Genomic DNA, 144,179 nt, shown 5'->3' on the forward strand with positions numbered 1-144,179 from the left:
TCTTCAAGAATTTGACTTTGAAATCAAGGATAAAAAGGGCTCCGACATTGTCGTTGCCGATCATCTGTCTAGATTAATGGTTGAATCTTCTCCAAATCTTGAAATTCATGAATCATTTCCGGATGAACAACTCTTTCAAATCTCAAATGGGACGTTGCCTTGGTTCGCCGACATTGTTAACTATCTTGCAACCAGCAAACTTCCCATTAATTGGTCAAAACAAGAAAAGGACCGATTCTTTGCTAACATCCGGAAATACTATTGGGAAGATCCCATTCTGTTTCGTTATTGCCCGGATCAAATCATCAGGAGATGTGTGCCAGAAAGTGAAGTTCCGAGCGTCCTTGCGTTTTGTCACACACTTGCTTGTGGTGGGCATTTTAGTGGAAAGAAGACCGCTTTGAAGGTTCTTCAAAGTGGGCTCTTCTGGCCCACTATCCACCGAGATGCCTATAACTTTTGTAAGGTATGTGTTCGGTGTCAAAAGTTGGGATCAATGTCAAAGAGAGACATGATGCCCTTAACTTCAATCTTTGTAGTTGAAATCTTCGATGTATGGGGCATAGACTTTATGGGACCATTCCCAATGTCTTATGGCTTTCAATATATCCTCGTTGCTGTTGATTATGTTTCAAAGTGGGTTGAGGCTTGTGCTACCAAAACGAATGACCACTCCGTGGTAATTGCATTCGTTAAATCAAATATCTTTGCTCGTTTTGGTATGCCAAGGGCTATGATAAGTGATGGAGGAAAACATTTCTGTAATCAATTCTTGAAGCAACTTTTCTTGAAATACTCCGTCACACATAAAGTGGCCACTCCCTACCATCCCCAAACAAGTGGGCAAGTCGAGGTGTCAAATAGGGAAATCAAGCATATTCTTGAGAAAACTGTCAATCCGACCCGAAAAGATTGGTCAAGAAAATTGAACGATGCTTTGTGGGCTTTCCGGACAGCTTACAAGACTCCAATAGGCATGTCTCCATATAGACTTGTTTATGGGAAGCCTTGTCATCTTCCGGTTGAGGTAGAACACAAAGCACTTTGGGCAATAAAAAGGCTCAACTTTGATCTTGATAAGGCTGGAAAGGACCGTTTACTCCAACTCAATGAGCTAGAGGAATTGAGAAATGATGCCTATGATAGTTCAAAAATTTACAAGGCAAGGACAAAAGCATTTCATGATAAACATATTGTGAAAAAGTCCTTTGAAGCCGGTCAAAAGGCTTGGTTATTCAACTCTAGGCTCAAATTTTTCCCTGGAAAGCTTCGAACCAAATGGGAAGGCCCTTATCAAATTATCTCCGTCTCACCTCATGGGGCTGTTGAACTTAAAAATCTAAAAGATGAAGGGACCTTCAAAGTTAATGGTCAAAGACTTAAACCATATATTGATGGACAAAATTTTCAAAGAAATATGGAATCTGCCCTCTTGGTAGATCCCATTTATTTTGAAGATTGAGAATATCTCACGTCTTTCTAGCGACGTTAAACACTAGTTGTATCGAGTTTCTCCTTCGTTGCATTTTAATTTTCATTTTATTATTATTTTATTTCTATTTTTCCTTTTGTACATTTATGCATTTTTAAATAAAAAAAAATTAAAAAAAAAAAAATTGTAAATGAGTAATGTAGGTTGGTGTTTGATTTTTTATCTATTTTTTTATTATTATTTTTATTATTTTTGTATATATTTCATGTTAATTTTGATTTATTCAAAAACATAAAAAAAATTTTTTTAAAAAATATTAATTAGTATAGGTTGATAAGTGATTTTATTTTAATTTTATTTATTATTATTTTTATTTTTATTTTATTTTTTTATCTATTTTTCATTTTAGTGTATATATTCTTTTTAGTTTTGTTTTTTTTTGTTTATTATTATTATTATTATTATTATTATTTAAAAAAAAAAAATTGAAAAATTGAAAAAAAAAAGAAAAAAAGAAAGATCGATCCCAAAACGGGTAGGAGATCGATCCCATTTTATTGGCAGAGAGCAACAAAAAAATAGGCCAAGTGGATTGATCCCCCGTCCAAATGGATCGATCCCATTTTACTTATGTTTCTCCCTTCTTATTAAACAGTGAAGGGGACAATTTTTGCCTAAAATTGTCGATCCCCCATCAAAGCAGATCGATCGCACCTTAGCCCTTGAAGCCACGAATACATTTCTCTCTGTTGCTTGAAATTCTGCTTCTTCCCCCAAAAATCTCTAAACCCAATTTCATTGTCCAACCCTCACGGTTCGCTCTTCTCTTCTCTTGGCTGTTCATAGTTCTTCTCTGGCGTCGAGGCTGAGTTTTTCCAGCGATTTAGGCTGGTGTTCTCCAGCGATCAAGGCTGTTTCGGCCTTTATTTTTCCGCCGTCAGATCTGGGTCACGGCTATTTCATATGCCGGCGAGACCCAGCAGCGGATTCGCAGCTGGGTTCATCTTTCCGGTGATCTGTCTCGTCATCCGATGACGCGGTTGTTCGTTGCTTTCCTGCGTTGCATCCGTCTTTCCGACGCCGTTTGCCGTTTTCTGGGTTCGTTAGCCGGTAATTCCAGCTGGTGGGTTCGCGGCTCGTTATTCTCCAGCGAGGTCGCGGCTGCATCGGCATCATATTCCAGCGATCTCGGCTTCATCGGCGTCCCTTTTCTCCCAGCGATCGCGGCTGGTTTACGGCTGCATCGACGTCGTCTCTCCGGCGATTGCTGCTGGTTCGTCCAACGGCATAGCGGTTGGGTTCTTCTCCGATCGCTGCTGGGTCGCAACTGGGTTCATTTTTCCGGCGTCGCGGGTTCGTTTCTCTCTGGCGATCTCGGCTTGGTTTCGCCGGCGAACAAGGCTGGTTCTTCTCCGGCCACGATTTCCGGCGGTTGGTTCTTCCAACAGCGGTCGCGGCTGTTCATCTTCTCCGGCGAGCTTTTGGCTTCGCCGTTCCAATTGATACATAAAAATTTAAAAAAATAAAAAAAAAAACAAGAAAAAGAAAAAGAAAAGAAAAAAATTAAAATAATAAAATAATAAAAAAAAAAAAAAAAAAAAATAATAATAATAATAAATAAATAAAAACATAACATAAAAATTTTAATAATTAAAAAGTATATATATATATATATATATATATATTTTGAATTGATTTATTAAAAAAAAAAAATAGATAAAAAAAAAGAGTAGCATTGATGTTTAAAAAAAAAAAAAAAAAAAAGGCTAAGTAGAATTTGTAATAGTGTTTTTAGTTATTTATTTCTTTATTTATTTTTGATAAAAATAAAATAAAATTTCAGTAACATTCCGTCTTGCTAGAGACGTTAAACTTAGCCCATTTTTCTTATTTTATTTTGTTGGTTGTATATACATGTTCTTTTCCTTTGTAAAAAAAAAAAAAACTTGAATTGATTTATTTTAGTATATATTTATTTCTTTTTAGTTTAATATATATTTTTTCTTTTTAGTTTAGAATATTTTTCTTTGTGTTAAAAAAAAAAATAAAAAAAAAAAATAAAAAAACTGGGAAATCAATCCCATTCTTGAAATTAAAAAAAAAAAAAAAAAACATATCACTAAAATTTCAAAAATATGTGTCCCCGTTATGCCCTTCTACTTAGTTATGCATGTTTTCATCTTTTACAAAGGGCTTCATATCATATCTCTTTACATCTTATTCTATATTATTTTGGAATGTATGCTTTACTTATTCCATTTGATATTTGATGTGAGTTGCTAGTGTGGCTTTTCTAGTAGGTTTTTGCATCCAAGTTTGGGGAAGACCTCTTTCGTCATGGATCATTACCGGACGTCATTAACTTTTGCCATCACGGTATACTCTTTCCATTTCTTTCATTGTTCTCATTGCACATTGAGGACAATGTGCAGTTTAAGTTTGGGGGTAAAGTAGCCTTGTTACATTCTACTTTAAGTTGAGTTTTAAATGCATGATTGAGATTTGAGATATATTTGGCAATGATTTTGAACTTTTGAAGCATAGTGCCTTTAAAAAACAAGTTGTTAGAGTCTAATACTTCTTGTATGCTCTAGGATGCCATTTAGGGGTAAATTTTAATTTTTGACATCATGTTTGCTTTTGTGGTACACATCATCTTGTTGGTTGAAAATGCTTTGAGAGTTGATTCTAGAATTCTACATTTGCACTTGCGCACACTAGCATTCAATTTGTGGGGTACATGCTTAGTTGATTATTGTTTTGGTTTGTTCCAATTGAGCTAGTATGCTTTGAAAGCTTTCATTCTTGATAAAATGACCTTGCAAAGGAAATAAAAGAAATAAATTAAAAAAAAAAAAAAAAAAAAAAAAAACTGCATTCTTTCAACATGTCAACTGATTAAAAAGGAAGACAAGAGAAAAATGTAAGATGTATGATTAGTTTGAGTTCGTAGCCTAGCCATTCCGAGTCATTACGCCCTTAGGAGTGTCTTTACACTTAACGCCCTAAGACCATCTGGTTTGGGAGTCGTTGGCTCAACGCTTGTTACATGGGGTGATTAGAGAGCTTAAGGAACTTGGACATTGCACATGGTCATACATAAAAATAAAAAATGAAATCAATAAAAAAAAAAAAAAAGAATGTTTGATTAAATAACAAGGTTCATTCAATGTCTTGATGTCTGGTACTATATCTGCATGCTAGTTTGAGGGTAAGGCTATGCCATTACTTTGATTTGCTAGGATAGCAACACATTTTGATGCCAGTTCACTTAAAAGGATGATATAATTGATTCAATTTGCATGATTAATTGATTGATGTGTGGTGGACCGTTTTTGCTTACATGATGTTGAAACGTTGATAATAGCTTAGAAATGGCAGAAATTTGCATACTTGAGGTAGTCTACTTTCAACACTTGTTTAATATGTGTCGTTACTTCTCAAGTAAGAAAGGGCTGTTGATGTTTGTGGGTACCATTTCTGTAAACCCTCACGAGACTTCACTCGTCCACTAGGGGTAACCTAGGGGTTTAAAAGGCTTGTTGCATATGCTAAATGCAACCGTGATCCCTACGAAAGTGGTGTTATCTTTATTTGTTTTATTAGTTCATAGTTGTATATATGTTTATTTTATTTCCATGCTGTAGTTCATTGCTAGGGACTAGCAATATCTAAGTTTGGGGGCGTGATAAGTGCTTAAATGTTGCACATTTTAGCACCTAAGTTAGGGTATTTCAGTCATTGTAGCTATCTTAATTTCATGTTTTAGTCCTAATTTATGTTTATGTGTATTTCAGGGCAATAAAGTTAAACTGAGCTAAAAACGGTCCATTAAAGCCTTTTTAGAGTCAAGCAAAGATATTCAGAAAAAGCTCAGAAAATGGCAAAAAGGAGGTCGCAGCCCATTGCTCGTATAGTGTGTTTATTCTTCAAAAGCGGTCAATCTCAGGCTTTTGATGATGTTCCCAAAGATGAAGAAGCAAACTAATGAGTTCGGGGCTAAAATGGAGCTAAATAGGGCTTAAAGGAAATTTTCAACTCTGGGGGGATCGATCCCCAGGGTGGGGGATCGATCCCCCAGGACTTAGCAACATTACAGTTTTTATTTAATTTTTGGGCTCATTTTAGGAACTGTTGGGCTTTAATGAGATTGTTACTTAAGGCCCAGTGAGCCATTAGATTAGGGTTAGTTTTAGTTTTTATTTAAGTAAAGATTATTAGAAAAAAAAAAAAAGAGTTTTTTTTTTTTTTTTTTTTTCTGTATCGTGGTATCGTTTTTTTCTCTCTGGAAAAACACGCGAAAAAAGAGAAAAAGCAAGAACAGGCTAGGGTTTGGAAGAAAAGTTCAGAGAAGATGAAGCAGATGATGGGGATTGTCCTGTCTTCGACTCCATCAACCATGAGTGGCTGATTCTTCTACTTAGGGTTGGATAAACCCTAAGCATGTAACCTATTCTCTCTCTCTTTTCATACTTTTTGGGGATTAATTTATGTAATTAGTGTATAGTTTTGAATATTATGAATTAAATTCTTCCAATTGATTATCTGTATTAATCTCATATTGTCTTATGTGTGGTTGATTGATAAACAAATTTTACACATGAATTCTTTGTTAATTGATTCTTGTGATGGCTATGCATGGTATTGCTTAGTTGTAATTGTGTTTCAAATTGATGAAAAATGCTTCCATTTGATGGATGGTACTACCTGTTTAGGTTAATTTGTTGTCTAATTAGTTTTAAATTCATGTTTAATTAGTTTAATTTAAGTTTAATTAATTTAATTGCAATTCAATTATTAGGTAAGTAGACCATCCATACTTATGTTTGAATTCCATACTTTTTGTCACAATTGCATTATCTTCTAGATTAATGTGTGTTAAATTTGTAACTTGGATTGATAAATCATGCTTTGAATGGGTGAATTGCACTACGCTTAGTTTAATTGTCATTAGGTAGTTGATTCATGCTTGAAATTGATGGTTTACACTTTTCATTGCACTTGTTACCCACATATAGATTACATAATATTATTTCCCCAATTAGTTGAAAGTGAGTGAGTTAGGGAATGTGCTTAGTGGTGAATCCTACACCCTAAGTCTCTTTCCAATCTCTTAAACTCTATTTCTTTATTGCAATCATTTAGTTTAAAATTAATTTTAATCACAAACAAAACCCTTTTGGCAATCACATAAGCACTAAAGTAGAATTCAATTCTGGAAAACCTATAATTGTTTAGATCTCTTGGGACGATCCCTGCTCACTTCATACTCCATAGTATAAGTGTTTAGTGGTTTTATAAATTTTAAAATATGGTGCCCACTTGACATTATTTCTAAACCTAAAGTGTTATGCATTATTTTGTGCACACGCTCGGTCGCACCAAGGGCCCAAACTTTAGGTTAATAATAATTAAAAAAAAAAAAGTAGTTGCAAAAGTAATAAAAAAGTGAGGACTTCTCCCAAAAGGTGAGAAGTGGGAAATGATTAGATGGAGATTGTTTTGATTTGTAGCCTAGTTGATTTGAGCTTGTAAGTCCTTAGGGGTGTTTGAATACCTAATGCCCTAAAGCCGTCTGATTTGGGAGTCATTGACCTAACGCTCGACCTCATGAATCGCTAGACAACTTAATAAATCACTACATTGCACCATGCTTCCATCTCTGTTCCTACATAAAAAAAAAAAAAAAAAAAAAAAAAAAAAAAAAAAAAAAAATCGAGTGGAAAGAATAAGCACATCTAGATGAATAAAACTTTAATAAAAGGTCCACTCTTTATTTTGATGATCGGGACTAGATTTGTGTGTTAGTTTGAGGATAAGGATGTGATCATTTCTTTAATTAGCTTAAATAGCAACATATTTGATGTCGGTCCACTTAAAAAGGATTCTAGTGTTGTTTTGATTTGCATAATCATTTTCTTGATGTGTGGAGGACCATATTTGTTTATTTGATGTTGAAATTTTAGGAGATTGTTTGGAAATGGTTAAAAAATTACATACTTGAGGTAGTTTTCTCCCAATGCTTGTTTGTAATATTGGTGTCTCTTTTGTGAGAATGAGCTTAATGTTTGTGGGTATCATTTCTAGAAACCCTCATGAGACTTCACTCATCCACTAGGGGTAACTTAGGGGTTTAAAAGGCTTGTTACATATGCTAAATGCAATCATGTTCCCTACGAAAGTGGCACTATCCATTTATTACTTTCTTGATTCATAGTTGTATAGTTGTTCATATCATTCCTTTACTTTGTAATTCATTGCTAGGGACTAGCAATATTTAAGTTCGGGGGTGTGATGAGCGCTGAAAAGTGCACATTTAAACCTCTTGAGTTTGAGTATTCTAGGACCTTTATCTATCTTATTTTTCCGTTTTAGACTAATTTCGTGTTATTTCCTTTTTTAGGTCAATAATGTTAAAATGAGCTAAAAATGGTTTCTTAAGGCTTTTTTGGAGTCAAACTAAGTCTTTGTGAGAATTTGAAGCAAAAAGAGGCTGATTTGGAGCAAAAAGGAGGCTAATGCTGAAAAACTGCCAAGTGAGATAAATCGCAGAAAAGTGAGATCGATCAAAAGTTGGATCAATTGAAAAAACTCTGATCGATTGAATAAAAGTTGGATCGATCAAAAATGTGCTGGCAGTGAGCTGTCTTATTCCCGAGCGCCCGAACTCCACCTATCACATAGTTTCGGGATTAGATATTTTTGGGCTATATTTATAACTTAATGACTAAGAAAAGGACCTTGTATTTAAAAGGAATTGAACCATTTTGTAAAGGAGCTTTTTATCATTTTATTTTTACATTGTAATTTTATTTTTCTCTCTCTAGAAAAGTTAGAGATTAGGGTTAGAAGAAAAGAGAAGAGTGGAGGCTCCAAGAACACACCTCAAGATCTACACACTCTCTTTCTCTATAATTCATCAAAGAAGAAGAGGAAGAAGATAGAGCTGTGTTTAGGGATTGCCCTTGAGGGTTCCAAGATCACATCTCCCTCCTTTATGATTGGCTAGACTTCTCTTTCGGGCTTGGATGAGCCCCAAGTTTGTAATCTAAACCTCTATCTTTTTCATACTTTTTGGGGAATAATATCTTGTGATTAATGTTCTAGCCTTGTGAATTTAATGAATCTTGGTATATTTCTATGATTTCTATGGTTTAATTATTCCTATTAATTCTCTAGTTTATTTATATGTCTATGTGTGATTAAATTGGGAATTATGTCTCACATGATTCACATGGTTTAATTCTTCCATCTAATTCTCTATGTAATTACATGTTGTTTTATGCGTGATTATTGGGGAATTGATCTCTACACTATTTTTTCTATGTTTGTTGCATGTCTATGTGTGATGAATTAAACAATTAGTGATGGCTAGACATAGTTTTTATTAGATAGGTTTGTGAATTAATTTGATGGATTATTCTTATACTTTGTTCTACAATTTAATTCATGCTTGTAGGTAGGTAGACAATTTATACTTGAGTTGATATTCCATGGCTTATTATTGCAAATTCCATGATTCTCTAGATTGATGTGTGCTACAATTGTAACTAGTTTGATGGGTCATGCTTAGAATTGATGGGTTGTGCTACACTTAGTTTATTTGTCTATTAGGTTGACAATTCATTCTTTAATTTGATGGTTCATACTTAATATTACTATTGGTAGTCATATTTTGTTCACAAGAATGTTTTCTCCAAATTAGTTAAAAGTGTGCGGTTTGGTGAACAAGCTTGGTGGCAATTCCAATAGACCCCATGACCTCACTTCTCATCTCTTAAATCCATATCTCAGCTTAGTTTATTTTAATTGCATTTTAATTAATTATTTTCTAGAGTAATTAACCAATCTCTCCTTTGCAATCAATTGATACATTAGAGTCAAAGTTAAATTCCAACATGTATAATCTCTGTGGACGATCCCTACTCGCTATACTTCATTAGTTGTAGTAGTGGTTTTTATAAATGTAAATTTAACTAGAAAGGCATCCTAAACCACAATCATATTTTGACCTTGCGAAGCGACCTCTCGCATTAAAAAGTCCGTTTTCTAAACACTTTGAAAGGGGACCGTTATTTATACAAAGTTTGCAATTCAATACAATTTAATCCATGCTAATAAAGTGACATTTGAACTTTCAACATAGCATAATGAGATGCAATTTCACAAAGTTATTAACTTGGAAATTAAAATGCAAAATCAAACCAAAGTGGATACTTGGATATTGCCCGGATTAAAACTGTACTCTTGAGCTCACTTTAGGGCTATTAACCTATGGGTACCTTCCCCTAGTGCACACTATAATGTAGGGAGCTCTCTATCTCCCGTACTAGAACCAAGTCCTAGCCAAGTATGTTCTTGATAATATCCCAAGTTTCCAAAATCAACAAGTTGAGCAACAAATCATGATATGTGATAAAAACATAATAAAGCTCCATGAGTTACATGACTAAATCATTTGATCAACAAGATAGAAATTAAGTAGACTAACTAGTCAATTTCTCTAGATTTCAAGGATTGTTCAAATGATTCCAATTTAATATATAATGAAGAGTAAGTCATGGCCATACCATATTTCAAGTCTAGAATGGAATTCAAGCATGGTACAATTAAGTAGAATTTAAATCAATTTATATTAATTAATTCTCTAGATTTAAAAGCTCATTTAAATCATGCCAACTTAATATACAACAAGGATCAAGTCATGGTGATGCCATATATCAAGTCTAAAATCAGTTATATGCAAGCTACCATAAATTATTAGTTACTCAATTTAATACAATCATGTATACAATTTATACATCATTATAAAAACAATAATTGACTTGAATAATAAAGTTGAACACCCCCTAGCTCACAAGAAGATTGTTCCTCTTGAATCCAAAGGAAGCAAAGGAATTTCAAGTTTTCTTTCGAGGGTTATGAAGAGGAAAATGAGGCAAGAATTTTGTATTCCAAGCTTAATGGTCTAAGGTGAGTGGAAGGAGATCAAAAAATGAAGTCAAAGCCTTATCCAAGCTTTGTCTTCAATGGTGGCTAGGTTGGAGTTTGTGATACCCCTCGGATCCGAGACACGGGTTGATCAGGCCCAGGCCCAAACCCGGGGGAATATCTAACAATTAATATTTTATAATGAACACGGAATACAAAACGAATTAAGAAATGAAATTAAAGCTGAAAAGAACTAAAAATAGAATCAGCAAAATAATATAATTATTAAAATCCATCAAACCCAAACTCCAAAACTCCATCAATTTACAACTCGGGAATCCATCTCTAATAGACCCCTATTAAACATCCAAACGGAAAATAAAGCAACTATAATAAGCATCTAGAAATAAACTATGGAGAGAATCCTACATCGTCGGAAGAGTGAATAGAGACCTCTGTTTAGCACGAACACGTCTAAGCCTGGAACTGTCGTGTACCTGAAAAATAGAAGTGGGTCAGGCCCACGCGCAAGTTCTATACTACTACAATCCAAACAGAGGCCCGATACGCATGTACATCCTAAACAATTTAACAATAGCTAATAGTCCGTAAGTGTATATATATATAGTCACACAAAAGGACTCTCACTGGACTACAGGCCGGTCTCAACCTGAATAGAGGTAACATTCTAAAAACGCACACGAAGTGGGCATGTGTACCTAAACCTAAACAGGGTACACCTCTAACCATCGTATCCAGCTATGCATCCCAATGCATATACGTTCCCTAATCGTCGATCCTGAGACTCAAGCTCATATTGAGATACCATAACAATATATTTAAAATCCATCCTGAATCCTAGTAATGCCGCTCAACTAGTTGTTGCCATGATACTGCAATCAATAGGACTTAACTTTTAGTTAATCCAATTCTTAATCCAGAGTCGGTAGGTTTTGGTATTTTGAATCTAAACCGCCCTTAGTATACCACCGTCCCATACCGGTGTATACTATCCAATCATCCAATAGTTGATAATATCAACAATTAAAGTAAACATCAACTAAATCCATACATCCCACACTTGATACCAACAGTAATAATGTAAGCATCGATAACTAGAGTACAAGTATATACATAAACATGCTCAGTACATACAGTTCCATAAAATCCGGTGTACTATTAAGTTTAAATCTTAATAACATTCAATAGCCAGCAGTTGATATTACAGATCTCAAAGTAACTATCAACTAAGTTCATAACTCCATAGTATTTCCCCAAAATCCAGTAATACTAAGTTGGTTTAATTCTTAATATTATTCCAAGTTGGTTTAATTCTTAGTATTATTCCATACCAACTCATTCAGAATAGTTTTCATTCAGATACATGATCATGATATACAGTTAAGCATGTTACAATTATATCGTTCGTCTCAGAAGACTACTAATTCAGAGAGTTAAACATTTCTAACTTTCCACTTCCTAAACATAGTGAAACTGTTTGATTAATTCCTCACGGTCCAAACTGTTCTAAGCCCTTAGACTTAATTAATACCACATCTGGAGCCTTAACCTAACCATATACATCCATTCGACCTTTCATTTTAAATCCCAAACTCAACTGGAAACTTCAGAAGCAACCATTGCATGCAAAACTGACTAGAACAAAGAAAAAAAAAATAAAAATAAAAAAATGCACCAAAGGAGACGTCTCCAAAAAGTGGAGTCGCCTTCTTTAGACCTTGGAGCCGGCTCCACTTTTTGGAGCCACCTCCACATAAAAAGGGAGCCGGCTCTCTCCAAAGGAGAGCCGGCTCTCTCCCTCTCTGTCTGGTTTCTTCGCCCTCCGTCTCCGTTTTACGCCTCTGTTACTTCACCGTCGCAATTTCCAAAGGCTGTAACCCAATCCTAGTACATTCACAATCCATGCTTAAGTCCAATTAACATTACATACATAGCTTTAAACAGAGATTTATGCAAGCAACCATCATGTTTTAACAGTTTTACAAAGCATAAAAACATACAGATAAAGTTCAGTTTAAGCACGAACAGAGAATGGTTTAATTGATTCAATTAATCCTAAAACTGTTTAAGAATGCAAAGAACACGAAACCTAAGGGAGAGAGTGAGGACAGAACTTACCTTACACCGACGTCCGTCCAAATCGTCCAACTAATCCTCTGTTTACTTTCTGTTTTCCTCCCAACCGTTTCTAAACTCTTTGTATCTTACTGTGGCGTAATATCCTTTTAAAAACCCTAGGCAGACACCCTAGAGGAGTATTTATAGGCCACATTAATCCTAGACTCTCTTAAACCCTAAGTGGATTTGCTCGGCCCATAGAGAAAACTAGGTTAAATGCACTGTCGGTTGTGAACTATGATTCTAATTTATAACCATCCATGTGCAACCTTCCCTACAGCCATGTTAAAATAGAAACTAATTTAAACTAATAATGAAAACTATCAATTAATTCAAATGAAACAAATAATAACAATTAAAGCAAATAATTCCCATAACTAAACAATTAACCAGTAAAATTGCAAACAAACAGTTAAACAATAAATAAATAAAAACAATCAAAACAAATAAAACAGAGTTACAATTAAATCACAATTAATTAATGCCAACCAATTCATTATTTAAACAAATAAAACTCAACTTAAACAATTAAATAAATTTCCAGGTCTATCCTTTTAAATTAGGGGTATTACAGAGTTCTTGAGAGGAAGAAGATAAAGTGAAGTAAAATATGAAAACCTTAAGTTAAATGTGATGGGATCCTCCATTCGCTAGGTGCTCTTGCATTACCTCACACACATACAATGCACGACTAATTGTGAGACTTATACTTGTTATCATCCTAAGTAAACTTCCAAGACTTAATATTGAGTCTACACCTATCAACCATCCATGCCAACAAGTGCTCCTATCCTAGGCCAACAAATAGGTGAATCTCCACCCTCCATGTGTCATGAGATTAAGCCTCCAAGTGGTTCCGACACAAGCTCAACAAGTGGCACCATAGGAATGTGACACTTGTCACATTTTTTGAAAATTGTAAAAAGGTTCTTTTTGAAAATATCTTTCAAATTAAATTACAAAATCGTCCCTAAGACAAAAAATAATTACTTTAATTAATTACACTAAAACCCCGAAAGTCATGAATAATTACAATAAGTTAAGCATCCATGCCCTTTATAAGAAAAGTAAACATTTAGCATGCTTTTTACAAAAGTAAAAATGCAGATATCATAGAATTTAAATATCATAGATGTATGCAAAGACGAAATCAAATCCGAGCACAAAAAGTGAGGTTATGTAAGAAAAATAGGAAACGAGAAAAAGACGAAATAGGGAAAAAGACGAAAAAAAAAAGAAATTTGCCGAAAAAAGAAAAGAAGGAAAATGACCGGGTCATTACAACCTACCCTCTTTAAAAGGGATTTCGTCCCCAAAATTGAATCGTACCTGAAAGAAAGAACAAATGAGGATACTGAGAGCGAACCTCCTATTCGAGCTCCTAAGTAGCTTCCTCGATGCTGTGGTGTCTCCACAAGACCTTAACCAATGGAGTGCTCTTGGTCCGCAAGACCTATTCCTATGAATTAAGAATCTGGACTGGACCTTCCTCGTAGGTCACATCCTCATCAACAATAACATCTGTCCATCGTAAAACATGTGATGGATCCGACTCGTACTCCCTCAGCATAGAAACATGAAAGACGTCGTGAACCCTATCCAGGTCTGGCGACAACACCAAATGATAAGCAACTTCACCGACGTGCTCTAATATCTCAAGTGGTCCAATGAACCTAGGAGACAACTTGCCCGTCTGTCGAAATCTCAGAAGTCCCTTGCGCGGAGAAACCTTAAGAAAGACATGGTCCCCTACCTCAAAAGACAAGGATCGTCTCCTCCTATCAGTGTAACTCTTCTATCTGCTCTGTGTGGTAGCCAACCGCTGCCGAATCAACTTGATTTTCTATATAGTCTCGATGACAATGTCGGGACCCAAGTCAACGGTATCACCAACCTCGGTCCAACAAATTGGAGATCTGTAAGGTCTGCCATACAACGCCTTAAAAGGTGCCATGCTAATAATGGTCTGGTAACTGTTGTTATAGGCAAACTCAGCCATAGGTAAGTAGCCATCCCAACTACCTCCGAAATCCAAGATACAAGCCCGTAGCATATCCTCTAATATCTGAATAGTGCGGTCCAATTGACCATCAGTCTGAGGATGGAATGCTGTGCTGAAGTGAAGCCCCGTATCAAGAGCCTTCTGAAAATTCTGCCAAAAGTAAGACGTGAACCGCGAATCCCTATCCGAAACAATAGATACAGGAACCCCGTGAAGCCTGACAATCTGCCTTACATACAGTCCACTCAATCTCTCTGCACTGTCTGTCACCGCCATGGGCAAGAAGTGAACCGTCTTAGTCAACCTGTCAACTATGACCCAAACGGCATCATTCCCTACCTGAGACCTCGGAAGTCCCGTTACGAAATCCATAGTGATATGTTCCCATTTCCACTCAGCTACTGGTAATGGTTGTAACAATCCTGCAGGTCGTTGATGCTTTGCTTTCACTTGTTGACAAGTAAGGCATCGAGCCACAAACTGTGAAGCATCCTATTTCATGCCCTGCCACCAAAACTATCGTCGCAGATTGTAATACATCTTCGTACCACCAGGATGAACTGCAAGCTGAGAGTGGTGAAAATTCTGAAGAACATCTTCACGAACATCATCCCCTTGTACCTGAGACCACCGTCTGAATGTAAGGTCCAACCTTTTACATTCTTACCACCTGAAATCCGAACATGGATGGCCTTCATCTCCCCATCCTCCAACTGAGCCTCAACAATTCTGCTAACAAGTGCAGGTTGAGCCACAAGGCTAAATAAAATAGCAGGTGAAACATCTTTGTAAGACTCTAAACCAAGATCTACAAGCTCTTCTAGCATTTTCCATCTGCAAATGGAAATGCTAGTAAGAGTCCCCCGTAACTTTCTACTCAATGCATCGGCCACTACGTTGGCCTTACCCGGATGGTACTACAACTCAAAGTCATAGTCCTCTATGAACTCGACCCATCTGTGCTGCCTTAAGTTCAAATCCTTCTGAGAGAAGAGATACTTGAGACTCTTATGATCGGAGAAAACCTCAAACTTTTCCCCGTACAAATAACGTCTCCGCACCTTCAGGGTAAAGATAACTGCTGCCAACTCTAAATCATGTGTTGGATAATTCAACTTATGAGTCTTCAACTGTCGAGACCCATAAGCAACTACCTGCTTTGTCTGCATCAAGACGCAACCCAAACCTTCCCGTGAAGCATCACAGAAGATCACATAACCCAAACCACGTTCAGGAATGATTAAAACTGAAGCCAATGTCATCCTGACATTCAACTCCTGAAAAGCAAACTCACAAGCCTTTTTCCATACGAACTTGACCCCCTTGCGGGTAAGTCGAGTCAAAGGTGCCGTTAAATGAGAGAAATGCTGAACAAATCTCCAGTAGTAGCCAGCTAGGCCAAGAAAACTCCGGATCTTAAATACTGTCTTTGGAGATTCCCAATCCATCACCGATTCAATCTTTGATGGATCTACTGCAACACTACCCCTTGACACAACATGTCCAAGGAACTTCACCTCCAGTAGCCAAATTCACACTTCTCGAACTTGGCATACAATTGATTATCCCTAAGGATCTGCAACACTGTCCTCAAATGATATTCATGTTCTTTCACTGAAGCTGAGTATACGAGAATGTCGTCAACAAAGACCACAATGAACTAATCAAGATGGTCACTAAATACACGGTTCATCAAGTCCATAAAAGCTGCTGAAGCATTGGTCAAACCAAATGGCATCACTAGAAACTCATATTGGCCATATCGTGTGCGGAAAGCAGTCTTGGATATATTCTCATCCTTAACCCTCAACTGATAGTAACCCAATCTCAATTCAATCTTCAAAAAACAAGTGGTTCCCTTCAACTGATCAAACAAGTCATCAATCCTAGGCAAAGGATACCTGTTCTTGATTGTGGAGTGGTTCAGCTTGCGATAATCGATGCAAAGTCTCAAAGACCCATCATTCTTCTTCACAAAAAGAACCGGTGCTCCCTAGGGTGAAGCATTAGGATGAATAAAGCTTTTAAATGATCCAATTGACCTTTTAACTCATTAAGCTCTGTTGGTGCCATACGGTACGGTGCCATAGAGATCGGCGCAGTACTGGGAATGACATCGATGGCACAGACAACTTCCCGAAGAGGAGGAAGCTCCGTCAACTCCTCCAGAAAGATATCTAGAAACTTGCCTATAACTGCCAAAAAAACATGGCCCAAACTACTGTCCTCGTCAGCTAATAGGCTAGCCAAGTAAGACCTATGGCGACTCTAGTCACGAATATTAAAAATCATGGTCGAGTGAGAATCACTTCGATCTCCCATGAAGTGAAAACAATCTCCCGCAAGAGTGCAAATAGATACTCGCCCATGGAAACAATCAATCGTGGCATAGAAGAAAGACAACCAGTCCATCCCAAGAATGACGTCAAAGCCCGTCATGTCAAAAACGATGAAATCGAACTCTAAGGTTTGCCCAGCTATCTCGATAGCACAACCCTGACAAACACAGTCCAAAAACACTGGACCCTAACTGGTGTGTCAACATAAAGGAAACCATCCCGCTGCGTGACCTCCAGACCCAAAGAATGTGCAAATAAAGCAGATATGAATAAATGTGATGCACCTGTGTTAACAAGAACTCTAGCCCAATAACTAAAAACTGGAAAGATACCTCGAACTATAGAAGTCCCAGCGGAGGTACTTTTGTTATCATAACTAGTATTATCTCAATCTCACTCTATTGAGAATATACTATGTTATCAGATATTAAATCTTTCATATCAAATATACTAATTAGTATATCATTAATTTTTTTTTTTTTTTTTAAGGCATACAATGACTTATACATCACATTTATGTCATTGTCTTAGTTTTTGCTCTAATCCACTGAAGGAGTTATAAGCTTGCACACTTGACTTTTCAACTAGAACAAATAACTCAGCTCTTCAACTGTAAAAAAGAACTCTTCTAATTGTTCCATAATATTTTTCTCGTAGGAAACAACATGCACTATTGTTATAATATTATAAATGATTTTTGGTTCTATCCAAATCTCTTAGGATTAAGAACTTCTATATTTATAAGTATTTTTTATCTGATGAGGTAACTCATAACAAATTTCATCTGTGGACAATATCCCCCCACAACTTTGGGAAAATCCTGAAATTTTATATATGATATATTTCTTATAGTTTTCCAACTCTTGAAATACCATATATTAAATATTTCACCTTATCTACCTTTCCAAGGTTCTATATTCGCTTCTCAATAAACATGTATAATAGTCTCTAGTGCATATGCATTCACTTTATTTCTAGTTTGTTTTTATAATATGTCACCGACGTTACTGTAAATTAATTCTAGAGATATTAATTACAATGGGCTCAAATTTATATTTGTTTCTACATCTCTTGTATTTATGAATTGAGTTATTCATGTTTAGGTTCATGTTAAGTCAGTCATATTAACATGTCATAACCTTTCATGTGTCACACATCACATAACTCAATCATTTCAGCAAATAATTATCTTATTATTTAAGCTTTGGATACAATCACCACAGAGTGAACACTCACTTCTCAGCTATCATTACTAGTTAAAAGTGAGTTCTTAGCTATCATTACTAGCTTAGATTAAGTACACTCTTCTCATATCTCACTATTAGGTTATGATGAGCACCCACTTCTCAGCTATTATCGCTAGCTTGAAGTTAAATTTGTTTAACTATCAATTCTAATAACTCATAACTTTAGTACACACTTATCTAAGTATACTGCCTTGATAGTAGAGTAATTTGTTTTGCAGAATATTCTTCAAAAACTACTACTTTACAAGTAGTATTATTCCCTCCTACATGAGCATATATGATGTATAACTCAAATAGCGTATGGCTAAAATGGCTACCCATCACCCTCATGTTTTTTTACTATCAAGTTGAGAGCTAGAACCAACTAACATTTTTTCATATTCCTCTTAGGTTCTGTGCACGTCATTAATCATCTAAGCTAACTAGTTTGCAACTCAATAACATTTTAACTTTTAGTTAAATTGTACATTAGAGCTAACTAGCTTGATTTAGCTTGTCTCGATATACTTGCTTAGTGTATCCATAATATTTTCCATTAAACTCTTTCGAGTTATTGGAAAATTTTCTCTTATTCAGCTCATTCAGAGCTATATGTGTCTTAAACACTAGTATAGATCTTTTTCCCTTGACTATTGGGAGAATTGACATAATTGGACTAGTAAATTTTTGTTTGTTGTATTAAATACACAAACCAGTCATGAACTCTTATACAAAGTTAATAATATCACATATTAAATAAATTATATTGTAAAATTGAATTACTATGCACACTAAGTATATTCAACTACATAGTTCAATATTATAGTATCAAATAAAAATAAATATTTATAAAAATAATATTGAACTTGCATAACAATATAGTTTCATATTATATCACATGATTAATTATATCACATAATTAATTTAAGAAATAATAATAATTAGGAGAAGACTTTGCTTCCTTAAAACTTTGTAGTTCATTCTCCAATAAACATGTTAGAAAATAAGGACCAAATGATTTAGACGTTCTAGCCCACCTACTATGTCTAAGTTCATCTTTATTTTCATTGTATAATTTATGCACAAGAAAATGATATGTACTGCTGTTATGAGTATAACATATCAAATGTTACATGTAATTAACCACTCTAACACATGGTATGATATTGTTTGTTTTGAGTTTTATCCCAAAGTGCCACATACCAATTGGAGATAACACTATCACATAAAAACACTTCACATTTTCCTTCCCTAAGTGATGTGGGACTGTGCACCTATAGCTCACCCAGTGTGGTAACCTGTCGGTGCTTCTTGCACTCGCCCATGGCACACCCACTCCCAAGGTTGCCACATTTTAAGTCTAACTTTAATTTTCTTAGGAATAGGAACTGCAACTTTAGTTAGACACCTCCACACTTTTAAGAATTTATAAAAAGGTTTTCAACCTTTCCATAATTCATATGGTGTCATATTCGTTTTCTTTAGAGGTATTTTATTGAGTAAAATAATTTGCAGCAAGCAAAACTTCCCCCCACAAATTCTGAGTTAAACCAGAACTTATCAATATAGCATTCATCATTTCTTCGTGAATGATACCATATTCTAAACAAATATTAACACATGATGTTTTGTATTCACAAATTCTTAACCTCACTTTTGTAATGTTTAAACATTTCTAAGGTTTATCTTTACTTCGTAGCAGATATACATAACATCATCTTATGCAATCATTGATAAAAATAACAAAGTACCTTTTTTCACCTCTAGTTGGCACAAATTTAAGATAATATAATATACTACATAATATCATATTACAGAATTAAAATAATTCAACCAATATTGAATTATATAAATAATTCAATAATCTACTTATATAACATGTTTCAATTTCACATAATATTGAACACATCAATATTTAGTATATTATTATATAATAATGTATATAACATTATTTTATTATATCTCAATTATTAATATAATTTTTATTTCTTTATATCTTAAATAGAAACATATAGTAAAACTTGCGCAAGGAATGAATCTGTCTTAAGATTGTTGGTAAATTATATGCTTCATGTAACATTTAAGATATAACAAACTTTATACTAATATGTCATGAGATAATTAAATATGCAAAATAAAGCAATAAAACAATAATAATAAATAAAGAACCTGGACCGAGGCTAGTATTGAATACTATGTCCTTAAGACAGATTCGCCCCGCTATGGTGCTAACGGACTCAGTGGTGTCTATCTCCCATGATACAATGGTCTACATCCACCAGTAGCAGCACTATAAACTCGTGGATACAGCGAACCTCCTCCGTGTAATACTCTCTCTGACTCAAAAATGTATCTATACCATATAAATGCTAAATTGGGTGCAATCCGAACCAAATGGTTTGGACCAATCTTAATATGGTTCGATGAAATTGGATTAGGGTCTGAGTGGTTCGGACCACTTAACCTATAGTTTGAACTCACTTGGGTTGGGTTCAAGTCTAGAGAGGGAGATAGAAGAAAATGACAATGAACAACTTGCAAATGATCCAAAGGGGGGTATTTATAGAAACAGAAATGCCTTTTCGGGTTGGGTGCATCTCTTCATCATTAGACACAACCATTGCAATAGGTTGCAATGGTTCACATGGTATCTGTTCACCAATAGACACATCCATTCCAATAGGTTGCAATGGTTCACATGGTGTCTGTTCACCACTAAACACATTTATTCCAATAGGTTACAATGGTTCACATGGTGTCTGTTCACCAATAGACACATCCATTCCAATAGGTTGTTCACATGGTGTCTGTTGGTTTTGAGTTGCAACCCTTTAGAAATAGATGTAACTATTTGAAAAACAAATACAACCCTTTAGAAATAGATGCAACCCTTTGGAAAAAAAAAAAAAAAAAACCTAACTTTTAATTTAAATTCAAAAACCAACCACCCATTTAAATAAGTCCAGCCCAAAATTAAAGGCCCAATCCAAGATTCTATTTAGTAAAAAGAATAATTGAACTTTACAATTAGACCCAAACCCAAGCCCAAGCCCAAGCCCAAGCCCAAATTTGGCTTATTTAAATTTCAATTGGTTTTAACATTTTTTTTCATGTGGGACAAACACTTCTTATATTTTGCATACCCATTTAGGCTTATCAAAACTCCGTTAATTTCTCATTCACCCGGAGACAGATTTGAGAAAGTAAATATACTGCATTCATCTCCTTACAGAGAGAAACACGCTCATCTAGAGACGCGCAAAAAATTCTTAACAGAATCTATTCCAAATCTCATCCAAAGTTTATGCTTTTAATGCCTCTGTTTCCAACACTAAGAACCCCATAAAGCAGGCTTTTTGGCCAATATTCCGGCCTCCCTTCACTGTTCAATTAGTAACGGCACTACATATATAATAATGATATACAGAAACAAAACAGCACACACTAGAAGTCACATCCTATGTTGGAGTATCCCTTGATTTGGATGCATTTATGTTCCATTGCTTAGGTGACTGTTTTGTATATGTGTCTTCATGTGTTTGTGTATGTTAATGATTGTTGGCTTTGTTCTCTTGGCATGGTCATGATTTTGTAGACCATATAGTAACCCTTTAGTCACACCTAGGTGGCTGAATTATTGCACTGAAAACATCAATGCATAAGCTTAATTCTTAAATTTGTTCCCGATTCTGAAATTGCTCATTGATTCCATTTTTCATAATAGTTTTAATTACTGATTACTCAAGGCTCCGTAGATTAGCCATATAAGTGGTTTGATTAGTTTAGATGAGCATTCGGAATCAGACAAGTGACAGCATGACACCCTTGGATGGGGGAGTTTTTTAAATTTCTTGACTCAATAATATGTAACAGTTCTTGCCAGATAATGAGCAGAATATATGTTGCTTTAACGCGTATCTTAGCTGTTATATGTGACACACCAATAAAGTTCACTTGCTAACATCATAGAATTTAAACAACTGGTACAATGATCCAAAACAAAATGAGATAACCATGCACCTCCTCTACTCTCTTCGCTAATTAGAAGCAGCCACCTAATTTTTCACATCTCTTCAATAAACACTTCATAGCGAAGCGCTTTAATACAGATATCGATGTTAAACAATCATGGCACTCTTGTTATCCTTCTCATGCCACTGTGTTTATCCATACTTGTCCCTAATACAATTGCAGAGGTAAGTACTAGTTCTTCATTGCCATTGCAGTCTCTTTTTGACTTCAATTTTATAACAAGTTTCTTTTTTGGCTTCAGTGGTTAAATCATAGAGGTGATATAACTAATAGTAGGTATGCCAATCGATAATTGCTGATCAACCCAAAATCTGTACGAAATTTGAGGTTAAAATGGAAATTCTTTGCTGGAAAAGACATATCTGCAACACCAGCAGTAGCCAATGGAGCAGTGTACTTCCCCTCTTGGAATGGATTTTTGTATGCAGTGAATGCCTTCAATGGTGCTGTTTTATGGAAACAGAACCTTGGTCAGCTGACCGGTCTGAGTGGAACCGGGACTGTGGTGAATGTGTCTGCATCGAGATCCACCCCTACAGTAGCCGGCAACCTTCTCATTGTTGGAATCTATGGGCCTGCAGTTGTGATTGCCGTTACTCGTTTGACTGGAAATCTGGTGTGGCTCACTCACCTAGACCAGCACCCACTAGCTCTAATTACTTCATCAGGAACTGTTCATAAGGGGTTAGTCAATCTCTCTATTCTAGTCATCATATATATCACAAGAACAAAATCTAAGGCCTTTATTGAATACAAAATCTAGAATAACTATTGTTTTCAAAATTTTCTAAATAATAAGTAGTACTAATATTGTCCTACTTTCATCTTCCATAAAGAAAGCTAATTAATAGAAGTTCTTCCATATGAACAATAAGTTTTGGTCTCGCTTTTTGTAGGGCGTACTACATTGGAGTATCATCATTAGAAGAAATAGTGCCAGCCGAACTGTGTTGCACATTCCGGGGCAGCCTGGCAAAGCTAGATGTTAGAACTGGTGCAATTTTCTGGAAAACTTTCACTCTTCCTGATAATGGTGGCAAACTAGGGGGCTACTCAGGCGCGGCTATTTGGGGAAGCAGCCCTGCCATTGACACAGACAGGGGACTTGTTTATGTTGCAACTGGCAACCTCTACAATGCTCCACCTGTGGTGCTACAATGTCAAGAAGAGCAGAACAATAATAAAACAAAACCGACTCATCCTGATCAGTGCATTGGGCCAGATATCAACTTCAACTCGATCCTGGCATTTGATATTGATTCCGGAAAGATGATATGGTCAAGACAACTAGGTGGCTACGACGTTTTCTATTTCGCGTGCTTAGTCCCTAATAATCCCGACTGTCCACCGGGGCCAAATGAGGATGCAGATTTTGGAGAGGCCCCCATGTTGCTTAGCATAATACTTGCAGATGGACAGGTTCACGATATTGTTGTGGCAGTGCAGAAGAGTGGCTTTGTCTGGGCTCTAGACCGTGACAATGGTGACATAGTCTGGTTTAATGTAAGTACATTACTCCACGATACATTTCACCTCACAATGCATTATACTATACAAGAATGCAAGTCATTGAAGTTGAATTAATCCATTCTACATAGGTACATGACTCTTGATTACATTCCACCTTTATTGTGACAATATGAAAATTTTGACGTCACCTAGGATGCAAATTAGACTCACAATTGTTACCTATCGCATTGAAGTTGAATTAATCCATTCTACATAGGATTTGAGATGATCATTTGCTAAAGTTTACCGTCTAATTTTGTAGGTAGCAGGACCAGGAGGCAAGGAGGGAGGAGGGATATGGGGAGCAGCCACAGACGGAAAAAGAGTGTACACAAACATAGCCAACAGTGACAGAGTGACCTTCCCTCTTTCACCATCTAAGCAAACAACAACAGCCGGTGCATGGGTAGCTCTGGACGCGAATTCTGGTAACATTGTATGGACCACGGCCAATCCAAGCAACGAAACTTCCCAAGCACCGGTGACACTAGCCAGAGGTATCCTTTTTGCTGGTTCAGTAGCTTCTAATGGTCCTATCTATGCAATGGATGCCAATACCGGGGCTATTTTGTGGTCTTACAATACCGGTGCTACTATATATGGTGGTGCATCAGTGAGTTATGGGTGCATTTACATTGGCAGTGGATATTCAGTTAGTCTGGCAAAGTTTCACCCAAATTGGACTCCAGGAACTTCACTCTTTGCCTTCTGCATTGCATGAAAGACTCATCTTCTTGGAAATTTGCAAGTTGATATGGACCTCATAAGAAATAAAATTGAACTTATTTTATGTTAGCTTGTGCTATCTGATGTGAACAATATGGAATGAATGTGACTTGGGGGTTCTAATTTTTTTTTTTTTTTTCTGATGGCTGAGAAATTATTGATTTTAGTCTATAAAAAACTTTATGATGGCATTTCCATTCTTATGCTTATGGCAGGATTAATAGTGTATTGATTTTGGAGTGTGGACTAGAGACTACTTCAAATGTTTTTCTTAAGAATCAACTAGTTCTGCCTAGTAGTCTAAAGCAACTTTTACTAAGATCAATGTGGTTGTATGTAATTCTAGAGCAGATAAAGCAAAAGTCTCGAGGACCCATTGTTATGAATAAATAATAATAATAATAATAATAATATATATATGAATATATATATATATATATATATATACAGTGAACTCCAACCATGGTAATTGAGTTTATTTCATGACATTTACAAGACAAGCTTAATCTTATTTTAAAATTTATCAAGGTTGTGTTTGACAGATATGAAATTGGTAGAATTAGAAAAAAGTAACTCATTATATTAAATTAAAAGTTTCTTCAATTTCACTAATTTTAATTTTAAAGCTGCAATTCATATTGCTGGCCTAAATTTATTGAACTTGATTCATATTTGGTTGAATTAATTATTGAACATCTTGGAACTACATTAATGCATACAGTCCAAATTTGAATAAGAAATTTTGCTTAATAATTGAGTTTTTAAATCTTTTTAAAATTTTTGTATCCAAATTTAGTTTTATTTTTGTTATACGATGAGAGTTTCAGACCTTTTAAAATATTTATAATTCATTATTAGTGAAGGGGTATAAAATTTCACTGGGCCAACTTTAGCCCAGTCTGCCAGTTAAGGAAGGGGCCCAGCGGCCCCCCAGCTCACTTCCTCTCTTTCAAGGCCAGTGTTAACTGAGAGTGAGGCCCAAGGGGAGGTCCAGCCTGTTTAGAAGGAATAAAGTCCACATTATCATGAGGTTTAAAAATGATAAATGGATTTTTAGGATAAGGATAAGTTTCTATAAATAGAAGAAGAAAATGAATGTAAATGAATTTTAGTAAAGTGTAACAAATTTATTTACACGTTGAATTAGAAACATGTAAACGTAAATGAATTTACTTACAAGTTCAATTAGAGACATGTAAACGTAATCATGTACCAGCATCCGAGGATTCAAACACCGACGGACAACTATTTGAGGCGACCTAAATCAAATTTACTTGGACCATTCAAGATTCAATGATGCTTTAAATAATTGATAAACAGATAACTTGAGGTTAAGTACACTCCCAATCTGTCACTTGAAAGACCAATGGTGATGCTCTCAATTTTGGGTTCATCCCATGAAGCGCGAAATAACAAAGCTAGTTGCAGATGGACTCTACAGAGAAGCTCTCTGCTTGTACTCTCAACACCACTCTCTCTCTCTACCTCCCAACAAATTCACCTTCCCTTCTCTCCTCAAGGCCTGTGGCAAGCTCAAAGCACCGGTTCAGGGCCAAATGGTACACACCCATATCATCAAAACTGGTTTTGGCATAGACATCTACACCTCCACAGCTATCACGGACATGTACCTGAAACTTCATCGCTTTGAAGATGCCCTCAAGGTGTTCACTGAAATTCCTGAACCAAACTTGGCTTCCCTCAATGTTGCGATTTCCGGGTTCTTGCAAAATGGGTATTTCAATGAAGCCTTGAGGGTCTTCACACTAGTTCGTGATTTAGGACCCAGTACAGTTTCTATAGCTAGTGTCTTGTCTGCGTGTGAAAGTGTCAAACATGGCGATCAATTACATTGTTTGGCTGTTAAATTAGGAGTTGAGACTGAAGTTTATGTTGGGACGTCACTTGTGAGCATGTATTGTAGCTGTGCGGAGTTGGTTTCTGCAGCAAAGGTGTTTCAAATGGTTTCTGATAGGAATGTGGTGAGCTATAATGCATATATTTCAGGGTTGTTGCGAAATGGGGTTCCTCGGGTGGTGTTGGATGTGTTCAAGGACATGAGGGGATTTTCAGGTGAAGTTCCCAATTCAGTGACTTTCATTTCTGTTATCTCTGCATGTTCGGAGCTTCATTATCTTCGTTTTGGCAGGCAGGTTCATGGACTTGTTGCTAAATATAATATGGGTTTTGATATTATGGTAGGAACTGCATTAGTCGATATGTATTCCAAGTGTGGTTGTTGGCAATGGGCCTATGACATTTTCAATGAACTAAATGGCAGCAGGAATTTGATAACATGGAATTCAATGATCGTGGGAATGATGTCGAATGGACAAAGCAACAATGCCATTGAGCTCTTCGTGCAGTTAGAATCTGAAGGACTAGAACCAGATTCCGCGACATGGAATTCAATGATTAGTGGGTTTTCCCAACTAGGGAGAGATGTTGAAGCTATCATATTCTTCAAAAGGATGCAGTCAGCTGGTGTAATGCCAAGTATGAAATCTATCACTAGTCTTCTACCAGCTTGCTCGGCTCTGTATGCTCTACGGTGTGGAAAAGAGATTCATGGACACACTATTAGAACTGATATCTGTAGGGATGAATTCATCTCTACTGCACTCATTGACATGTACATGAAGTGTGGGCAATCATCTTGGGCACGCAAAGTTTTTGATCAATTCGAGACAAAGACCAGTGATCCAGCAATCTGGAATGCATTGCTTTCTGGGTATGGAAGAAATGGAGAATATGAAACTGCTTTTAAAATATTTGATCAGATGGTGGAAGAGAAGGTACAACCAAATTCAGCAACTTTCAATATCATTTTATCAGTGTGCAGTCACACCGGTCAGGTTGAAAAGGGATGGCAAGTCTTTAGGATGATGAACAGAGATTATTGCTTAAGCCCAACTCATCAGCATTTTAATTGCATGGTTGACCTCTTGGGTAGGTCTGGCCGTCTCAACGAAGCTTGGGAACTATTACAAAAAATACCCGAGCCTTCTGCTTCTGTTTTTGCTTCTTTACTTGGTGCTTGTAGGTGTCATTCAGATTCCAAACTGGGAGAAGAAGTGGCTGAAAAGCTTTTAGAGTTAGAACCCAAGAACCCAACTCCGTATGTGATATTGTCCAACATTTATGCTGCACAGGGGAGGTGGAAGGATTTGGAAATGGTTAGAGAGACGATGAATGATAGGAAATTGAAGAAGCACCCTGGCTTAAGTTTGATAGGAGTAACATAAAGGAACCGCATTTGCATAAGACATGGTGAAAAAAACCTTCCTCGACTGTCCTCTTGTCCTGAGCTAGAATTGGCTTCATCTCTGATGGCTCATGAAGTTTTACTGATTTTGATAACTGACGTTTCACTGATTCTACATTTATTGCACTGCAAATACAAACTAGTCATCAAAATGGTGAGGAGGCTCAGAAGCCAACTACTACTTCGTCCTCAAATCGTGTGAATGGACTTGGACGCAAGACTGTGGCTCGTGTACTGGTGTGCCAACCTTCAACTATCGTGGGTTCTGAAGCAACGGTGTTCATGAAGTCCATCACTAAATGTAATTTTTTTAAGGAAGAAGGAAATGGTCTCAAATGAGTGAGCAATTTTATGCTGTGAATACTTCTCCAGGAACAAATTGTATTTAACGATTGTTTGGAAATGAAAACCTAACTTTGATGATTTTATATAACTGTGGTCATGAGAGTGTTTTGCGTTTGTTGATATTATTGTTCTTTGAGATATAAGATCGCAAAGATCAGAGCAATTTATAATTGAAAGGATGAAAGCCGAAGAAACACAAAATGACGGAAATTGTGCAACTGTACAGGTCCGAAGAGTTTATAGAATGTGACTGGCATAAGCTTGTGAGTTTATAGAGTTCTATTTAGTGATGCTATGCCTAATGAGAAGTCCTAGACTTAGAAGTTTAGCATCAAAACAATAGCGCACGCAAAGCCTAACTAGATTGGATCTAAATTCTAACAATCTCATCTTCATTTGGTTCCTAATAAGACTAGTACAATTTAAGTCACATAATTCTTCTCAACAATTTCACCGTCAAGTTCGAAGTGCTCCCGCTTCGCATGCGCTCTGATTTCCATTTTCACCCTATGTGACTTATATTTTGTCGTATTTATGCTCCAGCACTTGAATTTGCCCTTGCACCCACGGTTGAACTTATGCACTGTTTTGTCACTAACTATTAGTCAATTGAGAGATTTCTATCTTCAAATACAGTGATTGAAGTATTTATACTAGACACGATCATCACCTGAATAAGAAATTCAAGGGCTATATAAGTTATACTTGAGTACTCTGTTATTAAAGTAGTGAATTAGATATTCTGATCAACTTTACTTCGAATTTAGTTATTCTTCCACATCGTTAGTACGAAGGGAGAATAAAATGTTAATATAATAATTTTTGAAATAAAAAGTTGAAGAAAAAAAATTAAATAAAAATTATTATTATTTTTTATTTTAAGAAGTCTCTAGAATTAACAAATCAAATATTTTAATTTTGAAAATTCTAAAATATAATATTGAAACAGAAAGTTAAAAAATATAAAAAATTATGTATTTGTATTTTTTATCCTTGTACATTGGAGAAGTTATTAAAAACTCTACTCAATGAACATTGACCATATAAGCAATTCTGTCCACTCCAAAATGCGTAAGTTGTTTTAATTTTTTTAGCTTACAGTTAAACTTTTATTTAATTTTTCTTTTTTCTATGAGTGTTTTATTTATTTATTTTATTACACTAGAGTGGCGCCCGCTTGTCGCATTCGTATCCACACACCACACGAAAAAGGATTAGAATCCTGGAGCATCTCTATCTTCTCTGCATCCCTTGCATCACTCACCATTCTCTTTCTCAATTCATATAAAATGTCGTCACTTTTTTCCTCCTTCAGGGTCTTGGTCCCTCAGAGGAGGCACAATGGAAATGTCCGTTTCTTGATTTTCGTTCACTCCAAAAGAAAAATTACCTTCCCTCCATCCCAAATCTCTTCTTCCTTGAACGATGATTCAGTTTCACCGCCTCCCAATTCAAACCAGGCATTCTCTCTATCTCCTTCTCTCTCTGTTTGTGTATATATATACACACACACATTTAGTTTATCTACTGAGTTGGTATTTTGTGCACGAAGTTGGATAGTATTTGGAAATTTTTATGAAATTCATCTACATTTGTGTGTTATTTCCCATCAAAATGATTTTCACTAAATTGTTATTAACAACCGTTTTATGTCTTTCATTGACAGTCCGGTTATGATCCTTCAGAGGACCTCTTTGGCCTTACAGCCGATTTACAGCCAAGGTTTTATCTCTTTCTCTCTCTCGTGCTCTATCTTTGTGTATGTATGTTTATATGTTTGCATCTATTTACGTGCATATATGTTTGGGATTTGAAGAATTGGGATTTGAAAGAAATAAAATATGGTTCTTTGTGTCATGTACTCTAACTATGCGGCGCATTGTTTCTAGATTCATTACAATTTACACGCATTTATATTGGTGGCAATATTATTGTAAACTTACATTTATAGCCTAGAAAGCTCAATTGAGATGATTTTCTGATTGCTATTTCAATTTTAAAGTTGAGATTAGTTTTGGGTGTTGTAGATTAGTTATTAGTAGTTGTTTGACATAGACAGGCTTATAAACAAGTGATTAATAATAGGTGACTGTCGAATAAGTGATTATTGGTGAGCTGGAGAGAACTATTTGGCATGAGAGTTCGAAAATGTTACTGTGGTCACCACTCACTATTGATTATTTGACTCATTAGCGGACTAGTTGTTTAAAAAAGAAACACAGTGCAATATCTTAAAAGGAAGCACTTGATCATATGTAATTGCAGAAACTATGAAAATTGACACATAATGAAATATTGCTGCAGGTCACCAGTGGTCATAGTGCATGTTGCTCATATCGTTGATTGTTTTTGTTGCAAATGCAGCTATATGGCAATTCAATTGTTGATTGCACTCATTGGTGTAGAAAGATAGGAGGAGAGAGCATCAATTGTGAGAGAAATGGGAGGGGATCTCTTATGTGCCTTGTAGAGGGAAATGCGTGGTATAGTGACTCTAGTCTAGCTGTAAAGAGGGCGTAATTGGAACCTTAAAAGGATTGAATAAAGTTCCTGTTGATTATAAGATCAGTGGCACTTTCTGAGCTACTTCGCCCAAAATGTGTTTTTTTGACTTATTTTAAGCTGCTTATCAACACCGTAACGGTCTGAAAACAACTTATCATAAGCAAGTTCAAAAGTTGCAGTTCATAAGCTGTAACAAACAAGGCTCAACTACTCTTGTTATGTACCAAGTGATGCTGGATTAGATGACACAGTGGATCAATTGTATTTTATTGGTTTTCCTATTTGCAATGATGGTGTGACATTTCCATTGTCATTTTAATTCAGGAATATTATTTCTGGTGCACCCAAGCCAAGATCCTGGTTTGGTCCTAACGGCCAGTACATCAGAGAGTTACCTTGCCCAAGTTGCAGGGGAAGGGGTTATACTCCATGTACAGAATGTGGAATAGAGAGATCTAGATTAGATTGTACAGAGTGTAATGGAAAGGTAAATAATCTTGCTCATCTCCTATCTCAAATTCCACATAGATAATAAATTGACGAGTATCTTACATACCTTCCATTTGATTGCTATTTATCATATAATGGATGGAGATACTTTCCCTGGTCAATCTTTGTAGTACTAATAGATTTATCCTCTTGTTCATGTTTTCTATTTCCTTAATCGTCAACTTTAACAGGGTATAAGGACTTGTCATCAGTGCTTTGGAGATTGTGTTATATGGGAAGAGGCAATTGATGAACAGCCTTGGGAGAAAGCCCGCTCGAGGTACATAACTATTTCACATAATGCTTTTATTTAAATATACCATTTTTATTTTTTATTTATTTATTTATTTATTTTTTTGTGTTTTATCTTTTTATCTTTTTGGTTCAATGTATGGCTGACCCCTATAACTGAGAAACACTCAAACGAGAATACAACACTGCTGATACATAGTTGCAAAGAAGCTTGCCAATAGCCAGAGGAGGGCCAAGAAAAAACTTTGAGGCTAATTACCCTCCATATGATGTTTTTATCACCTGGCATCAAAGCCTAAAATTATAATTATTAATCCTATACTTCTTATCACTTGTAGACTGGAAGATAAATCATGTAACAGTAAACGAAAGAAAGAAAGGAAAAAAAAGAAAAAAAAAAAAAAGAAAAGAAAAAAAGAAAAATTATAAAGACATAACTTCTCTAGTCTGCACAAGGGTAACACATTTATTTATTTATTCTCTTTTGGGTTGGCAGGATTTAATAATTTATGTAAAAATTAATATGTGGATCGGGATTGGAATTTCCCTGTCAGACAATTCACAGCAGAAAACATGGGTCATAGGAGAATTATGTGCATAATTGAGTTTTTTTTAATGCTCATAGCCATGGGAGATAGGAATGGTTGAGACTCGTATTTTCAGGTTATTCATCTTCATTAGTTTCCTTAATAATAGTATTCTTAAGAAACCCTTTATAGCTTATGCCACTCCTTTTTATTGAATATGTAGTTTTCTTTCCTTTTGGAACTTCTTACAATTTATAGAACTATGCAAGTTTTATAGAATTTCTCAGTGATTGTTTCTTTATGTTGTACGCTTCATTCATTTAATGGATGTGTGTGCTTTTTAATGTCTATCTGCTTTTTTATTCATTTAAATGAAATGAATATGCCTTTTCAGTTCTCCCTTTAAAGTAAAGGAAGATGATGAAGTAGACAACCTAGAAATAAATCTGGATGTGAAGCAAAAATCAAAGCGTGTATACCAATCTCCATCTCCTGAAGTTGGTTTAAAGATAAGCAGATCATTAAAAGTAAGTTTTTTGTATCAATATTGTTTGCATTTAACACTTGAATTTGTTCTGTTAGACAATATATTTTATACGTTCTTTATTTTCTACCTATACTGATGATTTTTATTTTTATTTTTTCATTAATACTTGTTATTTTAATATAGTCAGATGCTGAGGTACCAAATTGCAGTACAATTGCAATTTCAAATTAAGATATAAACCTTAGAGTTGTTAATATAGAGTTTGTCTTCGTTCAAAATATCCAGACTCTAATAACCCAAGCAATTAAGTATTTTATTATTATTTTTTCTCATATTTTTTTGGAGGAAAGCATTTCAAGTTTCTGTATGGATGATCTTTATGTTGTTCAGCAGTTCAGGTTTTACAGTTTGCAAATTCATATAGCTTGTGTTTTATAGATTTTCATAAATTTAGTACTTTTATTTTTTTTTTAATTAATTAATTATATTAACCCTATCATGAATTTTAATCTTTCTTGTTTAGTTGAATGATTGCAGAGCCTCAATGCCAGAACTGGACTCTTTAGTAAGAGAATGAAGATTATTCATCGCAATCCTATGCTTCATGCACAAAGAGTGGCTGCAATTAAGGTTCGAATTGTGAAGAACTTTTATTGTCTGAATTATGGGATTTTTAGTTTGATTCTATAAAAAAAAAAAAATAAGAATCTGGACTTGGTTCATATTAGATGATGGTTTATATAAGCAATTTTCATTTTTCAATTTATAAGGTTTTTGAATAATGAGAAGATGGTCAAACAAAAGCTTATCTTCTGCGAAGCTCTATTTTTATTGGTTTCTAGGAGGTATTGCTTTACTGTAGGCTGTAATGTGCATATTTACAATAATCTGTTTTCCTGATTATTTACTTTTCAAAAGTACGAGCACGTAACTCTTTTGTGTGGTGACTGAATGTATTAAGCATTACTAAATGAATGCATATGAAGCTCATATCATTTCTCAAAAGCTTGGTAGTTTGCATGTATATTTAAAATAGTCAGGAAGAAATGTTATCAATGCACAATAGTTTCATGCAACTCAACAGGAAGGTCAGATTTGAAGTATTATATTTTATGCAGAAAGCTAAAGGGACTGCTATTGCAAGGAAGCATGCTTCTGAAACTATGAAAGCTTTCTTTCGTGATCCAGAGAACCGTCGTAGGAGAAGCATTGCCATGAAAGGTCTGTTTACATACTATTATTATAGATGCAGCACTCAGTGACAGCTTTCTGTAGTATAGTTTCCTTTTACTTCATGGGAATATTTCTGCATGATGCAATATTTTATTGGTTCATTTGTTGCCTTGCTATGCTGCAAGTATTTTTAACCATGTCTTGCTCAGCCCCTTAAGTTTTCATGCCTGTTCTCTCTTGTTGGTGAATAATGTTCTTCTGTGCGCACATCGATGTTATATAATAAGATTTTTTTATTTATTATCATTTCTAAAGCTTCATTAATATAAAATACAAAAAATTGCTTGATTTAATTTGTGACAATGACCTTCTCGATGAGGCCGTATTAGACTGCTCTCCACATTTATTCAAAGATGAAAAACACTAGTAGTCTTCTTCTCTTCACATGAATTATCATACTTGGAATATTGTTCAAATGAACAAGTACTGTTGTCATTAGTGCAAGTTTAATATTTAGATAACTGGAATCTCTTTAGCCCCACAAATTTGAGTGCTACCAAGTTCTTAATTGAGGACTACAGATTTTTCAAATATCACTCAAATTCCTCTTTCCCATGCAGGAGTAAAATTTTATTGTAGAAATTGTGGACGTGAAGGGCATAGAAGGCACTACTGCCCAGAACTTCTGGATAACTTGATTGGCAGACGGTTCAGATGCCAGTTATGTGGGGAGAAGGGGCATAACAAAAGAACCTGTTGGAAGTCGAAAACAAATGAATCGAAAAACAATGTCCCAAGGCATCACTGTTGCAAGATATGTGGTCAAAGCGGTCATAATCGCAGGACATGTCCCCAGCTACAAGGCAAGAGTGTAAAATTAGATATTGTTGATAGATGGAAAGGTCTTGTTGCCTCTAAAAGTAGGACCTATTCCTGCCGGCTTTGCCATGAAAAAGGGCACAATATTAGGACATGTCCTAGTAGAAAGACGGAACACATTCAACGTTAGTGTTAAAACCTGATCATCTCCACTTACTTTGTTTCCTCCTTTAATTTTTCTTCCTCTTTTTTTCCCATGTCAAGTGGTTTGATAGTGGCTTTGACTGCAGAATGTATCCCAAAACATTAGGAAGCTAGAGGCATTTGGTGTCCCCTCTAGTCAAGAATTTGAGCCTCACAATGACCAGCCAATAAGCGTTTCCCTCTAGGCGCCTTCGTTCATAGTTCAATATTCTGATGCCCTAGGCGTAGACTGTTGAGGAACCACACCAATCCATCTTGAACTCGTTGGTTAAACACTACTGCTTTGATGATGCTGTAGGGGTAACGCGACACCAGGGTGATAAAAAGCTCAACAACTCTCATTCTTGTATTTTTTTTTTGTAAAAATTTAAATGAAAATGTTCATTTGACATTGATTGTTGAATGTGATTCAAAATTTTGATTCTATTAGTGGCTTGGAACTATGTTGGCATGTACTGTCTTGAAAGTAATTTGCATATTGATGATCTGAGTGGGCCTCAACAAACTTTGGTGGGTTCATGTCTATTCATCTTGATTCTTCTTCTAAAATTTGTAAACTTGAAACCCAGAATCTACCATCCTCAACCCTATACAGATTGGTTTAACATTTAAAATTTCGAGAACTGGTGTGTACTGTTAAGAAGCACCAAAATAGTGTAAGTGCAACTTCCGGATAATTTTTCTGAGGTTGGGTTCAAATTACTTACCATGTTTGTATAAAGGAACAAACACGATACACACTTTGCATCCTAAATCCTGATGCTGGTTCCATAGTGAGCCATACAGGGCTTCCTCCACGTAACTGCGTCTTCAGCTTCCACTACAGGACTTACCCATGGCATCCTACTGAAATTGTGGTTCAAGGAAGGCCTCTCAATGTCTAATCTTAGCATGAAGAACGAAGTGCATCTGCACTTCCACATCTGACCGTGGCAGATTTATGTTATACAATTCTTCAGTAATTAATTAGTGTGGCTTGTGCATTGTTCACATGAATGTGCTAATTGCGACTTTGAGTGCATCCACTTCTTGATGGTCTGCACTTTTCTGTCTTGCTTTAGAGTAGACCAGAAAAGCATACGCTTAGGTACTACCATGCTTTCATGGCAGTTGAGCAGTGTCCGTTCATCATCCCCCCTTCATTGCAGTGATCTGATCCTTCATGCCTCTGGTGTTGACCGGTGGAGATGGCGTACAAGTGTGGTTGGAGGGTTGGGGCTTTGGAAATTTGGAGGAACCTCAACTTCATGGCTCAGTCCCAGGCAGGGAAACTTGAACAAAAGCTCTGCTTGCGGTGCATTCTCTAAAGTTTGAGTAGTGTGCCTTTGGGATTCATTTGGAAGAAGTGTGTATTTAAAGATAATAATTTTTTAACTTGTTAGTTAAATACCATGATTCAAAAATGTTGTCCAAACAATGTCCTCTGCTAGTCTGGGAATGTTAAAAGTCTCTGCTTTTTTAGTGCTTTCATCTTATAATCCTTAGGCACTTCAAGATTCTCCAAGGTTTAGGACATACATATGAAGTCTTACCAAGGGCCACATTCTTTAAGATATTCATTAATAGCATGATGCACCATTGTTTGTTAGACTGAAAATTTCTGAAACAGATCAGTTTTATTTCAGACAATAAGTACAGATTATGCATAACCCAAAGTTAGTCACTTCTATGTCTTCTACTGCTAAACAAGAGACTGCCTCTCATCTGTTTCTGAGTACCGGTCATGACCCTCGGAAAGAGTTACAGTTAGTTAATGCATGGAAGAAGGCATGTTTAGGGCATCATTCCAGAGGGACTTATGCGCTGTTCGATTGTACAATGCAGACGCATTCTCCCCCTGTGACTCCAAGCCAGGCAACTTATCACCATTGGAAGAGCACACATATGGTGGTAAACTGCCAGTTCCGGCATAAAACATCCCTCCAAACTCATCATCAGTGCCAAGCCGAAATTTTTTCTTTGTGTCATTTTCCTCGGTTTCTTCGTCACTGACATTTGAGTTCTTCTCAACCAGTTCTCTGAACATAGAAGATCTAAGGAGAAGGCCAAGTGCAGTTGGAGAAGATGATGACTTGGGGCATGGGCATGGACAGGGAGTAAGGGGCATCGTCCTTTCAACAACTTCTTGTTTCGGAGGAATAGCAAAGTCTGCCATGGTGTAAGAACTAGAATACAAGGGATATTCAGGTTCCTCGCTTGGAATGCGGTTAGTAGAGGTATGAAGCTGAGACTCCATGTTTTGCTTTGGATCCTGAAAGCCAAGTGAATTGTCACCTGGTCTTAGCCATCTGATATATGTGCTTAGGTCAAAGTTTGTTACTGCATTCACCCCCCTGTACTCAATTGCTGCAATATCATAAGCTCTAGCAGCCTCTTCTTGAGTGCCTATAAGCAAAAGAACAAGTCCTTTATAAGATGCATGAACAAGCTGTTCGATATGAAGATTCTAAGAATCCTCAAGCAATTCTTCAATCTGACGCGCGTGTGGTGATACATACACTCATATATATTACAAGACGAAAAACATCAGAGGTTAAACTCACTGTACGTGCCAAGGTAGAGATATTTGTTTCCAAACACCCTCCCAATCCGCGCTTCCCATCTACCATTGTGATGGTGCCTGCAGGTCAAAAACCAGAAACAAAACCTCAGAGTGAGCGGTTTACTCTTTAGCAATGACCGAAAAATGGTAAGATAAATGTCGAAAACTTCTGATACCTTGCAACTCCTCTGTACTTGGATACTCCTCTTGAGAAACCACTGCTTCTCCTATAATAAACGAAGAGATAACCAATCTATGTTAGATTAAATCAAAGCTGGTACTAAGGGGTAGACTAGTGAGTGATCCTAATGTTCAAGTACCTTCTCAGTGAGGCCAAGTACTCCTCTTTTGTTATGTTCTGCATTATCTCAATCTCAGTCTCATAGTCAGATACCTATAGAAAGATAAATCAAAGAAATGTTGCATAATAAGAATAAATGAGTTTTTATCCATAATTTAACTCAACAAACACAGTAAAGTACCGGAATTAGAAAACATACCGGGAAATTTGTGAAAGTTGTCGGTCCCCAATACTTGATTGCAGCCAAATCATATGCTCTTGCTGCTGATTCTTCTTCATCATATGCTCCTGTTGAATTAGCAGTAGAAAAAGGTTAGTATATACCTTTAAAATTAGATTCTTGAAACCAATATTCGTTAAAATTAGGGCTTGAAGTACTCACCAAGATAAACTGTTATTGTGTCCGTTGCAAGATCAAATGACAGGACAACAAAGAAGCCATGAGTAATCAAGAAAAGTTCAATATGAAAGTAAAGCAGTGGTTACAAAACTAATGATTTTTGATGTCTACCTTGCTTTCCCTTCTTTCTCTGTGTTGCATTCCAGGACCCTTTGTCCCATAGATGAGCTTCATATCGCCCTGTCCATCGATGTCTGTGAAGGAAAACACATCTAATTTATTAGGTTCAACTTTTCAATCGAAAAGCAACGCGTAAAATCAGAAAATCTTCGCCATATCAGACCTGCTGACTCCTCGGAATCTTGAACTTCTCTTCACAGAAGTTGTAGTAGTGGTCTGATTCTGAGTCTGCTGCAACTGGTTTTGTTCTCCTGGATTCTCCGCGCAGCCAAGTGTAACTGCAGAAGGATCTCTGCGTCGTCTCTTGACACACTTGGTGGTCACAGGAACATCACCTTCCCCAACACACAAGCGACGCCTTCCTGGGCTTACTTCAGACTTCACAATGGCCATCTCCATCACTGTTGTTTTTCCTCAGTATGTAACAGCAAGAGACAATGGTTTTGAATATGCTTGGTTGTAATTAAGAGACTCAACCCAAGTATATTTATATATGTATGATTTCTTGTTTTTATTTTAATTTGTTTTTGTTGTAGAAAACTGCTACAGTTATACAAAGACAAAGCTGGTCGATGATTTCTGTATCATTTAAATTGTTTTTTTAGATCATGTATAGCCAGTTAAGGGTGAGGCTACAGTTCAAGCTCTATAATTTTATGTCATAAAATATATATATTTTTGTGCTCCACGTAGGAGATCTTTGCGGTTTGAATTGGAACAATTCATCGGTGTTATCAAGGTTCTATGTTTTGTTTTAAAATTTTCATTTCAAAGCATATTAGAACATATACTCATAGCCAATCCTAACACAATTTATCTATTTTGTCACAAAAATTGTACAGGAAAATTTTGAAATAAAATAAAATAAAATATTTTATTGTTTAGTTCTTCCCAAACAGAGTTTTTTCCCAAGCTTCATGCAAATGTTACATGGTGTATCATGTATTTTAAGTTAGTCATGCAACTAGTGGCTCACACATTAACCACTTTTGGCATGCACTAAAAATAACGTGCTAAAGTCTCACGAAGATAATAACGTAATTATTTTATGCAAAATAATGTTTAAAGTAAAATTTGTCTTTTGACTTTTCATCCCAACACCCCCAGAAAGATTGGAAATTACATGACACCAATTATCTCCCAAACATTGATCAGAAAAGCTCTATGGTTTCAACCACATTGCAGTATTGCACTAGTCACTAATTTATGTGAGAAAAAATAGAACAGAAAAAATGTAATGACTAGCTTAAATCAGTTAAAAACATGGTTATCGAATATAGACAAAAGTGGAGAAAAAACCAAGTGGTGTAATCTCATACATGAAGTGTGAGACAAATCAGGATTGTCTTGTCCAGGTTGAGAGAAGCTATATAATATTTGAAGGTTTTGTTTTCTGGTATAAGTATACAAAAACAGACATGTTTTTTGTGCACATAGGTGACAAATTGGTATTGTCTATATCAGTTGTGCTTTACAATTTTCTTAGGATTCCGCGCCCAGTGGGAATTCATGTTTGAAGGTTATTTGGATGTGTTTTAGACTTTTAGTTGCTCTGTTTGTTTGTTGGAAAATGGAGTTTTCTGTTTACTCCAGGAGATCTTGTGACGGTCTTACCAATGGAATCATGTCTTATACTACTCTTTCAAGGGTTGTATGGTAATTTGCTATTATAATTGAGAAGATGGAGATGATTCAGGGATAGCAATTTGTCCCCCAGAGTTAGGTACCCACCCCGTTATTTATAGCGATTTTAGAGGACTGTTTAACTTATTCGGGCATGAATGGTTTTTATTAATGAAAACTCGCGCGGGTTCGGGTTCGGGGCGGGGACGGGAAAAGTCACACCGTCCCGCCCCGCCCCGTCTTGTTTAGGTAGGTAAGTTACTAAATTATCCTTATTTTATTAGTATATATAGTTAGCTTTAGAAACCTTAAGTCGTATTCACTCACTTTCTCAACAGTTCTAGTGAGCGGTAGAGCCCTACAAACTAAGAATGCTCATATCATTGAATTTTATATTAAATTATAGATTGCCGATTTTTTATGATTTTTTTTCAATAGTTATATAATTGTATTTAAGGAAACCCTACAAACTAAGAACGTTCATACCTTTAAATTTTATTTTAAATTATTGATTGCCCATTTTTTATGATTTTTTTCAATAGTTATATAATTGTATTTAAAGAAAAAAAAATTAAAAAAAGGAAAAGAAATTCTAGAACTAAACGGGGCGAGGTGGGTACCCGTAGGGGTTAAAAAGTTAAACGAGACAAGGATGGGGTGGAAAGATTTCTCGTTTAAGCGGTTTTGGGCGAGGACGGGGCGGAAATTTCTAAATGATTATAGGGGCAGGAGAAGATACACCCGTCCAAAACCGTTCCCGTTGCCATCCCTGTAGATAAAGTTTAAAATTGGTTTTGTTCTTTTCCCTCCACATTATATATAGTGCCATGTATTGCTCTTCTCCTTACGATAGCTTGACTGCTCATTTTTGAATTGTAAATCTTTTCTAGCAATTCATCTTTTGAAAAGGGTTGGACTAAAAAAGCCATTATCCAGTCCAACCATGCCAATATTGTGTTTGGATGGAAGGAATGGGAAGGAGAGAGAAGAAAAAAAAAAAAATTTAGATAGAAGTTATATTGGTATAGGATGATTTAAAAAAAAAAAAAAAAAAAAAAAAGAAAAAGAAAAAAGAAAAAAGAAAAAAGAAAAAGAAAAAGAAAAAGATGAGCACAACACAAATTAGGAAAGAAAAGAAAGAGTGAAGAGGCAAGAATTGCTCAAGCCCATTATTAGGCCCATTCTCAAAATCCAACCCAAGGAAGAGAGCAAGCCCAATGGAAGATTTACTGGACCTGAAGCAAGGGCCAGGCCAACTAAGCCCAAACGAGAAAGCCCATAAAGCCCAATACGTGGGGGTCAACAAAAGGGATTAGGGTATAGAAATGAAGGTATAAATAGAAAGATAAAAAGGGGGTGATGTATGAAACAGTTTTTTTGTACCTACAAGGAATATACTAGTAATCTTTAATCATGTTTTGTTGATAAATGAAAGGAAGAAAAAACAGGAAAAGAAAAGGAGACAATGGTGATTTAGGAGGCAAAGGAAGAGAATAGAGAGTTTGGGGTCTCAACTCCGAACTCTGACGTCAAAGAAGAGAAAGGGATCGATGGACCCCACACCATTGCAGGTGTAAGGGTCACCACTTCAGTTTTGGAGTTTTCGGACCATCTTGATATAGTTAACAGGACCAAATGGTATTTTATTTTATTATATTATTCATAAATTTCATTAAACCTTAGTACCATTTTCTTTCATTTCCTCCCATTTTCAAAGGATAACAAAAGCACTATTTGTAAATTAGTGAAACTCTCCCTCACCATCTAGTTCTTTCCATAATTTCATAACAAACACAAAATATGATTTCTTCCATTTTCTCTGCTTTTCTATCATTTTATTCCTCTCAAATAAAGCTAACCTATAAATGTGTAAGAAAAATAAAATGAGAGCCTTTTAAAACCTGATTCATTTTCTTTCTTTTTATTGTAATTATTCTCTTAATTTTAATTGGTTTCTTAATATTCTCTTATAATTAATTAATGATTTCTGTTGGCTCAGAGTAGTTGGAGAGCCCGTACATATATATTCTATTAAAAGTATTTTGAATTTTTGCCGTATGAACGTTTTTTTATATTTTGTAATAAAACGTAGTCATTTTTTGAATCATAGACCTTGTCTAATTACCATATAACACAAGCAGCTCGAAAATTTCCATTATACCCCCACTTTCCTTTCTTCTTGCGTCGGAGTGTTTCAAGATAATTTTTCATATTGCATTTCTATTAAGTTTATTTACGAATTTATCCAAACAAGTATAAAACATACTCACTTATTTTGTGAGTGGAAATGCATTACCCGTAACTAATGACTCACTTATAAAACAACTAATGACTTCCAACTCTATCCTCACACTTAAAACTTTTATAAATGAAACTCCAACCTTATATATTGACATTCTCCTAATGCATTATAATTATTGACTAACATCTTCCACGTAACTCTCTAATCTTTTAGAAATCCCTACATTCAACAAATCTCTACAACCTCTTCAATGTTCTGTAATTATCCTATTCTCTCAACACTCTAATAAGTGTAGAATATTTTAGAACTCAACCTTCACATACGCTATGCATATGCCATGTAATGTCCTTAATTAGCACTGGAACTACCCGTGTGACACAAGAAGGGGGCAGAGCGACCAGAGAGGGCACTTATGCCTGTTTGTCATTATATTATATACTTTTATTATTATTATTATTATACGTGTGTGTGTATATATATATATATATATATATTTTTATACATTTATACATTTATGTTTTAAATTTTCAATTTTTAAAATTATCTCTTAAATTTTTTTCCTTTCTTTTCTCTTTTACTCTTCAAATTTTTTTTTTAATTTCTTAAGACATAACAGTTAAATTTCTCTTCAAACACTAATTTTTCTCCCTTCAAATTTCTATCATTTTATTAAATAGAAAATGGTGATTCCAGCCATGGCCATTTATTAGTGACCAAGCTCTCTAAGCACCAGGCCAAAGCTGTCTTTTGGTCATAATACTGCACGAAATATATTTAAATTATATTAATAATAAGTATATGTCTAAAAATCCTTTCGTTAACAAGTAATGTGTTTCTATTTATCAAATTCAAAAATATTTATTTATTCATTCTTTAAAAATAATACTTGTAAGTTGCATTTTATTTTAATTATGTTATCTTGTCATATGAATTTTAATTTATTTCATCCTTAAATATATTATTATCCATTGATTTAGTAAAAAATTTATTACAAAGTCGTTTTTTCAATAAGAAAAATGACATAAATTTTTTAAATATATCACTACTTGTGTTAAATGATCTAAAAAATTCAATTTAGAATATAGTCATGGGGAAAAAGTAAAAAATAATAAAAATAAAAAATATTTTTAAAATAAAAACTTATTATTTTGGGAGAAAATATCACTTACTTTCCTTGAGTTTAGGCCTAATTACACATAGTACCCTTGACGTTTCAAAAATTACACCGACCAAGTTAGCTCCCTCATAACAGTTTGTCCAATGAGGCTTTTTTTGATGATGTCATCCATTTTTTTAGTACGAAATATCACATTTTCCCTTATCATAGTTGCAATGACATAATCACCCTTACTTTTAAGAAACAAAATCCTTAACACCTTCTACATTGTATACAAGTTACAACGCCACACACACACATATATACTGTGATACCCCTCGGATTCGAGACACGGGTTGATCAGGCCCAGGCCCAAACCCGAGGGATATCAAACAATTAATATGTAACCGAACACAGAATACAAGATAACATAAGAAATAAAAATAATAAGCTGAAAGAATCTAGAAATAAAATCCTTTATAATTAAATATTTAAAATCTGATAATCCAAAACTCCATAAGTTTACAACTCGGGAATCCATCCATTGGACCCCTTATTAAAATTCTCCAAAAGATACTGAAATAATAATAAAAATAAAATCCAAAACTAACATAGAGAAGATTCCTACATAATCGGAGGAATGACTAGCTGTATCTGTTCTGCACGTCCAAACTCTAACCCTGGAACTGACGAGCACCTAAAAAATAAAGAAGTGGGTCAGGCCGACATGCAAGTCCTGATCTACTACAATCCAAACAGTAATCCGATACGCAGATACATCCTAGGAAGACTCAACAATATCTAGAATAGTCCATATATGTATATAGTACACACTATAGGACGCTCACTAGTCCAAAAAGGATTGTCTCGGCCTGAATAGAGATACCATGCAAATCGCATATATTGTGGTCATGTGTATCTAGACCTACCAGGGAACAATACCTCTGTCCAGCTATCCATCCTAGGCGATATACGCACCCTAACTATGGTCCTAAGACTCAGCTCATACCATGGCCCATAAAATAAATATATAAAGTCCATACCCCTCCTAGTACAAGATACCATCCATCTGTGTAGTGATCTGGTATATGTATATCCATCCGTCCTGAAACCATATTAAGTCATTCAATTATTTTGTTGACATGACACAAGTAGATGATGGACTTAACTCATAGGGTTAATTCATACCTTAATCCAACTTAGATAGGATTTAATGTTTGACTAATCCATACCTAGTATGTCACCGTCCCATACCGGTACATACAAATCCTCCATACAGCATAGTTATTAAAACAACACTATACAATCAACAACCATACTCCAGAATATGCATTTATATAAATTCATACATATATCAATATTAGGTATTCATTTAAAAACCTAAATATCATACTCCAATCATTTAAACTGCTAAAATAAATCATAGCGTTTAAATCCCCCAAAACAACCCATAAATTGATACAAATTAAACAAATTAAATATCAATTAAATCCAAATTAAGTATAGTTAAATATAATTAATTCACCATACTTATAACATTACAAAAATATAGGATTATATATAATTGAATTATATATAAAAACTTTGCCAAGTTCCTGTCATATAAACCTAGCAAAAACAGTGCAACGTATAGCCATTGTTTGAGTTGTTCATTGCTCCTTTCCCTAAACCACTATAGTATTAAATGTTTTCAATATTTATTTAAGTCCCTAACATTTAATTACATCTCACAGTAGCTTTTAAACAGCCTTAGAAAACCCTGTGCAGCCCAAACAGCCCTTAAAACTCATTTTAGTGCGTTTCAAGAAAGAGCAGGCTCAATTAAAACATTGAGCCTGCTCCATTTTTGGGTTAGAGCTGGCTCCTTCAACATTGAGCCAGCTCCAAGTTCCTAATAGAGCCGGCTCCATCATCTTTGAGCCGGCTCTAAGGAAATTTTAGAGCCTGCTCCTTCTTCTTTGCAGCCGTTGCCCGTTCTAGCTTCGTTTTCTCAAATTCCGGTGATTACAGAGCCTCTATGGTATGTTCTAATTCTTATTCTAGGTTCAATCTTAGTCATAAATAAGTTTAAACCACTGAAATCCAATCCTAACATGTGTAGGAACACAAGTTTTAAACCAACAATTACAACACCTCTGTTAACCAATTTTAAGCAAGCTGCGACAGATTTAATTCAGATTAATTTTGATGCTATTAAATACTGTTCTAAGCACCTGTTCTAGGGTTCAAACTCAAACTCAGTCCTAGATTAATTGCTAGGCAACCATATGAATCGTTGATCTCAATTGAACAAAAAAAATAAACATGTTACAGGAGAAACCAACTAACAGAAACCTAAAGAATTTTGGTACAACAGCTCCATTCAACGAAGTTAATTATCAGTTTAAACATGCAAAATAGATTGTTTAAGCATTAGTTTAATTCCTGGAGTCTTCCTAAACACGCACAGAACACAGATTAAAGAGATAGAGAAGAACAAGACTTGCCTTAAGTTTCAAAGTTGAAACACTGAATCCACGTCTCTGAGTTTTAGTTTTCCTTGCTCTGCCTTCCTAAGCCCTCTCTGTAAATTACTCACTCTCTGTTTCTCTGCCCCCACAACCCTCTGTATCACTGTATACGTGACTAAGGTGAATAGGGTTTACAAAAACCCTTAGTAGACATAAACATATGTATTTATAGGCTTAAGTTGAAATCCAAACCTTAATCCTAAACCACCTACAGGTTGGCTCAGAATAAAACACAATGAAATTAAGAAAACCCTAATAATTTAAAACAGTTAAGTTGCCTCTAAAATAATTAAACCAATTACAAATAAATCAATTAAAAAAACAACAAAATTAAAGCAATATTAACAATTAAACAAGTAATAAAATCAGTCACAAAAATGCAGCACTTAATGTAAGCTAAATAAATATAAGAATTAAACAATTTAATAAATCAAAGAAAACAAGTAAACCAAAGAATGAATTCAAATAATACAAATAAGTCAAGTACGTCAAATAATTCAAAAACAATTAAACAATTAAAACATAAATTGAAAAATTAAATACCAGGACTATCCTTTTGAAATTAGGGGTATTACATTCTTCCCTCCTAACAAAAGGAATTCCGTTCTCGGAATTCGCTCTTACCTTCTTCCAATATTTCAGGAAACTGCGAGCGAATGACATCCTCCCGTTCCCAAGTGGATTCAGCCTCATTGTGATGACTCCACTGAACACGTACCAATGGAATAACCTTGTTACGAAGAATCTGATTCCGTCGGTCTACAATACGACACGGCGGCTCCAAATAAGTTGCATCCGGCTGCAACTCAATCTCCCCAACATCGATATGTTGATACTGATCCTCATCTCACAGAAATTTTCGCAACATGGAAACATGGAACACGTTATGAACGCGATCCAAGTTATCCGGAAGTGCCAATCGATATGCCACAGCTCCAACTCGATCCGTAATCATAAAAGGACCAACAAACCCTGGAGACAACTTCCCTTTCTTTCCAAAGCGCATAACACCCCTCATAGGTGAGACTTTGAGAAAAACCTGATCCCCAACCTTAAACTCCAAAGCACGAGTGCGACGATCAGCATAACTCTTTTGCCTACTCTGGGCAGTACGCATGCGATTGCGAATAAGAGCTATCTTCTCAGAAGTATCCTTAATAAACTCAGGACCCAAGAATCTGCTCTTACCAACCTCCATCCAACAAACAGGCGATCGACACGGTCGGCCATATAACGCCTCAAATGGTGCCATCCCAATAATCTTCTGAAAACTATTGTTATAAGCAAACTCCACAAGTGGCAAGTAATCCTCCCAATGGCCCTTGAAATCAAGAACACATGATCGAAGCATATCTTCCATAATCTGATTCACCCTCTCAGTCTGTCCGTCAGTCTGAGGATGATAAGCAGTACTAAGATGTAACTCCGTACCCAAAGCCTATTGAAAGCTCTTCTAAAATCCAGATATAAAGCTCGAATCCCTGTCCGATATAATAGACAATGGAATGCCATGTAGCTTCACAATCTCCAAAATATATAGCCTTGCCAACTGCTCCAAAGTGTAGTCAGTGCAAATAGGCAAGAAATGAGCTGACTTGGTCAACCTATCCACGATGACCCATATGGAATTATACCCCTTGAAAGAATTTGGCAAACCTTCCACAAAATCCATAGAAATGCTCTCTTATTTCCACTCTGGTATCAGTAGTGGCTGCAGAGCTCCTGGCGGCCTTTGATGATTAATCTTTACCATCTGACAAGTACTACATCGTGAGACAAAAAGAGCAATGTCCCTTTTCATACCTGCCCACCAAAACTGCCGCTTCATATCTTGATATATCTTGTCGCCTCTTGGATGAACAGAAAACTCGGAGTGATGAGTCTCAATCATCACATCTTTCCTTAAATCATTAGCAGAAGATACCACTATCTGACCCTTGTACCGCAAACCTCCATCAGCCCCAACATAGTAAAGTGGAACCTCTCCGGAAGCTATCTCTGCAACTTTGTCGATACACTGCTGATCGGTGAGTTGTGCTTATAAAACCTTGCGAATAATGGAAGGTGTAACCACAATGCAAGCCATAAAAGCGTCCAACAACTCATCTACATTCTTCAAAGCATTCCACTCAGTGGTGAATAAGGCAGAAAGACTACCAACAGGTCGGCGACTGAGTGCATCTGCTACCGCATTCGCTTTCCCTGGGTGATACTGTATCGAGAAGTGATAGTCTTTCATGAATTCCAACCACCTGCGCTGTCTCATATTCAGCTCCCGCTGAGTGAACAAATACTGCAGACTCTTGTGATCGCTGAATAATCTGAAGGACTCACCTAACAGATAATGCCTCCATATACATAAAGCAAAGATCACAGCTGCCAACTCCAAATCATGTGTTGGATAATTAAGCTCATGAGGCTTAAGCTTCCGAGATCCATAAGAAATCGGTCGCTCCTCTTACATCAAAACACATCCAAGACCCTGTAACGAAGCATTCGTATAGACAAGATACTCTATCCCGCTCTGTGGAGTAACCAGAACCGGTGCAGAAGTCAACTTCCTTTTCAGCTCATCAAAAGCTCGCTGACAGTGCTCATCCCACACAAACTGTACACCCTTCTTAGTCAGATGAGTGAGTGGCCACGCAATCTTAGAGAACCCCTGAATGAACCTCCGATAGTATCCTGCCAATCCGAGAAAATTTCGAATCTCGGTAGGTGAAGTAGGTTGTCCCCACTCAACCACAGCTGAAACCTTGGCTGGATCTACTGATATCCCTTTTTCTGACACCACGTGACCCAAAAACTTCACTTTTCGCTGCCAAAATTCACACTTCTCGAATTTGGCATACAGTTGGTTCTCACGAAGCGTCTGCAACACCATCCGAAGATGTCTCGCATGATCGTTCTCCGATCAAGAATAGATCAAGATGTCATCAATAAAGACAATTACAAACTGATCCAAATAAGCTCGGAAGACTCTGTTCATTAAGTCCATGAACACTGCTGGTGCGTCAGTCGTCCCAAACGGCATGACACGAAACTCATAAGAACCATATCTCATGAGAAATGCTGTCTTAGGAACATCCTGCTCCCTAACCCTTAACTGATGATATCCAGAACGTAGATCAATCTTGGAGAAGTATGTGGCTCCCCTTAACTGATCAAACAAGTCATCAATCTACAAATGAGTGTGTAGCACCCTTATCAAATAAAACACGTCCATGAAAACCATGTATAGGAAACTTACGCTCAACAGCCTGAGGTGCCTGCATATCCTGTGGCATAGGGTTATACACCCTACCATAATGTAACTGCTGCGGTGCCTGTCCTTGAGGCTGCGGCAGAGTTGGTAATGCCGGATAAGTCTGTCCCTGAATCCGAGGAACCTGTGGAGCTGGTAGAGGCACTGGCACCCTTTGTCCCTGCTGCACATGCTGTCCCTGTCCCTGTCTCTGTCCCTGTCTGACTGTAGGACACTGCCGGGAAGTGTGACCATACTCCCCACAAGTATAGCAACTACCCTGGAAAGTACCGAATGGCCTCCTCTGTCGATTAGCCTGTGGCTGACCCCGTCCTGCTTGTGGTCCCCCATTCTATTGACGATGAATAGGTACCACATCCTTGGAAGCATCTGAACCACCCTTGTGCTTCTTCCAAGGCTGCTGTCCCTGGAACTTGCCTTTGTCGTTCTGTCAGTGTCCATTCCCATTCCCTTTCTCAGCTGACTGGTTAGCAGAGTCTCGGTCACCCCGCTTCTCACCCTTGGCCTGTCTGATGTCCATGGTCAATTAATACTGCTGTAGAGCAGCGTCTACCACCTGAGCATAGGTAGTATAGGCTGGACTACCTGTAATAGCTCTCTTGATAGACCACATCAGTCCCTTGACGAAACTGTTGCGCTTCTTCTCCTCTGTATCCACCTCCTCCGGTGCAAAGAGAGACAAACGTGTGAACTGCTACTCATACTCTGCCACTGTCATGTTTCCCTATTGCAGATTGAGAAACTCAGTCTTCATGGCTGCCCTAACTGTATAAGGAAAATACTTTTCTTCAAAGCGTGGACTGAACTCATCATAAGTCAAAGCCATCCTCTCCTTTATGGTGGTAACTGACTCCCACCACTGTAGTGCATCCCCAACTATCTTGAAGGTAGCAAGCATCTGCTTTTGAACCTCTGTGCACTGAACCAAGCGAAGATGTCGCTCGATGTCCTGTTTCCACTGGTGAGTTGCTCTCGCATCGGTAGAGCCTGTAAACTCTGGTGGGCTCCCTTTTGTGAAAGAACTCCTTGCCTTCTCCCAAGTATCAGTCTGAACAACCGGTGCTAGTACTGGTGTTGGTAATGGTGCCGGCTGTATCTGAGGCTGATTCCGAAAAGCAGCCGTTACCCCTGCATCTAAAGCCCGAGCAATAAGGTCATTGAGGTGAGGGGGAAACTCTGGCTCTTCTCCCTGATCCCAAGTTTGCTGAACTTCCTCCTGCTCCTCATAAAACGGACCTTCATCCTCCTGACGCTGCCTACGGGCTGCTTCCCTTCGTTGCCGATTGTTTCGTCTGGTTCTTGCGTTAGCCATTCTGTCAACACAAAAAGACAGACATCAGCACGCCCAAACCGAACCGTAAAGAATACAATGAATCTTAATACTTAAGCTCTAATCAAGAGAAACCGCTACGCGGAAGCCTTATACGATTGAATCCTAGAGACACTTGAACCTAGAGTGCTTTGATACCAACTGTGATACCCCTTGGATTTGAGACACGGGTTGATCAGGCCCAGGCCCAAACCCGAGCGATATCAAACAATTAATATGTAACCGAACACAGAATACAAGATAACATAAGAAATAAAAATAATAAGCTGAAAGAATCTAGAAATAAAATCCTTTATAATTAAATATTTAAAATCTGATAATCCAAAACTCCATAAGTTTACAACTCGGGAATCCATCCATTGGACCCCTTATTAAAATTCTCCAAAAGATACTGAAATAATAATAAAAATAAAATCCAAAACTAACATAGAGAAGATTCCTACATAATCGGAGGAATGACTAGCTGTATCTGCTCTGCACGTCCAAACTCTAACCATGGAACTGACAAGCACCTAAAAAATAAAGAAGTGGGTCAGGCCCACATGCAAGTCCTGATCTACTACAATCCAAACAGTAATCCGATACGCAGATACATCCTAGAAAGACTCAACAATATCTAGAATAGTCCATATATGTATATAGTACACACTATAGGACGCTCACTAGTCCAAAAAGGATTGTCTCAGCCTGAATAGAGATACCATGCAAATTGCACATACTGTGGTCATGTGTATCTAGACCTACCAGGGAACAATACCTCTGTCCAGCTATCCATCCTAGGCGATATACGCACCCTAACCATGGTCCTAAGACTCAGCTCATACCATGGCCCATAAAATAAATATATAAAGTCCATACCCCTCCTAGTACAAGATACCATCCATCTGTGTAGTGATCTGGTATATATATATCCATCCGTCCTGAAACCATATTAAGTCATTCAACTATTTTGTTGACATGACACAAGTAGATGATGGACTTAACTCATAGGGTTAATCCATACCTTAATCCAATTTAGGTAGGATTTAGTGTTTGACTAATCCATACCTAGTATGTCACCGTCCCATACAGGTACATACAAATCCTCCATATAGCATAGTTATTAAAACAACACTATACAATCAACAACCATACTCCAGAATATGCATTTATATAAATTCATACATATATCAATATTAGGTATTCATTTAAAAACCTAAATATCATACTCCAATCATTTAAACTGCTAAAATAAATCATAGCGTTTAAATCCCCCAAAACAACCCATAAATTGATACAAATTAAACAAATTAAATATCAATTAAATCCAAATTAAGTATAGTTAAATATAATTAATTCACCATACTTATAACATTATAAAAATATGGGATTATATATAATTGAATTATATATAAAAACTTTGCCAAGTTCCCGTCATATAAACCTAGCAAAAACAGTGCAACGTATAGCCATTGTTTGAGTTGTTCATTGCTCTTTTCCCTAAACCACTATTGTATTAAATGTTTCAATATTTATTTAAGTCCCTAACATTTAATTACATCTTACAGTAGCTTTTAAACAGCCTTAGAAAACCCTGTGCAGCCCAAACAGCCCTTAAAACTCATTTTAGTGCGTTTCAAGAAAGAGCAGGCTCAATTAAAACATTGAGCCTGCTCCATTTTTGGGTTAGAGCTGGCTCCTTCAACATTGAGCTGGCTCCAAGTTCCTAATAGAGCCGGCTCCGTCATTTTTGAGCTGGCTCAAAGGAAATTTTAGAGCCTGCTCCTTCTTCTTTGCAGCCGTTGCCTGTTCCAGCTTCGTTTTCTCAAACGCCGGTGATTAGAAAGCCTCTGTGGTATGTTCTAATTCTTATTCTAGGTTTAATCTTAGTCCTAAATAAGTTTAAACCACTGAGATCCAATCCTAACATGTGTAGGAACACAAGTTTTAAACCAACAATTACAACACCTCTGTTAACCAATTTTAAGCAAGCTGCGACAGATTTAATTCAGATTAATTTTGATGCTATTAAATATTGTTCTAAGCACCTATTTTAGGGTTTAAACTCAAACTCAGTCCTAGATTAATTACTAGGCAACCATATGAATCGTTGATCTCAATTAAACAAGAAAAATATGCATGTTACTGGAGAAACCAACTAACAGAAACCTAAAGAATTTTAGTACAACAGCTCCGTTCAACGAAGTTAATTATAAGTTTAAACATGCAAAACATATTGTTTAAGCATTAGTTTAATTCCTGGAGTCTTCCTAAACACGCACAGAACACAGATTAAAGAGATGGAGAAGAACAAGACTTGCCTTAAGTTTCAAAGTTGAAACACTGAATCTACGTCTCTGAGTTTTAGTTATCTTTGTTCTGCCTTCCTAAGCCCTCTCTGTAAATTACTCACTCTCTGTTTCTCTGCCCTCACAACCCTCTGTGTCACTGTATACGTGACTAAGGTGAATAGGGTTTACAAAAACCCTTAGCAGACGTAAACATATGTATTTATAGGCTTAAGTTGAAACCCTAACCTTCATCCTAAACCACCTACAGGTCGGCTCAGAATAAAACACGACGAAATTAATAAAACCCTAATAATTTAAAACAGTTAAGTTGCCTTTAAAATAATTAAACCAATTACAAATAAATCAATTAAAAAAACAACAAAATTAAATAAAACAATTTAAGCAATATTAACAATTAAACAGGTAATAAAATCAGTCACAAAAATGCAGCACTTAATGTAAGCTAAATAAATCTAAGAATTCAACAATTTAATAAATCAAAGAAAACATGTAAACCAAAGAATTAATTCAAATAATACAAATAAGTCAAGTACGTCAAATAATTAAAAAACAATTAAACAATTAAAAAGTTAATTAAAATATAAATTGAAAAATTAAATACCAGGACTATCCTTTTGAAATTAGGGGTATTACATATATACACACACACACACAGGCACATTCTATATATATAGTACATATCTATACTATTATTAAAAGTATAAGGGGGTTGGGTGTTTCAAATAATTGATTTATAAATAATATAATAAGATAATTAAAATAAAATACCTATAAGAAAAGTCCAAGTAAAATAAAATACTAAAATACCAATAAGCATTGATTTATAAATAATATAATAAGATAATTAAAATAAAAAAACCAATAAGAAATGTCCAAGTAAAATAAAATAAGCAAAGTGTTGCGAAATTAAATAGAAAACGCAAGACAGAGATCAAACACACACAAGAACACACAGATTTTACTTGATTCATCCAAAATCAGGATTATGTCCAAATGTTGTAGGGATTTTCACTATGATGATAAAAAATAGCAGCGGATAGAAAGAGTTTAGAATGAATAAATACCCTCGCACTAGGGTAATATAACAAGTGCAAAAATTACCGAAATACCCTCCAAAAAATTCGGATAGGGGCAAGCCCCCTGACCCCCACCTTCGGGCAGGGGGGCAACCCCCCGCTAACTTACCGCGAAGTTGGATCCACAGAGTTAGGACTTGATATACAGTATTTATCAGGCTCCACACTACCCATCACAAAGTCCAAAAAAAAAAAAAATAAGTGGGCTATTGTAGAATTTTCCCTTGTTAGGGCTTCAATTTCTTTCATTTCGTGACTGAAGGATTGCTAAGAAAACAAGAGATTTGGTACTAATTTTTTTTCCAAATACCTTACCAATGCTTGTTTCTCTGGAAGAAGTATATTTCTTAATTTATGTGTGAGTTGAAGTTTGTTTGGTAAAATTATTTTGTTATCATTATTATTAGTTTGTTTAGTCATTCATTGTTTAGTAAAATTAGTTTGTTATTATTATTAGTTTGTTTAGTCATTTATTGTTTAGTAAAATTAGTTTGTTCAATTCTATGGCATTCAATCATGTGAGACACTTAAATTATTATATACTAATCACTGTGATTACAGTCATAAATGAATATATATTACTAAATATATCAAATATTTATAATACATATATTTATAATTCATATACGTGTTATATTAAGTTCATGATTAATCACTATGGTTGTAATCATATATATATTTCTCTAATTTTAATTATAATATAATTTAATTTTAATAAATTATAAGTTTAGTAGTGTAATATGCACGTGCATTGTTGTTGGACAATTAAATTAGTACTGTATTTTAATTGTTTTAAAGGAAGTTTTACTAGTTGCACCTGCGATGACGTACAACCAGTTGCACTTGCTTGATGTGTGCGAGAAATAGTTTCCTCTTCCATTCTGGAAGCCAAAAGACTTAGGAAAAAGACTGAAAATTTGGGAACAAAGTTGTCCTTGCTATTTTAGAGTTGTGGACTAATATGGTAATTAATTGTAGGCAAGTTGGGAAATTCTTATCCAACAAGGAATTGGAGTTTGAAGACTCTGTTAATAGAGATGGGTTAAAAGGTGACGAGAGAGAAAAGAGAAGAACGATGTAAGCGTTTAAGGCTGAGTGTTGTGAGGAGAGACGAAAATATATGCAATTTTTGAGTGTAAAGATGTAGCCTTAAAAGAACTGATGAGTGATTGAGTAGGGTTTTAACATCTAGTTGTATTTTCACTTCCCTGATACATAATAGTGAAATATCTCCGTGGACACAACCTTAGAGGTTGTGTTGTGTATGGATTTCTATGATTGTTATCTCCATATATGATTGTGTTAATGTGATTTGATGACACTTCTGCTATATGGTGAAGAAGTGATTTAACTCTCAACAATAATTAACCGTTGAATGAATGGGTTTGAGGGAGTTAATATCCCTAATAATTGGTATCAAAGCCGATAGTGGGTCAAAGCCCATGGTTGGTCCTAAAGATAATAGTAGAAGGTTAGTGTGAAGTTAATTTGTCAAAGCAGAAGGTTGATATAGAATTGCTATGGAGATTCAATTAGAGTTGATGATGTTACAAAGAAGATGGTATGATAACACAAGCACACGAGGAACAAGTTTTGGGGACAAAGCCAGAGAGTGGGTGCTAGCTAGTTCTCAATATGGGGAGAGTATGGTGCGAGGAATGAAGGGGTTTTCTCTAAGCTTAATAAAGAGAAGTGAAGAGTGAAGAAGAAGTTTGTTACTTTGAGCCAAAAAATCAATTGATGAGAATGAGTTTGAAGATTGGTGGATTGTTGTGCGTGAGCAACTGAACACCAACGAGATTGATAGAGTTGAAGAAGGAGAAGCATGATGAAATTTGAGAAAATGCGGAGATTATTAGAGTGTTTCTTAATTTCATCATAGTGTTTAGTTTGTAGTGGAGAGATCTTCAATTAAGGTGGATGGAGCTATAGAGAGATCTTTGTTCGAGGTGGAGCAATAGTGGAAAGCATGAAGATGAAATTTTGGGCCAAGGTAGAGATTGTGTGAAGACCTGTCCCTTTTTCACTTTCCTGTATTTTCTTTTTCTGTTATTTTTCGAGTCCGGGTCTTGTTAAACCAGATCGAGTCAAGTTTTCAGGAATAGTTCCCGACACTTCTTTCATTTTGGATTTGGATTTGTATTGCACTTGTTTATGTGTTACCTTTTGGTGCTTGGGGGTATTTGTGTGATTTCATTTGGTTGATATTTCCATTTCGATGGTACTTGCGCTATTATCATTTGGAGATATTTTCATTGAGGGCTTTTTGTGTGATTATCTTTTGGAGATATTTTTATTTTGGGGCAATAGTGCGATTATCTTTTGAGATATTTTCCATGGAGGGACTTTTGTGCAATTAGTGGAAATTGGTGCCGTGTGTCTTATTTTAGTTAGGATACTTGTACGGGTTTCTTTTGAGCCCTTCTTCGAGTCGTGGACTCTTAGAAATGCATTTCGAACTTTTTCCCCCATTTTAGAGTTTTTGACCCAGGAGGTCGCCGTGTGGGTTCGGGACGGATTCTTAGGTAAGTGATTTATTTTTCGATGTCGTTTCTTTCATTGCATGTTATTTTGGACACCAGTATTTTCATGTGTATGATTTTTTTCAGTTTGAATGCGTTCGGACAACGTTTGCTTTTCGGGGTCTCGTAAGACCGGCCCACTCGTGGGATATTTTTGGAAAGTATAAAAAAAAGAAGAGAGGAGGGAAAGAGAAACCATATTTCTTTTCCTCTTGGCCAGTTCTTCTTCTTCCATTTCTTTCTTTTTTCATTTTTAGATCCAAACTTTCTCTCCTCCATTTGATCTATTTCCTTTGTGATTCGGCCTTTGTCGTAGGAGGACTTTGTGTTGGCCTTGGTAAGGCATTGATTTCCATCCAATTAGTTTTTCGTTTGGACCCTTCTTGAGTTTTTGGTTTGAGCTCGGGTTTGGATTTGGGAGGTTCCGCAAAAGGATTAGTTGTTTTCCTTGTTGTCTTCGACGTAACCCCGAAGTTGCATAACTTTTTGAGCATTTTCATTTTGGCGTATTTGAGTTTTTCACCTCAAATTGAGGTAGGGGGTGTAGTATAATTATAACCATTGTTTTTTATTGTGTTTGGAGAGTTTCATATGCTATATTTGTGTTGTGTGAGTTGTGAAGGGTTTTTTTTATTTTTACTTTCAACTTAGGCTCACATGATGTTCTAAAAGCATGAGTATATAATTTTGTTATTCAATCCTTATATGTATTGTGTAGAGATTGTATATTGAGTCAAGATTTTATATTGAGGATTATATGAATTGGTTTGCTATAGTACTTTAGTGATGGTATTACTAACATGAAGATAGCCTTGTTACTTGGAAATATACATGTAATGTCCCGGATTTTTCTAATTTTTTTTTTGAAATTTTTATTTATTTATCTTTTTGTGCCTTGTTTTACGTGCCACACAGGCCTCGAGGGCTGTTTAGGTCATATCTCGAGCCAAGAGTTTTAGAAATGAATTTTATTTATTTTAAGTTAATTAGAACTGAAAGGATTAATTTTAGAATTTTTCGAAAGTCGGGACGATTTTTAGGCTCGGGAACTTCTCCCGGTTTTGCCATTTGCATTGAGGGGTATTGTGGTCTTTTCACACACATATACATATACATGTATCTATGTATTAGAGGAGATATTTATTGGGACATAGAAAGAGTTACAATGGAAGATCATGGGCAAAAGTGTAACTTTGTAAAAGTTAGTAATCAACTTAGTGTTGACACTTGGCATGTCTAGGACCACATCTTCAAAATGAAGACTAGCCTCCCCCTTTCGTCTTCCTCATTTCAGCTAACCCACTCCTCCTCTCTATCTTCTATTATTCTCTCTTTATATCTACAACATATATGTCTTCCATGCTTTAAATCATTTTGGTCGGTTTAGAGTGAGATTTTGGTGAAGCCATAGAAGGGAAAGTTTAAGAAAATGACAAGGGCTAGATTTTGAGACCAATGGTGCAAGCACTGGGAGGAATCCGAAATTTGGGGTGTCCTAAAGGCTTGTTTGGCTAGCTTAAAGGCTTGTTTGGTTGTCTCATTTGAGGTAGGGATTAATTTCTAATGCTCTATACTTTGCCTTTTGTTATCTTCCATTGATTCTTTACTTGGCTATATTGAATGCAAGTTTTATGAATGAAATGATAATTAAAGAAGATGTGATGAAAGCATTCTAGTATTGATGTATAAAATATTTCCTTTCCATGTTAATGAAGTATTGTCATTGAACAATTGAAGAATTGCATAATTGTGCCAAGGTGTTAGCATGATTTTGTTGATATAATTTACATGGGAGTATGCTTGTGATTGAAATATTAAGAATGCTATACTTGTGCTTAAATTGTAAAGAATGTCATGTTTATGCTTAAATTCTAGAAAATGTCATGTTTATGTCATTGATACCATGTAAATGGAAATGAAGTTATATTGAGGAATTTGATTGATGTGTATGACAAGGTGGGAAGGGAATTGTGAATGGGCACAAAATGGATTTTTATAAAATAAATCAAATTTTGCGAGTCCGGTGCTAATTCGACCTAAAGGGAGTGTGTGCTGATTTATGACGTGAAAACTTAATTACTAGGCCCCAAATGGTTGCCGGATTTGGAACCAGGGATAGTAACTCAACCTCACATCGGTAAAGTCGATTAGCAATTTTCGGTGTTAGTTAGGATAGGTGGAGACCAAGTTTAAATTATGGTTGTGCATTGTATTGCATTTTATGCAATATTTTGATGGATTACGTACTTAAATACTTGTTAATATTGGTTTGTGATTCAAATGCTATAAAATTCCCTAAGTATGATATTGGTTTCTCTTAATCCCCAATGTGTGATGTGCGGCTCAAGGGAGTCTAAAGTTGGCGTCTTAAGCATCTCCTATTGAGCCTCCGTGCTCAGCCTTTCCTTTAATATTTTTCAGGTTATGACGATGACGTGGTCGATAACGAACCCTCACATGTGTAGTTAGAGTCGATGGAAGCATCATTTTGATGATTTTGTAACCGATGTTTAATTATACTTCAAATCTTTGTAAAGTGATGTAATTGTGATCATAAGTGTCTAAACTTGCAACTATGTCCTTCATGGACTACTTGATGTAATGTTTGGCAATGTAAATGGTGAATTGATGGCCATACTTCCGTTTTTTAATATTCGTAATGAAATGTACTTAAATATCCCGCATTTATGACATGTTTGTGAGTTGGGACAAGGACTATGAGGTAAAAAATGACCAAAAAGAATGTTCCGGAACATGAACGGGGGCAAAAATGGGCGAAAAGCCCATTTCTAAGCTTCCTTGAGCGTTCGGCACACGCTAGGGTACTCAAGGCACACCTTGAGCACTCTTTGGGTGTCCACCGAGCGCTTTGGGGATGTCCACGAGCGCTCGGGGCATATGTTGGGGTGCTCGTGGCACCCTCCGAGCGTTCCGAGGACGTCTACAGAGCGCTCCGTATTAGGATTTAGGTACTATTTTTTTGAAGGTTTTTCGTTGGCTACGGGCTTCAACGTATAGGTCTCACAAGGTATGTAAGAGGCTTAGATCATTATAGCCCCGCCGAAATATGAGCAGAATGGCCCAGAATGATATTTTTACCCTTTTAGTCCTAAAACGAGTGATCTCGAACCAAGTTATCTTCTTATATTTACAAATGAATCTAAGTGACTAAATATGACCTAAATGATAGTAGTACAGTCCCCAATACGTTGCATGGTCCAACAAGACCAAATTATCCTTGTAACCCTATGTGGACCAATTTGGGGACGGAGTTGATTCTTTCATCCGTAAGTGAATCAATTTGATTAGTAATTACCATTATGACTTTATTATGACCTCTAGTATACTGTTTTGGTCAAAATAACCATTTTACCCTTGGGTGTTCCCAAGTCATGTTAGGACCTGATTAACGATCCGGACCTCCGAGTTTGGGTCATTATAATACAATTGCAATGTATAACATTTTATCTATATCTATGCTAGCTATAATTTAGTATTGAAGACTATACGGCATGAATTGCTTGATTTCCATTGCTTACATGTATATGAAAGATGCAATATGTGTGCATTGGATATATGGATTATATTGTGGATCAATTGATGATTTTTGGGAGATACTTGGGACCTTTGTTACTTGGAGAATGCTAGGGTATGGCGCTAGCGAGGGAGACATGATGAGTTTCCCCAATTTATAGTGGCCACTTGGGTAGTTCCATGCAGGTTAGTAGCGCAGAAATAACTTGGTTATCTCGGTGCATGTTTTGTGCATGGCCGGGTGGGTGTGTGCGTCTAAGTTATCCCTATTATGTGATTTCGTATTGAGTTTCCAAGATAACATTTTTATGTTGTTGTGACTTGGATTATTCAGGAGTTGTTGTATACTTCTTGTTTTGTTTATGTACTTGAGTGGTTGCTCATTTAATGATTCAAATACTAGTTCTAAGATGATTCCTTAAACTACCCTTGAACTAGGCGATTAGGTGGCATGAACCACACTTGTATACCTTGTGTTATTCTTGCGAGGCCAATGAACCCTAGGTTATCCTTATAATGGACTTTCCTATGAAGTAATTAATTAGATTACTCACACTCGTTGATCAATGTTTGTTAGGAAGAGACGTGATTTGCATGGATGTACTTTCATCTTGCTTGGATGTATTCTTGTTTCCATTTGAACCTATCTTGGGATATTGGATAGCTTTGATGTGTTGTATACTTTATAAGTGTCGATGTAGCTTCCTTTGATCATATTGTAATTGGAATTCATGGATGTAATTGTGTCTTCATGTATATTTTTGACATTTCAATCCCAATTTTATACCTTATTTCCTTATGGATGTAAGTTCATGTATTTATTTCGGAATATGTATATATAATATTTGACTTCAAGATGATGTATGGAGTCCAAGATGCCATTTTATTTCAATTTATACAATTTATGTTTTAAATGCACATCTTTGCATGTTGTATTGACCCATGTATGTGGTATCTTAATTTTCATGCCAAGTTTCATGAATTAGATGATTGTTTTGAACATCATTAGGACCCATATATTTGATGTAGGTGAAGTCCATGACAAAGCTTATATCACCAGCCAACTGACATGCCATTTTTGTCTCGGGCAGAATGTTTAGGTACTAAAAGCTTGTTCAACCGGTCATCAGCTGGCTGAAAGTCCACTTTCAGTACGTCGGCTGATCCTCCCTGAAACCTCCCTTTTTTAGTTTTTGGGGACAACTTTGTCATGCTGACCTCGGACAACCATATAGATCTCCTTCCTTTTTAATCCAAATTAGGTCATTCTTGAGCCTAAATTTAAGGATTTTGAGTCAGATTCCCAACGGTATCAATCCCATTTTTAGATTCCCATCCTATTGAGAGATATTCATATTTTAGTGGGATAGCTAGTGTCGGTTATTCACTTAACCCAAGAAGGGTTATTTGGGGGGAAACCATGATTAAGGTCATTAGAACCTCTTGGGATGTTATAAAATGATATGAATAGATTTTATAGACCTCATTTGACTTGTTAAATTTACTCTTCATTGGATAAAATGACCATTTTACCCCCTAGTCCCACATTTTGTCCACTTATACCTTAGCTTGTTGGAGGTCTAGTTAATTTCGTTCAGAAGTAGGGATTTTCTTCATTGATCAACAGATCAATGAAATGAGGATTCGATCGTGCTACAAAAGGGACATAACATTTCAGGAATGTTCATATTCTACCAGTGACCCTTCTAGAAGGATTAAGGAGTAAATCTAATGTCAAGAGCGTTTGGAATAGGAGACGCAAAACCAGAATAACATACTTTATAAGAATTGAGGAGAAAATCTAAAGGCAAGAGCGTTTGGACGAGAAGACGTAAGGTAGGCTAACATTTATAGTAGTTTTATTAGTCTTCACACTACCCATCGATTAGAAGGAATGATAAAACTGAAGTAGTTTTGAATATATTTATATACAAGGTTACAATTGAGTTTCATTAATCAAAGATGACAATCAAATCTCCTAAAGTTTAGGATGTAAACAAGGAACGGAACATAGAAAGTCAAATTAAAGATTATACAACTATACATATTCTTTATCAAGCAACAATCTGAAAACCTTCTCCAAGTGACTTCTCTATGTAATCACTGTCAAATCCTAAGCATTTTGATATTGCACTTGTTATCTTCAGTGCCGGCCAACTGCCAAACTTCCTCCAAAAAGCATATTTCATCTTCTACGGCCTCCAACATTTCCTCCACTATTCTATGTTTGATTGGAATGAAGCATGGAAGAGAGGAGAGAGGGAAGAAGTAACAAGGGATAAACAACCCTCCTATACCATGTTTTTCCATCTGTCCAAATTTGGGAAGAAAAGAGGTGGGAAAAAGAGAAAAACCCTCCCCATAAATACGAATATATACTTTTTTATAGGTTTATATATTGAGGGTATAATATGAATACTGAAGATTTATATTTCCTCACTGGACTCTTTTCCCTGTAAACATTAATCATTCCTTTATATTAATCAATGAACACTTAATTCAAATATTGGATTAACTAATACACACATTCACCATATATTTAAGCACATAAATAAAAACTCAAAATTTTATTAAAACTAAGTCAATTACAATCCATGAATGGCTTTGCAGAATATACAATCCCAACATATGTATGAGAAAATATATAAGAGCAACAACAAAAGAAATAAAAACACAAAGGAGTTCTACTGTTACTTCTACGAAAGCTAGCTTATTTATGACCCACACATGGGTTATGGCTTGCAAATTCAATTCACTATTGAAACTTTTAGGTCCCTTATACTTTTGGCAAGTAATGGAATGGAAGGAGCTTCATTTGTTGACTTGTAAATCATTCATGGCTTGCAATGGACTTTTTCCTCTTATGGTGCCGTTCTGATGTAGTTCCATGTACTCTTTGTACGTGACGTGGTTAGGGTATTTGATCTCACTCTTCTCATCCAACAGTGGGCTTGCGGGTGCAACTATGGAGGTCAGCCCAGGACCATTGCCCACAGCTATTGATATTCTTGTTCTTTGTGCACTTGTCACACCTCGATGCTTCAAAGTTTTGTACCTTCCATTGCTCAAAATCTAAGATCACAGAAATATAGGTTAATATCTTATATATATATATATATATATATATATATATATATATATATATATATTATGCAGTATTAAAGTAAAATTATATGAACAGATATTGGACTAACCTCCATGTAATCTCCTATGTTGATAACAAAAGACCCCGGCACGATTCCAACAGAAACCCACTCTCCATCATGTTCAACTTGTAAGCCATCGACATCATTTTGCATCAAAACTGTAAGTCCGCCATGATCAGAATGTTCAGGTATCCCAAGTGTTCGGTGTGGCCCTGGACATGGCGCGTAATAATTAGAACCAATGACTTGAAAATCTTCTCCAAGTGACTTCTCTATGTAATAACTGTCAAGTCCTAAAGCTTCTGATAATGCACTTGCTACTTCAGTTGCAACTGCCAAACCTCCTCTATAAATTCCTTGGCTATGTTCCTTCAATTCACAGAGTTTATTGGATTAATTTTGGCAATTAATTAAATTCATGAATTTAAAGCTCTCTCCCTCTCTCTCTCTATATACATATATATCTACCTGTAGTTAGAGGGATTGCTAGGCCAAAGATTAGAGCTGCTATGAAGAGGACGGCCATGCCCATGATGTCTCATATAGTCCCTCCAGAGAGAATACTTGGAGGATGTATGCAGGCTTGTTCCGTACCCAGCACCAGGTAGATTCATTGGACTATTCGTATTATATTTCGTCTTCTCTTCCCAAGAGAGATTGAAAAATCCTACCACGGCCTTAAGCATTTCCTGCATTGCATGTTAATTTTTTTTAAAACCTAATAAACAAAATATATACATACCTACATAAATACATACATATACATACATACATATATATATATATATTACCACGAAGATTCCCCACTCGGAACAGGCAGAATCGAGGGCCTGAATAGTCATCATTCTAGACTCAGCCGATCCATTGAGACCACTTAAATCGATGACAGGAATTGAATCATGACTGACTAATAATGGATTAGTGGTTAATGGCAAAACATATTCTGAAGGTAGCTTGGACAAAATTGGCCACGTATCAGTAATGTACTTGACGCCTTTTTGATAATCGCCACTGTTTGGCAGCTCATCACCAGAAAGACTCTCTGTTGTGGTGGAAAGTTCACAAGTAGTCATATTTGTGGTACTAAGAGCAATAAGAATGAGATTGATTGAATGTATGTTCATATATATAGGCGTTTTTGGTGGTGCCAAAAGTTTGTTTATCCCTCTCTCCAAGCACCCGCCCACCACTTTCATCTTACTCCAGCAGAGACTCCACCAACCACTTTCGCGTCATACCTCACGGCAGTATGTACATTTGGTTAGATAGAAATAAAATAATGGAAGGTAGCATTTCATAGTTGAATTGATAGTATGAATTGATTTATCAAAATTGACTTTATTTTTATTAAATAGTACTATTAAACGTCTAAATAAATTTATATTGCAGATGACATTCTTGGTGCTTTGTAAAAAATAAAATAATATAAGAATCTAAATAAATAACTTTGTACAACATTTGGAGAGAAATATGGTCTATTACATTATAATATAAAATCTATGGTTATATATATATATAAAGAGTTTAAGATTCTTGTCATAGGATCTCTCTTAATTGCATTACCTTCTTTCTTTTTCTTTTTTTTTTCTTTTTTTTTTATTTATTTATTTATTTTTTTTTTATGTAGTCTCTAATCCTTCTACCACTTTTAGCACCTGATTAAAAATCTGATAATTTTTCTTTTGTTAATTATTAAAGTAAATATTAACAAAACATATATATATATATATAAAATTTCAACACATGAAACTGTAAGATTGTCTCTCTATCCATAAACACACCCCATTTTCATGTTATACCACATGATTACTTATATTTCCAAAGATCTCTCTCTCTCCAAGGAGACATCCACCACTTTGAAGAGAAATTTAATATTTATCCTTCTATTCCAGCACCTGATAAACACAAGTAATAACAATAACACCCAACCTCTCGTTCCTACCATCTTGAGCTAATATTGTACCGTGTATATCCTAGCTATGTTGTTTTTCTCAGTTACACGTGTTAAGAAATTATAATATATATATATATATATAACAACTTAATTAATTGTAGTTTATTCCGAGCCATTTATTTAACTAATAAGAGATCCATGTGGTTGAATACGTTTCTACAGCAGACCTAGACCTAAAACACGTGTTAGTTGACCAGTTCCATCTAATCACATTACATATGCAGAGTGAGGTCATAGAAGTGTATATTAAACATAAAGGTAATCAATCAGCACAACATTTTATTCACTACATTGAAACACCCAACCTCTCGTTCCTACCATCTTGAGCTAATATTGTACCGTGTATATCCTAGCTATGTTGTTTTTCTCAGTTACATTTGTTAAGAAATTATAATATATATATATATATATATATATATATATATATAACACATGTAATTGAAAAAAACAACATAATTAGGATATATACGGTACAATATTAGCTCAAGACCGTAGGAACGAGAGGTTGGGTGTTTCAATGTAGTGAATAAAATGTTGTGCTGATGTCAACTAACACATGTTCTAGGTATAGGTCTGCTGTAGAAACGTATTCAACCACATCGACCTCTTATTAGTTAAATAAATGGCTCGGAATAAACTACATTTAATTAAGTTGGTAACCAAACAAAATAAATAAATAAGCTGGCATTTTTGACTTTTTTTGACTTTTACTTATGAACTCTCATAAACTAGATGGAATCAAACCTTCCGGAGAGATCGAACTGTTAATGACGAAATCCTCCAAAGCTTTTGGGTTGAATTGAGGGTGGTAACATTCTAGATGAATTGTCCTTTGTTGAATGGTGTTTGACTTTGGAGTCCCATCGTAATGATCGTATTAATTGATTATCTGCATTTAGAAGGGGACAAAACGATTAGAGAGGAAAAAATATTTGGTTTTTCATATCACATTAGAACTTAAAAGCAAGATGTAAGAACTTCATACTGTGTAAGACTTTAAATTACATACTCAATCAGTCAAGGGTAAAGTGAGAAACACTAGGCAGGATATTTAAATTTTGAGCAAATAACACTCCTAATATTTATTTATTTTAAGTATATAAGTCCGTTAAATTTGAAAAAATGAGCAAAGAAGAGCTTTGAGGTCACTGTTTCGTTAAAAATTTAGTTAGGTGTTTTACACATGACATTTTAAAAATGTAAAATTCTAAAAATACCCTTATCTCTTCCGATAATACCCTTATATACATATATATATATATATATATACATATATATGTTAAATATACACTGAAGACCGCTGGGTGCTGAATCTTTGCAACAGATTGAAGTTCACCGAGTTCTCGGTCGTGTTTCAGATGGAGTACAGTGATGGATCTTCTTCTATGTGCTCTCGCCATTTGGGTGCTTGAGACTTAGATATTCTCTCCGTTTTCGATGGATGTTGTTGCTTAGAGCTCACCGGTGTAAATGGTCTGTACGTTACTCTCAGGTAACTATTTATATTGCATATAGGTCATGCAGCATGGAGGTCTGCAACTTGGGTTTGCTGAACTGAGGTATCTTAGAGTTCAGTTATGAGTATGTCAGAATCAATGGACTGTGAGATATGAATTCTGAAATTGGCAATTTTTCGGTGTCAAAACAAGTCCTAGTTGAGTTATAATTTCAAGTTGCCATATCAGGATTGACATCAACTGCGGAATTGGAAGGTTGTTCAAAGGTACTATATTGAGATTATCAAGAAAGGAAAGAACAACACTTTAGGAAGAAATCTAAAGAGGTTAGGACACATTCCATACTTGGTATATTTTTCGAACTTACCAATACAATGTTTTTAACCTTCAGAGCTTTAGGATTCAAGTCTGGCATACTTGAACCGGTTCAAGTGTCTTGGAACCGGTTCAAGCCTTCATCATTGGCTTCGAAATTCACTCTGCCATTCTTGAACCGATTCAAAAGTCTTCTACAGGATTTGGTAATTTTGCAATCATATTCTGATTTCTTTCCTACTTGGTTTAGAATTATACCAAAAGTCCTATACATGAAATTTTCTATATTTTTTTATGGATTAGATCTTTGAAAATTTTATTTAAACCCTGATAGTTATCTAGGTTTAAGAACGGCTTTGGCACTATAACTTCATTATTCATAAAAGCCTTAGGAAGATTATTTTTATAGAAAATCGAAGAGATTTCTTTGTCAGTCTTTCTAGATCATACACATAAACACAAGAGTACTGAGTTTAAAGTATTGTTCAAATTCTGATCGTGATCAAAGTTTTGCATCTACAGCGATAAAAAAAAAGCAGATCTACTTCTACTTTGAATTCAGATATTGAAAAATAGATGTAAAAATGATCACACTTTGAAAGGGTCAAAGCATTCGATGAGTGTTGTTTAATTTACGTACTACCTTTCTACAAAGATCAAAAATAAGCCTGAGGTCAAGTTACTGTTGGACGGGACGTCGCAAAGCCATATGATTGTCAGCTATTAGTATTTAGTAGAACGATAGGGTGTGAGTTAGAATTAAAGTTCAGTATACTTTGTTTCATTTATAGTGGATCGGTTTACTTTGGATTGCATTGTCCACGAAGTTTTTCCCACACGAACAATTGATCTATTTTATCAACTGAGGTTTCCTTGCTAAAAATCTTGGTGTCATCTCTAACTAGCTCTTTACTTTGCTTTATTTTATTTTGCATGAGATTAATTTATTAATTACTAAAATAAGTAAAGTTAGAAAGAAACAGATCTGTGAAAGAGTGGTTTTGGTGGTTGAATGCTTGTTGCAAGCATTTACCCACGTTTTGGAACTGCCCAGATGGAAAGGCAGCTGTTCCAGCAGCAGTTGAAAATTTCAACCTAGAAGGTCGGATTGTGCCAGGTGTCCCACGTTTTCCTCAGCTTTCTTTGGTAAATGCTTCATGTTTTCACCCACTTGCTTATTTTTTGCAACCTCCTCACCTAAATAAGGCAAGTGGCCGCCTTCTAGAGTTGACACGTCACTTGGTAGAGTTGATATAGTCAACTTTGACGTAAAACTTTCCTTGTATGGCAGCCACATACACCATTTTTGCTAGGATTATGCCACTTATAACCCCTTTTAATTTGAAAAACTGAATCCCATGTTCTGATTTAATGCATGACACCAATATTTTAGCAACTTCTTTAAGCAGTTTTGACCCATTTTGGACATTATGCTATTCATGTGGCAACCTCCTCCTAAAATCTCTCCTCTTTGTACTGTACCTGGACTGAATCTTAGCCCTTTAAGAGATTTTCTTCTTCTGCAATCCCTCCTCACTTAACGAGATTCCTAAATTTTAGGCATAATCCTTACTTACATGGTAAGTTAGAATTATGTTAGGATAATTACACATTCCTTTATTTGACAAAGTCAAATATCATCTTAAATTAATTTCCCAATTTTTGGCAATCCAAACCTTACACGTGGCCATTGATTGCCACATGCTTTCTCCTTTTGGTACACCTCACCTCATATAATCATTCATGTTCTTGACCAGGCCTTTAGTTCCACATGACAGCAATTAAGCATGTTTTAAACTTGCGTGGCTAGGTGGAACTAACTAAAGGTAGTATTCGTCTTTCATCCCTGATTGTAGCTTATTTTCCTGTTACTGGAATATTAATCTAGTATACAAGCCCCTTGGAACTCGTCATATGTCAACTTTCCACTTATCCAGAAATAATGGGATAAACAATATGTATAAGAAAATATATAAGAAGAACAACAACAAAAGAAATAAAAACACAAAGGAGTTCTACCGTTACTACTATGAAAGCCAGCTTATTTATGACCCATACATAGGTTATGGCTTGCAAATTCAATTCACTATTGAAACTTTTAGGTCCCTTATACTTTTGGCAAGTAATGGAATGGAAGAAGCTTCATTTGTTGACTTGTAGATCATTCATGGCTTGCAATGGACTTTTTCCTCTTATAGTGCCGTTTTGATTTTATCTCAATCTTCTCATCCAGCAGTGGGCTTGCAGGTGCAACTGTGGAGGTCAGACCAGGACCATTGCCCACCGCTATTGATATCCTCGTTCTTTGTGCATTTGTCACACCTCGATGCTTCAAAGTTTTGTACCTTCCATTGCTCAAAATCTAAGATCACAGAAATATAGGTTAATATCTTATATATTTTCTGAAGTAAAATTACATGAACAGATATTGGACTAACCTCCATGTAATCTCCTATGTTGATTACAAAAGACCCTGGCACGATTCTAACAGCAACCCATTCTCCATCATGTTCAACTTGTAAGCCATCGACATCATTTTGCATCAAAACTGTAAGTCCACCATGATCAGAATGTTCGCGTATCCCTAGTGTTCGGTGTGGCTCTTGACATGGCGCGTAATAATTAGAACCAACGATTTGAAAACCTTCTCCAAGTGACTTCTCTATGTAATCACTGTCAAGCCCTAAAGCTTCTGATAATGCACTTGCTATCTTCAGTTGCAACTGCCAAACCTCCTCTATAAATTCCTTGGCTATGTTCCTTCAATTCACAGATTTTATTGGATTAATTTTGGCAATTAATTAAATTCATGAATTTAAAGCTCTCTCTCTCTCTCTCTCTCTCTCTCTCTCTCTATATATATATATATATATACCTATGGTTAGAGGGATTGCTAGGCCAAAGATCAGAGTTGCTATGAAGAGGACGGCCTGCCCATGATGTCTCATATAGTCCCTCCAGATAGAATACTTGGAGGACATAGGCAGGCTTGTTCCATACCCAGCAGCAGGTAGATTCATTGGACTATTCGTATTATATTTCATCTTCTCTTCCCAAGAAAGATTGAAAAATCCTTTTAACAAAAAAAGCTTACCCTTTTAACCAAAAAAAAAAAAAAAAAAAGATTGAAAAATCCTACTACGGCCTCAAGCATTTCCTCCATTACAGAGATCTTTATCCCGTGATTAACAACCTGCGTTGCATGTTAATTTTTATAAAAACTAATAAACAAAATATATTCATATATATATATATATATATATATATATATATATATATATATATTACTCCGAAGATTCCCCATTCGGAACAGGCAGAATCGAGGGCCTGAATAGTCATCATTCTAGACTCAGCCGATCCATTGAGACCACTCAAATCGATGACAGGAATTGAATCATGACTAACTAATAATGGATTAGTGGTTAATGGCAAAACATATTCTGAAGGTAGCTTGGACAAGTTTGGCCACGTATCAGTAATATACTCGACGCCTTTTTTATAATCCTCACTATTTGGCAGCTCATCACCGGAAAGACTCTCTGTTGTGGTGGGAAGTTCACAAGTACTCATATTTGTGGTACTAAGAGCAATAAGAATAAGATTGATTGAATGTATGTTATAATTAAGAAACTTTTGAGTTCATATATATATATATAGGCAATAATGTTGGTGGTGCCAAAAGTTTGTTTGTTTATATCTCTCTCCAATCACCCGCCTACCACTTTCGCGTGATACCACACGGTGGTATGTACATTTGGTTAGATAAAAATAAAATAATGCTGGAAGGTAACATTTCATAGTTTGGTAGTATGAATTGATTTATCAAAATTGACTTTATTATTATTAAATAGTTCTATCAAACGTCTAAATAAATCTATATTATAGATGCATTCTTGGTGTTTTGTAAAATATAAAAAAATATAACAATCTAAATAAATAACTTTGTACAACATTTGGAGAGAAATATGGTCCATTACACTATAATATAAATTTTATGATTATATATATATATATATATGAAGAGCTGAAGACTCTTGTCATGGACCTCTCTTAATTGCATTACTTTTCATGTATTTTCTAATCCTTCTACCACTTCTAGCACCTGATTAAAAATCAGATAATTTTTGTTTTGGTAATTATTAAAGTATAACACGGAACATATATATATATATATATATATAATTTCAACACATGAAACTGTAAGATTGTTTCTCTCTCCATCAACACACCCCATTTTCATGTTATATTTCCAAAGATCTCTCCCTCTCTAAGGAGACATCCACCACTTTGAAGAGAAATTTAATAATCCTTCTATTCCAGCACCTGATAAACACAAGTAATAACAATATATATATATATATATATATATATATATATATATATATATATATATATAATTTCTTAACACATGGAGTAACTGATAGAAACAACATAGCTAGAATATACACGGTAGGTACCAATAGGTATTAAGATATTAGCTCAGATGGTAGGAAGGAGAGGTTGGGTGTTTCAATGTCGTGAATAAAATATTGTGCTGATTGATAAGCTTTATGTTTAATATGCACTTCACTGATTGATCGGAGGGAATTGGTCAACTAACACATGTTTTAGGCTAAGTCACGTAAAGCGGAAGTAAAATCAATAACGATCAAATTCGAGAGTGGGAGCTGAGAGCGACAGAGAATTTAAGCGAAAGCATGCATGGAGCGCGAGAGCAAGAGCATGCTTGAAGTGTGAGAGCGATTTGTCATAAACAGTGAGAATTATATATGTAAACATGATTGTGTACTCTTTTGGAAAGAATATGAGCATAATGAGGAGTGTCCTAAATGTGGTGCACCTCAGCATAAATTCCATGAAGGCAAAAGGAAAAAAGTTCCTCAGAAGGTTCTTCGATATTTTCCCTTGAAACCAAGGTTTCAAAGATTGTATATGTCAAGAAAGACTGCGAAAGATGTGAGGTGGCACAAGGAAAAACGTGTTAAGGAGACGAATGTTTTAAAACATCCGGCAGATTCTAGAGCTTGGGAGGAATTTGATAATCAACATGGTTGGTTTGCAAAAGACCCTCGAAACATTCGATTAGGGTTAGGAGCTGATGTATTTAATCCATTTGGTAACATGAACAATGCATATAGCGTGTGGCCTATCTTTATTGTAGCATACAATGCCGCACCTTGGAAATTGATGAGGGATCCATATGTGTTCATGCCATTGCTTTTTCCCTGTCCAAAATCATCTAAAAAGGACATTGACCTGTATTTAAGACAATGATAGACGAGTTAAAAGAATTGTGGGTGGATGGCGTCTCAACTTATGATGCATGTACTAGAAGAAAATTTAAATTACATGTAGCATGTCTATGGACTTTAAATGACCTTCCTGCTTTGGCGGATTTGTCCGGTTGGTGTACGAAGGGGTATATGGCATGTCCAAGGTGCATGGAAGACATAGAATCAGTGTGGTTGAAAAATGGTAAAAAGATTAGTTACCGTGGTCATCGACGCTGGTTGGATTTGGATCATGATTAGCGGAATCATTCGAAGCAATTTTATGGTTATAAGAAGCACATATTACCACCTAAGGAGTTGTTTGGGGATGAGATTCTAGAAAAATTAGAACAATTAGATCATATAAGGGATGTCAATTTCGGGAAGGTACCAAATATTAAAAAGAGGAAACGTACTACAATTGAGCTTAATTGGACAAAAATGAGCATTTTTTTTTTTTTTTTTTTTTTTTTTTTTTTTTTTTTTTGAATTACCATATTGGAGATTGCTTAAGTTGCGGCACAACCTTGATATCATGCACATCAAGAAAAATATCTGTGACAATTTGTTAGGGACCTTGATTAATATTGAAGGGAAAACAAAAGATAGTTTGAAGGCTCATCTGGATTTATAAGAGACGGGAATAAGAAAAGAATTGCATCTTATCTCTATTGGTGCAAAATATGTGATGCCACTTGCACGTTACACATTGTCAATAGAAGAAAAAAAGGAGTTTTGTGAATGGTTGAAGACGATTAAATTTCCAGATGGATATTCATCTAACATATCACGGTGTGCTAATGTTGTTGAATGCAAAATATACAGGATGAAAAGTCATGACTCGCATATTCTTCTGCAACGACTTTTACCAGTCGGCATTCGTGGTTGTTTAGATCATGATATTTGTAATGCATTGGCTAAAGTTGGCCTTTTCTTTAAAGAGTTGTGTTGTATGACATTAAAGGTTGAAATGCTAGAGGCTCTTGAGAGGGATATTGCTCTTATACTTTGCAAGTTAGAGATGATCTTCCCTCCAGCATTTTTTGATATCATGGTTCATCTTGCTGTGCATTTGCCCCGAGAGGCGCTCATAGCTAGTCCTGTACAATATTGATGGATGTACCCTATTGAAAGATTTTTGTGCACTATTAAGTCATACATGTGCAACAAAGCATGCCCGAAGGGTTCAATTGCTGAAGCTTATGTGGATATTGAATGCATAACTTTTTGTTCTTTGTATCTCAATGAAGTTGACACGCGGTTCAACCATGAGGAACAATCTCGTCCTCCATTGATAAAAAATTTAGAGAAAAAAAGAGTAGAGGAAGCTTACCCACTTGTAGGAACCAAAAACCCTTTTTGCTTGGTGATGGGAGACTTTGAGAATGAGAGGGAGGTGAGATAATGGAGTGGGGGAGGAAGAGGAGATGGGAGAGGAGTAGATAGAAGGAAGAAATGAAGAATTGAGAGGGCAAGGGAGAGAGATGGTCTGCGACAACATTGTCTGTCCCTTTTTTGTCCCGGATTTCAATGTCAAACTCTTAGAGTAAGAGTATCCATCGAATTAGGTGGGGTTTGGTCTCTTTTTTAGCAAGCAAATGCCTAAGAGCAACATAGTCCGAAAAGACTATGACCTTGGATCCAAGAAGGTAAGAACGGAATTTATCCAAGGCGTACACCACAGCTAGCAACTCTTTTTCAGTGGTGGTGTAATTCAATTAAGCATCAGATAGAGTTTTGCTAGCATAATAGATGGCATGCAGTAGCTTGTTCATATGCTGGCCTAAAACTGAACCCAATGCATAATTGGATGCATCACACATGATCTCAAATGGGAGAGACCAGTTGGGTGTTTTTATGATAGGGGTTGATGAGAAAAGAGTACGGAGCTTCTTGAAAGCTTCCAAACAGGCTTCATCAAAATTAAAGGGAATATCCTTGGCATGTAGATTACATAAAGGCCGGGATATTTTGCTAAAATCTTTGATGAAACGATGATAAAAGCCGGCATGACCAAAAAATGAACGGATTTTTCGGACAGAATTTGGAGGAGAAAGATTAGAGATCAATTCGACTTTGGCCTTATCGACCTTGATTCCCCTTTTAGAAATGACATGTCCCAGGACAATGCCCTCTTGGACCATAAAATGACTTTTTTCCCAACTTAGAATCAGATTTGTCTCCTTGCATCTTTGAAGCATAAGGGATAGATTATGGAGACAGGAGTCAAAGGAAGATCTAAAGATGGAAAAATCATCCATAAACACTTCCAAAGACTTTTCGACCATATCGGAAAATATGGACATCATGCACCTTTGGAAGGTTGCCGATGCATTGCATAGCCCAAAGGGCATGCGCCTATAGACAAATGTTCCAAAGGGACATGTGAATGTGGTCTTCTCTTGATCTTGAGGATCAATTGCCACTTGGTTATAGCTAAAATAACCATCAAGGAAACAGTAGTAACTTTGGCCGGCGACCCTCTCTAGGATTTAATCAATGAATGGAAGTGGAAAATGCTCCTTCTTAGTGGTAGAGTTAAGTTTCCGGTAGTCAATGCACACATGCCACCTAGTGGTGGTGCATTGTGGCACGAGTTCTCCTGCTGAATTTTCAACAATGGTGAGGCCGGATTTCTTGGGAACAACTTGAGTGGGGCTCACCCACTTGCTATCAGAGATGGGGTGGATGATTCCCGCATCTAGTAGCTTGATCACTTCTTTCATGACCACTTCCTTCATGTTGGGATTCAACTGGCGCTACACCTCTCTAGAAGGTTTAGTGTCGTCCTCCATATGAATGCGATGCATATAAATAGAAGGGTCGATTCCTTTCAAATCAGCCACCGCCCAACCAATAGCTTCTTTGTGCTCTTATATCACCGCTAAAAGGCTATTTTCTTGGTCTTTTAAAAGGTCTGATGCAATGATGACGGGAAGAGTTTGATTTGCACCAAGAAACGCATACTTAAGGTGGGCCGGGAGCGGCTTTAACTCAAGTTGTGGTGAAGATTTCAAGAAAGGGACCGGAAGAGTAGTGGAAAGTTGAGGGAGTAGTGGAAAGTAGTTCTCTTGGCACCTTCCAAGGAGGACAATTCATGATAGCATTCATGTCAAGCAAAGAATTTACTTCTTGGATGGATTGGTCAATAACAAAGTTTAAGAAGTCAAAATGAGACATGCAAGTTTTCAAAGGATCTTTGCTTAGAATGAAGGGGAGAGATTCTTCGACCACTTCATCTACCACATCAATGAGGAAATAATCATCCTCTTCGGAAGGATGTTAAGTTGTATAGAAAATGTGGAGTTTGACTTGCATACTTTCAAAGGCAATATCTGACCGGTAGCCTTTACAAGGGTCGCGATACCAAGTCAAGCTTGAAAAGTTGTGAATTTAGGAGGTGGCCAAGTTTTACATTTATAGAAAGCCACTACTACCTTTCTGTATATAAAATATAGATAGGGCGAGTACGGATCGTCCCAAGGGATTTGATGGTGTATCGAATTGTGAAACTATGGTAATTAGGGTTAGTAGGTCGAGTGATCACACAATTGATTGGTTGGTTGATTAAGCTAGATTGAATTCAACTAAATAAAATAATATGAAGTAAACAAGAGAGAGAGAGGTCTTGGGGTGTAGAGATCACCACCAAGCAATACTTTTCTATACTACTAATAAGTGATCAATTGAGGGTAATGGATGTGTTACAATATGATAAGGGTGTGTGTGCATTAGGTTGATTCAATTGGCAAGGATGACAAATCAAGCAAGTATTGTCTAAACATCATGTGAAGAGTACAATATATCTAAACAATAGAGCATAGATTGTCTAGACAACATGGGGATAGCACAATAGATCCAAATAAGTCATTAATCCTTCATTAAGCTCACAACCCACATACAACACAATATTAGAGGAATATGCCATTTGGACTCACAAGCATGGAACATTAAACATCAAGAGTAGATTGTCCTCCCATCTAACATTACACTACCACTACACTAAATCTACACTACTAGCATGAAAATAAAGCTATCTAGACTAGGGGAGAGGCACAAACCATCAAGAATAGGCATAAACCATCAAATGAACCAAAATAGCATTCATTAAGCATATCATCTTGATAATCTCTAGATCTATAGCATCAATACACATAGACATGCATCAAAAACACTAAATCTAGGGATAAGCACATGAATATCCTACTCTAGCATACATAGACATATGGATAGAATAGAATAGTCAATTGGAAGCATTAAACCATACAAACCATGAAATAATAAAGATTTATGTACACATGAATATCAAGATGTATCATACAACACTAATCCCTCAATAATACACAAGATCAGAGTATAGAAAGCATGCTTGGGGCTAACTCTAGCCCCAAGAGGATGTCTAGCCATTCATGGTAGTGATGATCCAACCCTCAAGGGCTAACTCCATGGCTGCTCCTTGTTGGTGAAGATCTCCTCTAATGGTGCTCTAGCTTCCCTCCTTCCTCCTCTCCAAGAATAGCCTCCAAGATGATTTTCAATGTGTGACAAGAGACTCCCTCAAAAAGTGTATCATATTCCTTAAATAGGTAGGTCAAATACACCCCATGATGAGCTGTGGTCGTGCAAGGCATCTCCAATCATTGGATGAAGGACGGAATAAATGAGCTGGACTTTAACTTTTTCTCGCTGGAGGAAGTTCGATCGATCAAACCTTAACTTGGATCGATCGAAAATGGGTTCGATCGATCGAACTGCATCTTGGATCGATCGAAGTGGTCTAACTCCTCCGGATAATGACAAGGATGGGATATTTTCAAGATATTTATGGGGAAAAAGACAAAAGTGGTTGGTAGGCGTACAGCTGTGGATAAGATCAATCATTTGAATAGGACAAAATAGGGTTCGATCGATCGAAGGTGATGTTCGATCGATCGAACTTGGAATTTCAGCAAAGGCCAAGGTTGGATCTATCGAGAAGTACTGTGATCGATCATAGATGTTCGATCGATCGAACTCTAAGTTGGATCGATCGAACTTTTCAGCTGCACAACTTGATTCCTTTTTGCTCCTTTCTTTCTCCACTTTGCTCCCTCCTTTGGTTTATCTCAGGATTGCTTCAATTAAACTCTTATTTGGCTGAGTTAACTCAATTTTGGGATTAGTGCCTGAAAATATAAATAACACGTAATAAGTCTAAAACGGCAAAGTAAGATAGATAAAGGTACTAGAATGCTTAAGCTTAACGGGTTTAAATGCGCACTTTTCAGTGCTCATCACATCCCCAAACTTAAATATTGCTAGTCCCTAGCAATGAACTAAGAAGTAAAGGAATGAAATAAACAACTATAAAAGTATAAGCTGGAAAGCAAGTAAAATGATAACACCATTTTCGTAGGGAACACGATTGCATTTAGCATATGCAACAAGCCTTTTAAACCCCTAGGTTACCCCTAGTGGACGAGTAAAGTCTCGTGAGGGTTTCCAGAAATGGTACCCACAAACATTAAGCTCATTCTTTCGAAAGAGGCACCAATATTGCACACAAGCATTGGGAGAAAACTACCTTAAGTATGCAATTTTTCAACCGTTTCTAAGCAATCTCCCAAAATTTTAATATCAAGCAAGCAAGTATGGTCCTCCACATATCAAGAAAATGATCATGAAAATCGAAACAAGTCTAGAATCCATGTGAGAGGTTCGGCATCAAGTGTGTTGCTAACTTAGCCAACTAGAGAAGTAATCACATCCTTATCCTCAAACTAGCACACAAATCTAGTACCGATCATTAAGATAAGAGAGTGGACCTTTTATTAAAGCTTTATTGTTCTAGGTGCACTTATTCTTTTCACTCATTTTCTTCTTCTTTTATTCTATTTTATTTTATTGAGGATCAAAGATGGAAATATTGTGCAATGTATTGATCTCTTAAGCTTTCTAGAAGATTCATGTAGTGAGCTTTAGGTCAATGACTCCCAAATCAGATGGCTTTAGGGTATTAGGTGTTAAGACACCCCAATGGACTTACAAACTCAAATCAACTAGGCTACAAATCAAGACAACAACCATCTAATCATTTCCCACTTCTCGCCTTTTGGGAGAAGTCCTCACTTTTATTGCTTTTGCAACTTCTTTGTTTTTTTTTTTTTTTTTTAATCAATTATTAACCTAGAGTTTGGGCCCTCCACCTTTCGGCGCGAGAAGTTCACTGCTTAATGAGGCAAGAATCCCGGCTACTTCATGAAAAGGGGTTGTTATCCACCTTTATCAAGAATGAAAGCTTTCAATGCACTACTAGCCCAATTGGGATATAACCAATTCAATAATCAACAAAGCATGTACCCCACAATTGAATGCTAGCGTGTGCCGGTGCTAGTGTAGAATCCTAGAATGAATCTCAAAATAATCACAGAATCAAGATGATGTGGACCACAAGTGCAAGCATGATATTAATTTTTTTTTTTTTTTTTTTGAAAAATTTACTCCTAAATGGCATTCAAAAGGCATACAAGGAGTATTGGACTCTTAAGTCAAGCAATTTTTAAATTTTAAGCAATATAGTCCTCAAAAGATCAAAATCATAGCTAGAAATGGACCAAGTATAGAAATATCCCTCAAATACACAAGACATGCTCAAAATTTGAATTTTAAAGCAACACTGAAACAAACACCAATACCCCCAAACTTAAACTGCACATTGTCCTCAATGTGTGAAGAGAACAAATGAAAGAGTATACCAGTGCTGTAGACATGAATGATCGGGATAGAAGTATCCAAAGTGAGTGGCATGGCCCCCCCAAACTTGGGATAAACTGTGGTCCTGAAAAGTTTACACTCGGATAAACTCATTAGATAACAAGATAGGATAATCAGTGCACAGTGGACATGCAAGTGTAAAATGGGATAAATAGAGAATAGAGAGAGAAGTGTAAGAGTCGTCCTGAAAAATTGGGCAGCACTCTCTCACTGAAGTCACTGTGGTGTACCTGATGGAGTCAAACATACAAATATGAGATACTAAGAGACATCCATAATCAAAAAGCAATATATAGAGAATATAAAGTGCAGGTACATCAATAAAATAATAAAACCGATAGACCGGCCGCAAAGTATAATACAATAACAGTGACAGTATAATACAGATCCAGAATAAAAGAAATGAAAGCATAGAACAACTGGAAGTGGAGTCTCAGGAGGCCTGATCGTGAAGATCTGTAGTGGCTGGAGGTGCAGGTGCGGGTGCAGGTGCAGGGAGTCGGCTGGAGAGATCGGCAAAGCAAGCCATGACATCCTCCCTGAAAGAGGTGAACTCAGCTCGGTGGGCAGTGATGTCGGCTCGCATGGCTGCTACGTCCTCCTCCAGTGTCTGCAAGCGTGCTCCGAATCCGGGAGTGGGAACTGGAGACTCAGGCAGAGATGCCTCTGAAGAAGACTCCCGAACTCACTCCTGAGCAGCGGCTCGATCACTGGTATCATCAGCATCAGCATCATCTGCAGCATCGGCATACTCCTCCGCAGGTCGCTCCAGGTCAATGTCCATGCGATCGGCAGCCGGACCGACTGGTGCGTCGTCCGCTGCGATATCTGCTGCTGCTGGAGGTGCCGGCTATGCCTGGGATGCCTCCTCCTCCTCTAGTTCAGCTGCTGCCTCTACAGCTGGTTCCTGAAGACTCCGAATAAGAGCATTGTAACTCTTCTTCCAGTCGCTCCTCCCATAGAAGTTGGACCGTGCAAGGGGCTCCTCATCTGGGGGCACTCTGTAGCACTGGTCAAGAAGGATCTGCGTGATGAGGACTGGGATAGATACCCAACAGCCCGTGTAAAAAGTGTAAAGAGCTGTCAAGTAGTCATGACGCCTCTGGATCTTATGGCCCGCCATGTAAATGTTCTGGAAGAAAACTGTGTCGATGAAGCAGAGGTCGTCAGACAAGAAGGTCCTGGTGGTGAATGTCTGACCACCGGCATGATGGCCTATCAAGGAGACAGCCATATTAGAAAATGAAGGCCTATGCAGCCTCGGGTATGTCTCTGCAAGCTCAGGTGGACACCGGTGTGGGCACCGGTAAGCACGGGCCAGAGTGTCAACTGTGATGACAATCTCGTAGCCGTCCACTGTAGTGATCATCTCCGCGGTAGATCGTGGCGAGGGCCGGAGATGCTGAAAGAATAGCCGCACCAGTCGCGGGTATACAAGGCCGGTGACTGGGGCAAGGATGGCTTAGAGGCCCCGCTGCATGATATCCTGATAGCCAGACTGGGTCAGGATAGACTCGGAGAAGTACTCAGTATCGAAGTACGACTCCTGAGCCAAGGTCATGGCTGCATATCTCGGCAGCAACTGGTCACGGCGCTGAGCCGGTAGAGGTGGCTGCTGTGATGGCATGGCGGCTGCATTTGCCTGATGGCGCGCAGGAGAAGGTGATGGTGTGAAGGCTGAAGGAGCCTGGGATGTAGATGACAAGTGGTCAGCTCCCTTCTCAGCCTCGTGGGATGGGGACTGATGGGGAGTAGCCTGTGCGGGCTCCTCTTGAGCATGAGATGGCTCTACAGCCATCTCTATCCTGGGCCGTATATGTCTGCGGGGTCGCTGTGGCCCCGAAGATCGCCTAGCTACTGTCTTGAACTGCGGAGGCATGATCTGTAAAAAGACAAAAAAATTTCAATATATAAGTCAGTGCCAGATATATAAGAATTTAAATGCATAATAGAAACATGTATGTCAAATAAGATAGACAAAATATGGATGACATGAATCTATGATAATGATAAAATGTGAGTCATGCTAAGCAATGTAGGTATGAAATGCATCCAATGTGGATTATCACAGGCATTGTGCATATAAAGATAGCATGAAGATGACACAAGATGAATGGAGTGTGTATGTGTGATCTTTGAAAGCTCGATCGATAGAACTTTAAGTTCGATCGATCACCGAAAATTTTCGATCGAAGCATGAAAGTGCATAAGATTGGATCGATCGAAGGTAGTGAAATGAAGTTCACTACTTCGATCGATCGAAGCACAAGTTCGATCGATCGAACTGTGTAAAAGCCGAATTTGAAAAGTCGCAGATCTGTGAGATCTAGAGTACGGGGCCCACACAAACGTGTTTATGGGCCCATCTACACACCATTCATACAATCAACAACACCCAAACACTGCCCAACTTCAAATCAAATCAAAAACCCCCAATTTTGGTTCGACTGAATGCATGTGTGTATATATAGCATGTAATCATGAAATTGAAGCTTCAACAATGAATGATTCATACATATTGAACATGATTTAACATAAACAATCAATAACATGCATCAATTTAAGCTTGGAATCAAGAAAATTGCATTCGGTTTACCTCTAAACCAAGAGAGATGAGATGAGAGAGAAGGGGCAAAGCCGCGATGAAAATGGAGCTTATCCTTGGCGGAATTGGCTCGCCGGAGATAGGGAAGATGATTGGGATGGAGGTTGGCCGGATTGAGCTTGAGATTGAGAGAAACGGAGACTTAGGGTTAGGGTTTGTTTTGAGGTTGGATCGATCCAAGTGTATCGATCCAACTCGGTTATATTTTAAAAACACGATATGCAGAGTTCGATCGATCGAACCTAGGTCTCCACTCTAAATTTTTTTTTTTTTTTTTTTTTTTTTTGAATTTGAATTTTGAATTTTGAAAAATCAAAGGAAATTAAATTAATGAGATGCAAATTTTGATCGATCGAAGAAAGATTTCGATCGATCGAAGAGGATAAAGAATGTACAAGTTTAAGGGCTCAAGAGTTGACACGTGTTGGAACCTTGGATAGATCGAACTTGGAATTCGATTGATCGAACATGAAAAATTTTGAAAAGTCCCGAGAGCATACATTTTTGAAAAATGGATGAGGCCTGAAATTTTTTCTAAGTGTTGGGACTCATGATCGATCGAAAGATAGTTCGATCGATCGAAATGGTTTATGATCGATCGAACTTTCAAAAATTTGGAGATCCCGAGAGCATGCATTTTGGAATTTGGATGCAGGTCCAAAATTTTTCTAAGTGTTGGGTGCAAAATGAGAGCTGGATCGATCGAGTCCATAGTTGGATCGATCGAACCAATGTTCGATCGATCGAACCAAAACTTGGATTGATCGAAATTATGCCTAAATGCTCAAAATGACTTGAATGCTCATGCAATCCCTTACTCAGTTCCTTCCAATGTATATGAACCACAAAAACAGTATCTAGACTCCGTAAGAATCAAAATGCAAGATAGAAATAAGGGAGGAATAGGGTTTTGACATCCTACGAATTTCGGTGCTAGTCTTTAACGTCTCTAGCAAGACCTAGGGTTCTTTTAACCCGGATCAAAGATCTTGCAATGCATCCCCTCCTTTTTGGGATGAGAGATGTTTCGAGTCACTCCCAACAAATGGTTCTTAGAAGAACTTGTTGGGGTAAACTCAAAAGACGTCTTGAGTTCCTTGTCAAAACTTTCCTTGGGCTTCCACGCCCTTTCACAACAAGAGTTCGAAATTATTTTTCTTGCATGCAATGCTGAAGATGAAGATGAAGGCTTTGAAACATTGTTCATACACAAAAGCTCATTCCTTTCACAAGCAAGATCATGATATTCCTCTACTACATTAACCTCTTCCTCATATTTGTCAAATGGATTGGGTGTGGGGTTAAAGATGTTCAACTTCACTCTCATGTGCCCAAAAGAAATCTTCATTATCCCTATCTTACAATTTATGTTGGCATTTGAGGTTGCCAAGAAAGGACGGCCAAGGATAACCGGAATTTGGTTCTTTGGATTGGGCACCAGTTCCGTGTCAATGACGACAAAGTCAACCGGGAAGAAGAACTTATCAATCTTAATCAACACATCCTCAATTATCCCCCTAGGCTTCTTAATAGATCGGTCGGCAAGTTGTAAAACCACCGACGTCGGTTTCAATTCACTTAGGCCCAATTTGACATAAACCGAATAGGGAAGAATGTTAACACTAGCCCCTAAGTCAAGAAGTGCCCGGTTGATGACATGTTCACCAATGATACAAGATGTTGTAGGTGCACCGGGGTCCTTAAACTTTGGCAAAGTGTTGTGTTGTAGAATGGAACTCACTTGTTCGGTTAAGACCACTTTCTTTGATGTTTAGCTCTTTTTCTTCCGCTTTTGGGTGTATAAGTCCTTCAAGAATTTGGCATAAGCCGGAATTTGCTTAATTGCATCCAAAAGTGGAAGATTGACTTTGACTTGCCTAAACATATCCATTATCTCATTGTTCTTGGTCTTTTGCCTTTCTTTTGAAATGGACCCTTTCAAGGCGTCCGGAAATGGAACTTTTTCAAAAACTCTTTCAGCATTTTCTTTCAAAGAATTCTCAGCATTGGACTTGTTCAATTCATTGGATTTCAAATCACTTTTCAAAGAAGAATCATAAATAACATTTTTCAAAGAACTTTTCTCAAAAACATTTTTCAACACTGTTTTCAATGAATCTCTTTGGAAATCATCTTTCAACTCACAATTTGAGGGCTTCTCATTCTCAAGATCATGCACATGCAATGAAGGAGGAATAGTGTGTGGAACGGGACGGGTGACAACTTGAGGTTGTACCGGTTCACTCTCTTCATTAGGCATTCTAACTTGATTGTCTACTACCCTACCACTTCTCAAGGTTGTTACCACATTGACATGCTCAACATTATGTCCTTCCAATGAGGATTTGGTTTCTACAACACATTGTTGTTTGATTGGGGCATTCATGTGCATCTTTCCCTTCTCTCTAGCATTAAGTGTTTCAGCTATTTGTCCTACTTGGGTTTCTAGCTTGGCAATTGATTGAGAATGAGAATGCAACAATTGAGTATTTGCTTCTAGAGTGCCCAAAGCATTTAAAACCTTTTCCTCAAAAGCGGAACCTCTAGAATTTCCTTAAGAATATGATTGGTTAGGAAAATGAGAACTAGCAAATTGATTTCCTTGTGAGTTATATGGTCTTGAACCTTGGGATCCTTGGTTTTGAAGTGGAGGTGGAATGTATTTCCCTTGAAAACCGCCTTGGGAAGAGTTTGAGCCCTCCCCTTGGTTTTTCCAAGAAAAATTAGGATGATTCCTCCAACCGGGATTGTAATGGTTACCATAAGGATTGTTCCCTTGGTTCACAAATGTTGCATTAACTTGCTCAATGGGTTCATTTTGAATTTGTCCATGAGGACAATTAGAAGTAGAATGAAGAACACTAGAACAAGTCATACATGATTCATTTTGAGCTCTAGGAGAATGGTTAGGAAAGGAAGACACTTGATTCGCCAAGTTTTGATTGATCAATTGATCAAACTTTTGAGATAAAGACTTCATCTCGGCGGTTATATCATTTGAGTGGTCAACTTGATGCAAGCCAACACTCTTCCTACCTTGAGAATTTCTACCCTTCCTAGATGACAATGTTCTATGCAAAGAGTTTTCACTCATGCTCTCATAAAGACGCCACACGTCTTCCTCTTGCCGGTCTATATAAGAACCTCCCATTGAAGCATCAACCATGCCTTTATAATTGTCCGATAAACTTTCAAAGAAGAGTTGGACCAATTGCCATTTAGGCATGTCATGGTGAGGACACTTCCTAAGCAATTCATTGAAGCATTCCCATGCCTCGTGGAAAGTTTCTCCCTCCCCATGTGTGAATTCTCTAATGGCAGTTCTCATAGCATTGGTCTTCGAAACCGGATAGTACTTTTTCAAAAATTCTTGTTTCATTTCTGCCCAAGAAGTTATAGAAAAAGGCCTAAGGTTGTTAAACCAATACTTCGCCTTATCTTTAAGGGTGAATGGAAAAAGTTTCAGCCTTAAAACTTCTTCCGGCATGTCCGTGTATCGAACGGTAAAACAAACTTCAAAAAACTCATCCAAATGCTTGTAAGGTTCTTCACTAGGAAGTCCATAAAAGTTAGGTAGCATTTGGATAGTTTGTGCTTTAATCTCATAATGGTGTGCTCTAAATGGTGGCAATTGAATGCATGTGGGTGCATTATACTCATTAGGCACATAGTGATCTCTCAATGCGAGTGGTGGATTAGCAACTTGAGGTGCAACATGGACACCTTGGTTATATTGAGCTTGATTAATGATGTGGGGTTGTGGTGCATACATTGGCCTTGGAATTCCCATTGGAATTTGGCCTTGTTGTTGAGGAGGTTGATGAATGTATGGCTTAGGCATGCCTAATGGAACTTGCATATTATCATTTTGCACATTAGGATGAAGGATGCCTTGTTGGTCTATGTAACCAAGGTCTTCAACATGATCATCATTGAGAGCGTCCATTGGTAGATTGGTTCTACGTGAACTTCCTCTTCCCCTTGGATTCCTAATAGTAGATTCTAAATGCAAATCAAGAGGGACAAGAGTAGGTCTCAATGAACGACGACCATGCATGCACAATGCAACACGAATAAACAACTTTCTCAACAATGCAATTAAACTTCACAACCATAATTTTCAAATGCAATGTATGTCAAATAAATGCCTCCACGTGGGCCCCCGATTTATCTAATGATGCTATGCAATGCCTCCACGTGGGCCCCCAATTTAACTAAGGACATTGAGTAAGAAGGTCTCACAATAGTCCTTTAGCACTTCAACTCCAAAATTAAAAGCTTAGCTTAGCAATTTTACTTAACAAATTTTCATTTTAAACATTTTTCCTTTGCTTTGCTTTGCTCCTTAGCTTGGAATTACTTTGCTAGCTCCTTGTTCAATGCACCTAGTCAATGGAGAACAAACTTAATAAGTAATAAAAAAAAACAGGAAATAAAAAGAAAGTAAAGACACGATCAAAAGAGTACTAATCCTAATTGAATTTCACAATTCGACGTTACCAATTTAAAATCCCCGACAACGGCGCTAAAAACTGACCGGTAGCCTTTACAAGGGTCGCGATACCAAGTCAAGCTTGAAGAGTTGTGAATTTAGGAGGTGGCCAAGTTTTAAATTTATAGAAAGCCACTACTACCTTTCTCTATATAAAATGTAGATAGGGCGAGTACGGATCGTCCCAAGGGATTTGATGGTGTATCGAATTGTGAAACTATGGTAATTAGGGTTAGTAGGTCGAGTGATCACACAATTGATTGGTTGGTTGATTAAGTTAGATTGAATTCAACTAAATAAAATAATATGAAGTAAACAAGAGAGAGAGAGGTCTTGGGGTGTAGAGATCACCACCAAGCAATACTTTTCTATACTACTAACAAGTGATCAATTGAGGGTAATGGATGTGTTGCAATATAATAAGGGTGTGTGTGCATTAGGTTAATTCAATTGGCAAGGATGACAAATCAAGCAAGTATTGTCTAAACATCATGTGAAGAGCACAATATATCTAAACAATAGAGCATATATTGTCTAGACAACATGGGGATAGCACAATAGATCAAAACAAGTCATTAATCATTCATTAAGCTCACAACCCACATACAACACAATATTAGAGGAATATGCCATTTGGACTCACAAGCATGGAACATCAAACATCAAGAGTAGATTGTCCTCCCATCTAACATTACACTACCACTACACTAAATCTACACTACTAGCATGAAAATAAAGCTATCTAGACTAGGGGAGAGGCACAAACCATCAAGAATAGGCATAAACCATCAAATGAACCAAAATAGCATTCATTAAGCATATCATCTTGATAATCTCTAGATTTATAGCATCAATACACATAGACATGCATCAAAAACACTAAATCTAGGGATAAGCACATGAATATCCTACTCTAGCATACATAGACATATGGATAGAATAGAATAGTCAATTGGAAGCATTAAACCATACAAACCATGAAATAATCAAGATTTATATATACATGAATATCAAGATGTATCATACAACACTAATCCCTCAATAATACACAAGATTAGAGTATAGAAAGCATGATTGGGGCTAACTCTAACCCCAAGAGGATGTCTAGCCACTCACGGTAGTGATGATCTAACCCTCAAGGGCTAACTCCATGGCTGCTCCTTGTTGGTGAAGATCTCCTCCAATGGTGCTCTAGCTTCCCTCCTTCCTCCTCTCCAAGAATAGCCTCCAAGATGATTTTCAATGTGTGACAAGAGACTCCCTCAAAAAGTGTATCATATTTCTTATATAGGTAGGTCAAATACACCCCATGATGAGCTGTGGTCGTGCAAGGCATATTCTCCAATCATTGGATGAAGGACAGAATAAATGAGCTGGACTTTAACTTTTCCTCGCTGGAAGAAGTTCGATCGATCGAACCTTAACTTGGATCGATCGAAAATGGGTTCGATCGATCGAACTGCATCTTGGATCGATCGAAGTGGTCTAACTCCTCCGGATAATGACAAGGCTGGGATATTTTCAAGATATTTATGGGGAAAAAGACAAAAGTGGTTGGTAGGCGTACAGCTGTAGATAAGATCAATCATTTGAATAGGACAAAATAGGGTTCGATCGATCGAAGGTGATGTTCGATCGATCGAACTTAGAATTTCAGCAAAGGCCAAGGTTGGATCTATCGAGAAGTACTGTGATCGATCATAGATGTTCGATCGATCGAACTCTAAGTTGGATCGATCGAACTTTTTAGCTGCACAACTTGATTCCTTTTTGCTCCTTTCTTTCTCCACTTTGCTCTCTCCTTTGGTTTATCTCAGGATTGCTTCAATTAAGCTCTTATTTGGCTGAGTTAACTTAATTTTGGGATTAGTGCCTGAAAATATAAATAACACGTAATAAGTCTAAAACGGCAAAGTAAGATAGATAAAGGTACTAGAATGCTTAAGCTTAACGGGTTTAAATGCACACTTTTCAGTGCTCATCAATATCCATCACTCCGATTCGGCAATTTATCGAAGCATTAGCTGTAGCTAAGAAAGGCCTACCGAGGATTATGGGAATATGTTTCTTTAGATCATGGACCAGTTCCGTATCAAGAACCACAAAGTCTATCGGGAAGTAGAATTTATCCACTTTGATTATGACATCTTCAAGAATGCCTCGTGGGTGCTTAACCAATCTGTCGGCAAGCTGTAAGACCACAGAGGTTGGCTTTAAATCTCCCAACCCAAGTTATAAGTAAACTGAATATGGAATCAAGTTCACACTAGTTCCTAAGTCAAGGAGGGCCCTCTCTATGTTTTGTCGCCAATGACACACGAGATAGTTGGGGCACCCGGATCCTTATACTTTGGAGGAGCACCGTGTTGAGTGATTGCACTCACATTTTCAATTAATCTTACCTTCTTTGACAAATAATTTTTGGAAATGCGCTTTTGAGTGGATAAATATTTGAGAAATTTTGCATAAGGAGGGATTTGCTTCATAGCATCCAAGAGAGGCAAGTTGATTTTTACTTACTTGAAGACTTCCCACATGTCTTGAATTTTACAATTTTTGTTCCCAAAATGTGTCGACTCTTGGAGACATTGAGGAAACGGAGCCTTAGGCTCATAAGAAGTCTCCGCATTTGGGTTGACAAGTTTGGAATTTTTAGTGCTAGACTTTGGATTTTCAGGAATGGAATTTGGATTAGAGGAGCTAGGATTTAGATTTTTGGGAGGAAGGATTGTTTCATCTTTTCCTCCATCAACCTTGTTGTCCACCATTTAACCACTCCTAAGGGTGGTGATTGCTTAGACTTGTTCATGAGTAGGCCCACTCAGAGGAGGGGCTTTGTCAATCACATACATCCCTCTATGATTCTCAAATGGTTGAGCAGGAAGTTTTCCCTTATCTCTTTGAAGAAGTTGATTCATTGAAGTAGCTATTTGTCCTACTTGATTTTCAAGTTTAGCTATGGACTGAGTATGAGAATGAACCATTTGCAGAGTGGGCTGCAATGATGTCAAGAGTTGCTTGTTGGATTCTAACATTTGCTTGTTTAGAGATTCCACCATTTGCTTGTTTGCAGCAAGAATTTCATCAGTTGGGAACACAAGAGATGGAGTAGAGACATTTGTATTATACGGAGGATGGTAACTTGAAGAAGCCTGAAATTGCCTATTTTGAAATTGAGAAGAGGGCTGATTTTGATGCCCTTGATTTTGAAATGTCGAATTTTATGGGGTGGGTTGCCTCCACGAAAAATTCGGATGATCTCTCCATCCCGGATTGTAGGTATTGGAGTAAGGATTGTTTTTGGGCCTTAAAAACATCGCATTTGTTTGCTCTTGATTAGGACTAGGAAATTGCTCCAGTGTGGGGTAATCTTCCGAGATATGGAAAGGACTAGTGCATGATGCATACACCGCACTTGCCGAATTTTGAGACAAGGAAGGAGAGATATGTGGTGCCATTAATTGATAGAATTTGTGAGCTATGGCATCCACTTGAGACGATTCTTCCCTCAGTGTCTTTGGTTGACATAGATTGGTGTTTTTTGCATTGGTTAAGGTTAGAGCACTACGAGAATTGTGTCGCAATGAGTTTTCACCCAAATTCTTGAGTAAGGTCCAAGCCTCATCCGCATTTTTAGACATGAACATCCCTCTACATGATGAGTCAACCATGAATCTATGGGGGTCGGTTAAACCAGCATAGAAAGCTTGCACCAATTGCCATTTTGGAATTAGGTGGTGTGGACATTTCCTAGGGAGGTCTTGAAGTTTTTCCCAAGTCTCATGGAGTTGTTTCCCATCGATTTGTGCAAAGCTAAGAATAGAATGCCTCATTTGGTTGGTCTTACTCATAGGATAGTATTTTTTTAAAAGAATTCTTGCTGCAATTGAGCCCATGTAGTGATGGAGTTTGGAGCAAGGGAGTTCAACCAATATTTCGCCCTATCTTTTAAGGCAAATGGGAATAGATGCAAATGGAGAGCATTTTTAGGGAAGCCTCTAAGCTTGATGGTAGAACATATTCCAAGGAATTGATCAAGATGCTTTTAGGGGTCTTCATTTTCAAAGCCATGAAAGGATGGAAGCATTTGAATTGTGCTAGATTTGATCTCATATCGGGCTGCCTCTATGTTTGGCATCACTATGCAAGAAAGAGAGGTATAAGTTGTAGGGATGAAATGGTCCCTAAGAGTCATAAGAACTACATTTGGAATTTTGGCCCTATCATTATTGATTTCCTTATTCCCAACATTTTCTCCATTACCAGCCATTGTATTAAATTCAAGTTCAATTCCTCTTATATTTGCAGATTCCTTAAGGTTTCTTCTAAGAGTCATTTCAAGCGAATTTATGTCAATGAGAGATTCAAGAGTTGGTAATGATAATGACCTACGGCCAAACATCAATAGCACAATTTACAACAACCACAACAATTCATTACCATAACCTCCACATATGATGTTCCCTTTCTCCTCAATTATCAACAAGACAGAAAATAAATGGCCATGACAAGGACCAATACTTTGTAAAACAGTAAAATAGAAATAGCCTCGACAAGGGCTCTATAATCAAATATCTCTATATTAACCACATGCAAGATATTCACAATTTCGAAACTAGAACTTCGAAAACTAACCTGAAGTCTTCTAGACTTATGATATTTTTAATTTTTCCACGGCAAACCTTGAGTACCTAGAATCTCAGTAGACTACTTAAAACACAACAATAGTCAAAACTGAACAAAAAAATATTCACAAGAAACAATATTAACAATCAAACCAAAGTTAATCCTTCAATCTCGGTTACAAAACCATTTGCAATCCCCAGCAACGGCGCCAAAAATTGATCGGGTCTCGTCGACTATCAATAATAATCAACCCTTTGTAATAGCACAAATCATTGTAAAATAAGACTATTGTTTGGGTAAGTCGAACCACTGGGATTGCTAGTTTATGGCAATCAAGGTTGTAAAATCACTTTTAGTATGACGAAAGGGGTATAGAGTTTTGTTTGGTTTGTCACTTAATACTTGGAATTAAATTGTGCTTAAAACAATAATTGCAAGGAAATTAAGGGAAAAAAAACTTAGGTAGAGAGGACTATGGAAGTGAATCCACTACCTACCCTATTAACATGCTAGTTGAGATTAACTTGGGGGAACAACATAAATATGTGACCATGGAATATGACAACACAAAATTGCTACATTCCTTCAAGAAATTTATGAAATTAATAGGCAAAAATAATTTATCAAAGATTTGCATGTGTGAATTACCTAAACTAGGGTGTAGCCTTAGACATGCTCACTAAGCTAGAAATTATCAAACCTTCAATCAAATGATAAAAGCACACGAAGTCAAGAGTCAAGAATAGTCCATCAAAGGAAAGCCCTAAGCTATGGAATATCAAGGTTCCATACAACATGCCAAGAAACCCATTTCACAATCTCATTTCCACTGTCACTATGAAAATGCAAACCATACAATCATGAGAAAATATGATTTAAGACAAGATAATAGATTCAACATCGTCATTTATAAGAATTTAAGTTCATTACATTAAGTGTAAACTCTAGATTATGAAATAATCACATATACACATCATTTCCCCCAAAATAAACCAAAACTAGAACATGCTTACTAGAGAGGGCTTCATCACCTCCCTAGACAGGGAGTTAGTTACCCATGGATGCAAGGGAGGAAGGAGAAGAAGTGGTCTTACCCTCAATTTTCGCACCAGGAGCTCCAAGACACACAAGGCCTCTAAACTCACAATATTTCTCTCTTTAAAACTTGCAAAAATGTGAGATATCAGATAATACAACCCTTTAAGCCTTCTATAAGCCACCATAGACTCCTAACCACTCCAATTTCGTGGTCTAAAATCCCTAGGAAAGTGCAGAACCACATAATGGGTCAAGGGGATAGCCTTGGATGAAACAATACAAACCATGCCCACTTATCTGCAAATTGGTGAGCTCCCGCATACGCAGTGCGAGCGTCCACGGATGCACGAAGTCTTTGGTCGATTGGGCGGGCGCCCGCTAATGTAAGACTTCACTGCCCGAATGGGCGGGCGCTCGCGGGTTCTGGGCGGGCGCCCGCGACTGCATGACTTCACTACTTTCACCATTTCAACTTGGACTATTTTTGGAATGGTCCGTTGACGCGGTCTTCCTCCTTAGCGCTTTACAGGGATAACCATGAGTTCGATGAGTCACAGGTTTAGCCATAATGAAGGTCCCCGGCAACGGCATACTTTGATATTCAAAAATTTATCAAAGCATCACTTTTAACTCTCTTTGGGGAACCAACCTGAAGATAGATAAATGCTTGCAAATAAAGCTAATATATACAGTATAATTAACTAATGGACTTAACTAATGCAAATAAGGGTGCTTGAATATGCAATATTCAACGCTTATCAGTGATCAGAGAATAACTCAAAGTTCTCGCTATACAAGTAATGCCTCCATACCTTCAATGCAAGAACTATTGCTGCCAACTCTAGGTCATGTGTTGGGTAATTATGCTCATGTGGCTTAAGCTGCCTTGAGGCATATGCTACCACCTTATTATCTTTCATCAAAACACAGCCAAGACCCTAATGTGATGCATCTGTGTAGGTCACAAATCTCTCGCCACTAACAGGAATGGTAAGAATTAATGCCGAAGTCAATCTCGTCTTCAGCTCCTCAAAAGCCTGTTCACAGCGGTGGTCCCAAACAAACTTCACATCTTTCCGAGCCAAACGAGTCAAAGGTGCAGCAATCTTGGAGAAACCCTCATTGAAACGCCTGTAATATCCTGCCAGTCCCAAGAAGCTACGAATCTCAGTGATAGTAGTAGGCCGTTTCCAACTCATCACTGCCTCCACCTTGGCAGAATCGACTAAAACTCCATCATTAGAGATCACATGCCCTAAAAACTAAATCTGTTCCTGCTAAAAGTCACACTTCTCAAATTTGGAATAAAGCTAATCCTCACATAGAGTCTGAAATGTAATGCTCAAGTGTCTCTCATGCTCCTCCTTAGTCTTGGAATATATCATAATGTCATCAACAAATGCCACAACAAACTGATCCAAGTAAGGTCGAAACACTCGGTTCATCAAATCCATAAAAGCTGCTGGAGCGTTACTCAACCCAATAGGTGTAATACCACTAAAATTAAAAAGGATAAAATTGGGATTTAAATTTCATTCTATGTGCATTTTTGTCTATTGATTTTGTGATTATATGTTTATGTGTCAAATTGTTATTTTATTTAATTATTGTATTTAAATAGCTGCTTGTCTTTAATTGTATTTTTGTTTTTTCTGTAATTATTAATTATTTTTCTAGCATATCATAACTGTTTTAATAAATTAAGTGTGTGATTATCATTTAGGGTTTTGTTTTAATTCGTTTGAGATTTATGTTGGGCCGACTAGGGTTAATTGGAATTAGGTTTTGAGAAAAGTCTATAAATAAATATCATACGTCTCCCTAGGCTTTGATAGCCCTATTCACGGCACAGTGAAAATATAGAGAGTTTTGAGAGAAACTGAGAGACACAGTTGGGAGTTTTTGGCCAAGGATTGTAGGCTGGACCAAGGAGGAAGGTTAAGGGATGTTTGCGGGCTAAACCAAGGGTGGTAGAGGAGGTTCAATGGAACTAATGTCATCGGAAAAACTTAGGAAGAAGATGGTGAAAGGTTCCAGATCAAAACCTTTAAAGAGGTAAGTTTCTTTCCTTTCTCCTTCTCTTTGGCTTCTGTTCTGTGCACCTAAAGAGTCTCTAGGGTTTAAGTAATTATGAATTGGAATGTACATGCTTAATATATGTTTTATTGATGGTCTTTACGTGTTAAAAATCAATTATGTTTAATGCTTGCAAGTTTTGTTTCAGTTTTCTATTTTAAGCATGTTATGTTGTTAGCAATTTTTAGTTTCTGTAATTGTTTTTAACCTCTGTAAATAATTCATGGGGATGATTATGGGGTGTTATAGGACTATTAAGATCAATAGTGAAGAGTAACAGAGGGGTTGGAATAGAACTGTTATTGCAAAAATAGTTTTAGTGTTGTCTCTAAAGCATGTCTAGTTCGGTGGCAAATTTGATCTGTGTAATTGATTCAAATGGTTGTAATCAAACCTTTGGAATGCTAGTGGATATTAATAAGACCCTTAGGATCAATTTTAGAAACCAACTGAAGGGTAGAAATAAGCCGGAGAAGAAGCAGAAGGACGAAAATGAATCAGAAACGGACCGAAGCTCTCACAGGGGGAGAGAGCCGGCTCCATGGAGGGAGGAGCCTGCTCCAACATGAGTAGAGCCGGCTCTAGGAGGGTAGAACCTGCTCTACCCCAGCAAGAGGTGGCTCTAAGTCCCTTTAGAGCCGGCTCTAGGTTATTTTGGAGCCTGCTCTTCCATTTTAGGAGCAGGCTCTTCCACGGGTGTATTTTTAGAAGTTTTTTGGGCGTTGTTTGGATGGTTTTATGTGTTTCTAAACTATAATGGGAGTATATTGGGGTTCTTAACTTAATGATTAAGTGTTAAATAGATCACTTGTGGCATGGTTTATGGCTCGGTGCTAAAACAATAAAACAGTTTTCAAGTAAGCAACTTAGCATGCCATTGACGGATAAAAGGAACTGTTTTGCTATGATTAATTTTTAGCAATTTCTTGGACAATATTATGATTATAAAAATTATTTTAAATGCATGGTGAAGTTAATGATTTATCATAATTGATCTTTACATACGCTGGATGTTAGTTGTTGGATTATTAAATCGGTTCCAACAACTATGTGGTTATAAGTTTGGATTTGAATTGCTGAATGTTAAACACAGTTCTGCAATTATTTGAATATTGGTTTGGACTATGAATTGCTAAACTTTAATTTATATGTTGTAATTTACATTGTTTTGGATGTTAATTGTGAAATCGTATATGTTATTCTACAATTAACTCGATGATGGTTTTGAATTGAAATTGCTAAAGTATTATATGAACTATTCTGCAATTACCTGGCTTTTGGTTTTGGATATTAAATTGCTGTACTATTTATCATAGTCTGTAATTTTTACATGGTTTTGGATTTTAATTGCTGAATTAATATATATTCTATCAATTACATGGATATGGAGGATTGTATGCACCGGTATGGGACAGTGTCATACTAGGGATGGTTTAGCTCAAAACTCATAAACCTAACCTATTGGATTAAAGGAAAGGATTGTAAAATATTGAATTCTAATTTTGTTTAAGTTAGATCAACTGAGTAAGTTGTGAGACTATCTGGATTAATTGATGTTTGTGGTTGAGGTCAGATCAACTGAGTAGGTTGAGTGACCATTTGGATTTACTGTTGTTTGGAGTTAACTTATATCAGCTAAATAAGTTGAGTGTTTAACTGATTATACATTTTATGTCAGATCAACAAAGAATTGAATGACATACTCTGGTTTGGATGGATTTTAAATATATGATTATGGTACCACGAGATGAGCTTGAGTCTCAGACTCGTTGGTTAGGGTGCGTATATGTAGTGGATGCGTAGCTGGTTATAGCAGGTTGAGGTGTACCCTGTTAGGTCTAGGTACTCATGCTCACCTTTGGGTGCGTTTTTGCATGTTGCCTTCTATTCAGGTTGAGACCCCCTACATAGTCCAGTGAATGTCCCTTAGTGTGGATATTTATATATGTATGGACTAGATAGCTATTGCTGAGATATCTAGGGTGTATTTGTGTATCGTGTCACTGTATAGATTGCAGTTAGGATAGAACTTGCATGTGGTCCTGACCCACTCTTATTTTTACAGATGTTCGTCAGTTCCAGGCTTAGAGCTTAATCGTGCTGAGCATATACAGTTATTCACTACACCGACGACGTAGGAGTATTTCTTCTCGTTATGAGCATTGGATTTATTTGCAGTTGACCATATTCAGTATTGGAATTTTTAGTAGAGGTCCACGAGATGGATTCCCGAGTTGTATTAGATGTAAAGGAAAAGTGGGTGTATTCAAACTAGTTCTTATATATAAAGTTTATTCGGAGGTTTTTTTTTCTATTAAAGGATTTTCATTTTAGTTCTTTTCAGCAAAATTTTATTCATTCCTGTTTTCTATATTGTATTCTGTGTTAGTTAAATTGCTAATTGATTTGATATCCTCGGGTTATCGGGCGTGGGCTTGGCCTACCCGCATCCGAAAATTCGGGGGTATCATTGTTGGTATCAGAGAACTCCAGGTTCTAGTGTCCTTAGGAGTGTTTTTCATTATAGGATTTCCGCGTTGCATCTCTTAAAACTTAGATCCATATTTGGATTCGTTGTATTCTGGTTACGGTTCGGTAGGAGGAGCTGATGTCAATTATATTTCATAGTTATGGAATGGTTGACACTAGGAGGAGGATCGGGTTCAGGGTGAAAGCGATACAGACCCAACGGAGTAAAGGAGGATGTTGTCAAGTTCTTTGTCAGAAGCAGAACTTGGGGATCGAAGATTTAGTCCTAAGGTTGGCATTACTTATAAAGTATACCCCAAAAATGAATTAAGAGGTCGGTGTTAGGTCTGTATACCGGGGCCAACACAAATTTCAGATATTCTCAAAAAGGAGACAATCGAATAGTAGGATTCTGAAAAGGGTCCTAAGGGAGGAAATTTTAGTGTCTCCAAGAAAGGGGATATTAAAGCTTAAAGATGAAGGATCGCACAGAGGTGATCTCATTCACCAGCAGTATGGTGAATAATACTAGTAGAATTGGTGTAAATCAATCTAAATATGGATGAATTTTCGTATCGTCTCCGAGAGTTAATTGAAAAGTACTCTTTAGGAGTTTGGGAATCGGATGGAGTTCTTCAGAATGAAGACGTGATTTTATATCACAGTCTGGAGAGTATGGGGTTAGGTTGTGATGTTCTAAGTTGCTTTGTAAAGCCACGATAAGTGGTTTGCATTCCGCGTATAAGAAGGATGAGGGTTAAGCCCTTTGGTATTTGCTTAGGCAAATGATTGTGCAATTAAGCTATGTTTGGCGGATAGGTTTCAAAGTTGGACGATTACCAATGAAACTATGGAATGAACTTTTGTGAACTTGAGTTCAAAGGAGGTTTTCTTCTCTGGAATGGAAGATGTTTTCATTTGGAAATATATTTTGGTTGTTTTGTTGCATTGTGTGTATCTATGTGTCTGATTTTGGTTATTTTGTATTGCATTTTGATATTATGTGTTTCATTTTGTTATGTGTTTTATTTTTTGTTAATTTTGTCCGGATTGGGAGAATGGAGTGGTTGGGGACACAAGTATGTGATCAACCAACTATTATTTTGATGACATGTATAATAGCGCTATATACGCTAGGATTTGTAAATAAATGGTTATATGATTTGGGTAGAAACACAAACTCCTAGCCAATCTATTGGACTTGGATGTACGTCAATAGGGTACATTAATTAGGATGGGATAGCTTAACTACCAATACGAGTCCAATAATTTACAATGATTAGTTAGATATGTTCTACGCTAGGTAGGGATTTGTTTTTACAACACTATAAGAATGGTGGTTATGAATGTCTTGGGGGATTCATTGGGTTGTGATAGGTAAAGATCACTGTAATGCCACTATAGATCGGACGGAGGATTTCGGGCTGGTAGGTACTTATTAGGATGACGCCGACTGAGGATAGTGGACTGATTTAAGCTATATCAGTCTGTTCGTAATTCAAACATTGTTTTACGAGGGTGTCATTTGGAGGGGTTGCTGGAATTGTACCTAGAGGAGGAACCAAAGTTTCTACACTACATAAAAATGTGGAATTTTTTTTTTAGGGTTCTAATTTGCAACAATTAGTTGTTGCTTTGACATTGATGACTATATAAAGGATGGGCAAAGTTTCATAAGTTTTAGAAGCGGGACAAGGAGTCAAATTGACACTACTTATTGTACGAAGGTAGGGTGTGATAAAGATAGAATGGTTAGACCGGTTATCTATCCTAGGGAAGCGGTACCCGGTGTGCGTGAAAAAGTTATACTGCATGGTTAGCTTTTGATGATGCTCCAAATTAAGTATTGGGTGCAGACGAAAGTTGGTGGTACCAGACTAATGGTACTTTTGGAAGACAGCTTTGGGAGGAAGATGCCAGGACTGAGGGTCACAACACTTAGTTCTTTTCTTCATTCGGGTGGATGATATGATGCACTCATGGTCTGCAGCAGTTTTTGCGGGTCAGGAGGAAGGACAAAGTGGTTTTCTTCCAGTCTATTAAAATTATATGGTCGAGATGGATCATCAGATATCACTAAATCCTTGCAGTCATTTTCTGTACTGAGGTGGAAATGCTAGAGCATCATTACATATTTAGTTGGGGGTTAATTTCTAAATTCAATCAGCTTAGATCTTGTTTATTTCAAACTAATGAACTATCAGTTCATATGAATAAAGGGGATTACAAGACGACTTCGATGCATCAATGTGGTGATTCACACTTTGTGTTAAGTTTTGTTTGGTGGAAGGGAACATGGATGGGGACGCTCGCAACAACTTATAGGAGTTTTCGGTTAGTTATGACATTGGGAGTTGGGGTCTTAGTTTATATACTAATGACACTGGCTTTTACAAAGGAAATTAAGGGGGTCAAATTCAAATATCGGAACTGACCCTGGAGGTGGTGTTACCTTACTTGGATAGAGCTTAAGGTATTGGAGGATTAATTTCTGTTAAGGTTGTCGGAGTGAGTGTGATGTAAATTTTCGTCACTTTTTTTTTTTTCAATTGCACTCGAATGATTAAGGAACATCAGGACATTAAATGTCCGTTCTAGTGAACTGGTTTAGAAAGAGGCATGTATATAACTGTCTAATGGAGTATCACCAGTTAGAAAGATAACCGGCGATCATTGGACTTCGCATTAGTTCTATATTGCACTGATAATGGAGGTATAACTGTGCTTTATATCTCTCGACGGAGGATTGGATCGAGAATGCACATTTGATCATGGGGGAGATATTTGGGATAGATATCCTAGGTTTTTATGGGAAGTTGGAAGTGTTTACTTCATTTCTCATCTTGATGGCACCAGGAGGTTTTCGTAAGAAGCAAGGTGTGTTGTTGGGGAAGGTCGATTGTTAGGTATTAAACTTCTTTTTCATGGATAGTGTTACTCAAACACTAGGATGGATGCATAGACGTTTTACAAGTCTATGCTATGGAATTTGGAGGAATGTGGATCGTTATCCTTTATAATGAATTTTAATGTAAATAATTCAGGGTTTCATGAATTCCAAGGACGGAATTCCATTTGTTAGGGGGGGAGAATGTAATACCCCTAAAATTAAAAAGGATAAAATTGGGATTTAAATTTCATTCTATGTTCATTTTTGTCTATTAATTTTGTGATTGTATGTTTATGTGTCAAATTGTTATTTTATTTAATTATTTTATTTAAATAGCTTGTTGTCTTTAATTGTATTTTTGTTTTTCTGTAATTATTAATTATTTTTCTAGCATATCATAACTATTTTAATAGATTAGGTATGTGATTATCATCTAGGGTTTTGTTTTAATTCGTTTGAGATTTATGTTGGGCCGACTAGGGTTAATTGGAATTAGGTTTTGAGAAAAGTCTATAAATATATATCATACATCTCCCTAGGGTTTGATAACCCTATTCACGGCACAGTGAAAATACAGAGAGTTTTGAGAGAAACTGAGAGACACAATTGGGAGTTTTTGGCCAAGGATTGTAGGCTGGACCAAGGAAGGTTAAGGGATGTTTGTGGGCTCAACCAAGGGTGGCAGAGGAGGTTCAATGGAACTAATGTCGTCGAAAAAACCTAGGAAGAAGATGGTGAAAGGTTTTAGATCAAAACCTTTAAAGAGGCAAGTTTCTTTCCTTTCTCCTTCTCTTTGGCTTGTGTTCTGTGCACCTAGAGAGTCTCTAGGGTTTAAGTAATTATGAATTGGAACGTACATGCTTAATATATATTTTATTGATGGTCTTTACGTGTTAAAAAATCAATTCTGTTTAATGCTTGCAAGTTTTGTTTCAGTTTTCTATTTTAAGCATGTTATGTTGTTAGCAATTTTTAGTTTCTGTAATTGTTTTTAACCTCTGTAAATAATTCATGGGGATGATTATGGGGTGTTATAGGACTGTTAAGATCAGTAGTGAAGAGTAACAGAGGGGTTGGAATAGAACTTTTATTGCAAAAATAGTTTCAGTGTTGTCTCTAAAGCATGTCTAGTTCGGTGGCAAATTTGATCTATGTAATTGATTCAAATGGTTGTAATCAAACCTTTGGAATGCTAGTGGATATTAATAAGACCCTTAGGATCAGTTTTAGAAACCAACTGAAGGATAGAAATAAGCCGGAGAAGAAGCAGAAGGACGGAACTGAATCAGAAACGGACCGAAGCTCTCACAGGGGGAGAGAGCCGGCTCCATGGAGGGAGGAGCCGGCTCCCCCATGAGTAGAGCCGGCTCTAGGAGGGTAGAGCCGGCTCTACCCCAGCAAGAGACAACTCTAGGTCCCTTTAGAGCCGGCTCTAGGTTATTTTGGAGCCTGCTCTTCCATTTTAGGAGCAGGCTCTTCCACGGGTGTATTTTTAGAAGTTTTTTGGGCGTTGTTTGGATGGTTTTATGTGTTTCTAAACTATACTGGGAGTATATTGGGGTTCTTAACTTAATGGTTAAGTGTTAAATAGATCACTTGAGGCATGGTTTATGGCTCGGTGCTAAAACAATAAAACAATTTTCAAGTAAGCAACTTAGCATGCCATTGACGGTTAAAAGGAACTGTTTTGCTATGATTAATTTTTAGCAATTTCTTGGACAATATTATGACTGTAAAACTTATTTTAAATTCATGGTGAAGTCAATGATTTATCATAATTGATCTTTACATACGCTGGATGTTAGTTGTTGGATTATTAAATCGGTTCTAGCAACTATGTGGTTATAAGCTTGGATTTGAATTGCTGAATGTTAAACACAGTTCTGCAATTATTTAAATATTGGTTTGGACTGTGAATTGCTAAACTTCAATTTATATGTTGTAATTTACATGGTTTTGGATGTTAATTGTGAAATCGTATATATTATTCTATAATTAACTAGATGATGGTTTTGAATTGAAATTGTTGAAGTATTATATGAACTATTCTGCAATTACCTGGCTTTTGGTTTTGGATATTAAATTGCTGTACTATTTATCATAGTCGTTAATTTTTACATGGTTTTGGATTTTAATTGCTGAATTAATATATATTCTGTCAATTACATGGATATGGAGGATTGTATGCACCGGTATGGGACGATGTCATACTAGGGATGGTTTAGCTCAAAATGCATAAACCTAACCTATTGGATTAAAGGAAAGGATTGTAAAATATTGAATTCTAATTTTGTTTAAGTCAGATCAACTGAGTAAGTTGTGAGACTATCTGGATTAATTAATGTTTGTGGTTGAGGTCAGATCAACTGAGTAGGTTGAGTTACCATTTGGATTTACTGTTGTTTGGAGTTAACTCATATCAACTGAATAAGTTGAGTGGTTATCTGATTATACATTTTATGTCAGATCAACAAAGAATTGAATGACATACTCTGGTTTGGACGGATTTTAAATATATGATTATGGTACCACGAGATGAGCTTGAGTCTCAGACTCGTTGGTTAGGGTGCGTATATGTAGTGGATGCGTAGCTGGTTATAGTTGGTTGAGGTGTACCCTATTAGGTCTAGGTACTCATGCCCACATTTGGGTGCATTTTTGCATGTTGCCTTCTATTCAGGTTGAGACCCCCTACATAGTCCAGTGAATGTCCCTTAGTGTGGATATTTATATATGTATGGACTAGATAGCTATTGCTGAGATGTCTAGGGTGTATCTGCGTATCGGATAGAACTTGCATGTGTAGTTAGGATAGAACTTGCATGTATAGATTGCAGTTAGGATAGAACTTGCATGTGGGCCTAACCCACTCTTATTTTTACAGGTGTTCGTCAGTTCCAGGCTTAGAGCTTGATCGTGCTGAGCAGATACAGTTATTCACTCCACCGACGACGTAGGAGTATTTCTTCTCGTTATGAGCATTGGATTTCTTTGCAGTTGACCATATTCAGTATTGGAATTTTTAGTAGGGGTCCACGAGATGGATTCCCGAGTTGTATTAGATGTAAAGGAAAAATGGGTGTATTCAAACTAGTTCTTGTATATAAAGTTTATTCGGAGGTTTTTTTTTCTATTAAAGGATTTTCATTTTAGTTCTTTTCAGCAAAATTTTATTCATTCCTGTTTTCTATATTGTATTCTGTGTTCATTAAATTGCTAATTGATTTGATATCCTCGGGTTATCGGGCGTGGGCCTGGCCAACCCGCATCCAGAAATTCGGGAGTATCACAATAGGCATGACTAAAAACTCATAGAGACCATAGCGAGTCCTGAAGGCAGTCTTAAGAATATCCTCCTCCATAATCCTCAACTGATGGTAACTGGTGTGTCGCCGCACCACAAGCTTAGAAAGTGTGCATTAAGGCGAGGGCCAAGTTTTACATTTATAGAAGCCACTACTATCTTCACTAAAAATATAGTTAGGGTGAGTAGGGATCGTCCCAAGGGATTGGAGTCGAATTTGGTTGTGGAATCGCTATTAGAGTCAGTAGGTCGAGTGATCAAACAAATGGTTGGTTGGTTGATCAAACTAGAGAGCAAATTAAACTAAATAATTGAATGCAATAAAGAGTAAGTAAGAGAGAGAAATCTTGTGGTTTAGAGGTCACCACTAAGCAATGTTTTTCTACACCCTTAACTAGTGACTAATGAGGGAAATGTGTGTTGCAATATTGATGTGTGTGTGTGTTTGGTTGATTCAATTAGCAAGGGTGGCCAATTAAGCATACATTGTCTAATCAACATGTGAAAAGCACAATATATCTATCAATTAAGTATATATTATCTAAATAGCATGTGAAAAGCACAATATATCTAGTAAGTCATTAATCCTTTCATTAAGCTCACAAGCCAAATACCGCTCAAGGTTAGAGACATATGCTACTTACATTCAAAAGTATAGAACATCAAATAACAAGCATGGATTGTCCTCCCATCTAACAACTATGCTACCACTACACTACAATTAAGCTAATGACATGAAATTAAACTAATTAAGCTAAGGGAGAGGCACAATCCATCAAGAAATGAGCATGGACCATCTAGAAAATTACAAGAGTATTCCTTTAAGCATAATGTTTTGACAATCTCTAGATCTATGACATTAATACACATAGACATGCACCAATAACAAAAAAAATAGAGACAAACACATGAACATCTATTCTAGCATACATAGACATATGGATAGAATGAAATGATCAATTAAAAGCATTAAACCACATAAATCATTGAATAAACAAGATCTATATATATATATAAGTGTCAAAACATGTATTACAACACTAATCCCTCAATAATACACAAAATCAAGACATAGAAAGCATGCTTGGGGCTAACTCTAGCCCCAAGAGGATGTCTAGCCACTCATGGTGGTGTTTCTCCAACCCTCAAGGGCTAACTTCATGGTAGAGATTTGCTCCTTGGTTAATGAAGAGTCTCCAATGCTGTCTCTAGCCTCTTCCTCCCCTAAGCTTGCTCTCCAAGAGTTCTTACAAGGTATGAGATGATATGATGTGATATGATGTAAAAATTAATCCTTATCCTTATATAGGTAGGTCAAATGACACACAAAATGAGCTGGGGCCGTGCACAAAATATTCCCCAATGATTGGATAAAGGACAACTTTTTATAAGCTGGAGATTTAACTTTTTCGCACTGGAGGAAGTTCGATCGATCGAACCTTAGACTTGGAACGATCAAATATGGCTGAGATCTATCAAACTTAGGCTGGATCGATCTTCAATGGCGGCGCTTTTTGGATAAAGACAAATTTGAGATATTTTGAAGATATTTTTGGGAAAAGGACAAAAGTGGTTGGTAGGGTGGTATAACTAGATAAGATCAATCATTTGGATAAGGACAAAGTAGTTCGATCGATCGAAGAATGATGTTGGATCGATCGAACTTTTGAGATCTCTGAAAATGTCATCATGGCTCTGATCCATCTTGAAGTGTTGAGATCGATCATGTTGGATCGATTGAACTTTGATCTGAGATCAATCGAAGATATTGATTTCCACCTTTTTCTTCATTTTGCTTCCACTTGGCTCCTTTCATTGATTCATCCTAGAATTGCTTCATTTTTGCTCTTATTTGACTGAGTTGGCTTATTTTCGGGATAAGTGCCTAAAAATGAAAATAATACGAAATCAATCTAAAACGGTAAAGTAAGATAGATAAAGGTACTAGAATGCCGAAGCTTAAGGGGTTTAAATACGCACTTTTCAGCGCTCCTCACACCCCCAAACTTAAATATTGCTAGTCCCTAGTAATGAACTAGAAAGTAAAGGAATGAAATGAACAACTATACAACTATGAACTAGAAAATAATAAATGGATAACGCCATTTTCGTAGGGAACACGATTGTACTTAGCACATGCAACGTGCCTTTTTAACCCCCTAGGTTAACCCTAGTGGATGAGTGAAGTCTCGTGAGGGTTTTCAGAAATAATACCCACAAACATTAAGCTCATTCTTTCAAAAGAGGTACCAATATTGCAAACAAGCATTGGGAGAAAACTACCTCAAGTATGCAATTTTTCAAACATTTCTAAACAATCTCCTAAAATCCCAACATCAAGTAAGCAAATATGGTCTTCCACACATCAAGAAAATGATCATGAAAATCAAAACAACTCTAGAATCCTTTTTGAGTGGATCGGCATCAAATATGTTGCTATCTTAGCCAACTAAAGAATTAATCACATCCTTACCCTCAAACTAGCACACAAATCTAGTACCGATCATCAAGACAAAAAGTGGACCTTTTATTATAGCTTTATTGTTCTAGGTGCGCTTATTCTTTTCACTCGATTTTTTTTTTTTTTTTTTAAAGGATCAGAGATAGAAGCATAGTGCAATGTGTTAATCTCTTAAGCTTTCTAGCGATTCATGAGGTCGAGCGTTAGGTCAATGACTCCCAAACCAGACGACTTTAGGGCATTAGGCGTTCAAACACCCCTACGGACTGACAAGCTCAAATTAACTAGGCTAGAAATCAAAACAACCTCCATCTAATCATTTCCCATTTCTCACCTTTTGGAAGAAGTCTTCACTTTTTATTACTTTTGCAACTTCTTTTTCTTTTTCTCATTTTTTTTATTTTTTATTTTTTATTTTTTATTTTAAACAAGTTCAATTATTAACCTAGAGTTTGGGCCCTCCACCTTTCGGTACGAGAAGTTCAGTGCTTGATGAGGCTAAAATCCCGGCTACTTAGTGAAAAGGGGTTGTTATCCACCTTTATCAAGAATGAAAGCTTTCAATGCACTACTAGCTCAATTGGGATATAACCAATTCAATAATCAACAAAGCATGTACCCCACAAATGAATGCTAGTATGTGCCGGTGCTAGTGTAAAATTCTAAAGTGAATCTCAAAACAATCACAAAATTAAGATGATGTGGACCACAAGTGCAAGCAAGATATCAATCTTTCAAAAAATTTACTCTTAAATGGCATCCATAAGGCATACAAGGAGTATTGAACTCTTAAGTCAAGCAAATTTTAAATTTTAAGCAATATAGTCCTCAAAAAATCAGAATTATAGCTGGATATGGACCAATTATAGAAAATCTCTCAAATACACAAGTCATGCTCAAAATTTGAATTTAAAAGCAAACACTGTAAAGTACACCATTACCCCCAAACTTAAACAGCATAATGTCCTCAATGTGCAAAAAGAACAAAAGGAAAGAGTATACCGGTGCACATAAGGCAAAGAATGGCTGGAACTGAAGTATCCAAATTGGGTGGCATGGCCCCCCCTAACTTGGGATTAACTGTGGTCCTGAAATTTAGCACTCAGATAAACTCATCAGATAACAGAAAGGGATAATCAGTGCACAGTGGTCATGCAAGTGTAAATAAAATAAAACAGTGAAAGAGGTATAAGGGTGGTCCTGAAAATCGGGTAGCATTCTCTCTCACTGTAGTCACTGTGATGCATATGATGGAGTCAAACATGCAGATATAAGAATATAACAGATGACATCCATAGCAAAAACATATATAAAGAAAATAAAGTATAAAGTACATCAAAAGAGCAAAGCCGACGGACCGGCTGCAAATAATATACAGTGACAAAAATGAAGTATAGAGCATAGAGGTGTAGTATAAAAAGATAGAAGAATTGGAAGTCTCAGGTGGAGGAGGCCAGTCGGGCAGGGCGAGCTCCACGGATATCGCGAGATAAGTCTCGGAGTGCAGCCATGACATCCGTACGGAATGTAGCAAAATCAGCTCGGTGGGCTACAGCATCGACTCAAATAGTAGCAGTATCAGCTCTGATAGCAACTACTGCATCCTCAAGAGCCCGAAGACGCTTTCCAAAGCCGGGGGTCTGACTAGGAGCCTCAGGTATGGACGAATTAGAAGAAAGATCCTGAGTTTGCTCCTCCTCGTGTACTGGCGACCCAGTTGGAGAATACTGCCCTGCGTCATCTACAAGTTGCTCTAAATCAATGTCTATATGCTCGGCAGCTAGACCTACTGGTACATCGTCCGCTGCGGGATCTGCTGCTGCTGCCTCTGCCTCCTCAGCCTCAAGCTCCTTTGCAGCCACTACTGCGTGGTCCTGCAGTCTAGTAATGATAGCATTGTAGCTCTTGTCCCAGTCCTTCTTCAAGAAGTGACAAGAACCTCTCTCAGGGTGCTCCCAAGGATGAAAAGGGTAGCGCTGGTCGATCAATATCTGGGTGATGAGGTGGCCAAAAGGGAGAGACTTAGCCCTTCCGGGCTTCTCCTTACTAATATACTCGTCGAAGAGCTTCCTCATCATGCTCCAGATAAGCGCAGGGATAAATACCGAGTGGCCTGTATAAAATGCATAGAGGGCTGTCAAATAGTCTCATCGCCGCTGAATCTTGTGCCCGGCCATATATATATTCCGAAAGAGAACGGAATAAAAGAACCATAGGTCATCTGGAAGAAAGGTGCGGGTGGCGAAAGTCTCGCCATTGGCATGGTGACATGTAAGAAATACTGCCATGTCGGCATAAGAAGGCCTGTATAGCCTCGGATATAGCTCATGTAGCTCCGGAGGGCATCGGTATGGACAATGTCATGAGCGGGCTAGCGAGTCCACAGTACTAGTAATCTGATGGCCATCTATAGTAGTGACCAGCTCTGTCGTGGTACGCGGGGATGGTCGGAGGTTTTGGAAGAACATCCGTACCAGCCGCGGGTAGACTAGCTCAGTAACTGGGGCAAGAATAGTTGCAAGGCCCCTCTGGATAATATCATGATAAGCTGATTGGGTCAGCACCGATCTGGAGAAAAAATCTGTGTCGAACACTGACTCATGGTCCACTGCCATATACGCATATCTAGGTGTAGGCCTATCACGCTCTCGAGCTGGTGGAATTGGCTAGTGTGGTGGAGATAGTAATAGTGAATGCTCAGCTCCAGTATGTGATGGAGATGGTGATGGTGTAAACGCAGGTTGAGCTGCAGAAGTGGATGGAATATGATCATCCTCAGCCTCATGAGCAGGTGACGGAGGTGGAGTAGGCTATAATGGCTCCTCCTATGCATGAGAGGGCTCTGCTGGCTCCTCTATCCTCGATCTAATATGTCTCTGAGGCCCGTGTTGCCTCTTGGCAACAATCTTGCGCTTAGTCATGGCCTGAAAAATAATTTAAAAACTTGCAAGGGGAGTTAATGCCAGAATAAAGAATTGAAAGCACAAAATAGAAACATGCATGTCAAATAAAATAGACAAAATATACAGATGACATGAATCTATGCAAGTGATAGGATATGAAATATGCTAAACAATGTAAGTATGAAATGCATCCAATGTGGAATATCATAGGCATTGGGCATATATGAGATAACATGAACAAAATACATGATGAATGAAGTGTGTGTATGAGATCTGTGAAGTTCGATCGATCACAAAAAGGTTTGAGATCGATCTCAAAACTTTGATCGATCTGAGAAATAAGTTCGATCGATCTCTTAAGATCGATCAGAGATAGGAGTTCGATCGATCGAACTGTGCGAAGATGAAAATTGAAAAGTCACAGATCTGTGACTTTGGAAGCACGGGGGCCACACGAACAAGGTCGTGGGCCCATCAACTCATCAAATCCTCAATCCTAGTCACATAGCATGGCCCATACTCCCATAATCAGTTCAAAACTCAAAAATATATATAACCATATATACATATATATACACATATATACAAACATGCTTCAAGCTCATCAATGGTGGATTTCATCAACAAAATATAATGGATTTAACATTTAAAACATCTATTGAACAAGTGGAGCTTGAAATGACAAGATGTGGCTCGAATCTTACCTCAAGTCGCGAGAGAAGATGAGAGGAAGATGGAGATGAAAATCCGAGAGGAAAGAGAGAGAATCAAAGTTAGGATCTCGCCGGAGGTTCGCCGAAGAAGATGATGATGATGGGGCACAGTGGTGACGGGAAGGATGAGGGACAAGGGTTTGGAGGGTTGGATTGATCTAATGAATCGATCTTGAGACCCTCCAGGTCTATTTTTAAAAACTTTTCCCGATTAGTTCGATCGATCGAACTGAGATTTCAAATTGATCGAACTTTGATGATCTCTCTTGAAAGCGTTTTTGGAATTTTTTTTTTTTGAAATTTTTAAAAAATGAAAAAACTAAAATTAAAATTGAAAATAGAAAATATTTTTGGAGTTTTTGAAAAATAAAATAAAATAAAAATATTTTTGGATTTTTGAAATAAAGTAAAAATTTCTTTTTTTTCTTGTTTTTTTTTTTGAAAAATAAAATAAAATAAACTAAATATTTTTGGATTTTTGAAAATTAAAAAGTCAAATAAAGTAAAACAAAGGTCAAAATAGAGAAGTGAAGAACTGAGATTGATCTAACAAAATGTTCGATCGATCAGATAGAGAGTAAAAATATGCAGGTTTTTGGTTCAAAAATTTGATTAATTGTTAGAACTTGCAGATCGATTGAATGATGAAGTTGGATCGAAGAACTTCCGATCGATCTTGAAATGTTTTCGATCGATGAGACAGAGAGCTGAAATATGCAGGTTGATGCAGGCTCAAAATTTTTCTAAGTGTTGGATCACGAGATCGATCAAACTTTGAAGTTGGATTGATCTAAGGTCTTCTGATCGATCTGAGAATAAGTTCGAACGATGGGACAGAGAGGTGATTTGGATGTAGGTCAAAAAAAATTTCTAAGTGTTGGATACAGGTGGAAGTTCGATCGATCGAACTCTCATTTGAGATCGATCGAACTTATGCAAAATGCTCAATCGCAACACAAAAGTTCATGCAATCCTAATCATAGTTCCTAACAATGCATATGAACCAAAAACAAGTATCTAGACTTCGCAAGAAATGAAATTTAAGATAGAAATGAGGGAGGAATAGGGTTTTGACACCCTACGAAATGCTTTGCTAGTTTTTAACGTCTCTAGCAAGACATTGGGCTCTTTTAGCCCAGATCAAAGATCTTGTAATGCATCCCCTCATTGTTCAGGTGATAGATGTTTTGAACTCCACCCAACAAATGGTTCTTTGAAGAACTTGTTGGATTAAGCTCGAAAGAAACTTTTGTTCCCTTATCAATGCAATCACAACTTTTGGGCTTCCATGCCCTTTCAAAGCAAGAATTTGAAACAAGACTTTGAGAATGCAAGGTTGAAGATGATCCTTTTGAAGTTTTGGTCTTACACAAAAGCTCACTTCCTTGACATTGAAGATCATGACATTTGTCTACAACATTAACCTCTCCTTTATATTTATCAAATGAATTGGGTGTGGGATTAAAGATACTTAACTTCACCTTCATGTGGCCATATGAGATCTTCATTATCCCCATCTTACAATTGATGTTGGCATTAGTGGTTGCCAAGAAAGGATGGTGATGGGTTATGGCCGTTCTTTGTACGCCAAAATTGATGTAGTGAATGTGTAGTTCAAGAAAAGCCTTTTAGGTCAAGTTTAAATTTATAAAAACCACTACCAACACTACTACTAACGTAGCAAGAGTGAGTAGGGATCGTCCCAAGGGATTATACGTGTTGGAATTTAACTTTGATTCTATTGTATCACAAGATTACAAATGAGAGATTGGTTTGATTAAACTAAGGTGCAATGAAATTAAAATGCAAGCAAAGTAAACTAGTTAGAGATAGGGATTTAAGAGATATGAAGAGAGGTCTTAGGGTGTTGGAATCACCACTAAACTCATGTAATTAACCACTTGCTTTCCATTAATGGGGAATACATTGTTGTGAACAAAATACGACTACCAATTGCAATATTAAGCATGGACCATCTAATTTATGTATGAATTGTCTACCTAACAAAGTGTAGCACAACCCATCAATTTTAAGCATGACCCATCTAAGTAGCAACAATTGTAGCACACATCAATCTAGAGAATCATGTAATTTGCAATATTAAGCATGGACCATCTAATTTATGTATGAATTGTCTACCTAAACTTAGTGTAACACAACCCATCAATTTTAAGCATGACCCATCTAAGTAGCAACAATTGTAGCACACATCAATCTAGAGAATCATGGAATTTGCAATAATAAGCTATGGAATATCTAAGCAAGCATAGATTATCTACCTACCTACAAGCATGAATTAAATTGTAAAACAACCCATCAAGCATAAGTATAAACCATCAAATTAATTGACAAACCCATATAATGAAAACCCATACTTAACCATCACTAGATTTTTAATCAACCACATATAGACATGCAATTAATATAGAAAAATTAGTGTAGAGATTAATTCCCAAATAATTACACATAAGACAACATATAATGAAATCGAGAATCAATAGAAAGAATTAATCCATATGAATCATGTAAGAAATAATTCCTAATTGAATCACACATAGACATGTAAATAAACTAGAGAATTAATAAGAAGAATTAAACCATAGAAATCATAGAAATATACCAAGATTCATGAAATTCACAAGACCAGAGCACTAATCACAACAATATATATAAATGCCCAAAAATAGAAATACAAGGGTTTATATTACACAAGACTTAGGGCTCATCCAAGCCCTAAGTGTAGATCTAGCCAATCATGGAGGAGGTAGATGTGGTCATCGAATCAAACTCCAAATATAGCTCCATCTTCTTCTTCCTCTTCTTTTTCTTCTTCTTTGAAGCTCTAGAGATGGAGAGAGAGAGTGGTCTAGAGATGGATCTTGAGATGTGCCTCCACTTCCCTCTTTTCTTCTAACCCTAATCTCTAACTTTGCTAGATAGAGAAATAAAAAATACAATGTAAAAAATAAAAAGAAAAAAGCTCCTTTACAAAATGAGTCACTTCCCTTTATATAGAAAGTCCTTTTCTTAGTCACTAAGTCAGGATTATAGCCCAAAAAATATCTAATCCCGTACTATGTGATAGATGGACTTTTGGGCGCGCATGGAATAAGACAGCTCGCTGCTAGCAATGTTCAATCGATCAGAGAAAAAGTTGGATCGATCAGAGAAGTTGGATCGATTAGAGAAAAAGTTGGATCGATCCAACTTGGCAGTTTTTCAGCATTGGCCTCCTTTTGCTCCAAATCAGCCTCTTTTTGCTTTGGATCATCACTGAGACTTAGTTTGACTACAAAAAGGCCTTAAGAATCCATTTTTAGCCCATTTTAACATTATTGACCTTAAATAGACAAAAACACAAATAAGTATTAAAACGGGTAAATAAGATAGATAAAGGTCGTAGAACACTCAAGCTTAAGGGGTTTAAAAGTGTACTTTTCAGCGCTCATCACACCCCCAAACTTAAATATTGCTAGTCCCTAGCAATGAACTACAAAGTAACGAAATGAAATGAACAACTAAACAACTATAACTAGAAAGTAATGAAATGATAGCGCCACTTTCGTAGGGAACACGATTGCACTTAGTGCATGCAACAAGCCTTTTAAACCCCTATGCTACCCCTAGTGGACGAGTGAAGTCCCGTGGGGGTTTCTAGAAATGATACCCATAAACATTAAGCTCATTTTCTCAAAAGAGGCACCAATATTGCAAACAAGTATTGGGAGAAAACTACCTCAAGTTTGCAATTTTTCAACCCTTTCCAAGCAATCTCCCAAAATCTCAACATCAAGCAAACAAATATGGTCCTCCACACATCAAGAAAATGATCATGCAAATCGAAACAACTCTAGAATCCTTTTTGAGTGGACCGGCATCAATGTGTTGCTATCTTAGCCAACTAAAGAATTAATCACATCCTTACCCTCAAACTAGCACACAAATCTAGTACCGATCATCAAGATAAAAAGTGGACCTTTTATTAAAGCTTATTGTTCTAGGTGCCCTTATTCTTTTCACTCGATTTTTTTTTTTTTTTTTTTTTTTTTTTAAGGATCAAATATGGAAACATAGTGCAATGTGTTGATCTTTTAAGCTTTCTAACGATTTATGAGCTCGAGCGTTAGGTCAATGACTCCCAAACCAGATGACTTTAGGGCACTAGGTGTTCAAACACCCTTACAGACTTACAAGCTCAAATCAACTAGGCTACAAATCAAGACAACCTCTATCTAATCATTTCCCACTTCTCACCTTTTGGGAGAAGTCCTCACTTTTTATTGCTTTTGCAACTTTTTTTTTTTTTTAATACATTTATTAACCTAGAGTTTGGGCCTTCCACCTTTCGGCGCGAGAAGTTCAATGCTTGATGAGGCTAGAATCCCGGCTACTTAGTGAAAAGGGGTTGTTATCCACCTTTTTCAAGAATGAAAACTTTCAAGGCACTACTAGCTCAATTGGGATATAACTAATTCAATAATCAACGAAGCACATACCCCACAAATAAATGCTAGTGTGCGCCTGTGCTAGTATAGAATTCTAGAATGAATCTCAAAACAATCACAAAATCGGGATGATGTGGACCACAAGTGCAAGCAAGATATCAATCTTTCAAAAAATTTACTCCTAAATGGCATTCACAAGGCATAGAAGGAGTATTGAACTCTCAAGTCAACCAATTTTTAAATTTTAAGCAATATAGTCCTCAAAAGATCAAAATCATAGGTAATATCAATCCCAAATCTCAATCATGCAACTAAAACTTAACTTTAAGTAGAATGTAACAAGACACCTTACCCCCAAACTTAAAATGCACATTGTCCTCAATGTGCAATGAGAATAATGGAAAAGATGGAAAGAGTATACCATGGTGGTGAAAACGTGAAACCCGGCAATGATCCAATTTGAAAGACGTCTCCCCCAAATTTGGAATCAACAACCTACTTTAATAACCACACTAGCAAACTCACATCAAATATTAAATGGGATAAGAATAATCAAGCATTCTAAGGCAATATAGCACAAGGTGAAAGAGAGATATGAGATCAAGCCCTAACTAAAGCATAACGTATGCATGCTACACATAAGGGCACAATGGTGAATCTTTTTATATTTTTCATTTAATGAAAGCTAGTATATACAAAATGCAAGAAAAATAAAGAATAAAACACATGAACAAAATGCAAAGAGAAAAATAAAGAAGACAAAATGCAATGAAAGAATATGTACAATGTAAGAAATGAAAAACAATATGTACAATGCAAGTATAACAAAATTTTCTTACTTTTTGTTTTTCATATTTTTTTTTTTTTTTTCTGACATAACAAGTATGTACACACACACACATAATAAAATGCAAAGAAATAAAAATGCAATGAATGAAAATGCAATGAAATGAAGAATGCAATTTTATTTTATTTTTTCATAACAAATATGTACACAAACAAAAATAAAAAGGCAAGAAATAAAAATGCAAGAAAATAAAGAATGCAAAGAAATAAATTTTCTTATTTTTTATTTTTTGAAATTAAAAATTAAAGTTAAACAAATTATTTTTGGATTTTTTTTTAATGAAAAATAAAATAAAATAAAATAAACTAAATAAAATAAAAGAAATATTTATGGGATTTTTGAAATATAAACAAAAATAAAAATAAAAATAAAAGTAAAAGTAAAAATAAATTTTCAAAACCTGCAGACATGTTCGATCGATCTGACAAAATGCTCGATCGATCTGATTGAGAGGTGAAAATATGTAAGTTTTTGGGTTCAAAAATTTTCCAAGTGTTGGAACTTAAGATCGATCCAATGACGAAGTAGGATCGATCGAAGAACTTCAGATCGATCTTGAAATATTATCGATCGATGGGACAGAGAGCTTAAATATGCAGGTTTATGCAGGCTCAAAATTTATCTCAGTGTTGAAACTCAAGATCGATCGAACTTAATGTTTAGATCGATCGAAGGTCTTCTGATCGATCTAGCTGAGAACTGAGATCTAAAGATTTTCTTGGATCGATGAGACAGAGAGTGATTTGGATGCAGGTTTGCTGCAAGAATGAAGTTCGATCGATCGAACTCTCATATGAGATCGATCGAACTCTTATATGAGATCGATCGAACTTATGCAAAATGCTCAATTTCAACATAAAAGCTCATGCAATCCTTATCACAATTCCTAGCAATGCATATGAACTTAAAACAAATATCTAGGCTTCGCAAGAAATGAAATTTAAAATAGAAACGAGGGAGGAATAGAGTTGTGAAACTCTACGAATACTAGTGTTTAACATATCTAGCAAGACGTTGGGTCAACTCACTAATCAAAAGAATCAAAATCTGGATATGAAACATCCTAATTGACTCTCTTTTCCATTTTCTCATTTAATGTTCCACTTATGACAACAAAATCATCCTCCAAAAGAATGACTTGAAAAGATATGAAAGAGATGATATTGTTCTTGTCATCCACGATCTTGAAAATAAAATCAATGATGAGCGGCCTTGCACTTGGCACGGGAAAGTCTTTCAAAGACTCATTTGGAATATCAAGAAACACTCTCTTCATCCCTCTTCTCTTCCTAAAAAATAACCATCTCCTTACCTTCCAAGTAAGCTAAAGAGTTCAATAGAGAGTTCACTTCATTTATGGAGCTTTTAAAGTCAAAACCACAATTTTTATACATTTCAAAAAGGCATTCCTCAAGAAGGTCATTTGATATAATAGAAAGAAGGTCCTCTTCAACAAGTTCCTCTTCCTTCTCTCCTACCTAAAGTGTGGTCAACATCTCCTCACTCTCTAAAGTAGCCATGTCATAGATAAAATCATAATCAAAATAAGAAAAGTCCTCATTAATCATGTTATGCTCTATTGGATTAGTCACTAACTCACTTGCCACTTCCTCCTCTATACACGATAGAGTGCTAGGCATTAGCTCACTTATTTCATTTTCCTCTTCACTTTCGTCATCCTCATCTATATACATTAAAGTTCTTGCCATTTTTTCATTTGCCTCTTCCTCCTCCTCTTGACGAGAAAGAGTACCTGCAATTTGCTCAACTTGAGCTTCTAACTTGGCTAAAGTTTGAGAATGAGAATTAATAAGTGGAGCTTGTGAAATATGCATATCAAGTAAAGCTAACACTTTTTCTTCAAATCCGGGTGAATACTTAGAAGGTGGTGGAGTTGGTTCATTATAAAATGGTAGGGGAGGGTAATAGTCATAAGAAGGATTAAATAAGTGATCAAGTCCATAATAAGATGATGCATGAAATGAATTGGATTTAATCTCATAAGGATTAAAATATGATGGAGTAGCATAAGGTGAAGGGATATAATTTCCCCCCAAACTTGGATCAAACAATTCCTCCATTCACAATTAAAACCCAAATACAACAAATAATGGCCTCAACAAGGGGATATGCTTGGACAAAAATTTAAGCAATAAAATAAGCCTCAACAAGGGCTATCACAAACATGCAAAGAAGTGAAACAATTAAAATACAAGAGTTCCAAGAATTGCTCACAACGGTCCTTTAGCACTTCAACTCCAAATTTAGCTTTAACCTCCAATGATTGCTTCAAGTTCCAAAGTTCGCCTTCCTTGTAGTCAATTACTTAATTGAACAAATAATAATCAGAGCAAGAGAAAAGAATATACAATGGAAAAAAAAAAAATAGAAGCAATCAAATGAACACTATTGTCTAGTTTACTTCTAACAAAACCGTTGACCATCTAATTTATGTATGAATTGTCTACCTAAACTAAGTGTAGCACAACCCATCAATTTTAAGCATGAGCCATCTAAGTAGCAACAATTGTAGCACACATCAATCTAGAGAATCATGGAATTTGTAATAATAAGCCATAGAATATTTAAGCAAGTATAGATTATCTACCTACCTACAAGCATGACAAACCCATTCAATGAAAACCCATGCTTAGCCATCACTAGATTTTCAATCAACCACACATAGACATGCAATTAATATAGAAAAACTAGTGTAGAGATTAATTCCCAAATAATCACACATAAGACAACATATAATGAAATCGAGAATCAATAGAAAGAATTAATCCATATGAATCATGTAAGAAATAATTCCTAATTTAATCACACATAGACATGTATATAAATTAGAGAATTAATAGGAAGAACTAAACCATAGAAATCATAGAAATATACCAAGATTCATGAAATTCACAAGGCTAGAGCACTAATCACAACAATATATATAAATCCCCAAAACTAGAAATACAAAGGTTTAGATTACACAAGACTTAGGGCTTATCCAAGCCCTAAGTTTAGATCTAGCCAATCATGGAAGAGGTAGATGTGGTCATGGAATTAAGCTCCAAATATGGCTCCATCTTCTTCTTCCTCTTTTTTTTCTTCTTATTTGAAGCTCTAGAGACTAAGAGAGAGTGTGGTCTAGAGATGGATCTTGAGATGTGCCTCCACTTCCCTTTTTTCTTCTAACCCTAATCTCTAATTTTGCTAGAGAGAGAAATAAAAAATACAATGTAAAAAATAAAAAGAAAAAAGCTCCTTTACAAAATGGGTCACTTCCCTATATATAGAAAGTCCTTTTCTTAGTCACTAAGTCAAGAATATAGCCCAAAAAATATCTAATCCCGTACTATGTGATAGGTGGACTTTTGGGCACACATGGAATAAGACAGCTAGCTGCCAGCAATGTTCGATCGATCAGAGAAAAAGTTAGATCGATCAGAGAAAAAGTTGGATCGATCCAACTTGGCAGTTTTTCAGCATTGGCCTTATTTTTCTCCAAATCAACCTCTCTTTGCTCCGGATCATCATTGAGACTTAGTTTGACTCCAAAAAGGCCTTAAGAATCCATTTTAGCCCATTTTAACATTATTGACTTAAAATAGACAAAAACACAAATAAGTACAAAAATGGGTAAATAAGATAGATAAAGGTCCTAAAACACTCAAGCTTAAGGGGTTTAAAAGTGTACTTTTCAGCGCTCATCACACCCCCAAACTTAAATACTGCTAGTCCCTAGCAATGAACTACAAAGTAATGAAATGAAATGAACAACTAAACAACTATAACTAGCAAGTAATGAAATGATAGCGCCACTTTCGTAGGGAACACGATTGCACTTAGCACATGCAACAAGCCTTTTAAACCCCTAGGTTACCCCTAGTGGACGAGTGAAGTCTCGTGATGGTTTCCAAAAATGATACCCATAAACATTAAACTCATTCTTTCAACAGAGGCACCAATATTGCAAACAAGCATTGGGAGAAAACTACCTCAAGTATGCAATTTTTCAACCCTTTCCAAGCAATCTCCCAAAATCTCAACCTCAAACAAACAAATATGGTTTTCCACACATCAAGAAAATGATCATGCAAATCAAAACAACTCTAGAATCCTTTTTGAGTGGTCCGGCATCAATGTGTTGCTATCTTAGCCAACTAAAGAATTAATTACATCCTTACCCTCAAACTAACACACAAATCTAGTACCGATCATCAAGATAAAAAGTGGACCTTTTATTAAAGCTTATTGTTCTAGGTGCGCTTATTCTTTTCACACGATTTTTTTTTTTCAAGGATCAAAGATGGAAGCATAGTGCAATGTGTTGATCTCTTAAGCTTTCTAGCGATTCATGAGGTCGAGCGTTGGGTCAATGACTCCCAAACCAGATGGCTTTAGGGCACTAGGTGTTCAAACACCCTTACGGACTTACAAGCTCAAATCAACTAGGCTACAAATCAAGACAACCTCTATCTAATCATTTCCCACTTCTCACCTTTTGGGAGAAGTCTTCACTTTTTATTGCTTTTGCAACTTCTTTGTTTTTTTTTTTTTTTTTTTTTTTTTAATACATTTATTAACCTAGAGTTTGGGCCCTCCACCTTTTGGCGCGAGAAGTTCAATGCTTGATAAGGCTAGATTCCCGGCTACTTAGTGAAAAAGGGTTGTTATCTACCTTTATCAAGAATGAAAGCTTTCAAGGCACTACTAACTCAATTGGGATATAACCAATTCAATAATCGACAACGCATGTACCCCACAAATGAATGCTAGTATGCGCCTGTGCTAGTGTAGAATTCTAGAATGAGTCTTAAAACAATCACAGAATTAGGATGATGTGGACCACAAGTGCAAGCAAAATATTAATCTTTCGAAAAATTTACTCGTAAATGACATCCACAAGGCATACAAGGAGTATTGGACTCTCAAGTCAAGCAATTTTTAAAATTTAAGCAATATAATCCTCAAAAGATCAAAATCATAGCTTACATCAATCCCAAATCTCAATCATGCAATTAAAACTTAACTTTAAGTAGAATACAACAAGACAACTTACCCCCAAACTTAAACCGCACATTGTCCTCAATGTGCAATGAGAATAATTGAAAAGATGGAAAGAGTATACCATGGTAATAAAAACATGAAACTCGGCAATGATCCAATATGAAAGACGTTTTCCCCAAATTTAGAATCAACAACCTACTTTAATAACCACACTAGTAAACTCATATCAAATATCAAATGGGATAAGAATAATTAAGCATTCTAAGGCAATATAGCACAAGGTGAAAGAGAGATATGAGATCAAACCCTAACTAAAGCATAAAGTATGCATGCTACACATAAGGGCACAATGGTGAATCTTTTTATATTTTTCATTTAATGAAAGCTAGCATATACAAAATGCAAGAAAAATAAAGAATAAAATGTATGAACAAAATGAAAAAAGAAAAATAAAGAAGGGAAAATGCAATGAAAGAATATGTACAATGCAAGAAATGAAAAACAATATGTACAATGCAAGTATATACAAAATTTTCTTACTTTTTGTTTTTCATTTTTATTTTTATTTTTTATTTTTATGACATAACAAGTATGTATACACACACACAATAAAATGCAAAGAAATAAAAATGCAAGAAATGAAAATACAATGAAATAAAGAATGCAATTTATTTTTTTTTTTTCATAACAAATATGTACACAAACAAAAATAAAAAGTCAAGAAATAAAAATGCAAGAAAATAAAGAATGTAAAGAAATAAATTTTCTTATTTTTTATTTTTTGAAATTAAAAATTAAAGTTAAACAAAATATTTTTGGATTTTTTTTAAGGAAAAATAAAATAAAATAAATAAACTAAATAAAATAAAAGAAATATTTTTGGGATTTTTGAAGTATAAACAAAAATAAAAATAAAAGTAAAAGTAAAAATAAATTTTCAAAACCTGCAGACATGTTCGATCGATCTGACAAAATGCTCGATCGATCTGACAGAGAGGTGAAAATATGTAGGTTTTTGGGTTCAAAAATTTTCTAACTGTTGGAACTTTAGATCGATCCAATGATAAAATTGAATCGATCGAAGAAGTTCAGATTGATCTTGAAATATTTTCGATCGATGGGACAGAGAGCTTAAATATGCAGGTTTATGCAAACTCAAAATTTTTCTAAGTGTTGAAACTCAAGATCGATCAAACTTAATGTTTGGATCGATCGAAGGTCTTCTGATCGATCTAGCTGAGAACTGAGATCTAAAGATTTTCTTGGATCAATGAGACAGAGAGTGATTTGGATGTAGGTTTGCTGCAAGAATGAAGTTCGATCGATCGAACTCTTATATAAGATCGATCGAACTTATGCAAAATGATCAATTTCAACATGAAAGCTCATGCAATCCTTATCACAGTTCCTGGCAATGCATATGAACATAAAGCAAATATCTAGGCTTCACAAGAAATGAAATTTAAAATAGAAATGAGGGAGGAATAGAGTTATGAAACTCTACGAATACTAGTGTTTAACGTCTCTAGCAAGACGTTGGGTCAACTCACTAATCAAAAGAATCAAAATCTGGATATGAAACATCCTTATTGACTCTCTTTTCCATTTTCTCATTTAATGTTCCACTTATGACAATGAAATCATCCTCCAAAAGAATGACTTGAAAAAATTTGAAAGAGATGATATTGTTCTTGTCATCCACGATCTTGAAAATAAAATCAATGATGAGCGGCCTTGCACTTGGCAAGGGAAAGTCTTTCAAAGACTCATTTGGAATATCAAGAAACACCTTCTCTTCATCCCTCTTCTCTTCCTAAAAAATAACCATCTCCTTAGCTTCCAAGTAAGCTAAGGAGTTCATTAGAGAGTTCACTTCATTTTTGGAGCTTTTAAAGTCAAAACCATAATTTTTATACATTTCAAAAAGGCATTCCTCAAGAGGTTCATTAGAGATAATAGAAGGAAGGCCCTCTTCAACAAGTTCCTCCTCCTTCTCTCCTCACTCTCTAAAGTAGCCATGTCATAGATAAAATCATAATCAAAACAAGGAAAGTCCTCATTAATCATGTTATGCTCTATTGGATTAGCCACTAACTCACTTGCCACTTCCTCCTCTATACAAGATAGAGTACTAGGCATTAGCTCACTTGTTTCATTTTCCTCTTCACTTTCGTCATCCTCATCTATATACATTAAAGTTCTTGCCATTTTTAAATTTGCCTCTTCCTCCTCCTCTTGACGAGAAAGAGTACCTGCAATTTGCTCAACTTGAGCTTCTAACTTGGCTAAAGTTTGAGAATGAGAATTAATAAGTGGAGCTTGTGAAATATGCATATCAAGTAAAGCTAACACTTTTTCTTCAAATCCGGGTGAATACTTAGAAGGTGGTGGAGTTGGTTCATTATAAAATAGTGGGGAGGGTAATAGTCATAAGAAGGATTAAATGAGTGATCAAGTCCATAATAAGATGATGCATGAAATGAATTGGACTTAATCTCATAAGGATTAAAATATGATGGAGTAGCATAAGGTGAAGGGATATAATTTCACCCCAAACTTGGATCAAACAATTCCTCTATTCACAATTAAAACCCAAATACAACAAATAATGGTCTCAACAAGGATGTATGCTTGGACAAAAATTTAAGTAATAAAATGAGCCTCAACAAGGGCTATCACAAGCATGCAAAGAAGTGAAACAATTAAAATACAAGAGTTCCGAGAGTTACTCACAATGGTCCTTTAGCACTTCAACTCCAAATTTAACTTTAACCTCCAATGATTGCTCCAAGTTCCAAAGTTCGCCTTCCTTGTAGTCAAGTACCTAATTGAACAAATAATAATGAGAGCAAGAGAAAAGAATATACAATGAAAAATAAAATAAAAATAGAAGCAATCAAATGAACACTATTATCTAGTTTACTTCCAACAAAACCATTAACCATCTAATTTATGTATGAATTGTCTACCTAAACTAAGTGTAGCACAACCCATCAATTTTAAGCATGACCCATCTAAGTAGCAACAATTATAGCACACATCGATCTAGAGAATCATGGAATTTACAGTAATAAGCCATGAAATATCTAAGCAAGCATAGATTGTCTACCTACCTACAAGCATGAATTAAATTGTAGAACAACCCATCAAGCATAAGTATAAACCATCAAATTAATTGACAAACCCATTCAATGAAAACCGATGCTTAGCCATCACTAGATTTTCAATCAACCACACATAGACATGTAATTAATATAGAAAAATTAGTGTAGAGATTAATTCCCAAATAATCACACATAAGATAACATGTAATCAAATAGAGAATCAATAGAAAGAATTAATCCATATGAATCATGTAAGAAATAATTCCTAATTTAATCACACATAGACATGTAAATAAACTAGAGAATTAATAGGAAGAATGAAATCTTAGAAATCATAGAAATTTACCAAGATTCAGGAAATTCACAAGGCTAGAGCACTAATCACAACAATATATATAGATCCCCAAAAATAGAAATACAAGTGTTTAGATTACACAAGACTTAGGGCTCATCCAAGCCCTAAGTGTAGATCTAACCAATCATGGAGAAGGTAAATGTGGTCATGGAATCAAGCTCCAAATATGGCTCCATCTTCTTCTTCCTCTTCTTCTTCTTCTTCTTTGAAGCCCTAGAGATGGAGAGAGAGAGTGGTCTAGAGATGGATCTTGAGATGTGCCTCCACTTCCCTCTTTTCTTCTAACCCTAATCTCTAACTTTGCTAGAGAGAGAAATAAAATATACAATGTAAAAAATAAAAAGAAAAAATCTCCTTTACAAAATAGGTCACTTCCCTTTTATATAGAAGGTCCTTTTCTTAGCCACTAAGTCAGGAATATAGTCCCAAAAATATCTAATCTCGTACTATGTGATAGGTGGACTTTTGGGCACGCACGGAATAAGACAACTCGCTGCCAGCAATGTTCGATCGATCAGAGAAAAAGTTGGATCGATCAGAGAAGTTGGATCGATCAGAGAAAAAGTTGGATCGATCCAACTTGGCAGTTTTTCAGCATTGGCCTCCTTTTGCTCCAAATCAGCCTCTTTTTGTTTCGGATCATCACTGAGACTTAGTTTGACTCCAAAAAGGCCTTAAGAATCCATTTTTAGCCCATTTTAACATTATTGACCTGAAATGGACAAAAACACAAATAAGTACTAAAACAGGTAAATAAGATAGATAAAGGTCCTAGAACACTCAAGCTTAAGTGGTTTAAAAGTGTACTTTTCAGCGCTCATCAGACGGCCAAGGATAACGGGAATTTGGCTTTTAGGATTGGGGACCGGTTCTGTGTAAATGATAACGAAATTAACGGGAAAGAAGAATTTATCAATCTTTATCAAAACATCCTCAATTATACCCCTAGGCTTCTTAATGGATCGGTCGGCAATTTGTAAAACTACTGACGTCAGTTTCAATTCACCTAGGCCCAATTTGACATAAACCGAGTATGGAAGAAGGTTAACACTTGCTCCTCAGTTAAGAAGTGCCCAATTAATGATATGATCACCAATGATGCATGAAGTAGTAGGTGAACTGGGGTCCTTAAACTTTAGTAAAGAGTTATGTTGCAAAATTGAGCTACTTGCTCAGTCAAAACCAATTTTCTTGGTGCTTGGCTCTTATTCTTCCACTTTTGTGTGCATAAGTCTTTCAAGAATTTGGTATAAGCCGGAATTTGATTGATTGCATCCAAAAGTGAAAGATTGACTTTCATTTGCCTAAACATTTCCATGATTTCATTGGTTTTTGCCTTTTGCTTATCTTTTGAAATGGATCTTTTTAAGGCATTCGGAAATGGGGCTTTTGGCTCAAACACTTTTTCAGAATTTTTCTTTGAAGTCTCTTTAACACAAGAAGTTTTCAAATCACTTTGTTTCAAATCATTTTTCAACAAAACCTTGTCAAATTTATTTTTCGGCAATTCTTTCTTCAAATCATTTTCAAAATCATTCTTCAGGTTGCACCGGTTCACTCTCTTCATTGGACATTTCAACTTGATTGTCCACAATCCTACCACTCCGCAAGGTAGTCACCGCATTAACATGCTCAATGGCGTGGCCTTCCGAAAAGGAATGTGTTTCCATAACACATTGTTGCTTAGGTGGGACATTCATAGGCTTCTTTCCCTTCTCTCTAGCGTTAAGAGTGCTTGTTATTTGCCCTACTTGGGTTTCTAGCTTGGCAATAGATTGAGAGTGGGAATGAAGCAATTGAATGTTAGCCTTAAGAGTGCCCAAAGCATTCAAACTTTTTCTTCAAAGGCGGGACTTCTAGCATTTCCTTGGGAATAACATTGGTTGGGAAAATTAGAGTTAGCAAATTGATTCCCTTGTGATTGATAAGGTCTATAACCTTGGGATCCTTGGTTTTGAAGTGGAGGTGGAATGTACTTTCCTTGAAAACCACCTTGGGAAGGGTTTGAGCCCTCTCCTTGGTTTTTCCAAGAGAAATTCGGATGATTTCTCCAACTTGGATTATAATGAGTACCATAAGGATTGTTCCCTTGGTTCACAAAAGCTGCATTGACTTGTTCATTAGGTTCATTTTGCACTTGTCCGTGAGGACAATGAGAAGTAGAATGAAGAACACTAGAACAAGTCATACATGTTTCATTTGACGCACGCTGAGAATGGTTAGGGAAGGAAGATACTTGGTTTGCAGAGTTTTGGTTAATAAAAAATTGATCAAACCTTTAAGATAAAGACTTCATTTCGGCAGCTATTTCATTTGAGTGGTCGACTTGATGTAAGGCAACACTCTTCCTACCTTGTGAATTTCTACCATTCTTGGATGATAATGTTCTATGCAAAGAATTTTCACTCATGCTCTCATAAAGATGCCGCACGTCATCCTCATGCCTATCAAGGTATGAGCCACCCATGGAAGCATCAAGCATGCCTTTGTAATTGTCCAATAAACTCTCAAAAAAATATTAAACTAATTTCCATTTGGGCATGTCATGATGTGGACACTTCCTAAGCAATTCATTAAAGCGTTCCCATGCCTCATGAAACGTTTCTCCATCCCCATGTGAAAATTCTCGAATTGAGGTTCTCATGGCATTGGTCTTAGAAACCGGATAGTACTTCTTCAAGAACTCTTGTTGCATTTTTGCCCAAGAAGTGATTGAAAAAGGCCTAAGATTGTTAAACCAATACTTTCCCTTGTCTTTTAAGGTGAATGGAAAAAGTTTGAGTCTTAAGACCTCTTCCGGTATGTCCGTATATTTTACGGTGGAACATACTTCTAGAAACTCATCTAAATGCTTGTAAGGTTCTTCACTTGGAAGTCCATGATAGTTAGGAAGCATTTGAATGGTTTGTGACTTAATTTCATAGTGATGTGCTCTAAATGGTGGCTGCTGAATGCATGTGGGTGCATTATATTCATTAGGCACATAGTGATCTCTTAAAGCAAATAGAGGATTAACAATTTAAAGTGCAATATGGGCACCTTGATTTTGATTTCCTTGAATGATGGGAGGTTGTGGAGCATACATTGGCCTTGGCATTCCAAATGGAACCTGGCCTTATTGTTGTTGTGGTTGGTGAATGAATGGCCTAGGCATGCCTAATGGTGCTTGCAAGTTCTCATGATGCACATTTGGATGAAGGATACCTTATTGGTTTATGTGACCAAGGTTTTCTACTTGCTTTTCATTATGGGCTTCCATTGATGTAATGGATCGGGTAGAACTAGAACTTCCTCTTCCCCTAGGATTTCTAACTACGGATTCAAGATGCAAATCAAGAGGGACAAGAGTTGGTCTTAGTGATCTATGACCGTGCATGCACAATGTAAAAACACATAAACAAAATGAATGAACAAACACTTCAACTTCACAACAATTCAATGAAACTTGCTACACAAACACTTAACCCATACTCCTATGCTTTAACAACAATGATGCAAAGAACAATTAAAAATGCCTCCACGCGGGCTCACGATTTATCTAAGAAATTAAAAACAAGCCTCCACGCGGGCCGACGATTTAACTAAGGGATTGAGTAAGAAAAAACTCACAAAGGTCCTTTAGCACTTCAACTCCAAATTTATAGCTTAGCTTAGCAATTTTTTAAATTTTTGGCATTTTTCCATGCTTACTTAGCTCCTTTGCTTAAATGCTCCTTTGCTTGCCTCCTAACTCAATGCTCGTTGTCAAAGATGAAAAAACACAATAAGTAATCAAAAGAAAAATAAAAACAAAGTAAAGACACGATCAAAAGAGTACTAGTTCCTAATTGATTCCATAAATACGACGTTGCCTAATCCCCGGCAACGGCGCCAAAAACTGTGATGTGTCGCCGCACCACAAGCTTAGAGAGTGTGCATTAAGGCGAGGGCCAAGTTTTACATTTATAGAAGCCACTACTACCTTTACTAAAAATATAGTTAGGGTGAGTAGGGATCGTCCCAAGGGATTGGAGTCGAATTTGGTTGTGGAATCGCTACTAGGGTTAGTAGGTCGAGTGATCAAACAAATGGTTGGTTGGTTGATTAAACTAGAGAGCAAATTAAACTAAATAATTGAATGTAATAAAGAGTAAGTAAGAGAGAGAGATCTTGGGGTTTAGAGGTCACCACCAAGCAATGCTTTTCTACACCCTTAACTAGTGACTAATAAGGGAAATGTGTGTTGCAATATTGATGTGTGTGTATGTTTGGTTGATTCAATTAGCAAGGGTGACCAATTAAGCATATATTGTCTAATCAACATGTGAAAAGCACAATATATCTAGCAATTAAGTATATAATGTCTAAATAGAATGTCAAAAGTACAATATATCTAGCAAATCATTAATCCTTTCATTAAGCTCACAAGCCAAATACACCACAAGGTTAGAGACATATGCTACTTGCATTCAAAAGTATGGAACATCAAACAACAAGCATGGATTGTCCTCCCAACTAACAACTATGCTACCACTATACTACAATTAAGCTAATGACATGAAATTAAACTAATTAAGCTAAGGTCGAGGCACAATCCATTAAAAAATAAGCATGGACCATCTAAAAAATTACTAGAGCATTCCTTTAAGCACAATGTTTTGACAATCTCTAGATCTATGGCATTAATAAACATAGACATGCACCAATAACACAAGAAATAGAGACAAACACATGAACATCTATTCTAGCATACATAGACATATGGATATAATGAAATGATCAATTAAAAGCATTAAACCACATAAATTATTGAATAAACAAGATCTATATATATATAAGTGCCAAAACATGTATTACAACACTAATCCCTCAATAATACACAAAATCAAGATGTAGAAAGCATGCTTGGGGCTAACTCTAGCCGCAAGAGGATGTCTAGCCACTCATGGTGGTGCTTCTCCAACCTTCAAGGGTTAACTCCTTGGTAGAGATTTGCTCCTTTATTGATGAAGAGTCTCCAATGGTGTCTCTAGCCTCCTTCTCCTCTAAGCTTACTCTCCAAGAGTTCTTACAAGGTATGAGATGATATGATATGATATGAGGTGATATGATGTTGTTGCCCAAGTTTAGACTCTATAGGGGGGGTGAATAGAGTCTATGCAAACTATAGTCAATTTTCGATCTTGAAATATTAATTAAAGACAAACTCAATTTCTTTGACAAATAATGAAAAATACAATCTGAACTTTAAGCTTCAATAGTCAGCATTGATGAAGAGGCATACTAAAACATATATAAAGCAATTAGTATAGAGATAGAGATAGAAGTTGCAAACATGTACTCAGTGATTTTTAGCGAGGTTCGGAAACTCCTACTCCTCGGCTCAAGACCCTTCTTGAGACTTCCCAATTCACTATAGCTTCTCCTTACAGGTGGAGAGCAAACCTCTTACAAGAAGCTCTTCCTAGCTTCTAAGTGCTAAGAGAAACACCTTCACTTAGTCTTCCTTGGGCCACACCAGCCTTTACAAGTTTTGAAGTATATTGATGGAATACAAGATGATCTCTCTCTCAGATCTGAAGTACAATATATAGCTCACTCTAGAGTATGTATGAATCACTTGAAGCTCAATACTCTTTTGATGAAATGAAGTGTGTGTGTATGATAAAAGCTTTACGATTGCAAAACTTTCTTTCTCAATGTATGCAACTCCATTTAAATGAAGTTCTGAAGTGTTTTTATAGATTTTCAGATATGTCTGATAATTTTATAGCTGTTGGACACACATCCCAAGAATAAAATGCCCGTTTGAATTTTGAAACACGCAGTTTCGGTCGACCGAAATGAAACACCCTTATCTTTCGGTAAACCGAAATGGTTTGAGGTTGGACACATACTCTCAGTACTTTTACTTCGGTAGATCGAAGTGAAGCCCTTCTCTGTGTCGGTAGACCAAAATGGTTTAGGTTAGCCATAGTTACTTATTTCGGTAGACCGAAGTGATCTCTCAGTTATTTTGGTCGACCGAAATAACTATTAGTTGGATCTGTATATTCATTTCGGTCGACCGAAATGAAACAATGATTTATTTTGGTAGACCGAAATAACTTGAAGCTATGATCTTAACTCTTGGTTCATTTTCAGATAAGGATATGCTTAAGTCATTTGTTCCTTAGTCATGGTGAATGAGATGATATGCATAATGTTGGAGAGTTTGAGCTTCAAGATGTTCATATATACTTTAACAAGGCTTCATAAGAAACTTACCAACCTAGCTAACCCCATTTTGATGACTTGTGATGACTTGACTTTGACTTTTGATTGCTTAGTCCTTTGCTCATTCCTTGGTGTTGCTTCTTCAGTTTTGTCCTTGTATTGTAATGCTTGTTTTGATGAATGCTTTGCTCTGTAATTTCACTCAAAAAGACATTAGTAATCATAGAACATCATTAATGAGTTATGATCATCAAAAACCTTTCATTCAAGGTCAACAATCTCCCCCTTTTTGATGATGACAATTCATTGATGTGTTCGTTATGTGAGAAAAGGTATGTGAGTGATTCTCCCCCTATCAATGTGCATAGTATCTCCCCCTTTCCTTATGCAATCATTTAAGCATCATTAGAATTGAAAGCATAACATATTTAAGGCATACAGACAAATCATAAAAGAAATGAAGGCATAAAGGCATATAAATTTTAATTGCCAAAAACATGTATTTTCATTGATTCACGAATTTAATGTTAACATACATCATTCCCTAATGACCACTACAACCAATGTTCCAATTACAACTACTATCAGCATTACCATCCACAACCTACGTTAGCAACTTTATCAAAAAAAAATTTTCAACAGTCAATATTCTATATTCCAGCATAAAAGTCACAGCAACATCAGCCAACAACATCAATGCAACAACATCAATTCTCCCCCTTTGTCATACATCAAAAAGGAAGGGGGGTTCTGAGCATCAGAAATGGGGAAGTCCCGTAACCCGGAGGTCAGCAAGATCGTGCTTGACAAGATCAACTTCGTTGGCTACTTCTTTAACCCGTTCGCGTAAAGCGAGAATGTGATCTCGATTTTCTTTTGAAAGAGCAAGATTTTCAAGTAGAAGCTCCCGTAGCGATCGTTCATCGGAAGGAAGGATATGGATTGGTTCTGGTTCTTCCTATTCTTCCTCTTCAACCTCAATTTACTCTTCTACATTTACACCTTCTTCAGCACCTGCAGCTTAGTGCTCTGCTATATCAATGTCGTGGCCCTCATCTACTGGATTTCTATGCTTAGGATCATACCAAATGTTGTTGTTAGATTTTTTGAGTCCCATTCGATCTAACAACTCTCGATCAAATCTGTAGAGATTGGTAAGCTCCTTTCGATCCTCGCCTTCTAGTCGCACTTTGAATGCTCAGAAGATTAGGGTAAGTGGCATAACATAGAAGAGGTGAGTTTTTTCTCTCTTGGCTCAATCGATCATATGATGAAAGATGAGAAACGCGAGATCGAATTTCTTGCCATTTAGAACACACCAGATGAGAAATGCCTCCATGAATGAGACATCGGAGCGGCCACCAGATTTAGGAAGGATGTAGTGAATGATGACATGATAGATGAGATCGGCTTGTACCGTTAGTTGACTTGCAAAGATTTTGTCAATGTTATTGGTAGGAAATTGGCTCATTTGTTGAACGGCTTGGTAAGGATTAAACCCTTCTCCATCATACCAGTCATAGGCCGTGAAATAGGTGATATCACCGTGAGGGATTTGGATAATGCGAGAATGGTTGACAGAGAAAGTGTCATTTGAGTTCCTACAATGAAGGAAAGAAAAGTTTTCTCTCCCACTATCCTCTCAAAATGAGAATAAAACAACGTAACTAACTTAGGATAGATAGGAACTTTCATACATAGGAAGTCACCCAATCCTATGGCTTCAAAGAGAGAAAAGGTGTGTGTGATGAGTTCTTCAGTGTCATTTTTGTCAAAAAAATTTCCCTTTTCAACTATTTTATGAAGAAACTTAGTTTCACAGACCTCTTTAAATTTTGGCTCACGGAATAAGCGCATGGCTGGGGCAGGATAAGGGTCGAAAGGAACAAGATTTGGGGGATTAGACCCTCCTACCTCAGTGACATGTGTGTGCCTAGTTCTCTTAGATGTATTCTTCCGGGTTGCCATTGGTTTCTCTTGACAGATTAGAGGTTATGTGAAGGGATGACAGAGATTTATGCAACACACCCTAACTATCAGTGATGAAACAAGATATGATAAAAGCTAAAAGGGAACTTTGACGAAGAGATGATAATAATAGATGTAAAAGCTTAGGGATGAATCATACGAAAAGATTAGAGAGTTCAATGTGCAACTTATCTTAAAAGATAATGAGTGATTCACATGAGAAGATGGATGAAGAAAATTATAGGAGATTTACACGAAGTGAGTCGCCTCAGAGAATGAGAGAGATAGGTTCGTGAATAGGGTTTTGAGGTTTGAAACCAAAGGTTGATTTCGCGGGTCTTTAACACTCAGAGATGGGCCATATATGATGGGGCCCGAAGGTTTGGTCAACTGAAATGGCTTCATCGGTCGACCGAAATGACTTTTATAGAGAATGTTAGATCTCATTTCGGTCGACCGAACTGTGATTTCGATCTACCGAAGTGTTGATCCTGAGGCTTGATTTTTCTGATGATTTTGAAGATCAGCTGCTGCTATGTATCTCACTCTTTATAGCCATTCCGATTTCTCGCCGAAGAGTGCAAAACCTATCTTCTTGAAGTGGCTTTGTGAGAATATCCGCCAATTGATTCTTAGTGTTGATGAATATCAGATCAATATCGCCTTTAGAGACATGATCACGTAGGAAATGATATCTGATCTCAATATGTTTAGTTTTAGAGTGCTGAATGGGATTCTTTGATATGCAAATGGCGCTGGTGTTATCACATTTGATAGGGATCTTGTCGAAAAATAAGCCAAAGTCTTCTAGCTGTTGTTTAATATAGAGAATTTGTACACAGCAGCTGCCGGCAGCAACATATTCAGCTTCAGCGGTGGATAATGCAACTGAATTTTGTTTCTTGCATGACCAAGAAACAAGTGATTGACCTATAAAATGACACGCGCCGCTTGTGCTTTTTCTTTCAACTTTACAACCAGGAAAATCGGCATCCGTAAATCCTACTAGTTCAAAAGATGTGTGCCTAGGATACCATAAACCAAGGTTAATAGTACCATTCAAGTATTTAAAGATGCGTTTGATGGCATTCAAATGAGATTCCTTTGGACAGGACTGAAACCTAGCACATAAGCACACACTAAACATTATGTCCGGCCTACTAGCCGTTAAATAAAGAAAACTTCCGATCATTCCTCTATATTTCTTAATATCAACTTCCTTGCCTTTTTCATCCTTATCAAGTTTTAAGGAAGAACTCATAGGAGTTTTAGCATGTTTGGCATCTTCCAAGCCAAATTTCTTTAACAAATCTTTAGTGTACTTTGATTGGGAAATGAAAATTCCATCAAGAGTTTTGTTGGCCTAAGGATTTTATCTAAAGGTCAATCTTATGTTTTGATGATTACAAACCATTAATGATGTTTATGTACTAATATTTTCATTGAGTGAAGTATAGTTGATCAATCATTCAATCCTCAATGATGAGCTAGAGGTTCCATTTCAAGCATTCCAAACATTCAAGCAATGGATTCAAGGAAGCATCAAAGTTGCAAGAAATCAAAGAAAAACTCGGACTTCAAAGATCACACAAAGCATTTCAAAGAAAGAAAATAAGTCTTCATCAAGCCTAAACGATCATGGTCAAAGAACGAAGAAAAGGGTAGATAGGATGGTGAGAGCTTAAGATTCAATGTCAAAGTATATTTGAATATTTTTTGAAGCTCAAAATTATAGAACCATGCATATCATACATCATTCATATGCTCCTATGACCATTAGCAATAGACTAGGAACTTCATTTATATATATTGTTATATAAAGTCTTTGTTAAGAAAGAGTTAGTTCAAGCTTGATAAGCTTGGGAAGAACTCATTTTTTTAAGCTAGAAATTCTAGGACCATGCACATTAATCATTATATTTATTTTGGTCTCTAAAAAGAAAAGGAAAAGGTATTGAATTAATTTTTCATCTTTAAAGTCTTTGTTGCCACAATTTGGTAAAAGACTCTAGGACACAATGCACTTGAAATTTATCATCTTCATATGTCCCTAGACTCTTAGAAATAGGCCTTGAACTTAATTGAATCATTCATCAAAGTCCTAGGTGCTAGAAAGATGGATATCTCAAAAGAAGCTATTTTCAGCCTAGAAAATTTCAGACCAGCTTGCACTAAAACTGCTATAACTATTTGTGTAGTTGGAATTTTTATACAAGGCTGGTGGCTTTAGATACCTAACTTCAAGACAATAAATTTAGACTCAAATTTCACCTCATTTGGAGTTTCATGGACTGAGTTATGTCCATTTGAAGTCATGCACTTTTTTCTGTCCAATCCAATTTAGCAGCAGCCTTCATGAAGCAAGAGCAGCCTTTATAAAAAAATAGAGCCAGCTCTCTCAGGGCCAATGGAGCAGGCTCAATGAAAAATCAGAGAAGGCTCAATGAAAAATTAGAGAAGGCTCAATGAAAACTAGAGAAGGCACTACAAAATTAGAGAAGGCTCAAGAAAGTAGAGAAGGCTCTACAAAACTAGAGAAGGCTCTATTTTTCTATTGAGCCGTCTCCATTTTAGGAAAAAAGCCTGCTCCACTTTTTTAATGGAGCCGCCTCCATTTGAAATTGAGCCGCCTCCACTTTTGCAAAGAGTCGGCTCCTTTGAGGGTTTTGAATTACAACGGCAATTTTTCTGCATTGAATTCCTCTAACCACTTCTAACAGCCATATTGAGCTACGAATTTCTTTATATATACAGAGGGCTTGTCTACAAAGAAAATACACTATTTAAGAGACATTAAATCATATTGCAATCAGAGCTTTTGTTCTCAATCTTCTCTTCATCTCTCTCATTTCACTCTTATTCTATCTTGAGAGATTCCAGTAAAGATTAAAAGGGCTTTTGCTCTTGTTTTAATCTTCATAGAGTTTTTGCTCTAGTATACTACTTGAGAGAACATGCAAGAACATTCATTCAAGTGCATCAAAGAGAGCTTTTGGCTCTACCTTTATACAGAGCTTTTATTCTGGTTTTACTCACTCATAGAGCCTCTATTTAGACATCAATCTTCATCTCATATACAAGCTTCTATAACTGAACCAGAGTGAACTTCAGAGAGCATTTAGTGAGCCTTTGCTGAACTTTTGTTCTAGTATTTCATTAGAGCTTTTGTTCTGCATTTTCCTCATCATCTCTCATACATTTCATACTTTGAGTTTGAGCTTCACTTGATTTCATATATACTCTATTGTGAGGTTTGATTTGTATCAGTTCTTGAGAGGATTTCTTGTACTACAAATTCTATCTACAAATCTGATGTAAGCCTAGGAGGAAGAGTTTCTTTTAGCAAAGAAATTGTAAGGGCTGGTGTGGCCTATGTAAAACTAAGAGAGGTGGTCTCTTAGCAAGGATACTGTAAAGGGTTGGTGTGACCCAAAAGGAAGCCTAGGAGAAGGGTGTTCTCCTAGCAAGAAAGAGAAACAAGGTCTTGCTTCAATTGAAGGTTTACTCTCCACCATTAAGGAGAAGCTCTAAGGAATTTGGAAAGTCTCAAGAGGGATCTTGAACCGAGGAGAAGGAGTTTCCGAACCTCGCAAAAATCGCCGTGTTATTGTTTGTAATTTCTCTTCCCTTATCTCTTTTACAATTGTGCTAAATTGATTACTTTCATTTCTTGATTATTGCATAATTGGTTATACTGTTGATTAGAAATTGTATTTCTATAATTTGCGAAAATTGGCCATTGACTCTATTCACCCCCCCCCCCCCCCTCTAGAGTAAATTCTTGAGTAACAATTGGTATCAGAGTCAAAACTATGTTAAAGGACTTAACCGTCTTAGAGCACGATCATGGCCAACAATGGTAGTATGACACTCTTAGAAGGTTATCCCATTGATAAACCTCCTTGTTTTGATGGAAATGATTATATCTATTGGAAAATTTGAATGAAGGCATTTTTAAAAAGTATTGATATTGATGTGTGGAAAGTTATAGAAAATGGGGGTCATATCCCAACTAAAGTTTTTGAAGGAAATAAAATTCCTAAGTCGAAAGGGGAATGGGATGAAAATGATCATAGATTAATACAGTGTAATACTTTAGCCATATGCCATCTTTATTGTGCATTAAGCAAAAGTGAGTTTAATAAAATTATCTTTTGTAGAACGGCTAAAGAAATTTGGGACTTGCTTGAATTAACATATGTTTGATCAAGTTATGATAATGATTCAAATATAAATGAACCCTCTAGCATAAATAAGATGCATTTTAGTTTTACTAACATTACTAATCATTTGAATGTTATTGGTAGAACTAACTCATCCACCTATAGTGAAGAAAGTGACGAAATGCAAAAGAAAAGTATAGCTCTCCAAGTTTCTAGCAAAGAAGCAAGTAACATCAAAGAGGTGGTCAATCTTTGTCTCATGGCCAATAAAGAGGAGGTAAATTCTAATCATGAATCCTTTGATTTAGAAACTTCCTATAATGAATTAGTTGATGAGCATAATGATTTGCATAATGCATTTAAAGAGTTACATGATGTTCTAGAAACAATGCTTATGAAATGTGCTTCGTTTAAAAAGGAAAACCATGATCTCTCTCAAAGACATGAAAAAGTTCAAATCGAAAATGACTCTTTGAAAAAGGAAAATCATTATCTTGTGCAAGAATTAGAAAAGATTCAAATTGAAAATGAGTCATTGAAAAATAAAATGAAATATGTATTTTCTAAAGAGTCGTCATAAATTGATCTTGTTTCCGAAAATGAGTCTCTAAAGAAAATCATTCATGATCAAAATGATATTTTAGCAAAGTTTACCAAAGAAAAAGAGAATTTGAATACTATACTTGGAAATCAAAGAGATGTCCTTTTCAAAAATGAGATACAATATGATCCTCACACTAAAGATGCATGCTTGTTAAGAAGAAGAAATCATTTGTATGATCATTTTGTCAAGAGTGGTACCCAATCCTCTAAATGCAATTATTGTAAAAGATTAGGACATAAGATTCATAATTGTCCATTTAGAAAGAAGTTGAGGTCCAAGAAAATTTGGGTTCCAAAAGGAACTTATGCTCCATTACCTAACTCATATGGAATCAAGAAAATTTGGGTACCAAAAGGAGAATATGTAACCTTTCCTTGTAGGATTACTTGATGACATCTTCTTCAATCAAGGATTAGGAAGGAAGCATCACACTTGGGAACAAACCCAAGGGCTAGGTTATTGGTTAAGCTCCACACAATCTTTCCATACTATGAATTGCTTAATTCATGGTTTGTTGAAATCATTCATATATTGTGGAAATTTTCTTTTATTATAATTCAAGTTTTCATCAATTATGCAAACTATTTTTAGTGCATGATTTTTTTTTTTGATTGAAAAGTTATTTTTCATACATTACATTCACATGAATTACTTGTAAATTATGTTTGGAATGATACATCTTAAACAAGAAGATAGATTTTGCTTGCTTAGAAGGGAAATTGGAATGTCCTCAGAAGAGGAATTTTTTAAGTAAAGCAAAGCAGCAGCAAAGCCAGCTCCATTCAGAAAAAGAGTTGTCTCTTTGAAGAAAAAGAGCCGTCTCTACACAAGGCAGAGCAGTCTCCACAGATGATATCAAATTGCTTGCTCTCGGGATCTCAAAAATTTTAAGAAAAAGCCTGCTCTATAAAAACAAAAGCCGGCTCCCCAACCTGTATACAAAATTGGAATAGGAAGAGCCGTCTCTAGAAAAAGGTAGAGCCGGCTCCTTCAGTGCTATTTTCTTCCAACTCTCGGGATCTCCTCTGCAGACAATTGAGCCTGCTCAACAAAAAGGAAGAGCCAGCTCAAAAAAAAATAATCTTGAGCCGTCTCCAAAAATTTTCGAGCAGTCTCCACCAAAATTTTAAGAGCCGTCTCCACAAATTATCCGAGCCGGCTGCCAAACTGCTTTAAAATCTACTCTCTCAAGATCTAAGATGTGGGTGAGCGGCAGAGCAAAGAAAATATACAATGTTTTGAGCCATCACAATGAGCTCCACTAAACTTCATAGAAAAATGTCTTGGAGAGCTTAAACGGAGAGAGAAGAGCATCAATTCAAAACAAATGAGCTTCGTTGATACATGACGGTAGATTTGAAAAAAAAAAAAAAAAAAAGGAGAGCTTCTGGGTCTTGGGTGTGCTTCGAGTGTCTATTGACTCTGGTGACGCCCGAGCTACCTTTGAGTTCCATATCAGTCCGGCGAAACTCCGACCAAGTAAGCTTTAGTCTATCAAACCAATTCAGACTCAGCTGTAGCTCCACTAATGTGAAAACGAATGGCAGATTCAAACGATGGTGAGTTTCAGTGCCTAAAAGGTGAAGGTACAGTTCAGCTACAGTGAGGTTCCAAGACCAAACCGAAAGCTGCAACAGTTGTTGCCATAGCTTACATCATCCACAACCTCCAGCGAGCTTCCTTCTATTTCAGAACTGAGTATATCAGTCCGGTGAAGATGCTACAGCAATCAACTTTCCGACAATAGCTCAAATCAATAAGACCCAAAACCGAAAGCTCTAAGCTTGCATTCAAGCTCTGATGACCAAATCACAAGTTCCCAGCTGCAATTTCGGTCTGCCGGCGAGACACAACTATCTCCGTTAATACCGGCGAGCTTCATACTACAGCAATAGTTTAGGCAAGCTTCACAAATAGTTCCATTTCGTAGTATTTCAGCTCCGGTGATCAAACAAGCAGAATTTCAGTCCGGTGAAGTTTCCATTGATCTCGGAACGAAGAAATCATTGATTCCAGCAAGCTTCACAGTTCGTCCAATTGAATCTCAGTCCAAGCAAGTTTCAATTTTGATCGAGCTTTAATATATAGTCATATCTTTGAGCAGAAAAGAATATTGAAAGAGATGTTGTGGGTTGGTTCAATAATGCTGTGTGGAAAGTTTCTTGTCACTCAACATAATAATTGAAAGCACGAAGTGACAAGTGGTAGTGCAATTGGAGCTTAAGTATATGCATCATTATTGGGGTTTCAAATTCTGAGGGCACATATGCTTGCTTATAAAGCCTCCTTTTGGGATCTCTTCAATAATGGAAAAGAGCCGGCTCTATCCAATGTTGAGCCGCCTCTAATGGAACAATAGAGCAGGCTCCTTATAAAACAAGAGCAGGCTCCAAGGAATTTATAGAGCCGGCTCTATACAACATAAGAGCCAGCTCCCATGATGGTTATAAGCATCAGTCTCTCAGCATCTCAAGAAGAGCATAAGAGTAGGTTCCAACAATGCTTTGAGCCGGCTCCATCTTTGTGGTTATATTCGTCTCGGCATTTTCTATATTGGGCATTTCAGTTGAAACTTCCAGAGACATGAACTAAGAACTCTAGGACTACTTCATGCGGATTTGGCATCCTACCAAGTATTTCTCTCTCTTACACAAAAGATTCAATCATTCTAGTGAGATTTGTTTAAATCTATGGTTTTATTGCGTCTTTTCAAGTATTTAAGCATAAACTTCTGTCCTTCCTTTGTTTAACCTTTTAAATCCCTTATATAGAGATCATATTTTAGAAATACTGCATTCAGTTTATTATCAAATCCCATTTGTTCTTGAATAGTTTAAACATGTATTCATATGTCTTCTATGGGTCATTTGGGCAGTATTTGCAAGGTTCTCTGGATTTTCTTTTTTTGACTAAATTTATCACATTTTCAAACCCTAGACATTATTATATGAAAATTATCTTGGTGGTCTTCAAGCATAAATTTTTCTTAGCACTTGGTATCAAAATTTTGACTGGATGAGAATTTTATACTAGGGTGTTTTATTATTTCAAAATCCTTTTACTCATCACTTTTTATCTTTAGTCAAAACTGATTTGAGTTTTGAAATTATCAGTGAGTTTTTCATTGGATTTTTATTTAGAAAATTCTGTCTGTAATTTTCAGTTCAAAATTTAAAATTATCCATGGCTTCTATAGATGTAAAATGAAAATTTGCTTCAAATTTCTTCTTATTTGTTTAAATCTTTCAAGTTTCTTATGTGCTACTACTTTAAAATATGGCAAGAAATTTTTTTTTCCCCCTGCCTTTTTGAGATGACAAAGGGGGAGAAAGATGTATTCTGATGTGTTCTTATGCTTATGTGTCTATTCTATTGCTTTTTATTAATAGATGCATATTGTTAAGGGGAGTCTTGTAAAAATATCTATTGTAGAATCAAGCATGATATGATATTCTAGATATGCATATTAATAGGGGGAGCATTCTTTCAAAATGCAACTCCATCTTGACAATAAACACATCAATATTTTGTCATCATCAAAAAGGGGGAGATTGTTGGCCTAAGGATTTTATCTAAAGGTCAATCTTATGTTTTGATGATTACAAACCATTAATGATGTTTATGTACTAATATTTTCAGTGAGTGAAGTATAGTTGATCAATCATTCAATCCTCAATGATGAGCTAGAAGTTCCATTTCAAGCATTCCAAACATTCAAGCAATGGATTCAAGGAAGCATCAAAGTTGCAAGAAATCAAAGAAAAACTCGGACTTCAAAGATCACACAAAGCATTTCAAAGAAAGAAAACAAGTCTTCATCAACCCTAAACGATCATGGTCAAAGAATGAAGAAAAGGGTAGATAGGATGGTGAGAGCTTAAGATTCAATGTTAAAGTATATTTGAATATTTTTTGAAGCTCAAAATTATAGAACCATGCATATCATACATCATTCATATGCTCCTATGACCATTAGCAGTAGACTAGGAACTTCATTTATATATATTGTCATATGAAGTCTTTGCTAAGAAAGAGTTAGTTCAAGCTTGATAAGCTTTAAAAGAACTCATTTTTTAAGCTAGAAATTCTAGGACCATGCACATTAATCATTATATTTATTTTGGTCTCTAAAAAGAAAAGGAAAAGGCATTGAATTAATTTTTCATCTTTAAAGCCTTTGTTGCCACAATTTGGTAAAAGACTCTAGGACACAATGCACTTGAAATTTATCATCTTCATATGTCCCTAGACTCTTAGAAATAGGCCTTGAACTTAATTCAATCATTCATCAAGTCCTAGGTGCTAGAAAGATGGATATCTCAAAAGAAGCTATTTTCAGCCTAGAAAATTTCAGACCATCTTGCACTAAAACTGCTATAACTATTTGTGTAGTTGGAATTTTTACACAAGGCCGGTGGCTTTAAATAGCTGACTTCAAGAAAATAAATTTAGACTCAAATTTCACCTCATTTGGAGTTTCATGGACTGAGTTATGTCCATTTGAAGTCATGCACTTTTTTCTATCTAATCTAATTTAGCAGCAGCCTTCATAAAGCAAGAGCAGCCTCTATAAAAAAATAGAGCCAGCTCTCTCAAGACCAATGGAGCAGGCTCAATGAAAAATCAGAGAAGGCTTAATGAAAAATTAGAGAAGGCTTAAAGAATAGAAAAGGCTCAATGAAAAACTAGAGAAGGCTCTACAAAATCAGAGAAGGCTCAGGAAAGTAGAGAAGGCTCTACAAAACTAGAAAAGGCTCCATTTTTCTATTGAGCCGTCTCCATTTTAGAAAAGAGCCTGCTCCACCTTTTTAATGGAGCCGCCTCCATTTGAAACTGAGCCGCCTCCACTTTTGCAAAGAGCCGGCTCCTTTGAGGGTTTTGAATTACAACGGCAATTTTTTTGCATTTAATTCCTCTAACCACTTCTAACAGCCATATTGAGCTACAAATTTCTTTATTTATACAGAGGGCTTGTCTGCAAAGAAAATACACTATTTAAGAGACATTAAATCACATTGTAATCAGAGCTTTTGTTCTCAATCTTCTCTTCATCTCTCTCATTTCACTCTTATTCTATCTTAAGAGATTCCAGTAAAGATTAAAAAGGCTTTTGCTCTTGTTTTAATCTTCATAGAGTTTTTGCTCTAGTATACTACTTGAGAGAACATTCAAGAACATTCATTCAAGTGCATCAAAGAGAGTTTTTGGCTATACCTTTATACAGAGCTTTTGTTCTGGTTTTACTCACTCATAGAGCCTCTGTTCAGACATCAATCTTCATCTCATATACAAGCTTCCATAGCTGAACCAGAGTGAACTTCAGAGAGCATTTAGTGAGCCTTTGCTGAACTTTTGTTCTAGTATTTCATCAGAGCTTTTGTTCTGCATTTTCCTCATCATCTCTCATACATTTCATACTTTGAGTTTGAGCTTCACTTGATTTCATATATACTCTATTGTGAGGTTTGATTTGTATCAGTTCTTGAGAGGATTTCTTGTACTACAAATTCTATCTACAAATCTGCTGTAAGCCTAGGAGGAAGAGTTTCTCTTAGCAAAGAAATTGTAAGGGCTGGTGTAGCCTATGTAAAACTAAGAGAGGTGGTCTCTTAGCAAGGATACTGTAAAGGGTTGGTGTGACCCAAAAGGAAGCCTAGGAGAAGGGTGTTCTCCTAGCAAGAAAGAGAAGCAAGGTCTTGCTTCAATTGAAGGTTTGCTCTCCACCATTAAGGAGAAGCTCTAAGGAATTTGGGAACTCTCAAAAGGGATCTTGAGCCAAGGAGTAGGAGTTTCCGAACCTCGCAAAAATCGCCGTGTTATTGTTTGCGATTTCTCTTCCCTTATCTCTTTTATAATTGTGCTAAATTGATTACTTTCATATCTTGATTATTGCATAATTGGTTATACTGTTGATTAGAAATTGTATTTCTATAATTTGCGAAAATTAGCCATTGACTCTATTCACCCCCCCCCCCCCCCCTCTAGAGTCAATTCTTGAGTAACAAGTTTGTTTGATTTGCAGCCCCAAGAAGAAGTTGAGTTCACCCATCATGCTCATTTCAAACTCGTTTTGCATGGAGGAGGCAAACTATTTACTTAGAGTGTCATTTGTTGATCCAAAAATGATGTCATCAACGTAAATATTAATGATCAACAAATTTCCATTTATGATTTTAGTAAAGAGTGTGTTATCAATCTTACCTCTACAAAACCCACTTGTAAGTAAGAACCCACTGAATCTTTCATACCAAGCTCTAGGAGCTTGCTTCAAACCATATAAAGCTTTTGTTAATTTAAAAACATGGTTTGGAAAATCATAGCTTTCAAAACCCGGTGGTTGTTCAACATATACTTCTTCATCAATAAAACCATTTAAGAAAACACTTTTTACATCCATTTGAAATAATTTGAAATTTTTGTAAGATGCAAATGCAAGTAGCATTCTTATGGACTCAAGTCTAGCAACGGGAGCAAAAGTCTCCTCATAGTCAATACCTTCTTCTTGGTTATATCCTTTTGCAACAAGTCTAGCCTTGTTCCTAATGATAGTCCCCGATTCATCCTTTTTGTTTCTAAAAACCCATTTTGTCCAAATAATTGTTTTATTCCAAACCTTGTTCCTTTTGAATTGAATGAGTTCTTCTTGCATTGCCAAAAGCCAAGATTCATCATTTTCAGCCTCATGTATATTTTTAGGTTCGAAATGAGAAACGAATGCCACGAAATTGCATACATTTCTTAATTGTGACCTTGTGCTGACACCTTTGGATGGATCACCAATAACTTGGTCAATGGGATGATTATGAACTAACTTCCATTCATTTGGAGTAGTTTTGTCTTGAGAGGCATCATCACTTGAATTAGAACTTTGATAGATATCAATAGGAGACTCATTTATGTTGAGATCATTGATACTCTTCTCAAGCTCTATAGGGGACCTATTTGTATCAAGTTCATTGGTACCCCTTTCAAGTTCAACTTCTTCATCATTGACCATCACACTTTTTGTGGGAAAGGTTGGAGATTCATCAAACACAACGTGTATGGATTCAACCACAACTAAGGTTCTCTTGTTATAGACTCTATATGCTTTACTTCTAGAGGAATATCCAAAAAAAATGCCTTCATCGGATTTAGCATCAAACTTTCCTACATTATCCTTGTCATTAAGGATAAAGTATTTACACCCAAAGACTTTGAAATAGCCTATATTAGGTTTTCTCTTGTTCCATAACTCATAGGGTGTTTTACTGAGAATCTTTCTAATGACAACTCTATTAATAACATAGCATAAAGTATTTACGGCTTCGGCCCATAGAGATCTAGGTGATTTGTGCTCATTGAGCATGGTTCTAGCCATTTCTTAAAGAGATCTATATTTCCTTTCAACAACACCGTTTTGTTGGGGAGTCCTAGGTGCCGAAAGATTGTGATTGTAGCCATTTTCGTCGCAAAACCTTTCAATGTCTTGTTTGTCAAACTCTCTACCCCTATCACTTCTAATGGATTTAATTTTATATTCCTTTTCATTTTCGACTCTTTTGAAAAAATTTGAAAGAATTGAATAAGCCTCATTTTTGCATGCAAGAACGAATAGCCAAGTGAATCTAGAGTAGTCATCTATGATTACAAAGACATAGATTTTACCACCAAGGCTAGCAATTTTCTCCGGTCCAAAAAGATCCATGTGGAGCAATTCAAGTGGTTTTGAAGTGGTTATGTCCTTTTTTCTTTTGAAGGAAGACTCGATTTGCTTACCAATTTGGCAAGCACTACACGTTTTGTCTTTTGAAAAATTTGTCTTGGGGAGACCTTTGACTAGTTCATTTTTAGACAATCTTGAAATTAAATCCATGCTTGCATGACCTAACCTTCTATGCCACAACCAACAATGTTCATTGGATGACATGAAACATTTAACATCTTGCTCTTGAAGTTCACCTAAGAGCAAGGTATATACATTACCACTTCTAGGAGCACAAAATATTTGGGATTCATTTCTTTTAACAATGCATTTATCCGATTTAAAAGTCACATCAAATCCATTATCACAAAGTTAACTAACACTAAATATATTATGCTTTAGACCCTCAACAAGTAAGACATGTTCAATTGATAAGGAAGGAGAAATACCTATGATCCCAATGCCAATTACCTTGCCTTTAGAGTTGTCTCCAAATGTAACGCTTCCTCCATTGTATGCTTCTAGAGAAGATAATTTCACGCGATCACCCGTCATATGCCTTGAACACCCGCTATCTAGAAACCATCTGTCCTTGGAAGACGTGGAGACTTTGAAACCATACTACAAAAGAGATTTCAAACATTTTCACTTGGTACCCAAATCTTGTTGGGTCTATGGGAGTTAGCTAAGAGCATATATGTTCCTTTAAGAACCCACTTCTTTATGAACTTTGGCTTTCTCTTTGAGCATTCTTGAATAAGATGACCTATTCTTTTACAATAATTACATCTAGAACTTTTGTTTTTGCTTTTAACAAAGTAGTTGGTCAAAGGCTCTCTCTTATTCAATAGACATGCTTTCTTGTCAAAAGGGTCATAACCTAATCCATTTTTATTAAAGAAACTTGTTTGAGCACCTAGCATAAGTTCTAGATTTTTGGTACCTTGAGTGAACTTTGCTAGATCATCAATTTGGTTTTCAATGACTAACTTTAAGGAAGCATTTTCAGAGATGAGCTCAGGAGATCCTGTTTCTTTAAGCAAGGTGCATTCTTTTTTCAAGCACTCATTTTCATTAAGAAGATTTTGAAGTTTGTTTTCAATGATAAGTTTCTCTCTTCTTTGAGAAGTACATTTTTTTACCATTTTACCTAGTTTGTCATGCAATTCTTTAAAACCATCAAGTAATCCATTATATGCATCAACTAAGTCATCATAAGACATTTCACATTCAGAGAAAGAGTCATAATTTGAGTTTACCTCATCCTTATTTGCCATGAGACAAAGAATTGCCTTTTCCTCATCACTTTCGGATCCATTTGAGTCGTCATCTTCCCAAGTGGCTTGTATTGCTCTTCTCTTTTTCTTTTCCTCTTTGTAGGCATGACAATCAGCTTTAAAGTGTCTCGGTTTTCCACAGTGAAAACAGGTAGAGGTATCACGTTTGCCTTGCTCATTAGATGATTCTCTCTTTTTGAACCTTCCCTTGTTAAATTTCTTCCTATGAAGAAATCTTTTGAAGGAGTGAGTGATAAGAGCTAGATCATCGTCTTCACTTTCATTGTCGACAACTTCCTTTTCTCTTGAAGATACTTTGAGGGCAATTTCCTTCTTTTGATGATGATCTCCTTCACTTTCATTGTCGACAACTTCCTTTTCTCTTGAAGATACTTTGAGGGTAATTTCCTTCTTTCGATGATGATCTCCTTCTCTTTCTTTTAGAGTGATTTCCTATGTGAGAAGAGAGCCGAGAAGTTCATCCAACTCAAGTGTGTTGAGATTGTGAGATTCTTTGATTGCCGTTGCTTTTGCATCCCATTTTTCGGGTAGGCTTCTTAGAATTTTCCTTGCAAGATCAAAGTTAGTCATAGTTCTGCCAAGATGTTTCAAGCCATTTATGATGTCAGTAAATCTCACAAACATTGCACTAATAGTCTCATCTTCATTCATACGAAACAATTCATATTAATGCATAAGAATGTCAATTTTAGATTCCTTGACTTGTGAGGTTCCTTTATAAGTAATCTGAAGTTTATCCCAGATTTCTTTAGCTGTGGTACAAGTAGAGACTCTATTATATTCACT

General features: G+C 36.4%; 6 protein-coding genes and 1 pseudogene across 7 annotated transcripts; 4 read left to right on the forward strand and 3 right to left on the reverse strand.

Annotated features, from left to right (window-relative positions):
* The first annotated feature begins 22,184 nt into the window (after nucleotides 1-22,184).
* Nucleotides 22,185-24,598, forward strand: LOC132304799 (uncharacterized). The gene is made up of 5 exons (XM_059802518.1): nucleotides 22,185-22,265; nucleotides 22,343-22,358; nucleotides 22,458-22,785; nucleotides 22,998-23,604; nucleotides 23,873-24,598. Exons 1-5 carry the CDS (start codon nucleotides 22,185-22,187, stop codon nucleotides 24,329-24,331), a joined length of 1,491 nt encoding a protein of 496 aa, XP_059658501.1. The 3' UTR covers nucleotides 24,332-24,598.
* An 864-nt stretch (nucleotides 24,599-25,462) lies between these two features.
* LOC132302922 (pentatricopeptide repeat-containing protein At2g02750) lies at nucleotides 25,463-28,024 on the forward strand. The gene has a single exon (XM_059799927.1). The coding sequence runs from the start codon at nucleotides 25,734-25,736 to the stop codon at nucleotides 27,579-27,581; it is 1,848 nt and encodes a 615-aa protein (XP_059655910.1). The 5' UTR covers nucleotides 25,463-25,733; the 3' UTR covers nucleotides 27,582-28,024.
* A 1,118-nt stretch (nucleotides 28,025-29,142) lies between these two features.
* On the forward strand, nucleotides 29,143-38,352 carry LOC132302923 (uncharacterized). Of its 2 annotated transcripts, XM_059799928.1 has the most exons (9): nucleotides 29,146-29,406; nucleotides 29,613-29,668; nucleotides 30,776-30,938; nucleotides 31,132-31,220; nucleotides 32,114-32,246; nucleotides 32,744-32,836; nucleotides 33,325-33,427; nucleotides 34,000-34,383; nucleotides 34,489-34,828. In XM_059799928.1, the coding sequence occupies exons 1-9, from the start codon at nucleotides 29,236-29,238 to the stop codon at nucleotides 34,506-34,508; spliced, it is 1,212 nt and encodes a 403-aa protein (XP_059655911.1). In that variant the 5' UTR covers nucleotides 29,146-29,235; the 3' UTR covers nucleotides 34,509-34,828. The 2 variants fall into 2 exon arrangements, with proteins under 2 accessions (XP_059655912.1, XP_059655911.1); XM_059799929.1 differs by lacking the exons at nucleotides 34,000-34,383; nucleotides 34,489-34,828 and adding an exon at nucleotides 37,792-38,352 and having other exon boundaries at nucleotides 29,143-29,406.
* LOC132304568 (AP2-like ethylene-responsive transcription factor AIL5) lies at nucleotides 36,153-37,687 on the reverse strand. Its single transcript, XM_059802326.1, has 6 exons — nucleotides 37,669-37,687; nucleotides 37,445-37,530; nucleotides 37,265-37,338; nucleotides 37,121-37,171; nucleotides 36,946-37,022; nucleotides 36,153-36,787 (listed from the first exon to the last, which is right to left on the reverse strand). The coding sequence occupies exons 1-6, from the start codon at nucleotides 37,685-37,687 to the stop codon at nucleotides 36,153-36,155; spliced, it is 942 nt and encodes a 313-aa protein (XP_059658309.1).
* Nucleotides 38,353-62,065: 23,713 nt separating the features above from the next.
* LOC132304800 (protein DOWNY MILDEW RESISTANCE 6-like) lies at nucleotides 62,066-63,473 on the reverse strand. Its single transcript, XM_059802519.1, has 4 exons — nucleotides 63,192-63,473; nucleotides 62,869-63,089; nucleotides 62,449-62,761; nucleotides 62,066-62,326 (listed from the first exon to the last, which is right to left on the reverse strand). Exons 1-4 carry the CDS (start codon nucleotides 63,471-63,473, stop codon nucleotides 62,066-62,068), a joined length of 1,077 nt encoding a protein of 358 aa, XP_059658502.1.
* A 4,814-nt stretch (nucleotides 63,474-68,287) lies between these two features.
* LOC132304801 (protein DMR6-LIKE OXYGENASE 1-like) lies at nucleotides 68,288-69,696 on the reverse strand. The gene is made up of 5 exons (XM_059802520.1): nucleotides 69,415-69,696; nucleotides 69,269-69,319; nucleotides 69,002-69,114; nucleotides 68,565-68,886; nucleotides 68,288-68,488 (listed from the first exon to the last, which is right to left on the reverse strand). Exons 1-5 carry the CDS (start codon nucleotides 69,694-69,696, stop codon nucleotides 68,288-68,290), a joined length of 969 nt encoding a protein of 322 aa, XP_059658503.1.
* A 54,325-nt stretch (nucleotides 69,697-124,021) lies between these two features.
* Nucleotides 124,022-124,120, forward strand: LOC132305770 (small nucleolar RNA R71; annotated as a pseudogene).
* The last annotated feature ends 20,059 nt before the right edge of the window (nucleotides 124,121-144,179 follow it).

The sequence above is a fragment of the Cornus florida genome, unplaced genomic scaffold (genome assembly GCF_030987335.1).
Source record: "Cornus florida cultivar Cherokee Brave unplaced genomic scaffold, ASM3098733v1 CherokeeBrave_3.0.0_Hap2_Chr04, whole genome shotgun sequence".
NCBI lineage: Eukaryota > Viridiplantae > Streptophyta > Magnoliopsida > Cornales > Cornaceae > Cornus > Cornus florida.

Coding starts and splice junctions, on each gene's coding strand:
- LOC132304799 (XM_059802518.1), top strand. CDS start 22,185: ATGTTAAACAATCATGGCACTCTTGTTATCCTTCTCATGCCACTGTGT. Junction 22,786..22,997: donor TCAGGAACTGTTCATAAGGG/GTTAGTCAATCT, acceptor CGCTTTTTGTAG/GGCGTACTACATTGGAGTAT. Junction 23,605..23,872: donor GTGACATAGTCTGGTTTAAT/GTAAGTACATTA, acceptor CTAATTTTGTAG/GTAGCAGGACCAGGAGGCAA.
- LOC132302922 (XM_059799927.1), top strand. CDS start 25,734: ATGAAGCGCGAAATAACAAAGCTAGTTGCAGATGGACTCTACAGAGAA.
- LOC132302923 (XM_059799928.1), top strand. CDS start 29,236: ATGTCGTCACTTTTTTCCTCCTTCAGGGTCTTGGTCCCTCAGAGGAGG. Junction 29,669..30,775: donor ACAGCCGATTTACAGCCAAG/GTTTTATCTCTT, acceptor ATTTTAATTCAG/GAATATTATTTCTGGTGCAC. Junction 34,384..34,488: donor AAAGACGGAACACATTCAAC/GTTAGTGTTAAA, acceptor CTTTGACTGCAG/AATGTATCCCAAAACATTAG.
- LOC132304568 (XM_059802326.1), bottom strand. Junction 37,339..37,444: donor CAACTTTCACAAATTTCCCG/GTATGTTTTCTA, acceptor ATCTTTCTATAG/GTATCTGACTATGAGACTGA. Junction 36,788..36,945: donor TCTCTACCTTGGCACGTACA/GTGAGTTTAACC, acceptor TTTTGCTTATAG/GCACTCAAGAAGAGGCTGCT.
- LOC132304800 (XM_059802519.1), bottom strand. CDS start 63,473: ATGACTACTTGTGAACTTTCCACCACAACAGAGAGTCTTTCTGGTGAT. Junction 63,090..63,191: donor CCGAGTGGGGAATCTTCGTG/GTAATATATATA, acceptor CATGCAATGCAG/GAAATGCTTAAGGCCGTGGT. Junction 62,762..62,868: donor AGCAATCCCTCTAACTACAG/GTAGATATATAT, acceptor GAAGGAACATAG/CCAAGGAATTTATAGAGGAG.
- LOC132304801 (XM_059802520.1), bottom strand. CDS start 69,696: ATGAGTACTTGTGAACTTCCCACCACAACAGAGAGTCTTTCCGGTGAT. Junction 69,320..69,414: donor CCGAATGGGGAATCTTCGGA/GTAATATATATA, acceptor CATGCAACGCAG/GTTGTTAATCACGGGATAAA. Junction 68,887..69,001: donor AGCAATCCCTCTAACCATAG/GTATATATATAT, acceptor TGTGAATTGAAG/GAACATAGCCAAGGAATTTA.